The sequence below is a fragment of the Mauremys reevesii genome, linkage group 8 (genome assembly GCF_016161935.1).
Source record: "Mauremys reevesii isolate NIE-2019 linkage group 8, ASM1616193v1, whole genome shotgun sequence".
NCBI lineage: Eukaryota > Metazoa > Chordata > Testudines > Geoemydidae > Mauremys > Mauremys reevesii.
Genome location: NC_052630.1, coordinates 89,340,089 through 89,474,448, shown reverse-complemented (window position 1 = coordinate 89,474,448; position 134,360 = coordinate 89,340,089). Strand labels below are relative to the sequence as shown.

At 42.9% G+C, this 134,360-nt stretch overlaps 3 protein-coding genes and 1 long non-coding RNA gene across 17 annotated transcripts; 1 reads left to right on the top strand and 3 right to left on the bottom strand.

Annotated features, from left to right (window-relative positions):
• Positions 1-39,198: 39,198 nt before the first annotated feature.
• LOC120370415 lies at positions 39,199-57,128 on the bottom strand. Its single transcript, XR_005583729.1, has 4 exons — positions 56,975-57,128; positions 56,341-56,413; positions 52,078-52,227; positions 39,199-39,375 (listed from the first exon to the last, which is right to left on the bottom strand). It is a non-coding gene; the product is annotated as an uncharacterized LOC120370415 (long non-coding RNA).
• A 43-nt stretch (positions 57,129-57,171) lies between these two features.
• Positions 57,172-78,844, top strand: LOC120370414 (methylcrotonoyl-CoA carboxylase beta chain, mitochondrial-like). Of its 7 annotated transcripts, XM_039485076.1 has the most exons (14): positions 57,441-57,593; positions 58,510-58,700; positions 59,726-59,849; positions 60,715-60,911; positions 63,547-63,725; positions 65,073-65,153; positions 68,209-68,387; positions 69,937-70,129; positions 71,255-71,346; positions 73,573-73,729; positions 75,346-75,468; positions 76,150-76,298; positions 76,773-76,854; positions 78,502-78,844. In XM_039485076.1, the coding sequence occupies exons 3-14, from the start codon at positions 59,815-59,817 to the stop codon at positions 78,583-78,585; spliced, it is 1,551 nt and encodes a 516-aa protein (XP_039341010.1). In that variant the 5' UTR covers positions 57,441-57,593; positions 58,510-58,700; positions 59,726-59,814; the 3' UTR covers positions 78,586-78,844. The 7 variants fall into 7 exon arrangements, with proteins under 7 accessions (XP_039341006.1, XP_039341003.1, XP_039341007.1 ...); XM_039485072.1 differs by lacking the exons at positions 57,441-57,593; positions 59,726-59,849 and adding an exon at positions 57,172-57,302 and having other exon boundaries at positions 58,510-58,848; XM_039485069.1 differs by lacking the exons at positions 57,441-57,593; positions 59,726-59,849 and adding an exon at positions 57,172-57,302 and having other exon boundaries at positions 58,510-58,848; positions 60,697-60,911.
• A 748-nt stretch (positions 78,845-79,592) lies between these two features.
• Positions 79,593-99,007, bottom strand: RPE65 (retinoid isomerohydrolase RPE65). Its single transcript, XM_039484862.1, has 14 exons — positions 98,869-99,007; positions 97,033-97,115; positions 95,760-95,910; positions 94,346-94,453; positions 94,095-94,236; positions 91,330-91,477; positions 90,889-90,970; positions 90,280-90,412; positions 90,021-90,160; positions 87,929-88,058; positions 83,923-84,037; positions 83,730-83,824; positions 83,514-83,625; positions 79,593-82,209 (listed from the first exon to the last, which is right to left on the bottom strand). Exons 1-14 carry the CDS (start codon positions 98,877-98,879, stop codon positions 82,058-82,060), a joined length of 1,602 nt encoding a protein of 533 aa, XP_039340796.1. The 5' UTR covers positions 98,880-99,007; the 3' UTR covers positions 79,593-82,057.
• On the bottom strand, positions 97,033-133,812 carry DEPDC1 (DEP domain containing 1). 8 transcript variants are annotated; one of them, XM_039484857.1, is made up of 13 exons: positions 133,404-133,812; positions 132,610-132,875; positions 131,866-132,016; positions 130,283-130,398; positions 129,531-129,661; positions 129,163-129,210; positions 126,253-126,393; positions 124,854-125,735; positions 123,967-124,139; positions 120,590-120,766; positions 120,098-120,283; positions 116,725-116,868; positions 97,033-97,115 (listed from the first exon to the last, which is right to left on the bottom strand). In XM_039484857.1, the coding sequence occupies exons 1-12, from the start codon at positions 133,449-133,451 to the stop codon at positions 116,725-116,727; spliced, it is 2,463 nt and encodes an 820-aa protein (XP_039340791.1). In that variant the 5' UTR covers positions 133,452-133,812; the 3' UTR covers positions 97,033-97,115. The 8 variants fall into 8 exon arrangements, with proteins under 8 accessions (XP_039340791.1, XP_039340790.1, XP_039340789.1 ...); XM_039484856.1 differs by lacking the exon at positions 97,033-97,115 and adding an exon at positions 99,336-99,472; XM_039484855.1 differs by lacking the exon at positions 97,033-97,115 and adding an exon at positions 100,380-100,475.
• Between the last annotated feature and the right edge of the window lie 548 nt (positions 133,813-134,360).

Sequence of the window (134,360 nt, the reverse complement as noted above, 5' to 3'; positions counted from 1 at the left end):
TTCCACAGGGACCACTGTTAACCCTGATTATTTAATATCTTGATACTGCTGAGATCTTTAATAAATAGAACATTACCATTTACAGATTAAACTAGATTATGAGCTGTTGAAAACATCTATGAAACCATAAACAATGCAAAGGGAACAGAAGAGATAGGAATATGGGTGAGGCATATCAAAATGGGAGCCAGCTGGGCAAATATGCAAACAGCAACCAGTAAGAATAACCTGAAACATATATATATATATTTTTTCAATGAAATAGAGATAGGTGGGAAGCACTAATAGCACAAGAAACCAATAGAGGTGAGAGTAAAATGAGATAAGCGTTTGCACTGCAGTATGGCAGCAAAAAACCCCAAACACCTGTATTCACTTTTCTTTGGGACAATGATCATATCTATGTGAGTCTGAATGAGGCCGTTGGTCATTCAATAATAGAGATAATTAACACCTCAGAACCAGAAAAACAAGAAGTTAGAAAGAATTCAGAGAAGGGCAATAAAACAGACTGAGGGTCTGGAAGGACTGACTTGTGAGGAAAGATTAAACTACAAAGAGCTTGGCCAGTGTAGCCTAATTAATTCTTGGCCAATTAGTACGAGGTGATGACGGGGCACATGTTAACTTTCTATAAATAGAAATCAAGGTGAGGAGAAGAATTGTTTTGGGTGGTCTAACCAGGGGTAATTTTTTATGTACTTTTATCTTCCTTAACAGAGATTTAGAAATAGTCCATCCACATGTAAGAATGTGTCATCCCTTTCATTTGTTGTTGCAGGATCAAGGCTTAAATCACTTCAGCTAAATCCCATTCTTTGTACTGTTTTCTTTAATTAATAAGGGAATCTGCTTTCCAACCAACATATTCCCTCATTAAGGGAGCACTGGCAAATCGCACATCTTGAATTTAGGACTCAACTTCCTTAATTCCAGATTCATTATATGCAAGACAGTACTGATGCAGATTATTCAGACAGTCTTATGTTAGCAAGGGCAAGTGAAAAAAATAGAAGGGTAGCACGCACTGGAAACCAGCCAATAGTGTAGTGAGGAACTTTGGATTCACTAAGCATTGGATTGCCTTCTGTGGTGTCCTCCTGGTAAGGATTGTGTGTCAGGCTAACAACCTGTCCATGCAAAAATGCTTTCTGTTATGGAAACAAGCCAGAGAGACAAGCCGCGTCTGTCACAGATTTGCAAATACCATCATCAACTGTGGAGAACCAGGATCTGCTGGATGCAAGACAAGATAGTACTGGTCAACCAGCAAGTCCAGCTGATGCTAGGATGATGGAGAATAAAAGCCGCAAGGAAGTTCTTCATCTGAAACAAGCTAGCTTCACAGCTGAGATTAAGACAAGAATTGGGTGTTGGAATATTAGATCACTTTGAAGCACAGATAGAATGATGCAAGTTATCAGAGAAATGAAAATCTTTGGCCTAAGTATACTTGGGCTGATTGAGATGAGGTGGACTAGACAAGGCAAATTATTGTCAGACGGTGTGATGGCTTTATATTCTGGAAGAGAGGATGACAAATACTGGGAAGGTACAGCCTTATTATTTTGCAAGGAAACTGCTAAATCACTGAAGGAATTGGAACCTGTAGAGCAGTGGTTCTCAAACTTTTGTAGTGGTGACCCCTTTCACACAGCCAACCTTGGAGGGCAACCCCCCCACTTATAAATTAAAAACACGTTTTAAAATATTTAACACTATTATAAATGCTGGAGTTGAAGCGGGGTTTGGGGTGGAGGCTGACAGCTCGCGACCCCCCAGGTAATAATCTCACGGCCCCCTGAGGGGTCACAACCCCCAGTTTGAGAACCCCTACTGTAGAGTCAAAAATATTGACTGCTTGCTTTGTGATGAACCATGCAACTCACAATTGTTCAGTGTTATGTACCAACAGACAATAGCAATGAACAGACTATTTCTATGAAAGATTGTAGCGCATCCTTGGAAGATCAATAAATATGACATTGTTTCCTTGTGGGAGATCTAAATGCACAGGTTGGTGATGATAATACTGGATATGAAAGCATCATGGGTAGACATGGCATCTCAGGACAGACTGACAATAGAGAACGTTTTGTTGAACTCTGTGACCTGTGCAATCTTTGCACTGGGGGATACACTGTTTTCACACAAAGACAAACATAAACTGACATGGAGATCAAATGATGGCTTCATCCACAAACAGCTTTACCATATTACTGTTAGTAGGTGCTGGAGAAGATTGCTGTTGAACGCTAGGGTGTATATTAATGCTGATGTTGGAAATGACCATCATCTTGTTATTGAGACAATCAAAAATAAAATTAAAGAAGGCAACTTCATGCAAGGTATGATACCAGAAAGTTAGCAGATCCACCAGTGAACGTGTATTTCAACCTGCAGCTTAGCAATAGATAGATCTGAAGAGTTAAAAGAAACTGATGGAAGACACAAAAGAACAATGGCAGTTTTTCAAAGAAGTAAGTGTGAATGCAGCCAGAACTACAATGGGGATGAGAAAGTCTCAGAAAGAAGGGCTCCAAGTAATTACATGAAGAGAGGAAAGAATTAAAGAAAAGAATCCAACAAGAACAAGACAGCAGTAAGAGCTATACTGCCACAAGAATATGTGGACAAAGACAAGGAAGTTAAAAGATCAGCCAGAAGAGAATGGATCGAAAATTAAGCCAGAGAAGCTGAAGAGGTGTACAAGAAAGGGGATTCTAAAAAGCTTTTGCTAGTAAACTCACATGGCAACTCTTGGACCTTGTAGTGGCATTGTGAAGTTCAAGATGGTACAATTTTAACTTCAGACGAAGGACAGAGAGCCCCATTGGCTGGAACATCTCCAGGCTATGCTCAACCAGCCAGAACCACACACTGAGATATCTGCAAAATAGCAGACTTACCTGTATGACTAGAAGTAATACCCTTTGAGGCAGTAACTGAGACCATAAACCACCTGAAGAGTGGTGAAGCACCAAACTGTGATAAGATAGATGCTGAAAAGTTAAAAACTGGAGAGGAAGTGATTGTGATTTACATGTGCATGTTGTAAAGAATGGATTGGGAAAAAGAGATTTGTCCTAAAGATTGGAGAAGAGGTATGTGACGTTATTGACATGAACTGTGACTGTATAGATCATTGTTGCAACCAAGGTCCTATAGTTGCACCAAATCTTGGACAAAAGAGGTCAAGTGAGGTGTCTATGAAAAGGTTGTAATTTGCTGGTTATGATTACGCTGTCTGTATGTGTGTATCATTTTTGTATTTGAAGTTATGAATATTGGCTATGTACTTGTATCTCAATGTGTTTGATTCTAAGTAGTATCAGTGAAGCATTTGGTCAGCTTCTTGAAAAAGGACTATTCTGAGTAAGTACCCAATCAAGAAAGCATGACAATGGACCTTGGGAGAATCCAATCCACATCTGAGGAGCCTTCCTGGGAAGGTTCAAGGTAGTATGTGAGCAATGGCTGCTGCCTGCAAACTGAGTCATGCATGGACATGTGACTTGCCCATGTGATTCCAAACTCCATCTTGCTGCTGTGATTTTCCACAGTAAGAACAAAGGGGTCATTCCATATGGCAGAGGATATAAAAGGCCCTGGAAACCCTTCAATCCTGCTTCTGACCTCTGGAGAAACTGTGCTTGAAACTGAAGCTCTGAACAAAGGACTGAACGACCCATCCAAGCTGGGGTGTTTGTACTCCAGAGACTTGTTTGGTTTAAATCAGCAGTAATCCCATAAAGCCTGAAACAAGCTCAAACTAAGAACTTTGCAATTCTTGTATTTTATTCCATTTAACCAATGTTAACTCTCATCTATATTTCTTTCTTTTTATGAATAAACCTTTAGATTTTAGATTCTAAAGGAGTGGCAACAGTGTGATTTCTGGGTAAGATCTGACTGGTATATTGACCTGGGTCTGGGACTTGGTCCTTTGGGATTGGGAGAACCCTTTTTTTTTTTCTTTTACTGGAGTATTGGTTTTCATAACCATTCATCCCCATAAGGAATGGTGCTTGTGGTGATACAAGGGAACTGGAGTATCTGAGGGAATTGCTTGTATGACGTCTGGCTAGCCAGTGGGGTAAAACTGAAGTCCTCTCTGTTTGGCTGGTTTGATGTGCCTTAGTAATGAAGGACCCTCGGCCTTGGGCTGTGACTGCCCTGCTTTAAGACATTTGTCCTGGATTGATACTCTCAGTAACATCCCACCAAAGGCCACTTTGTTACAAGGTGTCATCTGTAAAATCCCTGAAAAGCTTATTTGTGATAACAGGAGAGGGGTGACACTCCTATCTGTACCTGGAAAAATGGTTTACATTATTATTTTGAATAGGATGAAAACTGCCATTGATAAACTAACCATCAGGCCATCTTGCCATAGAGTACAGAACGGACTACTTTCTATGGTTATGCAAGTGCTGGTGGGTCTATGGGGACACTTCACTGACATCAAAGTTGGTGGCTGGTCAGGGAAGTTGCATGACATTTGCCTCTTTAAGAACACAGGACTGTTCAGAAAGCTATTAGCAGGGACTTTCTTTCCTGACTGTCAGATTACCATTGACAATGTTAAGATGCCAATAATGACCCTGGGGGGACCCAACCTATCCCTTGGTCCCCTGGCTCATGAAGCTATACACAAGCCACCATGTCAAGCCCAAGGAAAGAGTCAGCTACTGGCTCAGCATGTGCAGAAAGTAAGTTGAATGTGCTTTTGGTAGACTGAAGGGGCCCTGGCATTGTTTACCCACAAGACTGAATCTCAGTGAAAAAAACATCCCAATGGTTATAGCTGTCTTCTGTGTCCTGCAATAATATCTGTGAAGCAAAGGGGGAAAGTTGCTGCTGGAGCAGAAGGTGGGGGTGCAGCAGCTGTCTGGTGAGTTTGAACTGCCAAACACAAGGGCTATTAAAAGAGCACATAAGCTACAAGTGGAGCTATAAGGCTCAGGGAGGCTTTGAAAGAGCACTTTAACAGTACGCTACTTTAATACATTGTGGTGTATTGTGCTCTTCCTGGCCTGTTAGGAATTGTGTGGTGCTAGGTGTACATTTATGAATATAACACTGTTGATGCACCTATTAATTTTGTGGTGCTTGCTGTACATTTATGATTATTGCACTGTGTTTGCTGATCCCATGAGTTGTGTCATGCTGTACAATAACTAGTAAAGTAGTTGCTTTCAGAACTGCAAGGTACTCTGCAGCATATGTTGTGAACTAATAAAGAGGAATTATTTTTCAAAAATAATTTTATTCAGTAACAAAACCAATGCAAAGAAAAATATGTGCAATTTAAAAGCAAATGCATTTAAAAACTTAATAAATTAATGGAACAGAGCTTAACAATGGGGAAAGAACATTCATATGCATTTTCCCTACACATACAGCAACCGTGGCTTTCGCAGGTCAGCGTAACGTGAAGCTGTGTCCCCCAGTGTGGAGCAGCAAGGATAGGGATGTGGACCCTGGTGCCACATGGAATGTTGTGGGGGTTGTAGGGAGGTGCTGTAGTGGAGTTCTCCACGGACTGCAAAGGGAGGCAAGCCAATAACTGTTGAATCTGTAGGCCCACAAAAGTCTGCAGCATAGGCGCCGACTCCGTGGGTGCTTCACGTAGAAAAAAAATGCTCCACGGCAGCCCCCCCATCAGTGCCTCCTCCTCTGCCCACCAGCGGCCCCGCCGATCAGCACCTCCCCCTCCCACCCAGCACCTCCTACCCACTGTGATCAGCTGTTCTGCATCATGCAGGAGGCACTTGGGGGGAGCGGGGAGCAGCGAGGGCCGGGCACGCTCAGGGGAGTGGGCAGAATGGGGTGGGGAAGAGGTGGGGCAGGGGCAAGAAGAGGCAGGGTGGAGGCGGGGCCTTGGGAGAAGAGGTGGAACGGGGGTGGGCCTGGGGCAGAGCCGTGGGGGAGCACCACCCCCAGCACATTAGTAACTCGGTGTGCATGGTCTGTAGAACCCACGGGCGCGGCGGGTAGAACCCCCCCCCTTTGAGGAGGCTAGCCCCTGGCTCCAACCCTTCCACCCATGCCCTCCCCATGGCCGGAGCCCTGAGCCCTCTTGTCTCCCCGCTGCAGCCAAAGCCCCAAGCCCTCTCCCTCCGCCCAGAGGAGCCATAGGCCGTCCACAGCACGGAATACTCCTTCCTCTCGGCTGGAGGAGCCCCGGGCTGGCTGAAGCCCCGAGCCTCCTCCCCCCACCACCTGCCCACTCCAAGGAGCTGGCCAAAGCCCCCTGCCCATAGGAGCCCCGGGCTGGCCAAAGCCATGCCATGCCTACCCTCCCAGGACACAACCCGCGCAAGGGAAAAGCATCTGTTAGAAGATGCTTTTGATATGCCCCATGCAGGTTCCGGGGTGGCTGAGGAGGCGGTATGTGCCTCCTCAGCCGACCTGGAACCTGCATGGGGCATAATAAAGCAAAAACTTCGCCACCAACCCCGTAACTGGGGGTCCAGCAGCACCGGCAGTGCCGGGGGAGGCAGAGCCTCTCCTGGCCTATTATACCCGCCGCCCATGGCAGCATCTGTGTTTGCTGCCAGAGAAGCCCCATTATGTCCTGGTGCATCTTTAAGAGCATAGGGCTGTTCAGAAATTAAGATTTCCTGGACAGACATCAGGATATGTTTCTATGGGCACAACATTCTGAAGAATCAGAGCAGGCTGTGCAGCGGGGACAGAAGGACGGTGAAGAAAATTGGCAGCATGTGACCTCCAGAAGAAGAAAAAGGCAGCTGTTTTCATGTTCTCTCCACAGGTACTAATGCAGAGAGTGGACTGGATGATACTTCTGAGGGAAGGGAGCAGAAGGAGACTCCACCAACTGGAAGGCATGAGATGCACTGTCCTAGGGATGGGGGTTCCAAGACCACTTCTCTCAAGAGAAGGAGGTGGGTGGTGGTGGTCAGGGACTCCCTCCTAAGGGGGACTGAGTCATCTATCTGCTGTCTTGACTGGGAAAGATGAGAAATGTGCTGCTTGGCAGGTGCTAGGATTCATGATGTGATGTGATGGAGAGACTGCCAAGACTCATCAAGCCCTCGGATCGCTACCCCTTCCTGCTTCTCCACGTGGGCATCAGTGATACTGCCAAGAATGACCTTGAGCAGATCACTGCAGACTACACAGCTCTGGGAAGAAGGATAAAGGAGTTTGAGGTGCAAGTGGTGTTCTCGTCCATCCTCCCTGTGGAAGGAAAAGGCCTGGCTCGAGACTGTCGAACTGTGGAAGTCAATGAATGGCTACGCAGATGGTGTTGGAGAGAAGGCTTTGGATTCTTTGACCATGGGATGGTGTTCTAAGAAGAAGGATCGCTAGGCAGAGACAGGCTCCACCTAATGAAGAGAGGGAAGAGCATCTTCGCAAGCAGGCTAGCTAACCTAGTGAGGAGGGCTTTAAACTAGGTTCACCAGGGGAAGGAGACCAAAGCCCTGAGGTAAGTGGGGAAATGGGATACCAGGAGGAAGCATGAGCAGGAGAGCGCAAGAGGGGAGGACTCCTGCCTCAAACTGAGAAAGCAGGACAATCAGCGAGTTATCTTAAGTGCCTATACACAAATGCAAGAAGCCTGGGAAACAAGCTGAGAGAACTGGAAGTCCTGTGTAGCAGGGTGGTCACCCACTCCTGCCCTGAAGGGCTTGAAATCAGCCCTGGCAGAGGGCTGAGACTGTAAGAGGGCTGGTGCTAGGAAAGCAGCAAGCCTGAGCTGATTGGGGAAAGCAGCCTCAGATGGGGGCCATGCCCCAATCAGGCCAAAGCTGGCTTAATTAGGGCCCAGCTGGCCCTTATAAGAGGGCAGTGGGCCAGGAGCAGACAGTCTCCTCTCGCGGTAGAGAGAGATGGGCCTGGCTGCTGGGGAGCTAGAGAAGGTACCTGGAGTGGAGCAGGGCTGGGGGAAGGCTATGGGAGCTGGGGAGCTCTGGCCTGGAAACCCCCCAGGCTGCGGCCTAGTATAAAGCCAAACAGGTACTAGGGTAGCAGGGAACAGTCCAAGGCTAGGCAGAATCCTAGGCAGGTCCAAACCCAACCTTGCCTGTGATGAGTGGCTTATACTGCAGTCTGCCCCAGGGACTAGTTGGTGACTGGCAGTAGCCTATGACTGAGGTGATGCAGGGATAGTGGGTGGGGGTTCCCCTGAGTGGGGAGACCCATGGAAATGGTGGGGGTACTGCCTGGGGGCAGCACCTAGACAAAGGGTCATCCGGGGTCTGGGAGGGACATGGGGCCAGCGCAGGGCAAGACACTGGCCGACAGAGGGTGCTCCGGAGGCTGGAGAGCTGATTCCTGGAAGATACCAGCAGGAGGCGCCGCAGGGGTGAGTTTGCTAACACTTACATACTGGCACAGTCAAGGAATTATGATGTGATTGGAATAACAGAGACTTGGTGGGATAACTCACATGACTGGAGTACTGTCATGGATGGATATAAACTGTTTAGGAAGGACAGGCAGGGCAGAAAAGGTTGGGGAGTTGCATTGTATGTAAGAGAGCAGTATGACTGCTCAGAGCTCCAGTATGAAACTGCAGAAAAACCTGAGAGTCTCTGGATTAAGTTTAGAAGTGTGAGCAACAAGGGTGATGTCGTGGTGGGAGTCTGCTATAGACCACCAGACCAGGGGGATGAGGTGGACAAGGCTTTCTTCTGGCAACTAACAAGTTACTAGAGCACAGGCCCTGGTTCTCATGGGGGATGTCAATCACCCCGATATCTGCTGGGAGAGTAATACAGCAGTACACAGACAATCCAGGAAGTTTTTGGAAAATGTAGGGGACAATTTCCTGGTGCAAGTGCTGGAGGAACCAACTAGGGGCAGAGCTCTTCTTGACCCACTGCTCACAAACAGGGAGGAATTAGTAGGGGACGCAAAAGTGGATGGGAACCTGGAAGGCAGTGACCATGAGATGGTCGAGTTCAGGATCCTGACACAGGGAAGAAAGGAGAGCAGCAGAATATGGACCCTGGACTTCAGAAAAGCAGACTTGGCTCCCTCAAGGAACTGATGGGCAGGATCCCCTGGGAGAATAACATGAGGGGGAAAGGAGTCCAGGAGAGCTGGCTGTATTTTAAAAAAATCCTTATTGAGGTTATAGGAACAAACCACCTCGATGTGTAGAAAGAATAGTAAATATGGAAGGTGACCAGCTTGGCTTAACAGTGAAATCCTTGCTGAGCTTAAACACACACACACATACACACACAAAAAGCTTACAAGAAGTGGAAGACTGGACAAATGACCAGGGAGGAGTATAAAAATATTGCTCAAGCATGCAGGAGTGAAATCAGGAAGGCCAAATAACACTTGGAGTTGCAGCTAGCAAGGGATGTTAAGAATAACAAGAAGGGTTTCTTCAGGTATGCTAGCAACAAGAAGAAGGTCTAGGAAAGTGTGGGCCCCTTACTGAAGGGGGGAGCCAACCTAGTGACAGATGATGTGGAAAAAGCTAATGCACTCAATGCTTTTTTTGCCTCTGTCTTCAAGAACAAGGTCAGCTCCCAGACTACTGCACTGGGCAGCACAGTATGAGGAGGAGGTGACCAGCTCTCTGTGGAGAAAGAAGTGGTTCAAGACTATTTAGAAAAGCTGGATGAGCACAAGTCCATGGGGCTGGATGCACTGCATCCAAGGATGCTAAAGGAGTTGGTGGATGTGATTGCAGAGCCATTGGCCATTATCTTTGAAAACTCATGGTGATCGGGGGAGGACCCGGATGACTGGAAAAAGGCTACTGTAGTGCCCATCTTTAAAAAAGGAGGATGGAGGATCTGGGGAACTATAGGCCAGTCAGCCTCATCTCAGTCCCTGGAAAAATCATGGAGCAGGTCCTCCAGGAATCAATTCTGAAGCACTTAGAGGAGAGGAAAGTGAACAGGAACAGTCAGCATGGATTCACTAAGGGCAAGTCATGCCTGACTAACCTAACTGCCTTCTATGATAAGATAACTGGCTCTGTGGATGAGGGGAAAGCAGTGGACGTGTTATTCCTTGACTTTAGCAAAGCTTTTGATACGGTCTCCCACAGTATTCTTGCCAGCAAGTTAAAGAAGTATGGGCTGGATGAATGGACTATAAGGTGGATAGAAAGCTGGCTATATCATCAGGCTCAGCGGGTAGTGATCAATGTCTAGTTGACAGCCAGTATCAAGCAGAGTGCCCCAAGGGTTGGTCCTGCAACCAGTTTTGTTCAATATCTTAATTAATGATCTGGAGGATGGCATGGATTGCACCCTCAGCAAGTTTGCAGATGACCCTAAACTGGGAGGAGAGGTAGATAAGCTGGAGGGTAGGGATAGGATACAGAGAGACCTAGACAAATTAGAGGATTGGGCCAAAAGAAATCTGATGAGGTTCAACAAGGTGTGATACAGCATGGCCAGAGGGCAGCAGGAGAGGGTTAGAAGGGAACCTTATTCCCTGTAGAGGGAAGAAAGTTTGCCATAGATTAATTAGAGCACCTGAAGCCAATTAGAGCACCTGCAGTCAGTCACCTGATAAAAACCCCTGTTTCAATCAGATAGGGGAGGAGTTGGAGCAGAAAGGATTGGTGTTGGAGCAGAGAACAGTTTGGAGGAGTTGGAGCAGAAAGGATTGGTGTTGGAGCAGAGAACAGTTTGAAGGAGTTGGAGCAGAAAGGATTGGTGTTGGAGCAGAGAACAGTTTGAAGGGAAGCAGAGGAAAGTTTGGAGAAGTGCTGCAGTAGGCTAAGAAGTCCAGGACTCTAGGTAAAGGGACACCTGGCTTGTGCAGAGGGAGGGCAGGAAGCCCCCACAAGCTGAAGAGCAGGAGAGGGAAGTAGCCCAGAGGAAGGAACCGTCAGTTCAAGTGGTTTACCACTATCCTCAGGGCCCCTGGGCTGGGACCTGGAGTAGAGGGCGGGCCTGGGTCCCTCCCTCTCCACTCCCCTCCTCTAGGACACTAGTGGGGCAGTTAATATTCCAATTCAGGGGCAAGAAATGGTGCCCTGAACCCCCGCCAAAGAAGAGAAAGCGCAAGACCCATCATAATAGTGCCGGCAATTTGCCACAAAGGACAAGTGCATAGTCCTGCACTTAGGACGGAAGAATCCCATGCACTGCTACAGACTAGGGACTGAGCGGCTAGGCAGCAGTTCTGCAGAAAAGGACCTAGGAGTTACAGTGGACAAGAAGGTGGATATGAGTCGACAGTGTGCCCTTGTTGCCAAGAAGGCTAACGGCATTTTAGGCTATATAAGTAGGAGCATTTCCCTCTACTTGACATTAGTGAGGCCTCATCTAGAGTACTGTGTCCAGTTTTGGGCCCCACACTACAAGAAGGATGTGGAAAAATTGGAAAGAGTCCAGTGGAGGGCAACAAAAATGATTAGGGGGCTGGAGCACATGATTTATGAGGAGAGGCTGAGGGAACTGGGATTATTTAGTCTGCAGAAGAGAAGAATGAGGGGGGATTTGATAGCTGCTTTCAACTACCTGAAGGAGTTTCCAGACTGTTCTCAGTGGTAGCAGATGACAGAACAAGGAGTAATGGTCTCAAGTTGCAGTGGGGGAGTTTTAGGTTGGATATTAGGAAAAACTTTTTCACTAGGAGGGTGGTGAAGCACTGGAATGAGTTACCTAGGGAGAGGGCGGAATCTCCTTCCTTAGAGGTTTTTAAGGTCAGGTTTGACAAAGCCCTGCCTGGGATGATTTAGTTGGGGATTGGTCCTGCTTTGAGCAGGGGGTTGGACTAGATGACCTCCTGAGGTCCTTTCCAACCCTGATATTCTATGATCTCCCCCTTCTTCTTCCTGTGCCTTTCTACTGTCTGATCTTTCCTTCTCCAGGCTGTCTGCAATATTCACCCTCCAAGTCTTTGCCATGGTCTGATGCAACATTGGCTTGCAGGATCTCCTTGAACATGCCTCCAAGTCCTCTTCTTTCTCCTTATTTGGCTCTGGTGTGGTGAGGGAAACCCCTCAAAGCCCCAATGGCAGCAGCTACAGATAAAACACACAAAGGTACTGCTGTCAGTATAGTCACAACAGAAAGTGACAGTCAACGTTCAGAACTCCCTTCCCTTGCTCCCCTAAAGTTTTAAACAAGACTTGCTTATGCACACTTCTGCTTTGATGTACTTGTCCATGGCACCAGTCACAGTATCAGCCATGGCTGAGAGAAATGAGGAGGGAATTGCTTGGTTGCGTGGAACTGACTATAGGGCAATGGCATTGAATACTGGCACCATTTTCCACAGGCAGTGGTGATGTTAGCTGATATCGCACCCCTGAGGTTCACAAAGGCACAAGGAGCACAGCTGCGGAAGCTGCCTGGGCCCTTATGCTGCTAGCCTGTTTACTGCCAACTGGTGTGGGGAAGTGTCCTGCCACAGAGGAAGTAAGAAGGCTGCCATCCCTAGAAAGCTTTGGGAAAGGATTGCAGGGTACCGCTATGGAAGATGAATTGAGACCTCTCAGGAGCATTCCAGGGAAATCCCCATGTACATACACTGCTCCGTATGGCCTTCCCTGCCTAATGCTGCTGGGGAATGAAACCAGATAAATCTTTGCCTGTGTTTTGTACTGCTACCTCTTCCATTAATGAAAAGTCGATAGCTGTGTCCTGTTAAGTTGTGGGTGCCATCAGTACATCATTGTAATAGAAAATACAATTACACACTTACCCAAGGTACCTTCCCTGAGCTCGACTGCCAGGATTGACTGGACTACGATGGAGTCTCAAAGAGGTCCTGACTTGTGGCATAGCTAGACTCCCCTGTCACATGTCTCCCATCCTCCTCAACCTTGTCCTCATCCTTGTTATTCATGCCGGGGGGCCTGTGACTCAGGCTCCTTCGAGGGATCCACAGTGGTGTGCAGGGTGGTGGAGGAGTCTCCAACTATCGCATGCAGTTCTTTGTAAGAGTGACAGTCTGCAGCTCAGCACCAGATCAACTGTTGGCCTCCCTGGCCTTCCGATATGCCTGACACAGTTCCTTTGCTTTCATGTGGCACTGCTGCTGGTCTCTGTCAGACCTCTTTTCCTGCATCCCCTATGCAATCTGCTCATAGATGTCCACATTTCTATGGCTGGTCTGTAGCTGTGCTTGCACAGCCTCTTCTCCCCACAGGCCTAGGAAATCCAATATCTCCTGTCTGCTCCAAACCAGAGCACATCTGGACTGCGTAGCTGGCATGGTGGACTGAGCAGTTGCACACAACAATGGAGAGCTGTTAGGTGTGCTTGCCAAGCTGGACAATCAAGAACAGGTATTTCAAAAATTGGTGGGGCCAAAAGGGTGGGTGAGCTTCCAGTCTCCATGACCCCACGGCAGTAGCGTTCATAACTGTGACCAGAGGAGTCAGTGTGGGGCATTCTGGGACAGCTGCTGGAGGACTGTTAGGATTGACATAAGTAAACCTCTCCAGCACATCATCAAAGAACTATAACCTATCCTGAAAGATGATCCCTCACTCTCACAGATCTTGGGAGACAGACCTGACCTTGCTTACAGACAGCTCCCCAACCTGAAGCAAATACTCACCAGCAACCACACACCACAGAACAAAAACACTAACCCAGGAACCTATCCTTGCAACAAAGTCCGATGCCAACTCTGTCCACATACCTATTCAAGTGACATCATCATAGGACCTAATCACATCAGCCATGCCATCAGGGTCTCATTCACCTGCACATCTACCAATGTGATATATGCCATCATGTGCCAGCAATGCCCCTCTGCCATGTACTTTGGCCAAACCAGACAGTCTCTATGCAAAAGAAGAAATGGACACAAATCTGACATCAGGAACCATAACATTCAAAAACCAGTAGGAGAACACTTCAACCTCTCTGGCCACTCAGTAACAGACTTAAAGGTGGCAATCTTGCAACAGAAAAGCTTAAAAACAGACTCCAACAAGAAACTGCTGAACTTGAATTGATATGCAAACTAGATACAATCAATCTAGGCTTGAATAAAGACTGGGAATGGCTGAGCCATTACACACATTGAATCTATTTCCCCATGTTAAGTATCCTTACACCTTCTTGTCAAACTATCTGAAATGGGTCATCTTGATTATCACTGCAAAAGATTTTTCTTCTCCTGCTGATAATTGCTCATCTTAATTAATTAGCCTCTTAGAGTTGGTAGAGCTATTCCCACCTTTTCAAGTTCTCTGTATGTGTATCTATATCTCCTTACTTAGGGCTTGGCTACACTTACAAGTTGCAGCACTGGTGGAGGCTTTCCAGCGCTGCAATTAACACCCCGTCCACACTTGCAGGGCACAACCAGCGCTGCAACTCCCTGGTTGCAGCGCTGGCTGAAAACCCATCCGGGTTGGGGTATAAGGAGTGCAGCGCTGGTGACACCAGCGCTGCTCAGCAGGTGTGGACACTCACCAGCGCTTTACCTGTCCTCCAGGGAATAAGGAGCTATCCCAGAATTCCTGTTCAGCCACTCTGCACATCAGTTTGCACTCTACTGCTCTTGCCTCAGGTGACCCGCCCTTTAAATGCCCGGGAAATTTAAAAATCTCCTTCCTGTTTGCTGCAGCCAGGTGTGGAGTGCAATCAGTTAATCAGTTACAGGTTACAGGTAACCATGCCTCCAACGAGCCCCAGCATGGAGCACAGGTGAATTGCAGGACCTCATCAGTGTTTGGGGTGAGGCGTCTGTTCAGGATATCTTTGAGCAGATAGCAAGGGACATGCTGGATACAATGCAGGGTGAAAGTTAAAGAGCTGCGGAGTGCCTATTACAAAGTTACTTGGAGATGGACAACATACAATCCCAGGGTAACGATGGACACTTCTGAGCAGGCTGGGGACAGGAGGAGGAGGAGGCTGCTCCTGGGATGGGGAAGAAACCGCCTGGAGGCATGCAGCCAGGAGCTCTTCTCAAGCCAGGAGGAAAGTACCCAATCGCAGCAGCCAGCAGTTGCAGAAGGACAAGCAGAGGTTATTTTCTGGGTGGAAAGGTTTCTGGAGCGGACGGGGGGTTATGGATGCATGCATGGCAGCGTCGAGATGTGGAATAGCCCGTTGCTGTGGTCTATCAAATCTGCTTCAGTTATCTCAGCAAAGCTTCATCCAGGTTTATAGGCAGAGCCACTGTGTCCCTTGTCCCAGCACTCTTCGGCCGGGGACCATTTCTGAACACAGGCACGCATTGCTCTAAACATCTTCCAGGATTAAGTCCTGTGAAAAATGTTGGGAGACTCTTTAGTGAAGAGATAGGGAGATAAGATAACCCCTGCATCTGCATCTTCACTCAACCCCTCTAGCACTCCAGATTACCCAAGCAACCAGCTCCTCTCACTCAAGCCCCTCTTCTCTCACTCACCATTTCGTGGCTTCTGTTGTGTTTTCCTTTTGGGATAAAGAATGCAAGTGAGAACTTGCAAGTGAGAACTCCTCAGTGTAACAATTCATGTCTGGAGATAGTGGATACAATGCTGCCCGTGTTAAATGTTGTCATTTCTGTGTGTACAGTGACCTTGACTGGACTGCCCAGATGTTCAACATCACAGAGGCTTCAAAATTTGAGAAAAAATCCCCGAAAGAGCAAAGAGGACATGCTGAAAACTGTTCTTCAGCACTCTGCTACAGAGAGAAAAGAATTGAAGGAGTGGCGAGAGAAAGAAAGCAGGACCAAATGCAGTGGCCAAGAGGCAACCACCTTTCCCCAGCATCCAGGCTCTTACCACCACCAGCTGCCTCCAACACCTGCCAACCAGCCCTGATACCTACCACCACCCTTACCCTCTGCATTCAACCCCCATCACCATGCAGTATATGAACCCTGAAGTGCAGGATTCATTAAACAGCAATCCAGACATGGCATATGCAAACTTGTGACTGTACAGTTCACCAACCCACACCCTTGCCCTCTTGTGTTAATGAAATGTTGTGTGTCTGTCTGTCTGTCAAGGAAGTTTTTTTCTTTTCAATAAAACAATTCTTGGCTTTGAAAACAGTCTTTATTATAGCAGATGTGAAGAAAGAGGCACTGCAAATGATATTATTATTATGGATAATAGAATAACAGTGTAAGCAGTGCAATTCACTCCCATGCAAGGCAGCAAACATTACTGTTGGCTTTCAGCCTCAAATTCTTCCCTCAAGGCATCCCTAATCCTTGAAGCCCTGTGCTGGGCCTCTCTATTAGCCCTGCTCTCTGGCTGTGCATATTCAGCCTCCAGGACTTGAACCTCGGTGGTCCATGCCTCACTGAATGTTTCACCCTTCCCTTCACAAATATTATGGAGATGCTGCTTTCCCCAAGTCTAGCTTCCCATACAAACATCTCCAGCGAGCCAAAAGCACACTCCACAGTCATTCTGCACCGGCTCAGCCTGTAGTTGAACCGGTCCTTGCTCCTGTCAAGCTCCTGTATAGGGTTTCATGAGCCAAGGCAGGATCACAGTGGGCATTTCCCTACTGTGACCTTCCTGTCTGGGAAAAAGTCCCTGCCTGCATCTTCCTGAACAGGCCACTGTTCGAAAGATGTGTGCATCATGCACCTTTCCAGGCCAGCCTGTGTAAATGTCAATGAAACGCCCGCGTGATCCACAAGCGCCTGGAGAACCATAGAGAAATACCTACGATTAACGTACTCTGATGCCAGGTGGGGGCCAGAATAGGAATATCATCTATCGCCTCCACAGTTAGGAAACCCATTTGTGCAAAGCCATCCACAATGTCCTGCGCGGTCTTTCTTAGCAGGATGATTTGCCATCTTCCAGATTGCAATAGCCACCCGCTTTCCACCCAGGGCAGCTCTCAATCTTGTGTCCCACAGTCCCATGAAAGTGGCAAGTTCTGCAGCCACTGCGCGTCCTCCCCGACTTCCAGGACGATGTGATCCCCCCCCTCAGTGCTTGGCAGACAAATCCATATTGATATCATCGTCGGACTCCTACTGTCACTTTGGAGCTGAAGGAATAGCTCGACTGCCAAACGTGTTGTGCTGGTGACACTCATCAGCAGAGTCCTCAGCAGATCGGGCTCCATTTGCCACAGAAATAGAGTAACAGAAAGACAATGAATGCTGGGATGTGAAGCGATGCACCACGGGCGCTGCAAACAGGAAGCGCAATGCACCTCTCAATACAGCGCTGGAAAGTGCTGCAAGTGTGGCCACACTGCAGCGCTGGTAGCTGTCAGTGTGGCCACACTCCAGCGCTGGCCCTTACACAGCTGCATGAGCAGCGCTGTAACTCCCAGCGCTGCAACTTGTAAGTGTAGCCAAGCCCTATATGTTCCATTCTATGCATCTGATGAAGTGGGCTGTAGCCTATGAAAGCTTATGCTCAAATAAATTTGTTAGTCTCTAAGGTGCCACAAGTACTCCTGTTCTTTTTGCGGATACAGACTAACATGGCTGCTACTCTGAAACAAGTAATTCAGTGTCTACACTCCTGCTACGTCAACCTCAGTACCTTGACTGGCGCTCAACGCCGCTCAGGGAGGTAGTGTAACTTAGTCGCTGTAACAGGGTGCTCACATTGGTGGGAGACAAAGTTAAATGTAGACACATGCACAACTAGCGCGATGCAAGGTGACATAGGTCAACCTAACTTTATAGAGTAGACCAGGCCTGAGGCACCATGCAAGCACACAGGTCCACCCACGTACCACTGAAAATCAAGGGATAGATTTTAATTGCCTTACAAACAGTGAGCAGTACTTTACTTTGCAAATAGTCTCTTTTGAAGTGAATGGAGTAAGGCTGTACTCAACAGGAGTCATGCTATCGGACTCTGACCCCTAACACAAAAAAAGTTTGTTCAGATAAAGAATTACATAATCAATCATACGTAAGCATCTTTCATCTCTATCTTCTCCAATCACCCACAAATCTCCAGCATTTCTCTTTAACCCACACAGAGCTTCCAAGCAAAAGGCCTAATTCTCTGCAGCATTACACCACATCTATGCAAAGTGGGTGTAGAAAACTACCATTCTGATACATCTGCTTTGCAGAGATGTCGGTGATTAGACAGGGCAGTGGAGAAACAGGCCCACAGTTGGTTTATAAGCCAATCACCAGCCGCTATTGCTTCTTCTCAGCTACTCATAGTGCAGAATCTGTACTTACAGCTGCAAATTTTCTGGAATTATCCACTCAGGAACTCACCTATTTGCAGCTGATAATTAATTTGTCATTGGCTCCCTTAGGTTTCTTTGAACACTTTAGCCTCACCCACTCAAGCCCCAATCCTGCAATCAGCTGCATTCAGGTGCAGGAGTCTTCCCATGCAGAGATCCTTGCTGAATCAGGCCTACGGGCCAGATTTTCAAAGATATTTAGGTGCCTAAATGTGCAGATAGGCACCCTGTAGGATTTTCAGAAGTACCTAGTATCTAACTCCCATTGATTTCAATGGAAATTAGGTGCCTTGGTGCTTTTGAAAATCCCACTAGGTACCTATCTTCATCTTGAGGCACCTAAATACCTTTGAAAATCTGGCCCTATGCACTTAACTCCCACACAGATCACAACTCTTTCTCTCTTTTAAGGGATCAATATTTTCCCTTATTCAGCTGTTTTCTCATTTTATTTGATCCCCCAGAGCTCAAGATTAACATGAACAGAATGTAAAATGACTCAGAGATGCAATTCTTAGAACAATTTCTGAATTTCAGGGGAAATTTTGAGGCAGACAGTTGTAAAGAGAAATATGCTCTAGCTCAACCACAACATATGGGCTTGGGGCAGGAATTACTGGATGAAATTCTATAGCCTGTGTTAGGCAGGAGGTCAGACTATGTAATTGTGATGGTCTGTTCTGGCCTTAAAATCTAGGAATCTATAAAATTCTAGCAGCTTCACAAGTCTCCAAAGTCAACTGGACTTCTTTTCATGTATGTGGGCCTGAGACCGATCTCCTTTATGCTTGATTTATAATGATATAACTCCACTACCTTCAATACTTACTCCTGATTTGCGCCGGTGTGAGACCAGAATCAGGCCTTGAGTATAAATAACATAACAGATGAACATACAAAAGGTTGGACAAACAAAGCCCTAACTATAACCAAATGATTGCTTGTAAAGACTTATTTGAGACTATCACTGTTTGTGTCTGGAATTAGGCTTGAACTGTAGAGGGGGATTTTCAGCCATACAGTGTATCAGCTATTTTTTTTTAACATTTATATTTGAGTTCTTTTATGTTTGGAATACACATCACACATCATGGGTGCTAAGGAAAACACAATTACTCTCTCCAATCAATAGTGTGTGTTTAGATGCTGCAGCATCAAATGTGCTAAGGGTGAAAGGCTATACAAGTTCAAGTGTTTTAAATCTACTGGTCAGGGATGGTCCGGAATACTTTTGTAATTAGCTTCAACATGTTTTTGTTGCTTTGCAGAATACTGATACCATGGGAAATTATCTCATAGTACAGGAAATGGGTGGTTCTTGCTATCCCTAGTGCACAGAAGTTGGGAAAATTCTCACTTTATAAACGAATCCTTTTTATATTTGTAAAGATGCCCAACTGTAAAACTTCTTGCTGTATCCACAGGAATAGTCCTTCAAAGAGGGGTCAAACGCCTTTCCTAGGCAGGGCAGCTGTCTGAAATGCATTACAATAGGCTGCCCTCAGGCGAGTCTAGATGCCTGTTCAACAAAATGGGGTTCATAATCTGACACAGACATATGCTGTTCTTTCACAGTGAGAATATAGGCTCCTGTGATTCCCTGCAGGACACAACCTTATATTTTATTTAATATTATTTACTTTATCTATCTGCCTCGCCTTCACCACAGGATCAAGGGCCCTGAACTCTTACAACCACTGCTGTCTGGATACTCCATATCCCCAGCATGTTTCAGTGTTGTTCAACTTTCTTTGACACCATAAAGGGGTCACCAGGGACCAGAGTTGCTGCAGCAGGGTATGCATGCAGCATGTAGCCCATAAGACTAGCTTGCCTTTATTATATTCACTGCCTTGCCTTCATTATATTCTGTGTTTATTATATTCCGCAGTAATGGAAGTAACCTACAGGCCCATATCCTGACATCAGCCAATCACAGAAACATGAGCTAATGCCAGCTTTTGGAAAGTTTTGGAAAGACCATCCAACCACAAGAGTGCCATGGCAATGAATGTGATAATAAGTTGAGAGCATTAATATACTAACCTGTAGGAGAAAGGCACCTCAGCATTAGGAGGGTGAGGAAATACAAATAAGGAAGAGGGGAGAAACCCCTACTGAATATACATTAGACATAGTGGCATCAGCGTAACTTACTATAAAAGTTGCATCCCGGCAGTAAGGGGGAGAGATGTAGCCTTTGGGAGGTGCCAGAATGATGGCCACTGGGGGGGGGAGGAGGAAAGTGATGGTGATGAGGAAGATAATGGCTAACATTTCTGGTTGTTCTGCAAGAGATGGTGTGTGTATGGATGTTCAGAAATACTTTCTGTATTACCTCTATCTACCTTACTAAGTTGTGTCTGTGACTTTGCTAAATGTATTAATAAACTACTGTAAATGTAGAAGCGTTTCTATAGTGTGAGTGTTGTGGCTGTGCACATCAGGGTTCCCAACAATATAGTAATTTTAACAATACTGGGTCTGAGCTTGGGACAAGAATTTGTCAATCATCAAAGTGATAACTGGGAATTCTTTAGTAATCAATATAATTAATACATAATCTATAGACTGGGCTACAGCAAATAAGAACCACCAGGGCAGATCACAAAGTCCATTCTAACCAAAACCCACCACCAATAACCAAGCACTTCTGTCCAACCTTCTCCCACAATATAAAGATCTATCTTCAATTTAGTGCCACTTCACTCCATCTATGTAACTAATTAACACACCCATCTCAACCCACAGCTAAATAACCTTATGGGTCTCCCACCACCACAGCACTCTTTTGCCTTTCCTAACCTATATCTTACTTCTTCCCATTACTGAACACAGAACCCCAACCCCATATCAAAAAGCGAGGTGACTTAGGCCAGGTCTTCACTTGGAAAGCTTTGCTGGCATAGCTATACCAGTGTACTATATTGGGAAAGGACTCCTAGTGTGGATGCATCTTATAGCAGCAAAATGTACTTTTGCCAGTATAGGTTATTCCAGCCCCTGCAAGCGAAATAAGCAATACTGGCAAAAGCACATTTTTGTCGGTATAACGGCATCCACACTAGGGGCTTTTGCCAGCACAGCAACTGTCACAAATCACATCTCATGACACCCCTGACTGACAAAGGCTTCTAGTGTAGACCTGGTCTCCGACTTTCAGACACAACTGTTGCGGGCCCAGGACTGAAGCTTGCTGAAAACGGGTCACAGACTGGGTAATTTTGGGGGAAATTCCCACATTTGGGAAGAGGTGGAGGAAACATTTCTCTGGAAGTTGTTTGGAGCTCTTCAGATATCTGGGATGTGATAATATGTTCTGGAAAAACGCACTAGTGGGCAGTGGGCAGGTGATGCAGTTAAAGAGTGATACCTTCATTTATTACATGGATATCACCACTACATATGTAGTGCATATGTGTATATGTATAGTTTGTGTGTGTATAAAATGATTATACTGAACACACATATACACCACCAACAACGTATCTCTTAGCATTATTCAGTTTGTAAACCCTTCCCCACCCCCAAGCTAGGGAAGTTGTCCTTATTAGTAGCTGTGGGCAGTTTTAATATTAAAATACTATACAGTATGCTGTCTTGGTACCCATGGTTCTAACCCATTTTCAGATTAGCACTGAAGGTTCTATTAGTAGATGCTGCTGCTACTAAACCAAACTATAGTTTTCCAGCGCCTACCAGAGGTGAGTGAAAATGAACTCAGCTTGAGCACTTGGGATTCTGATGCCTGCTTCAGAGTTATTGCATCGAAGATGCAGCTTTAATCCAATTTCAGAAAAGGCCGATGACGTACATTAGTTAAGTGAGAGGACTGAGGCAGCTTGCCAAAAGAGATAGATTTCATCAAGGAGTCCCAGCATTAATAGTATTGTAGCATTAGATGACAAAAAGGACAACAAATATGTACCAATTTTGGAACTTCATACTCTTCTGGTGCTTTACAAGGTAGCAAGGTTATGTAGCTTGGCCATTCTGGTTATTGTAACAGGTACCCCCGTCTTAATATTAGGATTGTACATATGTATAAATATATCAGTCAATAGAATTTTAAGATTTTGAGGACCTGGAAGATTAACAGATTACTTGGGGCAATAAACCTTGAGAGTGCTTAGAAGAAGGTTGAGATTTTCAAAGCAATCTTAGGGGATTCAGACACAGCTTCCATTAATTTTAATGTTAATATAGAAAAAAAACAACAGGCATGCTTATTATTGGTATAAAAGGTTTCCTATAAAGAGACACCTCTGTTGGGGTAAGCAGAATGGGCTATTGCCAAGCCTATGATCTAATAGATATGAGCTGTAATTTGACATTTCTCTTTAGACATACATTCTTCTTCTCTATTTATATATTTTTTTTTTTTTTTAGCAAGCAAAAAAAAAGCTGCATCAAGTAGCTAGTGTATATAAAGCTCTGTTCTCCTCTTAAAATAAAACAACGTGTAATATATAGGAAAGAAGAACAAAAAGAAAAAATCCCCATTAAATGTGTCCCATGTACTAACTCCTATTGACCCTCTGTCTTGTCCTGCTGACTGTGTTACGGTTTCATTTCATTGAGCTAAATAATAATAATAAAAATACGTCACACATGTATAGCATCTCTTCAAAAAAAACTCATCACATCAAATAAATTTTTTTATTATTCTTTTTTTTTTTTTAGAGAAGATAAAGTACAAGACACACACACAAATGCTATGGCAGAGACTTGAACTCAAGCTGCAAGAGACTGCCTCTGTCTCTACTCTCTAGCTCCAAGACAGACTTTTAAAATATATTTATTTTCTCTCTAAAATTTGTTCAATGTTATGAGAAATGTCTTCATCTCGCAGGGATCTGGCCTTCCTTCAATTTTTTTATATTTTTATTTAAAAGCCTTCCTCCCTCTTGCCCCATGATGACAACAAGATACACCCCAGCACACCATGCTCTCAAACTCTCTCACTATACAGAGTAGAGAACACTGAACTCAGATTTTAAAATATCAGTTGAGTTTAGTTTTTGAAATATCCTAGTTGTGTTAACATTTTTTAGCTCTGGATCTTCTTTACTACTTTTCAGAGACTGCTTCTGAGTTTTAGTTAGAATTAGACATGTTTTAGGAGGGTCATTTTGAACTGGATCCAAATGTCACCACAGTTCAATGATATTTGAATCTGGAATTTCAGTTCAGGCCCATCTCTCTGTTTTTATAGTCTGTACTTTCATTTTAAGACAACTGGCATTGGATCTTGAATATTATTAGGGACAGCCACTGACCGGTGCTTTTGGGAGAAACTGCACTCTGGGAACACAGAATTAGAAATAGGCAGGTAACTGCTTGAGTACAAGGTCTCAGGAATGTTGCAGAGTGCCATGTCCTTCCCTAAACAGAAAGGTACAAAGAAAGCCAAGTGACTGGACAGGTCCTAAGACAGAGTTATTATTTTCAGCTTGTAGTTGCACACATACAAGTATTGGAATAAAAACATAGCTCATACTATGCACAAGTACCTTATTTATTAAAAACAAATGCATATTCCTGACGGAAACAGAATGCTATCAACACTATTAGACTCTGAAGTGTCAATACTTGTGCAGAGTATATTACCACAAATAGTCAAGTTATTTTGAATGTTATATACCTAAGTGAGACCTTTATTATATTTATATATAAAAAATATCACATGACATTGAGAGTTGAGCACACCCTGGCACTTTGGGAAGTTGGCACCTGTGCTGACAGCCACTGAAATGGCAAGGTGACTGAGTAGTTAACCTGGCCCACAGCAGCTGGGACTGGACCAAATAATCAAATATGGCACACTGGCGAAGGACAAAGGATGAACAAATTGAACGCTGCCAAGATCCACAGTGGCCCAGTGGCTTGGTCAGGGAGCTCATGACTGCAGCATCATGGCTGCCCCAGCTCAATTATTCTGAGCAAGGAGAGTAAAGGCCACAGGGAAGAAGTATGGTGAATAGCTTCACTTACTCCTGTGCTCCCAGACCCAATGTCTCAGTGGCCTGCATAGGCATACACAGATGGGGAAAGAGGTGTGTGGCTGTGTGGCCTTTACACGGGGCACATTACCGTTACAGCAGTCTACAGTCAAATGATTTGATTTTTGATTTAAAATGCAAATAATCTCTCAATCTCATATAATCAGAGGACTGTTTCTGTCTGTTATATCCTTATATCCTACTTTCTGTATTTAATAAAATCACTTTTTACTTATTTATTAACTCAAAGTAGGTATTAATACCTGGGTGGGCAAACAGTTGTGCATATCTCTCTATCAGTGTTATAGAGGGCGAACAATTTATGAGTTTACCCTGTATAAGCTTTATACAGGGTAAAACTGATTTATTTGGGTTTAAACCCCATTGGAAATTGGGCATCTGACTGTTAAAAACAAGAACAATTCTGTACGCTGTTTTCAGTTAAGTCTGCAGCTTTGGGGCAATTCAGACCCAGGGTCTGTGTTGGAGCAGATGGGCGTGTCTGGCTCAGCAAGACAGGGTGCTGCGGTCCCGAGCTGGCAGGGAAAGCAGGAGCAGAAGTAGTCTTGGCACATCAGGTGGCAGCTCCCATGGGGGGTTCTGTGATCCAACCTGTCACAACAACTACTCTGAAAAACCCCAATAATGGAACAACAATTCTGTTTTACAAAAGAAGATTGAAATACATTGGAAGATCTGGACTGCATGTGTTTAACTAGTATCTACCTAGTCCCAGACCTGACTTTAGCAAGGGCTTTGAGTCTTCACTTTCAGGAACACAAAGATTATCTTTGAAAGAAGAGGAAACCAAAATAAAATACTGTGACATACAAATGGGCAAAATACAAATAGCAGTAACTGGAGTTCTTCAAGACATGTTGTCCATATGTATGTGGACATGTGCCCCATGCACCTGAGATTGGAGTCTTTTGGCCAGCAGTGTCTGTTGAGGCCGTGCATGCGCCCTAAGTCTCCTTGTGATTCTACCAAGGGCGAGAAGTGCAGAGCAGGTCCAACTACAGCTCAGTTCCTTTGCCACTGCAGAATCCAGATGTTAAAAGACTCTAGTAGCAAGGAAGGAGGTCAGGTCATGGAATACATATGGACAACACAACTTAAAGAAATCCAGTTACTGTAAGATAAGCAACTTTTTTCTTCATCAAGTGCTGGTCCAGGTGACTCACAAACAGTGACCTGATGTGAAGGTAATAGGGTGCTTGGAGTCTACTTAGAAAAAGACTCTGCCAAAAAACCCATCAGACCTCTATGATTCTTCCAAAGAACTGTGTTTAGTGAAAGTAATCAGCATTAAAGAGAGTGGTATCCATGAGGCTGATACCATAATGACTGGTGCTGAAGCTGAAGCTCTTGGTGCTAAGGTAATCCATGATGCCTTGGCCTCAGTATCAGAAGCAGCTGATTTCGATTTTTGAGGCAACACCGGAGCCCTAGTACCATGCTAAGAGATCCAGTGGTACCCAGATTGGGCCCTGGAGTCTCCTTCAAATAGGAGTGATGAGGTGACTTAGACCTCTTTTTTACCAGGAATTCCCATTGAGGATCTGCCCTCTGCTCTTTCCAGAGGAGTAATGTGCCTTTTTATCTGAGGATTTTTATTTAATGGTCCTACCCAAATACAAAGCAGGCATGGTCTTTGAAGAAGGAACCTGGAAGCTAGTGGTTCCAGAACTTACAGGGGCCTATTGGACTGAGGTGGAATTTGTCCAAGGGGTTCTGCTTTCTCTAGAACAGAGGCTGGCCATAGGGAGACATCCAACAAAAACATTGTCAAATATGCCTCCCTTTTAAGGTCCTTTTAGAAATGGACTTATACTCCACACTTTTGTCAGGGATATGTGCATTCCTTAAACAAAAATGGCATCTTGCATGCTGACCATTTATTAGAATTGCCACCTACCAAGAGAGGCAATAATTAAAGCCAGGAGACTTAGATATATAATTATCAGCAACAAAGTTTGTAGCAAATTTAAAACTCTGAAATGCAATTAACATATTCTGGCTGCAAAATTTGGTCTTTACTTGTGGTAGAATTACAGGTATGTTAAATATTTACATACCTAGACTATCTAGATAAATATCTGAGTCCAAATTATCTAGATATAGACATTTAACACAGTTGTAACTCTCTGATATTTGAAAGCAAATTTATGTATGGGCTTAAAATATTATAAAAAAAGGTTTCAGTACAGATCAAGAGATAACCTTACAAACTTCTTGATTCTTCTTTGACTAAAATAAGGTTAGCTTTCATAGTAATGAAAAATAAATCAACAGCCACTATATTTGTGGGTATACTTTAGATCTTCATTGATGGGCAATGGCTAGTCCTTGAACCTGTTGTCTTAAAGGGCAGAAAAACTGGAAGAATTTAGCTTCCGTGAAGTTGTGTTATCGTGCCAACATATGCCCTATGAGAGGTCTGCTGTGGGATTGCTTTTTGCAGTACTATCTAATTTCCATTGCCAACAACATCTCTGAAGTAGCAGAGATAAAAATTTATTTTTGTTGGTGTAGTTGTAGAGCATCGTGTGAAAAATATGTTATATACAGTACCTGGCACAATGGGGTCCTGGTCTGTGACAGGGGCTCCTAAACACACTATTGCAATGCAAATAATAACCAATAAATAGTAATATAGACAGGCAGCAGAACCGGCTCACTACACACAACGAAAATCTGTGAGGAAAAAATGGAAGACCCAGATTATTTCAGAGTTTTGCAACAAGCCAAAAATTACAAAAATTAACCTCTATTTATAAGAAAATGATCCTGTGGAAAACAATTTCCCAAGTTTCCACTATATTATATTAAAAGAACTGCACCTATTGGCTTTGTCTTGTATTTTATCAATCTAAATTAAAGTCCAATTTAAAAATATATAAAGAAGCACTTGGGGAAAAGCCTCCCAAGGGAAGTGGTGGCAACCCCAGCGTTTGGAATATATAAAATTAAAATGTAAACAATCCAGCGGTGGCAAGAAGATGGACTGTCTGTATGCTCTAATATGTCTACCATTTCTAGTTTCCACGAAGCTGTGATTCACATACAGAATTAGAACTGGAGACTGATGTATTTCTGAGCCGGGGGGAGTGGCAAATCAGAACATGAGTGACAATTTGAAAATTCAATGTGTTTGAATTTGGATTCTTCGTGAGTATAATCCAGCAGAAGGGAACAGCAGCACTGGAGTTACCAAATGAGGCCAATTCATTCTCTGGAATGTAGCAGCACTAGTAATGAAGATTGATACTGACAGGGCTGCTTTCATGTAGCAATATGCTCTGCCACCAGCTGTGCAACAGAAAGAAAGAACTCTCTGGAATTCACAACATTCCCCCTCTGATTAATCCTTAGCTTTCCTGCTGTGTGTGAATGAATTGTGCTAGGTATTCCTAGCTCTGACCTGGGAGATTTGCTGATTTCTTTGAACTCCTGCTGGGAAGTGATATAGAGAGTAAATAACCAGCCTGCAGTACCGACTGTGATGTAATGAACAGGGGTATATGCAGGTTGCAGAACCCTTACCTCTGCTATTCCAACATTCACTGTCTATGCCTCTGAATGCCAGGAGAATTGGGTGTGGAGACAGAAACCCACTGCCCCATTTACCATTTATAACCAAGTTTAAAACTATGTTTCAACTTGGAAGAGCCTAATAGAGTTTAACATAGTTTAGCCAACACAGTCTTTGTTTTAAAATAAAAAGCATGTTTTAAGGGCCAAAGAACACTACTGTAGGTTAGGGGTTTGTTACTGAAGTGGATGGGTGAGATTCTGTGGCCTGCATTGTGCAGGAGGTCAGACTAGATGATCATAATGGTCCCTTCTGACCTTAAAGTCTATGAGTCTACAAAGACAATATGGTTGTCACCTGAAAATGTTAAAACATGATGAATTTAAAAAAAAATTAAGTTAAACAGAAACATGTAAAATACTGGACGGAGTATCACCACTGCCCTCTATTGTAATGTCAGAACCTGCTCTAGCCACAGACTTGAGATTCTGTTTAAACCAAGTTGGAGGAGTCTATGTTTTTCTAGCAGAAGGACCAAAACTGTCCCCTTGGTTGTGGCTGAGACATTCTGGGTGGCCACAGACCTTTAGAAGATACTAAGATTTTGTGCCATCACTGTTTCCACTTCACCTCTGAACCAAAAATGTTAAGAAAATAATAGTGGGGAACTTAGAAGGATTGAGACAAAGAATAATTAAATATCTCTCAGTGGTTAAATATTACTTAATTAATTGTCAAATGACAATGCATCTTAAATGGCATTTTAAATACACATCATAATAATATAAGCAAGATGGCAGAAATCCTCAAGGAACCCTGTTCCAGTTTGGAAACTAAAAACAAATTCTAGTATTCTTAGAACCGAACCCAAAAGAGAACTTAGTGGCGGAACAAAGAAAATATTTAGGGACAGCATGAACGTGAATAAGCCTAAACACACCATTAAGGCACAAACCAACTGCAAAATACAGGCAGACACATTTCATGCCCCATTTTTCTCATTACATTACATTTGCATTCTTTACAGTTATAATACTTTGCTTAAGTATATATGCCCTGCTTTTACAGCAAAATTGAACATAAAATAAAATTACTCATATTCGTACAACCCTCCAAACATGATAAGATTACACATACTCTTAATAAGATGACTGGAGCTGGCTGTAGATGCTGACAAACCTTAGCAGCCCCCACCGAGTTCCTGCAAGCCAGTTCCTCCAGAAAAGTTCTTGCTCTGGAACTCTGACGCTGCTCTAACTTGCACCCCCAGAAACAGAGGGGTGGAAAAGCAGCAGAAGGCTTCAGGATCTGGTCCTCTATCTGTGATTCACAGGAGAAAACATTAAAGTCAGAAATCTTTGTTAGCTAGAGAGAGGTGGGTACTGCACATTGTTTTCTGGGAATTTTCACTCTGATTTTGAAATGAATTTGCTTAGGCCATGCTCATGCCCCATTTGTGATCATTTTCTGAGAACATTCAAGAACTTAGTTTTACTGGAATAGATGTTGGTAGAAAGCCAATGTCAAAGTTGCACATGAAATATTCACAGAAACTGCATTTTATATTCATGGACAGAAGCACTTGTGCCAGAAGAGCTTGTGTGCTCATCCAATAGCGGAACACAAACCAGACTATGATTTATGTGGCCAATCACAACTACGCAACACAGCTGGCATTTTGAATATGGAATAAAAAAACTTAACAGAAAACTATCTGTGATCAAATCTTAGTAGGGAAAAAGGAGAAAAAATGTGTTGAATAAATTTCAAACAATAAATTCAGTTGGAGAAATCACAATCTGTTCCTGGATATACTGCAAACAGAAAGAGAAACTAAATTAGTTGGATGATGTATCATTCACTGTGGTTTATTTGCTCAGACCTACTGGCAGCTTGCCTCTTTGCCTTGATCCTTTTCTGAAAGTGGGCCAAATTGTGAACCCTTTAATCACGCTGGTGAGCAGTTACTCACATGAGTAATCCCGCTGATGTCAGTGGCATTAGTTGTGTAAGCAGCTGTTCAGCAATCTGAGTAAGGAGTTCATAATTGAGCTCAGTGTTTTTTGTGTTTTTTAATATACTGATATTACTTTAGATTCAGGTCATAACAACTGTGTCACTAATTCTGTACTTTAATGTATGCTACAGCCCAGAAAAATAATTTAAGTCTTCCTGGAAATTTGATGTATCATAGTGCAATCGTGGTTCTAGTATAAAAATTCCCAATGTGAAAGCCACTATCTATGTAGGAGACAATTACAACAGCATTAACAATTAGGATGTAAATTATGTTACTCTTGTAGTCTATTGACACCAAGAGAGTGACAGACACAGACCTGTATTTAAAAAGAACAATAAAAATAAATAGGGGTCAGCTGGAGAATATTTTCAAAACAATAAATACTAAAATTGGAAAAGCTCTGTTTGGGTATGTAAAGAAATTAATTATGCTTGTATGTACCTTAATTATAATTCCTTGCACTTCTGTTGTGTTTGTCATTCAAAGATCTCAAAGTTAATTAATCTCAAATTAATTCTTGAGATACACATGAGCTAGATATATATTACCCCAATTTTACAAATGGAGAAACTGAGGCAGCTAGGTTAAATGATTTATCCAAGTCACAGTGGAGGTCAGTATCAGAGCCAGGACTGGAATACAGGAGCTCCTGGCATACATGCCCATGCCCAGACCATTATACCATGGCCCCACTTAATTATTAGTATTAATTATCTCCCCTTAATTATTAGTATTTCTAAAAAGGGTGAATTAAACTCTGGATATTACAAGGACAAAGCTTACATGATGAAGATAATTTCCTTCATTCTCTTTAATGCCATTTGTTCAGTTGTCCAGGATACCCTCTTGTAGAATTCCAAATAACTTACAGTGTAAATGTTTGTACTCTTATTATTTGTCTTGTGGCAGCACCTGAAAGCCAGAAAAGATTTGGACCCCCTTGTGCTAGGTGCTCTTAACATCTTGAATGATTAAATCACAGTCCAGAAGGACAGACACTGAGGAAAGCAGCTTATCCAGAGCAGATAAATTGGGTGAATCTTTGAGGACTCCTTTATACAACAGAAATGTCTGAGAGCTGCAAAGGAACCAAAGGTGACCCTTGTTAAAAGAGATTTCAAATTGACACATCTATCATATGTCTTATCTGGTGTCTTCAGGAGAGAGCTTTATCCTTCACTGTGTTTCAAACACTGTATTGAACAATCCACGTGATTCCTACATTCTCTCACATTCCAATTCAATGGAAGAGGTGCCCTGCAGAGTTGGTGCTTGCAACCCTTGAATAAAAGTTTCTCACACTACAACGCCATTATATCAGGGATACCAGGGGAAGATGATCCAAGTAATTCAACAAACCTTTACATCAAAGGTAACCCACAGGGGGTGGATCTGTTCAGAATCTCTCTCTCAAATCTTTTTAAATGCATTCTGTGATTTTTATAGCCCTTGTGCATTTTATTTTTATCCCTTATAATAAGAAATTCTTTCTCAGTATCTCCAGTTGCATGGAACTTATTATTTGTAATGTATATTGCACCAACACTGTGTTAAACATGTTATAAACAGATAAAGCTTTAAGAGTTAACCAGCTGTATGCCAATGCCCAGACCTGAAGAAGGGCTCTTTGCAAAAGCTTGTCCCTTTCACCAACAGATGTTGGTCCAATAAAAGATAACCTCACCCATCTTGTTCCTAACAACCTGGGATCAATATGGCCACAACAACACTGAAAACAAAAACACACAGGTACACATTCAATTTAAGTGTGAAGCTGTTTCTTCCTGTCTAAACAGACAGTAAAAATTTTTACAAGAACTTAAAAAAATTAGCATCAGCTAAAAGGATCTTGGTGACCTGTCTATTAATTTTTCATCATGCTTTCATTTAGTTGTAAACATTTATCTCAGGAGGTTTTGTCAGTAGAAATGCAAGCTATTTTAGTATGCAGGCACTTCCCTGTTTAAAGATTGTGGTTTTCTAGTCCTAATGGATTGTGTGAATAAAAATGTATAAAATCATTGCAGTGACTTTTCAGAACACTGTAGGCAGGCACCATAGACTCAGCCTATTCTTCCTGTGCCCAGCTCAGTAAAAAGTTTACTATTGCAAAATGTTGCCAATTAATTACTGGGATCTTTGGAAGAGCAGGTAATAGCCACAAGAAACCCTTGTAGCTAATCCAGATCTAATACTAGAGATCATGGTGGCAGTTGGTACTGAATGGATTGTGAACACACTAAAAGGAAGAAGGTATTATGGTAGGTCACTCCATCATGAAGATTGAAGATAGCTTCCCTAGCCTTATGTGCCCAATTTTCAATGCCCTGTCCTTCCCCTGCAATATCCCCCAAATTTCAGCCTGAAGTTACATGCCACATTTCATCACAGGATAGAGATTTCCTGAGAAGTTTGACAAAAATCAGAAAAAAGAGTTTTAAAGTTACAATATTTTGAAAATGCACCTGTCATTTGCTTATTGGAAAACAAATTATCTTTGTTGTTTTGGCCTTGCTGAGGCAGAGTGCCTTTTTGTGTTTTGGATGAGTAGGTAAATAGTTACTTTTTAGCGTATAAAGATCAACCTTGATATTTGCAAACTACAGAGGGCAACTTTAAGGTTGGGTGCACAGTGTCAGTCAAGTGGGGTTATTGCAAGTGATGGAGGCTATACAGCATTAGAACTATTCATTTCCAGCCTTAACATTTTTTGAGTGGAAGGGGGTTTGAAAAGAAATTGTACATTTGGGGATGTATTATCTGCACTCTGTTAAGAAACTTTTTCAACCTTACCTCTTTTTGAACAAAGTTTTTTGTTTAGCAATGTAATATATATGAAGTAAGGAAATAGAGAACACATTAGAGCACATAAGCAGAGTGAATATGCCAAGATGTATTGAAAATTTATATGATTTAAACATGATGTTATGGGTTGAGTTATACCTTGTTATTGGCCAGGCATGGCTGCCATCTTACATTCAGGATAAATGTAAAGAAGCCACTGTAATCAGTAGGCTGAAACAATAACAGTAGCATCCCAAACACAGGACCACAAACAAGCTGAGCAGAAGCTTAAGGATAGGGCTCAGGAGGTTTCAAATGCAGGTGCTAGGGCTTTGATGGTGGGATTGTTGATGGTGTTTGTGTTTGTATGTGTGAACGATACACATAGAGAGAGAGCATAAGCTGAAGCACCACAGGACAGACAGAAGCCGCAAGAGAAATCCAAGCAGATAGTAAGAGAAGGCTGGTAATGTGGCCTTAAGAGAAAACTAAGAGCAAAAGCTTTTTGGGTACAGAGTACAGCTGAGAAGGCAAGCTTAGAACAGTGAACACAGGAACTATCTCCTGCTCTTTGTTTCCTACTTTGTTCAGGGAAACAGGATTTTATACATTCTTTGCAAATAAACAAGGCTGCATCAAAGAAATACCTGTTACCAATTTACCCTCCTAAGTGGAACAACCTCAAGACCCCAAATTTTTGGCTAGCTGCTTGGTCGATAGAGGTAACAATAAAGAGCCAAATTCAACTCTGAAGTAACTTCCATGATTTTAATAGTTTCCAGGAATGAATTTGATCCATTATTATTAAAATGTTTAAAACCACCATCAGTTACTATTGCAAGTTTATTTTCCCATTGATTCCAAGTAATCTCAGTAATACTTGTTATTAACTTGTTAATAATACTTATTATTTATGGCAACTGCAATTTATTGTATTAAATTTTCATCACTACACAGTCTGTAGAAGTAACATTAATAAGGGGATCAAAAAAAAAAAAAAAAAAAAAAAAACAAAGAATCTGTGGCCATATATAGATACAACAGTTTTTGCATGAGCTTGCTTTGTGAATGAATACAGACTCCAAATGCATTCAAGAAGGGTATTCACCTGCTCAAAATGCAACTCTCTGTTAGTATATAGTCTTCTTTTGCTTTTTTTGCTACTTTCTGATACTACACAGATCCCCTCTGATATTAAAAAAAAAGACTCTCTAAAATGTACTATCTTCATCTTGATCTATGAGACACTTGAAGAAAACTTTTTTTTCTTCTGATCACTTTTCATTTTTTTTTTCTTTTTTTTTTTCATTTTCATTTCATTTTTTTGAATGAAATTACATCAACTAATTTCTATTCTATGCACCAGCACAATGCTGCAGGCTTTCTGCTGCAGTACATGGCTAAATCTGCAGCACAGTAGCAGCTAGTCGCTGCTGGTGTCAGCCAGCTCCAGCCACCAGGTGTGTGCCCACACGTGTGCTGCCAGCGCTGCAGTGTGGGCACATTTGTGTTTGCATTTGCAGGTAGCATTTGCAGCGGATATGGGCAGCTGAATTAGCATTCAACAGCGCAGCAGTGGCAAGCAGCAACGTGAGGGGGGGAGGGGGGTGGGAGGGGGAGAGGGGAGAGAGAGAGAGAGAGAGAGAAGGGTTTTTACAAAAAAAAGCACACCTCCCCCCCCCTTTCTGCTAACAACCTGTGCACAACATACTCTTTCCCCTCCCCCCTCCTCCCCCCCCCTCTCCTTCCCTCTCCCAAGCAAAGCAATCCAAGCACATTGGGGATTTTTGTTTTATCTCATGACATGTTGAGCAGCATGACAGCAGCAGCTCAATGCAAGCAGGGCTATGCGTAGCTAGGCGCCGGAAAGAGCGGAGTGCAAAAGACAACAAAACAAAAAAGGCAAAAAAAAAAAAAAAATAGGTTACAAAAAATAATGGATGGCATATACCCCTACCCTACAGCGCTGGTGAGTGTCCACACTTGATGACCAGCGCCAGAACCAGCGCTGCAACCCTTATACCCCCAAGCAGACCTGGGTACGGCAGCCGCGCAGCCAGGGAGGAGTTGCGCGCTGGCTTGCCTGTGGCAAGTGTGGTGCAGGGTGCAGCTGGCTCAGCGCCTGAGCCTCTCTGCAACTTGCAAGTGTAGCCAAGCCCTCAGTTACACCCACTGTAACTGAATGGGGAGTGAGTGGGGAATGTTTTATCCAACCAAGAAACTGTTTTAGTTGGCATTTTACAAAAATATTGATGGATATATTTATGCTGATCTTATGGGGCATGACCTTGTAAGGAACTGAATGCCTCCTGAAGAGATACTAGACACCTTTAATTCCCATTTAAGTTACTAGGAGCTAATGGTACTTATTGCCTTGCAGGATTGGGACATTTTGTATCATTTTAGCCCTAAACTAACCTAATAGTGGAATTATTTCTACACTGAAGTTCTTAAAAATACCAGATGTGTACCCAGAAGCCTCCTACTGCAAGACAAGCCCAAGAAAGAAACCAACAGGACTCCACTGGCCATCACATACAGTCCCCAGCTCAAACCCCTCCAACGCATCATCAGGGATCTACAACCCATCCTGGACAATGATCCCACACTTTCACAGGCCTTGGGTGGCAGGCCAGTCCTCGCCCACAGACAACCTGCCAACCTGAAGCATATTCTCACCAGCAACTGCACACCGCACCATAGTAACTCTAGCTCAGGAACCAACCCATGCAACAAACCTCGATGCCAACTCTGCCCACATATCTACACCAGCAACACCATCACAGGACCTAACCAGATCAGCCACACCATCACCGGTTCATTCACCTGCACGTCCACCAATGTAATATATGCCATCATATGCCAGCAATGCCCCTCTGCTATGTACATCGGCCAAACTGGACAGTCTCTAAGGAAAAGGATAAATGGACACAAATCAGACATTAGGAATGGCAATATACAAAAACCTGTAGGAGAACACTTCAACCTCCCTGGCCACACAATAGCAGATTTTAAAGTGGCCATCCTACAGCAAAAAAACTTTAGGACCAGACTCCAAAGAGAAACTGCTGAGCTCCAGTTCATCTGCAAATTTAACACCATCAGTTTAGGACTAAACAAAGACTGTGAATGGCTTGCCAATTACAGAACCAGTTTCTCCTCCCTTGGTTTTCACACCTCAGCTGCTGGAACAGGGACCCATCCTCCCTGATTGATCTAACCTCGTTATCTCTAGCTTGCTTCTTGCTTGCTTATATATACACACCTGCCCCTGGAAATTTCCACTGCTTGCATCCGAAGAAGTGGGTATTCACCCACGAAAGCTCATGCTGCAAAACATCTGTTAGTCTATAAGGTGCCACAGGATTCTTTGCTGCTTCTTAAAAATACTTAAGCCTAAAGCCTCAAAAGACCTAAATTGTACCATATAATCTTGTTCATTTCTGTACTTTCTCGTTATTTTTCAACTGGAAAAAGTATTTTCTTTATGGATGAAACTTGTCTAAACATTTGCAGATTAAGCACCTTGAGTGTTTTGAGTTGTGATCATTTTTAAGGAGCATGCTGTCAAAGTAAGTATGTGTCAGGGTATGTAATAAGTGTGTACCCTTATTACAATTCACAAAACAGTTGTGTCTAAGGTTATTGGACTAGAAAGACATGAAATACTCTGGTCTACAGCTTTGCTTTTCTCTCACGTCTTATTTGTAACACTGTATAGAAAATATACTCTCTCAAAGCATACATCCACTCTTATTTTTTCCTCAGTGAGCATTAATTGTCTAGGGATTGCACATTTGATAGAATCTATCAGTTACTTATAACAAACTGAACAGAGTTGTATTTTGTCTGGGAAGTATGTTATTGACTCCACTCTGTAATAGCAAATGCATAATTGTTGTTACACTCCTCACCATATTTGTTTATACACTAACACCAAGCACTCCTTTCCAGCTTGATATCCTCCTGCCTGGTCATAAAATATTTGTCTTTACATTTAAAACTATTTTAAGATAGTTTGTGTGTATATGTGGGAGAGTGTGTACATGTGGGGGGGGGGGGTTGAAAAAAGACTAGCAAGAAAATTATGCTCTTCCTTTTAACCCCACTGACTTTAATGAGTTGCACAGATATAATTAACATCAACATTTTCCCCTTAGTAGTCAGGCTTTTTAAAAAATGATGAAACCCTCACTGTTGTAAACAAGAAGGAATCAAAATCTGGGGCTAGCTGCTTAGGACTACCTTGGACCACCTTTGCACCTCCTTGGTCAAGCCTTCTGGAATTGGCCTAGACCAAAGGAACAATTCAGAGCAGCCTCAGGACTGCTCTCTATCATTCTGGCTACAATGGCTTCCAAGGGTCTTTTCAGCAAATGAGATCACTGGAGAGGAGGGGTGCTCTGGCCAGCCACCCTTATCGCTGGCCACAGCCCTTACACTGGGCATTGCAAGGTGGAAGTTCAGCTACATCAGCTGTATACCATTGGAGGATTCCCACAAGCAAGGGGGTTGTCAGTTGGCGACTTGAGCTAGCTTTGCACATCTGGTGGTGCAAAGCAAACTTTATGGGGCTGAGGACCTGAATCCTTGATTTTATTCATATCATATACATTTTTACTTAAATTATTTCCTCAAAAAAGAAAATGATTCATCAGTGGGAAGCAGTCCAGAGAGTGAAGGGAGTCAGGGACCCTATCAAGTCTGGGAAGGAACAGAAGATAGAGCAGGCATGGTCAAGGTTCAAACAAAAGACTCAGGGTCAGTGATAACATCTGTGATTTTAGGAAGGCAATAGTAGTGAGTTGGGTTTGTGATCAAGTTTCCTAATTTTGTTCCCTAATACAAGAATTCTAAGGGATTTCAAACTGGCACAAAATTCAAGTTCTGTTCAGCAAATCAAATTAAACTATTTCACCTCCATTTCCATTGATGTGAAGGATCCCTGTCATTGAGAATTATGCTGCAAAAATACACACCCCATTGTGGTAAATGCAACAAATTACACATCTTCTGGCGCTGTTTGGCTGGTTTCAGACTTGTGGAAAAATTGTCTATTTTTTTAAATAAGAAAGAATATTCAAAATCTGCATGGATGCCCTTAGTCTGCAATTTTGTCCATGCCTCCATGAATAGGTAAGACCACTGTCACTGCAAATTGTCACTAACTGACAGATCATTGACAAAGGGGCAGAAAATTATGCTGTGATCCTTATAATAGATACTAGCTTTGGAAAGCAGATTTTTGAGTATGCTAAGAAATGCTATGCTAAGAGTAATTCTAGCTAGGGTATAGCTATTATGTTTTTTTAAAAGATTTTCCCAGATTATGAGCCTAGGGAGAGATTAATTCATGTCTATGGAGAAAACTCCAAGATAAAAAGAAATTACACATGTACAGGTGCTATGTTTTTAACATGATTTTCAAATTAAAACCAAACACCTAGCCAGATCCTCAGTCCTGCTACAACTGCTTTGCAGCGTTCTGACTCCATAAAAATGATGTCTTAACCATCTGGTGGAGGATTCCCCCAGCTTTTGGGGAATTCCCAAATATTGTAGAGCAGCTGTAGTGACCGAGACACCACTCTTTCTTCCCCACTCCCACCTGACCATCTGTGTAGGAGATATTTCCTAGGGAAAGAAGGCAGGTATGTTACAATAGCTCTTAGGCTTTGTCTACACTGGAGTTTTGTTAGTAAAACTTTTGTTGTTCAGGGGTGTGAAAAAAACCACACCCCCAACGACAGAAGTTTTACCAACGAAAAGCGCCGGTGTGAACAGAGCTTTGTCAGCTGGAGAGATTTCCTGCTGACAAAGCTACTACCTCTTGTTGGGGGTGGAATTTTTTGTGTGGGCGTGAGGGCTCTCTCCCGCCAACAAAGAGTGGCTACACTGTGAACCTTTTAGCGGCAGGGCTGTAGCAGCACAGCTGTGTCACTAAACGGTGCATAGTATAGACATAACCTTAGACTGCTCTAACTTTTGCTGGAACCAATTTGGTCCCAGGCTGGCCTTAGAAAGGAGGGAGGGAATAAAGGTGACATAACACCCCCCGCCCTCCCAAGATGAACTGAGTTTACTGTTTATCCTGACCTGCACTTGTCATTTCTTAAACTAATAGGTGAAACAAGGACACTGGCAGCACTAATTTATTTAGATTGTTCCAACTATGTGGCTTGACTCGGACCTAAAGGGACTACCTCTAGAGGTTAGATTCTCCATTGGTTTCTTGGTCTCCCTTTGACCTTTCTAATGAGACTTGGTCAGTTTAGCAAAGGTGACATTTAGTGCCAGTTATGGTAGCGGTGATTGTTTTAGTATCATGGACACCTGAGCCCTGGGAGCTGGACTGATATCCCACAGATCAGATGACAACAAATTTGTCACTGCACTGTCAAAATACCCAATTGCTTCATTTCAAACAAGGGTCCTGGCAGCCAGCCCTCCCCTTTGCCATTTTTGGAAGATTCATCCTACCGTTTACTTGAAGTCTTACTGGAACTTCTCTGTTCCATTCCTTCATTATAGCCGTATGGTTCTCAAGTCTTTGTTTGAAATGTGGCAACTGGGTATTTTGACATTCCAGAGCCAACATTAGTTAAAAGGAACCTTATGAACATTTGAATTCTACATATGGAATCATTTATTATGTGGTATATGAACCATTAAGATTACAAGCACTTGCAAAGTGATATATAGAAAACTTATGCCTAGATTACATTCTCACACGTATTTGTCATTTGTTTTTGAGAGGAAGATATTAACACAGCAAAACATGCGACAGGCACAAGTACCTTAGCCAAGTCCTTCTGCATGTTCGGGGGAGGTATGTTTTAATGAAGAAGGAATGAGAGGAGTTACATAATTCCCTGACCAAAGCTCAAAGAGACTAATGGATTTGAAGTTAGATGCCTGTAGGTCAGGGATGCTCTTGTCCTGAAATGAGAACAAGAAAACTCCATTAGTGTCATGTTTTTATTTCTTCACAATTTATTCTGGTTTGGAGCCTTGGGAGTCTGAGGCTAACACTTTCCTGTTCACAGAGCACTGAAACATTAGTGTCAAATTGATTAAGGAGTGAGGGAAAAAATGTAAGTACAGGAAATCCAGGGGTCTACCAGGAAACACCCCTGAATGGGGTCCAAATTGCCTTCCATTCTATTTGAATGCCACATAAGGAATTTTCAGGCTGGGATCCTCTTGCCCCCACCCCAACCAAAGGAGTATTGCGGGCTATGACACCCTACTTCTAGTAGAGGAGAGTCTATGACTGATTATTCTCAACCACTGAAGGGATAGGGCACTGATATATCTGTTCATAAACACCATCTATTAACACAAGCATGCTTCAAGTTAAGGTCCCCTTTATCAATCCCAGAAGCTGACCAATCTCTCAGGGATCTCCAGTAAGACTGAGGCTCAATAGCACAAAGGAGTGGTTGGCAGCGTGAGACTGGTAGCCAGATAGATGGCTTTTGTCAGAGGACCAAGGGGTTCCATTGTGTTGGGGGAAGGCAAAAAGGGAGCGATCAGAAGCTGAGAGAGCGGAAGAGGGAAAAACTCTGAGGAACACAGTACACACCTTTTCTGGACAACTTGAAGTATAGCTACTTTGATAGTCCTCTGCCTTTCCCTTGCATTCAAAGGCAGAGCTGCATCTCACTTTGTAAAACTGCCAGGCAGTTCTAGTGGCAGCTTCCTATGTAATTATTGCTGCAAAATTAAATTTCTTTTGGTAATGAGAATGTTTTATGTATTCCATTGTTGCGTGTGTGCAATATGAAAGAAAAACCACAGCAACACTACTGCAAAAAACACTGTGGTTAAATATAGACACATAATAACCATGTTGCACTCAAGTCAAAACTAAGCATGCCAGGGCTCAAATAAAAAACTTCTGCTTTACCAGGCTGTATAGAGATCCAAGATTGCAGCAAATGGCTTTCATCAGACAGGCTTTGCTACTCCCTACATTTATTTTCAATTGCAAGCTGGATGACTAGAGCCAGATCCTGGGGTTCTGATGAGCTGCACAGAGCATCAGTCAGGGGTGCGTGTGTACAGGTGTCTTAAATTTCCTGCAGCTCTGTGCAGGATTGATTCTCCTGCAGCATTTTAGTCTAGAGCTGCACGAGGGCTGTCCTATTTTAAATTTTGCTGAAATATGATTGAGGATTGGTGTCCTGGCCAGGCACCCTTTTTTCCAGTTACACTTTTCCCCCCCTCAGATATACTGGCAGCTGGTGAAGACAAGAATAAAAACTCCTACGAATGCTACATGCATTTGGAGGTTTCTTCTTAAGTTGTGATCTTCCCTTGACCAGTCAAACCATCTTTAAGGTCAGATTACACACTGCATTACACTGGAGAATATTGCCCCGTATCAATGTCAATAAGGTAATTATTAGTCGTAGCAACACAAAATCACATCTCATTTAGTTCCAATTACACACTAGCCATAATGGGCAAGATTCTGGCCCCCATTCAGTCCCTATATGTTGGCCCAGTCCAACTCCGTTACATGCTTAATTACACCACTTAAGGATATGAAAGGGAGTTTATATTGGTTTAATTTACACTCCGCCTCGGCTATACTAGGACTTTGCATCAGTATAGCTCAGGGATAGGCAACCTTTGGCACGCGGCCTGCCAGGGTAAGCCCCCTAGCGGGGGCCGGGCCAGTTTGTTTACCTGCTATGTCCACAGGTTTGGCCGACTGCAGCTCCCACTGGCTGCAGTTTGCCGCTGGAAGCGGTGCGGGCCGAAGGATGTGCTGGCCGTCACTTCCTGCCGTCCCCATTGGCCTGGAGCAGCGAACCGCAGCCAGTGGGAACCGTAATCGGCTGAACCTGCGGATGCATGCAGGTAAACAAACCGTCCCGGCCCACCAGGGTGCTTATCCTGGCAGGCAACAGGCCAAAGGTTGCCAATCCCTAGTATAGCTACATCTCTCAGGGGTGGGGATTTTTCAGACCCCTGAGAGACGCAAGTTCCCAGTGTAGACCAGCCCTTAGTCTTCTCTGCATTGCACTGGTACATGCAAGTTTGTAAACTTTGAATATAGACATGCTGCGTAATATAAACCAGGCTACTCTGGTTATTCATTGGATTAAGTCATACTAATCTAGGCCCCACCAATGCAGCTCATCTACATTAGGGGTTTACATTGATGGAACTAGACTGATACAGTTACACAGGGAAAATTCTCTAATACTATATAGGCAAGACCTCAGACTCAATGGACAAAATTCCAAAGTGCTGAATTAAAGGGAGTGGGTGTATATTACAAACCGGTCAGAGGTCGTGATCCTAAAGAAGTCTAAATTGATGTATCATACATATGTATGGAATGAAGGGTCCATGAGCTGAAAAAAGGATTAAATTAAACCTACTTACAGAGTTTATCTACATTTAAAATGCTGCAGCTGCACTGCTGTAGCGCTTCACTGTAGACACTACCTATGCCACCTACCTGGGAGGCAGTAGCTAGGTCAACAGAAGAATTCTACATTGGGGGTTAGGTCGGTTTGGCTACATCTCTCTTAGAATCACTTCTGAATTTGGCCTTTATCTTTCAGCAAATATTCTCCTAGGCCTGGTCTACATGAGGAATTTACATCGGTATATCTACATCTCTCAGGGATGTGAAAAATCTATCCCCCTGAGACACATAGCTATATCAACCTGACCGCTGGTGTTGACAACACTAGGTCAATGAAAGAATTCTTCTGTCGACCTAGCTACCATCTCTCAGGGAAGTGGTTTACCTACACCAATGGGAGAAGCCCTCTCGTTGACATACATATACTGAAGTTCTACAATGGCACAGCTGCAGCAGCTCAGCTTTGCCTCTGTAGCGTTTTAAGTGTAGAGAAGCCCTTAGTAAAAGAAATAGATTTGTGAAATCTGGCCAACAGTATTACATATAATGGCAGTTCCTAAGCATCAAGTATTTATTTACTTAATGATTCATCCTCTCCATATGTTTATTTAAATAGCCTAACCACATCCATTGTTGCTGATTACAAGCTGGAAATGACTTTACAATGTCATGTTCAATCGACTCTAATCATTCCCATATGGTCTTAGACTAGAGAGTCACCACTCATCAGTGAACATTTGCAGAAGAAGAGACTAAATCAACATTTCACTTGGGATAAAATACTACTATGGAAATATGTATTTAGAGTTCAATCCAGCACTCAGTGACATCTGTTAAAAGACTCCTGGTGACTTGAAGAGGCATTAGGCTCAGGCCCTTAGAACAAAAAATGCCACAGCTCTTCAAGCACTTTCTGTGAGAGGAAATTGTGAAATATCCGTTCAGATGCAATTCTACTCTGAAATCTGACTATGTAAAAAGGGTATCATGGGACTCCACGCTAATTCCCCGTCAGACCAGGTCTAACACTAGGAATTTACTTCGGGATAGCTACATCTCTCAGGGGTATAAAAATTCCACACCCTGAGAGACATCGTTATACTGACCTAACCCAGTGTAGACCAGCACTAGGTTGACGAAATAATAGCTACTGCCTCTTGGGGAGGTGGATTACTAACACTGACATTGTTTAATTAGCTGGTGGCAACAGCTGATTTCCTTTGTTTTCATTCTCAGCTCTTCCCCTGGAGAGAGGGGTGAAAGGGTTTGAGGGTACCCCACAGTAAGGAATTCCCAAGTGCACCTTCCTAGCTTTTCAAAGGGTTTTTTGCACTTGGGTGGTGGCAGCATCTATCCATCCCAGGTCAGAGAAAAGCTGTAACCTTGGGAGTTTGATACAAGCCTGGAGTGGCCAGTATTAATTTGGGAGAAGCCCTCCTGTTGGCATAGGTAGTGACTGCACTGAAGCACTACATGGAGCTGCTGCAGCGTTTTGAGTGTAGATATACCCTCAGTGATTCCAGATGAAATGTGTTCAGTTTACAAGTAAAAAGATGGGAGGAGTTTAACAGCCAGCTGTGTAAATTCAACCTCGGATCTGAAGTTGATGCTCAGTTCTTTCTGGTTTGTGCATCACCAATAATAAAGATTCTGAGAGCCAAATTCTGTTCTCATTGTCTTCAGTGGGGTTGCATAGGTCAGTGGGGTTCTGAGGTCAGAATTTGGCTCTGCAGAGGAAACTAATTAACAATTCCATTGACAATGCATGAACCAGAATAGAATCCAGCTCTCTTTCCCATAGCTCCGCAGGGCTAACAGGAGTAAAAAGTTATAAAAACATTCTTTTGTCAGTGAGCAGATGTGACACTGGGTACACAGAGGCAGCTAATATTCTGAGTCAGAAGGAGCCATTTTCACATGATTACTTTTTCCCCCACAGCCACATTAATTATCCATGCTTTTGGAAGCCCATTGTGACGGGAGCAGATACCAGATCCAGCAGACAAGAAGTCGATCCCCTGCTCAAGGCTCTGGTGACTCACAGCTATAGCGGGGGAAGGTAGGGCTCCTGACAGGACAGACTCTAGCCACATGCTGAGCCACACAGGACTTTTTAAGGAGCCCCTTCTTTTCAGTACTCTCTTTCACCACACAGACACATATAATGGCCTTTTGAGACATTGTTTCACCTACACATCAGGAAAGATTAACTACAAGATTCCAAACCCTTAGTTGCTGAAAACCTGTCCCCGATCTAGATCTAGCTCAGGGATTCTCAAACTGAGGGTTGGGACCCCTCAGGGGGTCGCAAGGTTATTACATGGGGGGTCGCGAGCTGTCAGCCTCCACCCCAAACCCTGCTTTGCATCCAGCATTTATAAGGGTATTAAATATATAAAAATGTGCTTTTATTTATAAGGGGCGGGTCACCGGACAAAAGTTTGAGAACTACTGATCTAGCTGATATAAACATTCTGGCCTCTTAAATGTAAGGAATATTATTTTATTCTTTGCCGCATCTAATGACTCATTTTTCCATACCACTGTGATGCTGGTAACCAAGTGCCAGCTCTGGCCAAGGCTGTAGGCATTAGCTAAGAACTGACAAACTCATAGTTGGAAACCAAACCAGCTCACCTGTATGTTAGTTTTGTTCAAGAAAGGTATTAGTCTTATAAGAATGTATTTAGACTCTATGAAATGCTTGCTGCATGCATTGATCTCACTTGCAATGTCTGAATTCCATGCTATGAGGAAATATGTACGTTTTTCTTTATAACTTGGAAAACGTATGCTCTGAACTTGTGAACCCAGGCATGGGAATCATCCTCCCCATCCCCATCCAAGAGGACTATCAATAGTTAAGTAGGCCATTGTAAGACAAAAGCCTTTTTAATTGCCCCATCCACCCAGGGAGAAGTACCTGCAGAAGGTCTCCTCCCATTGGTCTGAATGCTGGAAGAGGGAAATAAATATATCAGGGGTAGCCAAACTGCCGCTGGGGAGCTGCATGAGGCTCTTTTATGGTTAAAGTTTCACAGTAGCAGCCGACTCAAGGAGCACTCCATGGCCAACCCCCGCATCCCCCACCTAACAGACTGGGGGAGGGAGTTTGGTGCTTCTGCCCTGCGGCGGGATGGTAGGGCTTGGGGCTTCTGCCAGAGAGGACTGGTGCCTGCTGAGAAAGTGGGGGGGGGGGAGGAGGGAAGGGGAGGCACAATTTAAAGGTTCTCCGCCAACAGCTTGAGTCACGCCCTGCACAGGCATGCCCCCCTCTTACTCTCTGCAGCCCTTCCCTGCAGCTCCCAGGTGTTTGCTGCAGTCTCTCCCCACAGCCGCTCCCAGCTTGCTGGCTCCAGCAGCTGTTGTGCGGGGGGGGGGGGGGGCTATGGCACCCTGTGACTGAATGGGGCCAGCAAACCCTGGCAAAAATATGAGGAGGGGGCACATGACCCCATGTGCCTCCCCACACATCACCTCTGGATTTTGTCCACTGTGGAGGGGGGGTCTCAGAGTTTCAGCCCCATGGGGCACACCTGTTGGGGTTTGGGGCTACAGCAGAAGCGGGGCTGAAGTGCAGAGACCACTCCTCCTCACAGGACTAAAGCTCGGAGCCCTGGCAGAGGCCTCCCACGGGGCTGAAGCTCCGAGACACCCCTCTCCACAAGGCTAAAGCCTCAAGCCCCAGCAGGTGTGCCCCAGCTCTCAAATTTCTGAAGTCATATGCAGCTCGGAGGGTCTGTAAGTTTGGCCACCCCTGAAATATATAGTGGACATGAAGATTTTTCATTTCTTTGCTGTTTGAACTTACACAGGGCCAGAAACACTAAACTGAAGCCAGAGATCCTTCCCTGGGTTTGCCCTGAAATACACTTTGAATTAACAGGTCTCTACAACTCTGTCACTCTTAGGATTTAGGGCTTGGCTACACTTACAAGTCAGAGCGCACTAAAGGAGCCCAGTGCGCTCTAACTCATGACGCGTCCACATTTGCAAGGCATGTAGAGCGCTCTGACTCTGCAGCTAGAGCGCTCCTGGTACTCCACCTCAGCAAGTGGAAAAATGTGTGATGCGCCCCTGCTGGAGCGCCGCGGCACCAGTGTGGACGCCCTGGTCTGTTAATGCATTCTGATTGGCCTCCAGAAGTATCCCACAATGCCTGTTCTAGCCACTCTAGTCATCACTTTGAACTCTACTGCCCTGCCCTCAGGTGACCAACCACCAGACCTGCCCTTTAAATTCTCTGGGAATTTTGAAAATCCCCTTCCTGTTTGCTCAGCCAGGCGTGGGGTGCTCTCAGCACATCTTTCCAGGTGACCATGCCTCCACATGCCAGGCAATCCCAGTATGGAGCAATGGCGAGGTGCTGGACCCATCAATGTTTGGGGCGAGGAAGCTGTCCAGTCCCAGCTGCGCTCTAGCCGCAGGAATTATAATACCTTCGGGCAGATATCAAGGGACATGATGGAAAGGGGCCATGACCAGGATGCACTACAATGCAGGGTTAAAGTGAAGGAGCTGCGGAATGCCTACCGCAAAGCCCACTCCGGTGCTGCCCCCACGACCTGCCGTTTCTACAAAGAGCTGGACACGATACTTGGGGGTGACCCCACCTCCACTCCGAGGACCACCATGGACACTTCAGAGCCCAGTGAAACAAGGCAGGAGGAGGAGGAGGAAAGTAGGAGTGAGGGTGCTGAGGTGGAGGAAGACACCCTGGCATCCCTAGATACATGCAGCCAGGAGCTGTTTTGAAGCCAGCAGGAAGGTAACCAGTCGCGGCAGCCAGTGCTGGGAAGGACAAACACCAGAGCAGGTTCTCGGTAAGCAGCTTATTTTGGGAAGGAAGTTATTCAATGCGGGCTCTTGGGGTGAGGAGGGTTAAGGCTGCATGCATGCCTAGATCCGGAATAGGGCATTGATGTGCTCTCTTACATCATGGTAATCGGCCTCAGTGATCTCTTCAAAGGTCTCATCCAGAACTTGGGCAATGTGCTTGTGCAGTTTCTTGGGAGAGCCACTGTGTCCTTGTCCCAGTCAGGCTAAACGTCCGTGCCACTGTGCTGTGAGGGGCGGGGGGACCATTGCTGCACACAGGCAAGCTACATATGGGTCAGGGTGGAAGCCGCATTGTAGTAGAAGACCCTCTCTTGCTTCCCAGGTCACTCTCAGCAGCAGGGCCGGCTTTAGGCCGATTCGCCTGATTCCCCGGAATCGGGCCCCACGCCTTAGGCGCCTTTTTAATTTCTTTTTACTCACGCTGGCGGCGGTGTGCTCCGCCGGGGTCTTCAGCAGCCCCACGACCCGGCCAGAGCTCCAGCCAGAGCGCGGCAAGCCCCGCAGCCCCGCTCTCCCGGCCGGAGCGCGGCAGCCCCGTGGCCCCACAACCCCTGCTGGAGCTTCGGCCGGAGGCCGGCAGCTCCGCGGCCCCACTTTCCCGGCCGGCAATCTGAAGTGCTGCCGAAGACTGGGAGCGCCGCCCGGTGAGTACAAGCCCCCCCCCCCCACGAATCGGGCCCCATGCTTGCTAAAGCCAGCCCTGCTCAGCAGCGAGATATCTTCCAGGACGAACTCCTGTTGAAAATGTGGGGACAGTGTTCAGTATTGGTGCCCCCTGCAGCTTTTGGCTCTACCGAAGGCACAGAAACCCAGAGGGCAGTACAGCCCTGAAACAATCAGTCCCCCTTGCCTCTGTGCTTACTCACCATTTTGGGGATCCCGTGGGTTGTGTGCGCTCTCTTTTGGACAGGTAAATTATGCTATTGTGTAGATTGTGCTTGCCCTCCTTAAGTACGGTGGAATCATTGCTCTGTCTGGTGTGAACAATGCTGCCTCTGTTAAGTGTTGCATTTTGCCTTTACAGATGCAACCTTGAGATCTCAGTCGTCCGTCTTATCACTGGCCAAGAGGCTGCAGAGAATCAGGAAAAGACCACATAGCAGCAAAGAAAACATGCTGCATGAAGTAATGCAGCACTCACTTAACGAGAATCTAAAAGTGCTGGAATGGTGGGAGAATGAAAGGAGAATCCACCAGCAAAATGAGGAGCACCGGCACAAAAGCGCGGTGCTCCGGCAGCAAAGCCCTGAGTGGCTGATAAGCATCATGGAGCGCCAAGTGGGCTCTCTCCAGGCGCTCGCAACCATGGGGGGAGGGATAGCTCAGTGGTTTGAGCATTGGCCTGCTAAACCCAGCATTGTGAGTTCAATCCTTGAGGAGGCCACTTAGGGATCTGGGGCAAAAATTGGTCCTGCTAGCGAAGGCAGGGGGCTCGACTTGATGACCTTTCAAGGTCCCTTCCAGTTCTAAGAGATTGGTATATCTCCAATTATTACCTTATTACCTATTACCATGCAGGTGGAACACTACAGCGCCCACCACCCCTGCAACCCTTGTCCCAAAACTCTTTCCCTTGTGCCCCCATGTTACCTCCAACCCACATTCCCCAACATCCAGGTTCTTACTGCCACCAGCTGCCTCCAACACCTGTAGCTTCACCACCCAGCCTTGAAAACTATGACCCTTACCCCCTGCACTCAACCTCCATCACCATGCAGTATAGCCATCCTGAAGTGCAGCACTCATTGCACAGCACTCCAGACAGGAAGGCTGAGTATGATAACAGGACATATGGAAATCTGTGATTGTACCATTCCCCAACCCACCCCCTTCCCTCATCCCACACAGCACAGTGTCACACCCTTTCTGTTTCCCAAGCAGTTGTGTTTCTTTTCAATAAATGGATTTTTTGGCTTTGAAAACATTCTTTATTATTGCATAAAGTAAAAGATACTTTAGCCCAGGAAACCAACAGGCACTGCAAGTCAGCATAGCAAAAACATTCCTACTAAAATTGGAACCACTGCACTTCACTCCCGTGCAGGGCACTAGACATTACTGGTGGCTTTCAGTATCAAATTGCTCCCTCAAGGCATTCCTAATCCTTGCAGCCCCTGCTCTCTGGCTGTTCAAATTCAGCCTCCAGGTGTTGAACCTCCGAGGTCCAGGCCTGAGTGAATCTTTCACCTTTCCCTTCACAAATGTTATGGAGGGTACAGCACGCAGATATAAGCGTGGGGATGCTGTCATCGGCCAGGTCCAGCTTCCCATACAGAAGCATCAGCAGCCCTTTAAATGGCCAAAAACACACTCCACAGTCATTCTGCACCGGCTCAACCTGTTGTTGAACTGCTCCTTGCTGCTGTCAAGGCTCCCTGTGTAGGGTGTCATGAGCCACAGCATTAAAGGGTAAGCGGGGTCTCCAAGGATCACAATGGGCATTTCGACTTCCCTTACGGTGATCTTCTGGTCTGGCAAAAAAGTCCCAGCTTGCAGCTTCCTGAAGAGGCCAGTGTTCCGAAAGATGCATGCGTCATGCACCTTTCCAGACCAGCCTGCGTTAATGTCAATGAAATGCCCAGGGTGATCCACAAGCGCCTGGAGGACCATAGAGAATACCCCTTCCGAATAATGTACTCGGAGGCTAGATGGGCTGGTGCCAGAATTGGAATACGCATCCCATCTATCGCCCCTCCGCAATTAGGGAAACCCATTTGTGCAAAGCCAGCCACAATGTCATGCACGTTACCCAGAGTCACGGTTCTTCTGAGTAGGATGCGATTAATAGCCCTGCAAACTTGCATCAACACGATTCCGACGGTAGACTTTCCCACTCCAAACTGGTTAGTGACTGATCAGTAGCTGTCTGGAGTTGCCAGCTTCCAGATTGCAATAGCCACCCGCTTCTCCACCATCAGGACAGCTCTCGATCTCGTGTCCTTTCCCCGCAGGGTGGGGGCGAGCTCCTCACACAGTCCCATGAAAGTGGCTTTTCTCATCCAAAAGTTCTGCAGCCACTGCTCGTCATCCCAGACTTGCAGGACGACGTGATCCCACCACTCAGTGCTTGTTTCCCGAGCCCAAAAGCCGCATTCCACAGTGGTGAGCATGTCCATGAATGCCACAAGCAATCTCATGTCATATGTGTTACTCGAGTCGATATCATCATTGGAGTCCTCACTGTCAGTTTGGATGTTAAGGAGTAACTCGATTGCCAAATGTGATGTGCTGGCAAGACTTGTCAGCATATTCCTCAGCAGTTCGGGCACCGTTCCTGCAGACCGAAAAGGGAAGACAGAGCGCACAGCACAAAAAACATTGAAAGATGGTGCCAAATGTGGATGGAAGCAGAGGGATTGCTGGGATGCAAAGCAATGCATCACGGAGCACTGGGACAGGACCCAGAATGCCCCTTACCTCTGCCCCCTTACCACAAGCCACAGCGCCAGAATGGGAAGAGATGCTCTGTGGGATAGCTGCCCATAATGCACTGCTACCAATGCCGCTGCAAGTGCTGCAAATGTGGCCACGCCAGTGCTCTTGAAGCTGTCAGTGTGGACAGACTGCAGCGCTTTCCCTACTGCGCTCTACGAAAGTTGGTTTAAATCACAGCCCTCTACATTTGCAAGTGTAGCCATGCCCTTAGATTGCAACTCATTGAGTGCATATATTTGCTTGCTTTAACCTGTAAATAACTTTCTTATTTATGTTTCCTAGTTAATAAATCTTTAGCTAGTTTGTTACTGTATTGGCTACAGGCGTTGTCTTTCATGTAAGATTTACAGTACCAATTGATCTGAGGTAAGTGACTGGCACCAGAAGCAACCTGGATATTTTGTGATTTTTGGTGTAAATGACCTTTTATCACTAAGTCCAGCTTAGAGAGTCTAAGGGCTTGCTACACTTACAAATTTGCAGCGCTGCAGCAGGGTGTGAAAACACACCCTCTGCAGCGCTGCAAATTGCGGCGCTACAAAGCGCCAGTGTAGTCAAAGCCCCAGCGCTGGGAGCCGCTCTCCCAGCGCTGTCCGTTATTCCCCACAGGGAGGTGGAGTATGGACAGCGCTGGGAGAGTTTTCTCCCAGCGCTGGCGCTTTGACTACACTTAGCGCTTCAAAGCGCTGCCGCGGCAGCGCTCTGAAGTTTAAGTGTAGCCATAGCCTAAGGGGACTGTCTGTGACTCCATGGTAAGACTGTTATAGTGATCCATGAGTTCACATTTGTCACTGGCTTGGTGAAATCTAATTATAGATTTTACCTCTATCTTGGGGTATCTGTCCTGGTTTTGAAAGTCTGCCCTGAGGTAGGCACTCATGGTCATGAGCCACTTCAGACAGCGTGACAACCACATTCAAACAATGACAGACAGTATCTTTATCATGAGACCGACTCTTCCTCGTGTGTTTCTGTGAGAACTGAGATCATGTGAGGCACCTGAGCTAACAGTCCCCTCTTGATATAAGCAGAAGACAAGGGCTAGTGACAGGCACTCCAGTGAGAGGTTCTTGGCTATCCAGTTTGCTCCCTCTCCTGCCTAGAGCCCAGACAAACTTCTAGATCCACCTGTTTGCTCATGCTTTTTCTGGAGAGGGATGAGATGATTAGGTGCTGACTGAGGGGCAGTGGAGACTGGGTTGGGAGAAGTCAACTAGGGTTTGGAAGATATTGTTGTAGTTCTGTGTTTTTTCTCTTGTATGATTTACAGGCCAGGTTGAGTGCCCCGTGTTAATATTTTATTAACAGCTTATTTCACAAAGGGCTCCACAAAATCTAAGGAACATGTGATATGGTACCAGATCCTCACATGGTATAAACCACTATAGCTTAATTGTCTCCAATATCATACTATGTCAAATTACACCAGCTAAGGATCTGGCTTTTAATTTCTCCCACAACTACTCTCATATCTTCAGGCCAATTCAGTGAACTCCCTATGTTCTCTCATATCTTTTAGCATCTACAATATGCTTTCTAGCATCTCTTATCAATTCCAGTCATTTCGCTGAGCTCCCCTAGCACGTCTCAAACCTTTAGCTTCCTTTGCTCTTCTCTCAGCATTTAAGTGGTCAAAAGCAAATATTTCTGCCAAATTTGTCTGGAATTGGTTAAGCCTGATTTGGAATTACAGAAGCCCCCAAAAATGCTGTGGTTTTGGATCAGCCTTTTAGCTCTTTTAAGTAAACAAACAAAACCCCACTTTAAATTAGACATACAATTTCAAGGCCATTATTGCCAGATGAAAGGCTTTGGGGTATTAAAAAACAAAATCTAAATAAGCAGCAGCAGAATTCAGCAGAATTAAGAGTGGGGCTCTGCCTGCCTTTGATATGACATTCCAATAGAGTGTTCTGGTTTCACCCAGAGTCCAGTGCATATGAGCAGGTTTCTAAATAAAGTGGAGAAAAAATTCCACTCACCAGTCTGACTGTTCTTTAAATTACAATGTTGGGGGGTTAAAGTTGGTGAGCAAATTTGAAATCCATGTTAAAGTGAGCAACTGCATAAAACTCTTCCTCAATGCTGGTACAGTTCATTGCACATAGTTTCATATCACTAGTCCATCTGTTCTAAATACTCAAAGTAAAGATAGAAAGGTTTCAAAATAAATGGCTTAAAGTAACAAATACAAACTCTGCATCCTTCCAGAAAATCTGTTTATTTGTGCTTCAGTCAGCTTCCTTTCAGCATTCATTAAGGCAAGGATGCTCTATGCTAATTCAACAATAAATACTGAAAGTCTAGACTTCAGCTGAAGGAATAACATAAATCCACTTGAATGTCCTTGCTCTTAATTAAGATACTTGCCATCCACACCTGGTTGCCTTTTGGAACAGTAAATTAATAACCAATGTTTATCAAGAGAATACAAACATTCCTTTAAACACTTGCTCTTTGCCTTTGTTGCACTTTATCTTTCACAGGATAGTTATTTATTGTTTGGTTTGAACCCCTGTGTTCAGTTTTCAGCAGGGTAATACCAGTCTAACATCAACTTAAGCATGTGGAAAAGTAATCTATATTAATGGACTATATTCTCATTATGAATATGAACCCCATCTAGTGGTCAAAATATATTTATATAAAATAAGGCAGGCCAGCGCACACAACAATACTAAAAATACTCAAAACTAAATCTCAACAGCCTCTAAACTTAAACAGAACAATCCACCAGTGAATTCAAATGCAATGTTAGAATTTTACAGATAGCGTGTCTTTCAAAAAGGAAGCCTAACGCTTAATTATGGAGGATGAAAAGTGATTTCTGCATGTGAATTATGATACAGTACTCAGTACAGGCAAATACACAAATACATCAGGACAAACTAAAGTACTATAGATTTTATGTCTCTAGGAAAGGGATGTTGGCCAAATTTTCAAAAAAAGGGCATCTAATGTTTGGCTCCTAAATACGTATTTAGGCACCTAAATCAGTGGCCTGATTTTCAAAAGTGCTGAGCACCCAGGAACTCCCACTGACTTCAAGGCATTTTTGTGCTTTTAGCCTCCTCAAATTGTTGGGAGGCTTTTTTTTTTTTAACCCTTTTACTTTTCTGGTCCTTTTTGCATGAACAGAGAACAACAATACCCAAAGTTCAAAGGTGCAAACAATTTAATGTTTATTGGGGTGAACATTTAGCAAGCATTTTAGGTTTTTTTCTTAGTGTTTCCCTTCCCAGCTCTAACACCACAAAGCCTTGCCTGTGTTCCTGTTCCCATTCCCGTGCTTAGCAAAACAATTTTAATTTCCTCAGCCCCATTCCCTGTTCCCATTGCCCCCTTTCTTCCTAATTAACTGCAAACTATATAATAAAACTTAAGTTTTGCTTAGCTATACCTTAACCAATTATTTTACTAAAATTTAACTAACCAATCCTAACATATTGTAACATAATTATTTAACCAATTATATTCCACCACCTTAATTGGTTTACACCCAACAAAATTAATTATACAGCAAACAAAAACAATCACAAAACCAAACAACAATTATACAAACAATAAAAAAGTAAAAACTACAGTAATAAAACGATACAAAAATAAAAAATTTTACACCCCAGCTATTAATAAGTAAGTTCTTGCCAAACAAAATGCTATCAAACTAAGTTTTCTCTAAATTTTTTAGGCTCTTCCCTTTCTCTAAAGGTAACAAATCAAATCACCTTTCTAACAAGGGCAAATTGCCTTATTTCAATGTAACTAGTTTAAAATGTAAAAATGTAACCGTTTACTTCCCAGCTTATGGCTGCCTGTGCTGCTTAGCCAAAGGCCTTACTTAGCCTAAAAAAAGGGCCTTTAACTGTCACAGTAAAAAAAGGCCCTTACACCAGCAAACAGTAATTTTAATTCTTTCTTTTATACCTCCCTAACTAGCTAAGTAATAAAAATACACCTAAATTCTTAAAGTACAGGCCTTTGCAAACAGAACTAAATATCTATATCCTAACACAAATACATTCTGCTCGCTTAGAGTGAATTTCTGTCACTCCTCCCACCCCACCCCCAATCATCTGTGCAGTTCCCCTGTGCAGTGAGCCAGGAAACGGAGAGGCCATACCAGGGGCTACAGAGCATGTTATGTAGACTATGGAGTTGATTGCCATAGCAGTCTACTTATCGTAACACATATGAAGGAGAAAGGGTGGTGGCTGGATCAGGGGAGAAGTGAATAGTAGGTCTGCAAAATGCCCACAGCCACTGACCACAAATCCTGGATGGAGAATGCAACCCCATGGGCAGGACTAGCGATCCTGCAGTGGCTATATGGATGTCCAGTACCCTGCCACCAGATTTGATAGGAGAATTTCATCCCACAGTGGTAATATATACACATCACTTGCATTGGTGTGGATGGCCTAATTCTTGGGATTCTGGGCCAGTCCATGCCAGAGTGGGAACTCTGCTACCCTTTTACAGAATACAGTTTGCACTGCCCAGGTCTTCTGATTGGTGCAGAAAGGCCCCACCTTTCTCCGGGCCTTCCAGCTCTGAGGAGTCACTACCCCTACAGTGCTAAACTCCCCTGGTCCTTTCACTCAGGATACATCTGCACTGTAAATGAAGGTGTGATTGCAGCACAGGTAGGCTTACTTGGGCAAGCTTTAATCTAGCTGGCGTGGATAACAACGGTAGTGAGGACAGAGCAGCACAGGTCATTCAGTCCAATACAAGCCCACTGTGGACTATGGTATGTACTCAGGTTGCTGACCCTCACCGGGATCCGTGACCCTATGTTGTCACTGCTACTGTTAGCTATGCGTACTAGGTTAAACTAGCATGACTATGTTAACCTCACACCTTCAGCATAGGCTTCTACATCTTTAGCTATTCACTGGTGGTAAAAGCAGGATTTTATACTCTATGTGGGCCAGCCAGTAGAGGGAGATATAATCTCATATATTTAGATGAAGATTGTAGCGGGATCCTTCACATTGCCATTACGGTGGTTTCAAAAACTTCCCATAAGCATTTCTCCTCTTAATAAATTAATAACAATAGCACAGACTATTATGTGCATTTCCAATGTAAAAGAGTCTATAGAGCTATAATAATTTAAAATAACAAGTCTTCAAAATGATTGTTATTGCTAATAATTTTTTAATATTATATAAAAATTCTTTTACTCTCAAACTGTTTCTTCCACCTATTTTGGGAAAGTTATATTCAGCAATGTATTAGTCATTGCTTAATTATCCTTAAGAAGTCTTATTAATATGTATGTATGAAGATCTATCTGGCAGGAATGCATTTTAATGATGTCGCTGAAAGGCAACAAGCTATAATTTCAAGAAGAGTGTTATGTCATGACTAAACAATGGCAAACTCATTAAAGCAGCCCCGAAATAGCGTGCTGGGTGGAAGTAAAAATGCAAATCCATTTTAATATTTTAATTACAATCTTAATTAGAAAATGTTTAGACATCTTGCCTGCATAGTTAGAAAATCAAATGATTTAGAAATATCCCTGCTGGTAAAAGTATTTAAAAATGTAGACTACAGCTTCCAGTCCCATTATGGGCAGCCTGTGTAAAACCCAAATATGAAAGGAACAACTGGAAACTAAACATTAATTAGTCTCAATCAAACTTAGAATTTTTAAGTAATTAAAACACGAGGCCTACAATTCCAGCAGAAAATAACTAGAAGCTCCAGTGCACAGGCTGTAATGTTCCATATAAGTAAATAACAGTCTACACTTTAAAATCAAGGACAGCAGTGGTTTTCAACCTTTTTTCATTTACAACCCCCCAAAAATGTTACATGGAGGTGCAAACCCTATGGAAATCTTAGACATAGTCTGTGGACCCACAGAGGTCCACAGACCACAGGTTGAAAACCACTTATATATATCATATGTAACGGCATCTGTTTTCTGTACCCACTATGAGTGCTTTACCTTTTATGTAGCTTTTTGTGATGGATATCTGCTTCTTCTCCTAAGGTAAATCATCAACACTTAACATAACCCTACCCAGTGCTTTCTGAACCTCACTAAATCTAAGGAAGCAACATGCCTAAATACAAACATAAAAGGGCAAGAAGAAAATAGAACAGCAAGAGAGCTAATGAAAGGAGAGAGGTTGGGGAGAGAATGAGAAGGAAAGCAGGGAACGGAGAAAAGAGAAGCACAGAAGACCAGGAGAGGAGAAAACAAGAACCTGGGATTCATAGAGGGTACTTACCAAAATGTCAAATTGTGACACTATGAATAGTGAGGGATATCACAGAAGCATGGATGAGAATTCAAGTGTGATACTGAAACACATAGTGAAATCCTTCATGTAAGATTTAACTGCCTTGGAGTGAATACAAAACAATGCAGAAAAATAAGTGCAACTTAGCTGATCTGTACTTGAATTGGCAAGGGGTGAAATGGAAAAAGAAGACAGAGAAGGGCAGTGAGTCAGAATTAAATAGGGAGAGAAGGGAAGATGGAACTGATGGAGATGGCACAGTAAGAAATAACATGACAAGGATTTGAGGTGGGATAAGAGAAGAGAGGACAAAAGAAAACAGACACAGGAAGACAAAAGGACACAGAGGAGAACAGATAAAGAGGAAATGCAGGTGGAGATGGCAGTAGAGCCAAAAAACAAAAGGCATTTTAATAGCCCATGCAGAGACCTCTGCAGATCAGGCCAGGCAATAAGCAAAAGTGAAGGCTGGGTGACTTCCTCTGTTACCCATGCTGAACATTTGGGAGAGACTGTCACACATCTGCCACCAGCTTTGCTGAGGTGAGGGGTCAGTTTGTGGCCGAGCAGGGGGAGATTAGAGGTAAAGGCTGGGGGGGGGGGGGGTAGGTGGACATGGCACCTGCTCTCTGGGATTCTGTGGGTGGCATCCTGCTGCCTCTCCCAGCTGCACTATCAGAGAGAGGCAGAGCTCAGCTCCTGCGGCTCCCGGCCCAGGCCCCTGCAGCCAGGCTCCAGGAGAATCCCCTCAGCTGGGAGGAGTACAGGGCCTATGCCCCACAGCTGACCAGCTATGGCCCCACCCCCAGAGGACAGCGCGAGCAGACACAGGGGCGGGATCCTGGCAGTGACTGGCGTGTGCAGGCCCCGGGGAGATCCCGGAGCGGCGCTCCGCGGGCTCGGTCGCTCTCTGGGGCGGGCTGTAGGGCAGCAGGGCAGGGGCGCCGGAGGTAGGAGGCCCAGGCGCGAGCTCCCGAAGGCGGCGGGGGGAGGGGCGCCGTCCCAGGCCAGCGGGGGCCTCGCACGAGGAGTTCTGAGCCCCCCGAGCGGCCGCAAGGGGCGGGGCCCGACCGGACCGGACGCTACGCTCCGACTTTCGCTCGGAGCGAAGCTGTGCGGGGGGGAGCGGGTTAGAGGTCGAAGGGCGAAACTGGGCATGGCCGGGTCCTGCTGCCCCTCAGAGCGCGGCTCCGAGCTCGCTGCACCCAGGGGCCCGCGAGAGGGTCTGCGGGCTCCCCCCGGTGCGTTCTCCGGCCGCCCCCTCACGGCGCCCGGCCCCCTTCCCCGCCGGGAAGCCTCCTGCGCTGTGGGGAGAGCAGAGCAGAGGCCGCGGTTAGGTGCCTGCACCAGCCCGGCTGCGCGAGCGCTTCCCGCGCCCAGGATTCAGGCCCGGCTTCTCCCGCGGCCGATTTCCGGGGGCGCTGGGCACCCGGTAGAGCAGCCGTGGGAGGGGGCGGGGTGGTTGGTCAAGGCTGGTTCAATTCCCTGCATTGCTCACACTTCCTGTGTGGTGCGGCAACTCCCAGCTGTACAATGGGCTGGGCCAGTTCTATGGGGCGGGAGCCACACATGAACGGCCAAAGGGGGTCGGACCAGCGGTCCATCTAGCCCCTCTGGTAGGGGCTGGTGTCAGGTGCTCCCCAGGGAAGGATCAGAACAGGCAATAAAATATGTAAAAGACATTTTAAAAAAAGGAGGCCCCTGGTGTGGAGCAAGGCTAGCTCGCACCCTATTGTTACTGGGTGTATAAAGAAGCTAGCTCTCACACCTATTCACTTGTTAATAACTGAAATCTGCTCTGTAAGGGGGGGTGAACGTTTGCAGTCAGTTGGGTGGTGCCAACTCTGCCACTGATCGTTTGCACCTTTCTTGAGCCTGATTTTCAGACATGCCCAACACCTACAGTTTCAAGGGTAGTCTTTTAGGAGCTAGGGACGCTTTGTAACTCTAAAAATAGTCTACTATTCAGTGAGCATTTAGTTCACTAGTAAGAAATGTTAAATAGATTAAAAATAACTTGAATTTAGATTTTCCAGGCTCAGCATTTGACAATTGTGTCACGTAATGTGGTCTGCTTGTTAGTTTTCACTCTTTTAATTGAGAGATCTGTGAATTTGAATTCTGGAAATAAAAAGCTGTTTCTCCTTTAATTCTTAGGGCCATGTGGAACAATATCACTTCATGCTCACTCTGGAGACTCTCTCCTAGCTTCATGGCTTCAAGAATCCAAACCTTAACTCCTTTATTCATAAGAAATTATAAGGACTTCTGCAAAAACAGACAGACAATATGGACACTACGAAATAGTCTCTGCCAGGTTATGAAAAAGACTGTCCCCACATTGAAATGTAATATGTTTCCCCATTGTTTTTTAAGTAACAAAGCAAGATACGGACAGTATACAAAAACCTTTCCTGTTTTAGATGGAAGTATCCCTTCTGTATGTGAACATGTGTTTGAAAAAAACTTAAGGAATAGTGAGTCTTGTATTCAAAGGTAATTGGCCTTTATTGTAATCATTTGGCAACGTTAGTATGTATACAAACTTGACTATACATGCAGTAGCCTATAGATAGCTGATTTTTAAAAATCTAGAAATTAAAATTTTTAGCAGGTTTCTTTGCCACCTGAAAGTTTTAAATGGTTCTTTTGCTGGGGCTTATGGATACAGGCTATTTGCAAGGTGTTTGCTCAGCTCTTCCAAATGTCAACCCACTTATGTAGTTGCCTAAATATCAATTGAGGTGTCCAGTGTTAGGCACCCAAATTTAAAACATTTAGCCATGGTGTATTATTTTGCATATATTACTAAAAAGTAATTTTCTAGAACTTCATAAAATTTGCCTTGTATTTAATTTTTAATGCAAAGATGGTGGTGACTCATACATTTTCAAAACTCCAGTGAAATAGTAGATGACAGTTATCTCAGTTAGTCGTGATTCACTGATAAAAGGAGGAAAGTGATTCATTTCTTTTATGTATTTGTCCTTAAGGATCATATGGCAACAATTCAAAGGTCTTTACTCAGAAGTATGCTCCACAAAAGCAAAACTATGTAAAAGATATGGTGCCCCCATGTGGTGGTATTTAAATAGTTACTTATCTACTTAAATAAGCTACAGAATTGTTCATATATTGTTTGGTCAAACAATGCTTTTGGTTAAAAGTGGAACTTGGAGTTGAAAATATGTATTTTAAAATGTTTTACTTAACTTTTAAACTGAGATGATTTCAAAAAGCAAATTTACTGTTCACCATTTATTCTGTTTCTTATTTACACTGTGCTTCTCAGACAAAATTAGGCTAGTCAGATTTAGTTTTGTGAAAGTACAATGCTGCAGTGTTCACTTGGTGTAAAACATTCTTTCTGCAGTGGAGTTGGACATTATTTTTTTCCTGTCTGTGCCAGTGGATAAGCTGTTTTCAGCACTTGTTGAGGGGAGCCAGAGAAGAAGCCAATGAATGGTTCCTTTTTCTAGAGTAGCAGAACTCAAAAAGTAAGGCTTGCCAAAATCTGAATTAAGGCTGGTAAACTGTGATAATCAATATTTGCTCTGCAGTGAAAATTCTAATCAGCAAGTGCTCAATATCTCTCAGGATCAGATGCTTCAGCTGTGACAATCAGTAAGTGCTCAGTCACTTCTTAGTACTTAGGCTATGGCTACACTTGCAAATTTGCAGCGCTGCAGCAGGGTGTGAAAACACATCCTCTCCAGCGCTGCAAATTGCGGCGTTGCAAAGCGCCAGTGTGGTCAAAGCCCCACACTGTACGTTATTCCCCACAGGGAGGTGGAGTACGGACAGCGCTGGGAGAGCTCTCTCCCAGCGCTGGCGCTTTGACTACACTTGGCGCTTCAAAGCGCTGCCACGGCAGCGCTTTGAAGTGCAAGTGTAGCCATAGCCTTAGATTGAGCTGTCTATACAGATGGTAACTTGATCCCATAAGTAGTTTAAAATATTTAACATTGGATGTATATGGCAATACCAAGGAAAAGACTATAGCTTTAATAAGTTCCAGTAACTATGAACAAAAGCCATAAACAGAATTTATTTTGACTGTTTTCTAAACTGTCTTTTTTTAGGCTTGGGAAATCTAACTTGTGAAGAATCAAACCAAAATGTCTCATTCCTATAAAATATCTGAGCTTTTTTTTTGTCTCCCTTGCTTAATTTGGGTGTGGTGAACTAAATTATAATATAATTAACTGAAAATAACTTCCAGAAACATAATCCAAAAGTGATAGTTTAACTTAATTGTCAAACATTGGTGTGACAACTGGGTAGTTTATTTAAGTACCGTATTAACTTACTAAAAGAGTAATAACTATTTTTCATTAAATTAAGCTTTGTTTTTGAAATCAGATATTCAGAGTTGCTTTGCAAGGTCAGTAAAGGAGGTGGAGAGAATGCAATCTTGCGTCATACCCAAAGGAACAAGAAGTTGCTTGTTCGTGAACGCCTAAGAATGCTTCTCGATGATGAAACTTTTCTTGAGCTGTCCCCTTTTGCAGGGTTTGATTTGCCATATGGTGATGTCCCTGCAGCTGGATGCCTCACTGGTAAGATTTGTGGCCTCTGTAGTTGGTGTAATGTGAAAAATCATTACATGCATAATAAGGAGTTGTGCTTTTTGTTTAATTGTTAATAAATCTGAATATAATTAATATAGATTTTGAGCTCTTAAGCTGAATATGTTCATTGTTCTCTAGTTCCTTTTAGCAATCATAAAGATAGATTGAGGTTGAGAGTCCAGTTCTGTGCCACACCTGTGTGAGGCACAGCCCAGGGGAAGAAGGGAATGGATGTTTTTAAACCATCCAGATTCTGGACTGGTTGGGGGGCAGTATGACCCCGGGCATAAACTGGAATAATGCTGCAAGTGCTCTGATTTACAGCAGTCCTCTAAGGGCTGATTATGGGTTGCTGGACTGCTTAGAATCTCTGTAATGGCATGTACTATGGAGATACCCTATCCTGCCCACTGCTGGAACTCCCCCTACACTGGGGCTTGTGTTGAATGTGCTATATTATTGGTTTAATATTTTGTCCTAGTTACAGCAGTGACTGATTTCTGTCTCAAAGGGTTAAATGTGACATCGCAAACACTTTAACTAAAGGCTGCCCCCTCAGATTAAGGGAGCTTGAGCCCCTGAGTGATTAACACAGGAACTGTGGCTTTCATTAGTGAGCTGTTCTCAAACTATCAACTTGATATCTGGGTTCTTTCCAGTAGGTATTCAGAATGCATGACCAATTATGCCTGTGTACCACTATTGGACTCAGGAATCTCTTTGCTGCTGCTATGACCACCCAAAAAGTGTCAGAGGTTACTTTCATGCTCTATAAATAAGTATACACTTAAAGTGAAATTCACCCAATTCAGAGGGCCCACCCAAGCCTCTGTGTGCACAAGCCCTTTGTTTAGTGTTATTACAGGGAAACCTTGTCATGGGCACTCTACCTATAGGCAGGGGCGGCTTTAGCAAGTGCAGGGCCCGATTCATACTCATCCGGCGGCGCTCCAGGTCTTCGGCGGCTTTTTGGCAGCGGGTCCATCACTCGCTCCGGGTCTTCGGCAGCAGTCAAGGACCCGCCGCCGAAATGCTACCGAAGATCCGGAGCGCTGCCGGGTGAGTAAAAATTAAAAAGTTGCCGGCACGGGACCTGATTCTGGGGAATCGGGCGAATCAGCCTAAAGCCGGCCCTGCCTATAGCCATCCTCATTAGTACAGGCTCAACCCGCTCAGGTTTCCCTCCATCCACCCATGGATCTCTCAGTGGCAAATTCAAACCATTTTATTTATGTAAAGTGCCACAGCTCACAGACTCCTTCATAGTGAAAACAGTTCCCCTGAAAACCCTAAAGTAAAACAAGGTAGCAACTCTTCAGTCCTGTTCAAAAGTCAATGTTCCCAGCTTACCCCCCTAAGAGTCATTAGCCTCTCTGTCCCAGTTCCTTTTGCCCCTGTACTGAATCTCCACCCTCGAGGCCACCCACTTGTGTGTGCCAAGAATTGCTTCACTCACTTTTCGCACCAACTAAGCTGGTTCGTACCCTCATTTCTAGGGGCCTGTGCACAAGCTTTCCTATATCTTGGCAGGATTCCCCAGCTCTAGTCAGTTCTCCTTAGTACACATCAACCAGCAGCAAAAAGTTACTGCTGTCTTTCAGGTCTTCAGCAGCTTTTCCTCAGGTTGTTCCTGCCATCTGTTCTGAGGCAATTCTTACCTGCCCTTTCTCTCCTTGGGCTGCAGGTGCCTTCTCGTAAGTCTAGTTGTGTGGCAGTTGACTAGTCACAGCTGCTTTGGACCTTGCTCCCCCTTAAAGAATCAAGTCATAGCTCAGTGGTTTGAGCATTGGCCTGCTAAACCCAGGGTCATGAGTTTAATCCTTGAGGGGGCCACTTAGGGATCTGAGGCAAAAATCTGCCTGGGGATTGGTCCTGCTTTGAGCAGAGGGTTGGACTAGATGACCTCCTGAGGTCCCTTCCAACCCTAACATTCTGTGATTCTATGTTGAATCCTGTACTTAGAGTATTATGTTGGCCCTCTCCACTGCGGAATTTTTTCTGTAAAAACTTAAATGACCCACTTGGAAGGGTGGTGAGCAAGCATATTCTTTTAAATGAAAAGGGAGTGAAATGAGATGAATGCTTGGGGATCATCAGTTCAGGGCTTAGTGAATGCCTTCTGATAAAATAATTTGCCTTGTTGCATTTGAAAGTGCAGTTCTGTGATAAAAAGCAGCTGGAAGAATGGTATAATGAGATTCCATATTTATTGTCTCACTAATTCTTTATCAGATGTTCTCAGTTTTTACGCAGTTTTTTTTCCCTAATCGCCAGTCTTGCACACTCATCTGGAGAGCTGGGTTCTTTTCTCATGTAATGTCAGTAGCAAAGATGTTCCAGGTCACATTGTTTTCATCTGTACAATGCCATTAGCTTTCACTCTCATTTTTCAAAATAAGACCACGTTGTAAGGCCACAGAGTAGGATGTGTCTCCTCCATACAGTATGTGTGGCTTCATTGGCATGGGGTAAATGCTGTAGAAAGTTTTACTGACATGCTGCTACTACTGAAAAGAATAACATGCACTTCGGCTTCCTTGTTTAGTGTATGAAACTGTTGCAAAAGGTCTACACTTGGGTTATTAACAGAGCCCTTGATAAATGTCTGTGGGCTCTGTTTCAGGAATTGGAAAGATCTGTGGAGTCTGGTGTGTCTTTATGGCAAATGACGCAACAGTTAAAGGCGGGACCATTTATCCCATTTCAGTGAAGAAACAGCTAAGAGCTCAACAAATAGCAGTTCAAAACAGACTTTTATCGGTATATCTAGTTGACAGCGGGGGAGCATTCCTACCACTACAGGTAATATTGGAAAGGGCACATTGTATGAAAATAGCCATTTTTTAGATTACAGGCAGTCCTCGACTTTATGACATTCGACTTAAGATGAACAGCACTTATGACGTTTCTGAATTGACACCCTGATTCGGTTTTGACTTTACGATGCTCTGTCCCGCAGTGGAGTGGATTGTGGTTTTGAGTTATGACGTTTCGGCTTACGATGCAATTTTCAGGAACCAATTGTGTTGTAAGTCTGTGGACTGCCTGCAATTTCTAGAAGTGAATCTTGTTATGCTTTTTTTGGCTGGCTGACTTTAACTTTTGTCCAAATTATACTCTACTTGAACTCTGCAATCAAATCAGAGTCTAGGAGATGTTTCTAACATCCAGGACAGTGGAAGTCATTCTGACTGATCTTGCATCTAAGTGAAGCCAACATGATCAACATTTAGAAACTCGAGTCTCTACATGGGAACAAATTGTGACTCAGCAAACACTGGGAGCTCAAGTGAAGATCCCCTTGGTCTTCAGTGTTTTCAGTTTGTATTTTCAGTATGAAAAGGCTTTGCAAAGACAAAGTAATTTAATATAAAGTTTGTATTAATAATGCAGAGAAAATTGCTGATAAATAGGACCCTTAAAAATAAAATGGGGACCTTTCCTCCTTGCTGTAATATGAGGAAGAGTATTTGCAGAGGTCATTTTCACTGCATAGAATTCAAGTTTCTGCAGAGAATATGAGTACTCTTAGTACACGTGACTTCTGCTGAAAAGCTAAAGTTGCGCCATCTCAAACAGAAAGCAAAGCTTTGTAGACAGTAATCATCACTGAGCCTGTTACTGAGTCAGCAGGAGCTCTATATGATTAAAGCAGCGTCTAGTTTAATTCTGAATCCAGAAATTGCATTGAAAACAAAGGACAAAAAATAAACTCTGTTGAATTCATTTCAGAAATATAGAATGAACATGAGCTCTCTTATTCTCTGATTTTCAGTCTGTGCCCATGTATCTAATGAGAGATGGCTTCTGTGCCCCAGCTGCCCTTGAATCTGAATCAGCTGCCCTTGAATTTGAATAGATTGCCCTTTCACAAAGCCAAGATCTGTGACGTCTCTCTGCCTTGTACAGCACAGAAGGCCATCGCTATTTTTGTTGAATTGAGTTTCAGGTGGGCAGTACATACAATAGAGAAGAAAACAGTACCTGAAAGTTATACATTATGATTCCTAACAGTGGTCCTCTATGAGTCAGATATGCTGTACAACTTGTTTGCTTTTCTCTTTGTCAAAACTAAAGGCAGAGTGTTGGCTTTTTAAAATAATATTGAAACCCTCTGGTAAAAACGGTGTCTTTTCTCTGCATTATCAGGCAGAACTCTTTCCTGACCAGTCTCATGGTGGCCGAATATTCTACAATGAGGCAATAATGTCTGCTATGAAAATCCCTCAGGTACAATGTTATATTGGATCTTTATAAAGAAAGCATATGTGTTTAATGGATTTATGGAAAATGTTTTATTTTCAGTAATATAGCTTCTAGAACTAACACTCAGATATGCAAAAATACTTTGTAACATCTAGGTTTGTGTCTGTTGAGGGGGAAAAAAATCAAAAGGGAAATTATATAGTAGAAATGTCACATTTCAGCCTGAAGGATCCCAAAAGTGCTTAACAAACTCTGTATAGCAACACTGAAATGCAGTTCTTTTTTGGAATGGGCAAAGGGAAATTTTGGCCAAGGACGCCAGAGCAAATCCCCACTCTTAGGAAAAATACCATTTGCTCCTTAATGTCCATGCAGAAAAGACAGGGCCTGACACACACACACAGTAAACTGCGATGGCAGTCAGTTTATCTGTATTGGAAGGTTGTGTTGACAGTGGTTGACAACGATTAGATTTGTATCTGTGGTTCTAAGGAATCTAGTTGTTTCAGAGCTGAGAGTTACACTATGAAGTTCTTGAGGGCAGCAAGGGTGATTAAGTATGGATTAGTGGGGATGGCCTAAGGCTAAAGGGTACCTAGGTCAACCAAAATATGGGGTCCCAAATCTGAGTGTTGACAGCTGATTGAGGGTTGGGATTCTAATCACTGTGAGTGTATAAGTGAGTTGGGGGTGCTTGTGGGGGTATGCGGAACAGTATGGCAGGTGAAGGACAGGGAATGCTCAGAGGATTTGGCAGGTAGTAGGAGGTAGTTAGAGCTTTTCTGGACCAAGGAAACAGCTGGTGCCCTATTCCTAAAGATGGGGTTCTGGAACTTCTTCCTAGTTAGCTAGATGGGGACGCATCTGACTCACAATTCATTTTTAGGTGACAAGAGGCTTTCAAAATTTATCATCATTGTACTAATCATATTTCTCTAGCCTTTTCCATCTGGAGGTTTTAAAGTACTTTGCAAACAATAATAAATTCAGAGGCGGTATTATCTCCATTTTATAGATGGGGAAACTGAAGAGAGCGAGCTTAAATCTAAAGTCACACAGAGATGGTGGCAGAGCTAGTCCCTTCACACCATGGATGGGCAAGAGAGTGAAATGCCCAAAAGCGTAGAGGTTCCATTGGAGTAAGAGGCTCAGATTGGCCATAATCCATCACTGTAGACGATGAAAATTATTTCCCAGCAGTAGATCATGATAATGATGCTAACACTCTTAGAGAACAGCTTAGTAAAATCTCACTTTTTTGCTGATTTTATCTGTTTACCAGTTGATGGAAATTAAGGGTGTCATAAGTAGTTAGTTAAGGGTTAAGGTCTACCTGTAAAGGGTTAACACAGACCTGGTGAAACACCTGACCAAAGGACCAATCAGGGAAGAGAATTTGAAAATCCCAGAGGTCTCTGTGTTCTTTGTTCTGAGTTCCAGATGTTTAATCAAGTCTGCTCATCTTTCTGAACTAATTTCTTCTATTCAAGCTAGTGAGTATTAGAAGAACTATAAGAATCCTGTGTCTGCAATTCTGTGTGTTTGCATTGATTATTGCCTGTATTGTTTGTACTGAGGAAAAGGGAGAAATTTCTCCAGGGATTAATAAGATTAGACCCTATGAATGTCTATCTTGGATTCATAGAGATTGTGTATTTTTTCTCTTCTTTCTTTTATTCTTTTAATAAACTCTTTTAATTTCAGGACCCAAGCAGAGATGTGTAGAGATTCAAGGGATTTGAATCTGGTGTCAGACACGTTAACCTGACTGGTGGCAGGTGAGATCCCATGACAAAGGGGGATAGGGTTGGGGGTAGACTTAAGGCAGTGCTGGCAGAGAGGCTCCCAATGCTGACAGTTGGGTGGCAGGGGGGCTTCCAGCATGGCTGAAGGGCCCAAGAGACCAGGCACAAGATGCAGGAGAGGAGGATGAGCCTCCAGCTGTGGGGTGCTGCTGAACAGCTCTTGCCCGGGCATGCTCCTGGGTGGTGAGTGAGGGAGCGGGGCCATGAGAATGGGGGCTGCAGAGGGCTCCCTGCAGGGCCGAGGGACGGTGTGGGAAAGGCTGCTGTCCTGGCAGGGGAGAGCAGAGACATTTCTCCCCCCCTCTCCCCCCCCACAGTCAGGGCTCTGTTCCCAGCCACAGGGGAGGCCACCCTGCGGCTTAATGGCTCCTGCACAGGGTGGCCTCTCCTGCCACTGGCGACTCATCCTCCTCCTTGCGGCCCTGGACAAAGGTTTCTGCTCTGCCTTTCCAGGTCAGTAGCCTGCCCCACACCTTCAGCCTGCAGAGATTGGGTGTCACTGGCCCTGAGACAGCACAGAGAGCCCCCCCTGTAGCTTTGCTGTCATTGGGGTGAAAGAGCTGGGCTGTACCAGCGGGACTGCAGAGTGCTTCCTGTGCAGCCACAGGCTGTTGACACCTGATCCCTGCAGGCACAAGGGTGGGGGGAGGCTGCGCCCTTCGTCATTGTTGAAGATGAGTATTTTTTTCCCCTTGATTTCATTCTGGCAGCTGAAATTGACATTTATTGACATTTGTCAGTTAAATCAAATCCTGCCAAACCTACACATAATCTGTAAGATTCAGCAACGTTGCTACTGCAGAGAGATCGTGTCACACTCATTAGAACCTCCTGTTCATGTACAGTTTTCATGTATTTCCCGGTGCACACACCTCACCTTCTACAGTTAAAAACAAATCTACCACTGGGGAATAATCAATGAACATGTTTAAAATAAAATATATAAAAATTATTGGTAATACAAGGTCTTGGGCCAGGATACAGCTCCCCAAAGTTACTTGAGAAAAAGCTTTTGTTTTGTGATTGCTAATCAGCTAACTAAGAGCAACAAATGATCCCTTTTAATGTTCTTTCATTACATTAGAATTTAGCTGCTGACTAGTTCAAAACAATTTTTAAAATAAAAGACTTGTTTAGAAAGTCTTGGAGGATTTTTAATTAGCTGCATAAAGAGCATAAATCTCAAAAGTGCCTAAAATGGCTTACTACTGAAATTACAATAGTGTCCCTGCCCAAGCATTCTCCTTACACAAATGTCTTGCTTTATCCCCTAGGTGGCGGTGGTGTGTGGTTCTTGTACAGCTGGGGGTGCCTACGTTCCCACCATGGCAGATGAAACTGTGATTGTAGACAAAATCGGTAGTATGTTTCTTGCTGGACCCCCTTTGGTTAAAGCTGCCACAGGAGAAGATATCTCTCCTGAGGACCTAGGAGGAGCCAGTATGCACTCTAAGTAGGTACAATGTTTATAAAAAAAATGGGGCTCAAATAATATATTTAGTAACAGAAAATATGCCTGATGCCTGCAGTGACAGGACACTGTCTGATCCTAAAGATAGGAAGTATGCCTTGAAAACACATTAGAAATTATATGTGAGTGACTTTAAAGAGCCTTTTTGTGCGTGCATGGGAGTGCGATAGTGCTAGAGATAGATTCATTTTAAAAAGAACCCACCAAACATATAATGTAACGTAAGTGTGTAAGAGCTAAGTATTGTTATAATTCTTTTAATTTCTTATTTTACTATTTGTGCTCAAACAATCTCTCCATTTCAGGGCCTGCTCCTAAGACCTTACACACTTGACTTCATTAGGAGTTCAATAGAGACTCCAGGATTAGGCCTATAATTGGAATTTACCATCACACAGTATCTGAAGAGGAAGAAAGCTATTGATTTATTTACATCAGCAGAGAGGAAGGATGGTCCAGTGGTTAGGGTGCTAACCTGGGACTAGGGAAACCAGGTTCACTTCCCTGCTCTGCCACAGACTTCCTGTGTGATCTTGTGCAAATCAGTTAGTCTCTGTGCTTCAGTTCCCCATCTTGCAGGGGTGTTATGAGGATAAATGCATTTAAAATTTGTGAGGCACTGAGATACTATGACAATGGGGGCCAGATAAGTACCTAATTTGGAGGCATTAAAGTATTTCATTGCAAGAAAGAAGCTGGATGCTTGTAAAACAGCTGGAAATAAGGAGCCAGCTTTTCTGCCTCTACTAGTAATCCTTGCTGCCTGAGAGGAAATGTGAGCTGAAGGGTCTAGAGACTCTAGCAGGACAGTTCCAAGTATCTAAACACGTCCTTATTATTTTTCCATGTAAGAAATTGCTGTAGTTGCCAAAAGAATGTTTTGCAGTTCCAGATAGGAGGGGAGGTGGGTTCTGTCTTCACTGTGCTGTGCATTGGAAACATCTCCACAGCTCCCTGGCTTGGCAGACTCAGAAACTCTACTCCAGAGTATGCTGAGCTGGATGCTGTGATTGAACAAAGGTTAATCTGAAGGTTTGGGGTATCCCAGTGCCATTCAGATAAATGGGACAGTGCAGTATATGAAAAGTTGGTTTCTTTATTTCCAGTCCTGAAATGCTGCTGGTGTAAAGAGATTACAAAAATTTATTTTTCTCTTCATCATTTCAAACGTTGTATCTGAAATATACTGAAGATGAGTACAAAAGCTTTTTCCTTTACTATGACTAACCACCAAAGAAATAAAGGGAGAATTTTTCCCCTCTCCTCTCCACTGTGGATCTTTTGTTGTTTAGACTGCAGTTGTTCCAGGCACACAACTTGCATTGACTTATATGAGAGATCTGCACCTGAAGCAAGAACAAAAATGCACAAAGTCCTGATTGAGTCTAGAAGATCCACAGTGCAGATGTTAGAAATGATTTTTTCCCCTTTAATCTGGGGTTAGCATCAGTCCTTAATTTTTCAATAATGTAGTTTCATGTCCTGAACTTTCATTTTTATCATGTATTTCTAAAATGTCTTTGTCCCTCAGAGTCAGTGGCTGTGTTGACCATTTTGCATCTTCAGAAAAGGAGGCGTATGAATGTGTTAGAAATATTATCTTGACGCTAAATTATGAACTTCCACCAGAGGAAACTTTGGAGTATGATGATCCTCTGTACAGTGCTGAAGAGCTCCTGGGGCTTGCACCACGAGGTTATAGCTATACTCTACATATAAAACTGGTAAGGAGGACAAATGCTACAGTAGTTCACAATTTTTAGGTGTCTACTTAATCCAGTATCTGCATATTAAAAGAAAACATGCTACCTTTCTTTGGAGGATTCATTTGTGAATCCTAAATCACATGAAATACTTAGTGTTTGCATATTGTTGTTGCCAAGGACCTGACTACTATGTCAGCTCCTCTTTCTGTCTTAAATATATTTCAAAGTGTAATGGCAAAGGTTCCTCATGGCTGTGTAAAAAAACAAAAAGTTTAACACTTTGTAGAGAGTAGACTAACTGCACCAAATAATTCTGGAAGTACTACTACTCCCACATGCCGAGGAATGTAGAAGCTTGGAGTGCTTCAGAATCCGAGTGCTTTGCATCTTTGTGGCCATTTAAGGAACTGCAAATCTATGGAAAATGGTTTTGGTGCTTGTTGTCTATTTCCCAGTAGACAAAGCTACACATCACAGAAACCACTCCTACAATTGGCACTAACTTTCACCCTTGCTGGTAGTCTCAGTTGAGAGGCCAAGGAACAAGTGAATTAAGGAGTCTGACTCCCTCCCATCCTTTAGTAGTCCCTTCAGATCAGACACATTAGTGGGGCAGGGTGGGGAAACTTGGACTATCACGTCTCATGTTATAGATGGTCTGTGGATATACAGAGGATTTTGGTCTCTAGGGATATTAGTCCTGCATCTTTTGCCAGCAGTAAATTCTAACATTTCAGGGATCTCAGCTTCATTTTGAAATGGTCCTCTTAGAATACACCTGAAAAATTTATGAGCACATGTGGGTTAGTGCAGAGTTACCAGGTAATCGCACTCAAAAAAGCCTTTTTTTGCTTGTGCAAATGTGGGGTTTTGTTCATGTGAATGACTGTTCACAAACTTTTTAGAGGCCAAGTTTAAAGTTTGTTTCTGAGTAGCAGGTAATCAAGTCCTAACAAAAGTTTGTTTTCATGCTCATTGCATATTTTTAGATTTAAAAGATTTTTAAAGCCTGAAGGACTATTATGATCTGCTCTGAGCTTCTGAATAGCACTGGCTGTAATTTCTGGTTGGACGGAGCATAAGTTTAGAAAGACATCCAATCTTGATTTAAGTTTCTGTTGAAAACAAGTAATTTCCTTGTAGATTTTGAGCCGTCTGATAGATGGAAGCAGGTTCCAGGAATTCAAAGCTGAATATGGAACAACATTAGTAACGGGATTTGCCCATATGGAAGGGTAAGACTGCAAGAGTATATTTAAAAAAAATTCACTCTTTTGGTTAAGAAGCTTTTGTATCATTATTAGGTTGTGTAGTATGTCCAGTTAAAAAACAAACACCTTAAGTTAAGAGTTCTGGATGGTTCAAGTGATTGATAATAAGATAGCTTTAGTTAGCCTAACATTTTACCTCTAGATTCTGAATTCAGACTTGGCCAAGTCAGTAGTGGCTGAGAACCATTACAAGATGATGGCTGTTTTGTGGTCTATGTGAAATGAGTTGGTGATTCAGTCCAGTGCCTAGGTGGACAGGTGTCCACATCTCAGTTGGTACTTTGCTGGCAGTCTCAGCAGATTCATTAAGCAGTGAACAGGCTTGGAGACTGAATCTCTCAAAGTGGCCCCTGTAGAGCAGGGCTGAGGTATATGGGTGAGGCAGTGAGAGTGAGCTTGCATTGCTAGTTCCTGTACTGTGCCACTTCAGTGGATAAGAAATTACTTCATCCTCTAGGGCTGTTACTCTGGCACATTTTACCAGCACTGAATTCACTCACAATCTTTAAAAGATCAAAATAAATATTTTAGGCCCATTTTGTGAGTCAGAGTAACCTCTAGTATGATAGCCCCTTTCTCCTTAATAAATGTTAAGTTTATCACTAAACAGTGCCAGAAGATAAATCATTTTGCTAGAATTGATATAGCATGCTACTCTGCTTAACGGTCAGGTTAATTGATTTTCCTTTGAGACAAGATGAATATTTGGGGCACACATTCCATTATGCTGAAAAGACAAATTATACAGTTGAGTATATTGGGCAAGTATATGTTGCTTGCTGCCATTAGCAGTTTGAGAGTTTGTCAAGCTGAGACCATTCATAAGCAGCCATCTTTAGAGTTCCTAGTATTTACTGGCCTTGTGTGTCCTGTTGAATTTCTTATTCAGACTCCCTGCTCTAAACAAATCACAGCTTTGGCAAGACTAATCTTCATAATAAACTAGAAACCTGGTTTAAGCATAGACTTGCAGCTGAGTGTGCAGCATCGTACAGAATGTCCATTATCACTGCAGAAGGTACAGCATGCATTGCAAAACATGTTTGTTTTCCTTTTAGCTGCACAGTTTATCCTTCAGAATCTGAGTAGGATTTGCTCATGAATAAACTAGAAAGAAATAATAATCACAGCCTGATCCTTTTTTCTGGCAACAGGAATTGAAGCTTTGCCATTTAAACTGGTCCAGCCCACCCTTCATTTTTTTTTACCATGTAGAGCCCCAAAGTCCTAACCCCATTAAGCAGCATTTTTGGGCTAGCATTTAGGACATTTAATGAAACAAGTCATTGTTAACTAAACAATGTAAGTTGGATGTGGGGAAGGAGAAAGTGGTAGTAAATGAATTTTTAATCTATTTTCAAGCGTTTCCAAAGCGACCAGCTCTGCATGAAAACAGGGCTTTCAGTTAGAGCACCAAGAGTGGCCTCTCGTTTATGTTAGACTCTTTGTGATGTGTTGCTTAAATCATCAGTATGTGCTAAAACAGACCGTGTTACGTTATTGGATATACTCAGTAAGTACTTATCTTGTGATCTTGTTTATTTGGAAGCACAAACATACATGACAGGCCTCTGTAAAGTTGAACCTTGGGCGTCAGAAATATTGATCCTGATTAAAATTTGTGGTTTTGAAAGACATTTTATAGAGGAAGAATATTTGACATGTTTTGTTTGACGTAAACATTACTTGGGTTTTTGTTTTTGTTTTTTTTAAAAGAAACTTCAGAAATAAAAAAGCTTTTCAATTTTTTTTGTTTTTTTTTGTTTCAAATGTAAATATTGAACATTGGATGTTAACTAGAGACACATTGTATGTCACACTAAGTGATGAGGAAGAGAGTCAGGACTCCTGGGTTGCATTCATAGTTCTGTCCACTATCTCACTGTGACCTTGAGGAAGTCACTTAACATTTCGGTCCTTCATCTAAGTGTATTTATCTGTTAAATGGGTATGACATTACCCTGCTCCACAGGGATGTTGCAAACTCCATGTTAGTAAAGCACTTTGAGATCCTCGAATGAAGGCAGCATGCAAGTGCAATTTATGTATTACTTTGAGTCTCTCTTGAAGATGCTCCTATAGGACTGATGCTAGTACATATGGATATTATTTTTGTTAGTTTACTGCAAACAACACTTTTACCAATCTCAGTCTACAAAAACGAAAGTGTTCCTATGTGTGTTTTGTTAGACACCTCGTTGGGATAGTGGCTAACAATGGTGAGCTGACTCATGATGCTTCTCTAAAGGGCAGCCACTTTGTACAGCTGTGTAGTCAGCGAAGCATTCCCATCCTGTTTCTCCAGAATACTGCTCCACATGCACCAGAGCCAACAAGTCTCTCACAGGTATGGTACCGTAATTCAAGAATGAGAAGGTAGTTCCCAGTTCTTGTCCCGACTCATTTTTCACATTGACAAAGTCACTATTTGTTATGAATCACAATCTTTGTTTCAAACTTTTTCATTTTGATAAAATCAACTGAGGTTCTTAGGCATTTTATTCTTAGACCTACACTCTAGGGCAGGGGCGGGCAAACTTTCTGGCCTGAGGGCCGCATCAGGTTTCAGAAATTTTATGGAGGGCTGGTTAGAGGAGGCTGTGCTCCCCAAACAGCTAGGGGTGGCCGGCTCCTGCCCCCTATCTGACACCCCCCCCCCAGCTTCTCACCCCTGACTGCTCCCCCGGACTCCTGCCCCATCCACCCCACCCCCTTCTGTCTGTCCCCTCACTGCCCCCGGACCTCTGCCCCTAACGTGCCTTCTCCCCTAACTGCCCCCCACCACCCCATCCAACACCCCCTCTCCTTCCTGACTGCCTCCCCGGGACCCCTGTCCCATCTAACCACCCCTTTTCCCTGACCATCCCCAGAAGCCCTGCCCCCATTCAACCCCCCTGTTCCCTGCCCTCTGACCGCCCTGACCCCTATCCACACCCCCAGCCCCTGACCAGCACCCCAAACTCCCCTGCCCTCTATCCAACTCCCCCGTCTCCGGCCCCTTACCACTGCCTGGAGCACTAGTGGCTGGTGGTGTGGCTGCACCGGGACAGGCAGCTGCGCCCCCTGGCTGGAGCCAGCCATGCACTGCGCAGCACAGACCGCCGGGCCAGGCTGGGCTCTGCAGCTGCACTTCCCCAAGAGCTCACAGCCCCACTGCCCAGAGTATTGCGCTGGCAGTGGGGCGAGCTGAGGCTTCAGGGAAGGGGGAACAGCGGGGGAGGGGCTGGGGGCAAGCCTCCCAGGCCAGGAGCTCAAGGGCCAGGCAGAACAGTCCCACGGGCTGTAGTTTGCCCACCTCTGCTCTAGGGTCACCATTTCCCCTTAGTATTATACTCATCCACATTCTCTTGCTTTAGCAGCACTATCCATTTACCTGGGGTGACACGGTGTCCAGCCTTCACTGCTAGTAGTAAAACCGAGCACTCAGTGCTTTTCATCTCAAAATATTAACTAGTCAGTTCTCACAATAGCCTTATCAAGAAGGTAACTAAGTATTGTCTCTATTGTACAGATGGAGAAACCGAGGCAGAGAGTTACTTGTCCAAGGCCACAGAGAACATAAGGGTAGGCTTAGTCCTAGGTTCTGTGAGCAGAGAACTCCTCCTTCTGTGCACCTATTTCTTCCCTAGCCCTACTCTCCCTATATACCTCTAGCATTTGAGATCAAGCCTGGTACAGCCGCAGTGCATCTGAGCTTTACTAGCCTAGAGAGAGCCAAAGTCACTCCAGGGCTTATATAGCAGAGCAGTGCTCCACTACCAACACAGGCTATAATTATTTTACTGATTTATAGTTTTATGGCATATGCTATATGCATATGCTCTTCCTGATTTACTTATTCTGAAAACATTGATCACTTCAAATTGTATACAAAGAAATCTTCAGATGCTTTATAAGTTTGCTTGGGGTGAAGGGAATCTAGAAAAAATAACTACACTGACTTCATCTGTATTTTAATTTCAGGCAGAGGATCACACCAATAGATTAAAGGCACAGGCCTCTATGATGGCTGCAGTTGCTTGTGCTGCTGTGCCCAAGATAACCCTTGTAATTGGTGGCTGTTACGGGAATGAAAGTTATGCCATGGTATGGTTAATATGTTAGATAATATTTGACTTGTCATAGGTTTCCATGTGGTTCAGTCTGCCATTGGAACATGTAATTCCATTCATTATTGTAATAATTTTTAAAATAAGAGCTGCTTCATAAAGTAACTCTAGTAAGTTTCAGAGGGGTAGCCGTGTTAGTCTGGATCTGTAAAAGCAGCAAAGAGTCCTGTGGCACTTTATAGACTAACAGACGTATTGGAGCATGAGCTTTCGTGGGTGAATACCCACTTCGTCGGATGCATATAAAATGTAATATATTATATAATATAATGTAAAATATTGTTAATGCTTTTTTATATGTAGATATAAACAAAGACATTTTAAAAAATGCAACAGAAAAATTAAGCAAACACAACATGCTAAAACTTGTCATTTTGGTTCATACCTTTAAAGTCGCACATTATTGCAGGGATTGTGATTAATTCAGTTTAATATGTTGAAGTGTTTTAATTGATCCCTATAAAGACTGAAATTGAAAGAATTGGTTTAAGTCTGATAGGATCATGTACCAATGGGGAATATACACACCTTTAAAAGCCATTACATTTTGTTCTTCAGGGACCTGACTGCAGCATCCTATGTGAATGGCTCATTTTAGTTGTTAAGCTCTTGGAGAATGAATAGTGTGTCCCATTTATTTATTTTATTTATTTATAAGTGTGGGAGGTCATTTGATCCAAATTTCCTGTTCCTGTGGCCTAATGCAAGAGTTGCCCTTGTGGATTCAAGACATATTTCCACATTCCCACAAGCTAGAGATGACGACTGCACAGGAGATGACTCAGAGTTAAAGCATCTAAAAGAAAAGTAAGTACTGAAAATAACCCCTTACTTATGATTAATTAAATTAAATTAAATTGATTTCACTTTTTTAGTTTTGTTACCTTTCAGACCAACACACCTACTAAATATCTCACCAACCAAAGCAGATCTGCTGCTAAAAAAAAAAAAAAAAAAAAGCCAGTGCATTGCCTCGTACATTGATGAAAATCTAACAAACAAATATCAGTGTTAGTTATAAAACATTGTTTTATATTAAGTAGAAATCTTGCATATTTCCTTTGCATGTGGTATTACTGTCTTTCTGCAAGATGTCTTAGGGGTCAAATTCTGTCCTTAGAGATGTACTGGACACCCACTGATTTCTATGGTAGCTTCACACTTGCATCCCAGAGTAGGATTTGTGCCTCAATCATTTATGCTTCTGTTTCTCTGCTTTGACTTATCCAATGAATTTCCTATTCTGGAATTTTAAAGCTTCTGAAATACTCTCTTATCTAGGCTAGAGGAAGAAAGCAGTGCATTTCACTCCTCTGCTCGACTCTGGGATGATGGCATAATACGGCCACAGAATTCTAGGAAGGTAGGTTTTTTTCTTACATTAAATGCACATTCCACATAAGTCATTCAGGTTCTTCTCACCTTTTCTCTCCAGGCCAATCTATCCAAAATGGTTCTGTTGCAGTCCTCTTCCATTCTGGTTGCTTTGATCATGGAACCTCCTTGAATTCCTTAATTGGCTTCAATCTCCTAGACGTTTCCTTTAAGGCCCTATATAATCTAGTCTTCGTCTACATCTCCACTTTTTTTTTTAATTCCTCAATCCCTAAATTCTTCCCAATCCTTTCTCCTTGTGCTGCATTTTTCTTTCGTCTACTCTTGGCTTCTAATTTGCCCCTTATTCTTGGAATGGTCTTCCTGTTCTTACCTGCTGTGCATCCACTTATTCAGATCCTTCCTTAAAACTCACTGCTTCCCTTTGTGCCTCCTCACTATCTGTATTACCTGGACACTTGTCCTTTGTCTTGTCTAATTATTAATAAATATTTCTTTAAGAGCCTAGTGTACTGTATACTTTGACACAGTAAGCTCTTGTCCCACTGATGTATATTTATGGCACCATATAAGTGACTTTTAATATTTTCGTTGGCATTTTGTGGCAACTCTGTTATGGGAGACTGATGTATCTTTCACATATTTGAGCTCTCACACACACACAAATACATCTGGCTAGAAATTAAATTTGGAAAGAAAAGTGCACAGTAATCAGGGAGCTATCCATACCTTTCCAAGCAATTCCACTGAGACACCAAAGTTAATTTTCCTTGCCATTCTGAGCAGGCCTTTTACTGTACCATGTTGCCTCTTGCCCCAGTTCTCACTCTTAGTTGCAGATATCAACCTAAATGGAGAAATGTGTGCTCACAGCTAAGCCTAACTAATAAGCCTTTCTGTGGTAATATGCTCTATTAGTGGTGGGGTGTTCAGTATTAAAGCAGGACCAATAAACAAGAGAAAAATTTCAATAAACAAGAGAAAAATATGTAGCGAACTTTGGGAAAGGAGTCTCTCTATATCAAACTATGCCAAACATGATCTGAGTCCCTATAAATCAGTATATTTAGAACAAGAAAAATCAGTCACATTCTAATATAGAAATTGTAATTTCCTTACTTTAAAATAGAACAAATGAAAGGATCTTATTTTTCAAGACAAATTGGACAAGATATTGATCCATGGGAGACCAAGAAAAAAGATTTTCTAAAAGATTGTCTTGAGAAAAGGAGCAGGATAGTCAGCAGTTCTGTGCAATTGGGAATACCAGTAATGCAGAGTTGTAATCACATTTGTATTGGATGATCAGGGAAATGAATATTGTATATTGGTCAAACAAAAGGGGTGGGGCAAGATAGTTTAATAATAAAAAATATACACTTTTGTCATTAGTTACGTCAAATTAATATTTTCTTCACAGTTGCCTAAAGTAGAGTGACATCTGTTTGCTCCACACAGTCTATTGATCTCCCAAGGACATTTTTCCCTCTTCCTTCCCCCAGCAAAATATTGCTCTGTCTGTTTTTCTTCTACATGTGCATATGTTAGTTTTTGACAATTCATCAGTTCTACGAAAGAGATAAAAAGCATTATCTGAGTTTCTAAATATAATGTAGCTTCTAGTAGTTGCAGTTTCTGGAGGATTAATTGCTTATCCTGTTTTCTTTTTCATCAGGTGATTGCACAGTGCTTAACGATTATGAAACAGCAGAAGTACCAGATCGCATCTCTGCAACACTACCCCGTTATCAGACTGTAATCAAACTACCATTTGCAAATAATTGGATTTTTAAGAATGCCAACATACAATTTTTTTAAATGGAAGTGATTTTCTAACAGTTTGATACCTTTAGTATAACTTGAATTAGTTCTAGAAACTGTCAGTATACAAAAAGGAAGCTCAGATTTCAGGCTATTTGGATTAGGTTTGTATTTTGATCCCTCTTGTGCTAGCAAATTTGAAAATTATATTGTATGAAAAGAAAATGCAATTAATAAACTTTTGGATTTTGACACTTGTTCTGTGTAAAGAAGCAAACTTTTCTTTGTGCAAAAACTATTATTGGGTTATTAACATTCACACTTTGTATATAAAATGTAAGAGCAAAGCTGTAGTTTCTCAGTCTACAATAGAAAAACAATGAAAAGTAATAAAAATTGAGTAGAAGCTGATACTAAAAATAAAGGCATTATTCTTCCCTGGATATTTGCTTTAAAGTCACTATACTGGGGGTGGGTAATCTACAGCACAGGGGCCGCATTCGGCCCTTCAGACATTTTTAATCCGGCCCTTTAGCTCCTGCTAGGGAGCAGGGTTCAGGGCTTGCCCCGCCCCAGCTCCAAGCACCACCTCCAGAGCTCCCATTGGCCAGGAACTGGCCACGCCTCCATGTAGGAGCTGGAGTGGAGACGTGCTGCTGCTTCCAGGAGCTGCTTGAGGTAAGCGCTAACCAGAGCCTGACCCCCTCCCATGCTCTAACCCCCTACCCCAGCCATGATCCCCCCCTCCCACCCTCTGAACCCCTCGGTCCCAGCCCGGAGCACTCTTCTACACCCCTCAACTCCTCATCCCCAGCCGCACCCACCTCTTCACCCCTGCCCCTTCCTGGAGCCCCCTCCCACACTCTGAACTCCTCCTTTCTGGCCCCGCCCCAGAGCCTGCACCCCCAGCCAGAGCCCTCACCCCCTCCCATACTCCAACCCCCAATTTCATGAGCATTTATGGCCCACCATACAATTGCCATACCCAAATGTGGCTCTCAGGCCAAAATGTTTGCCCACCCATGTACTATACTGCCAAACTTCTCAGCATTCATTAGTGTAAATAGGGGCTGAAGGGATCCTTCTTGCTTCTGAACTAGTTTGTTGTGGAATTGTCTTTTATGATGCACTATAAATAATCTGCATCAGTGTGAGTCTGATCCAGTGCCCTCTAAATGTAACAGGGGTCTTTCCGTTGACTTTTAATAGGCCTTGGATCAGACCAAACATTCAGAGATCTAGTCTCTCCATTTAGCCAGTGCTAGGTGTTCAGTTAGTTAAAGGACACACGGTGAGTCAGAGAATAGGGCACTGACCTGGGAGACAGGAGCCCTGGGTTCTGTTTCCAGCTCTCCTGCCTACGTGACAAGTCATTTCACCTATCTGTACCTCAGTTTCCTCATCTGGATAGTCATGATAATGATGTACTCCTTTGTGAAGTGCTTTGAGATCTGGCTGCAAAAGTATTATATGATATGACCTAAGTACTGTTAGTAGACCTTCCTCCAGCCCAGGTTGCTGACTGAAAGCTGTTACAATCGGAAGGCTGTTTGGGCTATGTAAAATGAATCAATGTTGAAAGAGACCTCATAGAAACTAGTCCTGGAATTGGTACTTTTGTCTCCATTCAGTAAAAGGTCAAGAATCCATTTGGCAGGGTATCTGAAAACTCTAGATGCAGTCTTTCCTTATGGGATGTGAGGTACCTTAGCAGGGCAATGTGGGGCAACTTGACTAGCCCCCTGGCCTGAGAATTGGATACCTATTCTGCAAATAAATAGAAAAATTCAATTTCCAATTGTATCAATTTGAAATCATTCACCCACAGAATGAAGTTTGTTGGAGTAGGAGACAGTGAGGACAAAAACCTTTTCTTTGCATCTTTTGCATGTGCTAAGAAAGCAGGCGCTAAATGCATCTCACATAGGAGTTTTGATAGTGACAAATTACAGTAACAAGTTCTGGGATAACAAAGCTTTAACAGACAATATTACTTCAGCTCAGGGTCTGAGATGATATTCCAGCTTTAATATTACTTTAACATCAAAAGATAAAATTTAAACCAAATGTTTACATAATGAATAGTAGTCTAGTTATTTAACATAACTGGTTTGTCAGCTCTGGCACAGAATTCCAGGAATTCAGAGTCAAATAATGCCATGTTTTACCCAGAAACTGGCTGCTAGCAGGTCCCTCAGTTATGAACTGTAACAGCTTTATTTTTCATACAGCCTTCTGGATCTTTGCATCAAATACAAATACCAAGCTTAGCTGACTGGGCACATTAATATATTAATTTGGATTTGGAGGCTAGCAGGACTTCTGAGAGTCATAAGAGTACTTTCACCCTGGTAAGCAAGTGCCCAATATTTAAATCCAAACTTCCTTTAAATTAAGTTTGGATTTTGATCTTGGTCACTTATGCAAACCTCCTGCTACCTCAAGTATCAGGAAGGTTTTGCTCCCAAAATTAGGAGAAAAGTGGAGAGAGGTGGGGGATTTTCTTTCATACTGACTGCTATAATGCTTGGAAAGGGGACTTGCTCCTTAACTGAAGGGTGCAGGTGGGACATGAACTGTTACTTTGTTGCCTGCATCTTGCAAAATTTCTCTGGAGTGTGTGTGTTATCAATGGAGAAGATGCTGTGTCTCAAAGCCATAGACTTACTGGCTCATAGATGGATCCTAGTTCTCAAAAACAGCCCCAGGAAGGAGAAGTCAACAACTTGGATGGGCTTATGGTAGCCCCACTCAAAAACACTGCGTTTTAGAAAGCTAATACAGTGAACTGGAATTTAGTCAAATCAATAAATTTTTATACAGGATAAAATAGCCTCCTTATAAAGCAGTCATTAGAAGACACCCCTGAGCTTGTTCCACTGATGTTTATTGAATCTACAACACACTGAATTTCACATAGTACTGTTTCAAGTGCATCTCTGCCCCAAAGTTTAACTCTGTAAAGAACCATTATTTTAAGTTTTAAAATGCTCGATGCTGCTCATTTTAAAATCCTGTCAATGATTTTGCAAGACTAAAAAAATCTGATGAGAATACTTAAGTGACAATAAAGAAAAGTGAGACAAGGTGGTAATATCTCTTATTGGACCAACTTCTGTTGATAGAGACAAGCTTTCAAGCTGCACAGCGCTTTTCTTTAGCTCTGAGACACTCTGAGTACCTTTCCCAGACCTAAACAGCGCTGTGCAGCTTGAAAACTTGTCTCTTTCACCAACAGAAGATGGTCCAATAAAACATATTACCTAGTCCACCTTGTCTCTCTGAATTCTGAGACCAACACAGCTACAAAATAACAATACTGCAAACATCAAGAAAAACGAAATTCTCAGGCTTAATGAGTTTTACAAATCAGACAGTGAAGGAACATAGAATATTTGCGTTTTGTAACTAGAAATGTACCTTTTCAAAGTCAAAAAAGCAAATTATGATAAGTGCACTGAAGAGAATTGTCACGATCTTTTGAACATTCCATGGAAGGTAACAGGAATATTCATCTCCACTTCAGCCCTGGCAACTTCACTCATATCCTTTGCATTCAGGATCAGTAGATAGGCAGGTTTCTGTCCTGCGCCAGGGTTAACAATCACACTCAGAACGACACCTAGCAAGCAGAAGTAAATATGATTTGTATAAACAAAAAACACATGGCATTCAAGTAACACACTAGGCTCTGATGTGGGCACCCACTAACCTCCGAGTGGCAAAACTATCAGTTATTTCCAGAATCCTGGCAGAGCACAGCTATTACTAAAACCATGGAAGCCATAAAACTGTTATTGAAAGGAAGAGGTTTTTCCTCTTCAGAAAGCATTCTGGATTGTTCCTTGCTTTTCTATTAACCCACTGCTTTTCTGATTTCTGAGGCAGGTTTGCTATAGCATGGCAGCTCCAGCCCAGTTGTATAAGTGCCACAGCGATGCTGAAACATGGGAAACAAGCACCTGGTGCAAAGAAAAAAAAATTCTGATGCATGGAAAACAAAGTCACTAAGATAAAAATGATCAGTGACTCTGGGGGTAGAGACAGGTGCTGCAGCATCAAAGAACAATGTCAAAACACTTGGGAAAATGACTGTAAAAATGTAAGCACTGAACCAGAGCTGATGTTCTCCTAATTTCGGAAAGCATGCAAGCGTGTGCTTATGTTCCATTTAAGTAAATAACAGTTAAGCATATGCATAAGTGCTTTAGTGAATTGAGCACATAAATGGAATCAAAATTTCACCCACTAAGTCAATGCGAGATTTAGCTGTTGACTTCAGTGGGGTCAGGATTTCACCCAATGTCTTTTAACCATATTTTGGGAGACAGGATGATACAGGAAACCATTGGGATAGCTCCTTACCTTTATTAGTGCTGCTGCTGACACTCAGTATTGGGGCGCAGGAGTACAGCTGCACAGAGCTAGCTTGTATTATGCCTTGTGCAAGTGGGTGCTTTGCATCCTATGCTTACACAACCACGAAATTCACTCCTCTTCCCCCACATTAAAACAAAAATGACATTTGTTCTTAGGTTTATACTTTCATAAAACTCTGCTATTGGAATTGCTTCTAATATTGTAATTCCTGATAGAAATGCTCAAGAGCAGGGACAAATTCACAATACCCTAGAACTCTTGCTTCCTCAGTCTTGGCCTCTGGTCTATTTTCAGAAAGTCCTCCCAATTGTTTTAGACAGTTCTGCTTCACAGTAATGAAAACAACCCTTGTTTGGGGCACAGTTTGAGTGCCTCAGTGTTGTTATGGCACTTCGCTGCTTGATGCCTCTCTTACACTCGGCAATTTATTGACTGTCCATCTAAAGGACTTGGCATTCAAGATAGCTCTGGGTCCCTGGGTCAGTGGATACAAACTTATAAAAGAATCTAATTGAACAAAAGTAAACATAACTTAAAATCATTTACCGTCGTCCTCTTCCAGGGCATCTGGATGTGAAACAAAGATAGGCTCTGATGGATATGAGTCTGGTTCCTGCCACACCCAAGTCTCTTTCGTTTTAACATTCAGCTTACAAAGCTGCAAAAGGAAGAAAAATCATCTCAGTACGGCTCCTTGTTAATTTTGCCTTAAAATAAGATGCTTTAAGTCAAACATGTCCTCATTAGAGTATCAATAGTTACCCTGTCTGGAACAAAGTGATTCAGTCCAAGGCCATATGCATATGTATAGGGTTTTCCAGCATATTTCTTATAATTGATTTGTGGAAACTCAAAGGCTAGAAAATGAGAGCACACATTTGCTGGGATTAGTGGGTTTTGGATTTAGTAAACTGCTTTTGCTGCCTCTGGCTGAGGTTCAGAATTAACATCTTACCTTGGCGAGCCCCAGAGAAAAGAATCTCTGGTTCCAGCCAGATCGTTTCATCACTGTGCAGAGTTGCAGTTGCTGTTGTGTAGGGCAAGGTGACTAAATTCTTACCCGTGTCGGCCTAGAACAAAGAAGCAACAGCTTTTGAGAAACAAAGGAACTACTACATTCCAAACTCTGTTTATTTTCTGCACTTTTGCACCACACACTGTCTAATGTTTATATTCTTTGCACACCTGCAATGCAGTTAGTGACGTACAGTAACTCCTCGCTTAATGTTGTAGTTATGTTCCTGAAAAATGCGACTTTATGCGAAATGATGTTAAGCGAATCCAATTTCCCCATAAGAATTAATGTAAATGGTGAGGAGGGGGTTAGGTTCCAGGGAAATTTTTTTCGCCAGACAAAAGACATTTTATACATATACAGTATAAGTTTAAACAATTTTAAAACTGTTTAATATTGTACATGGCAATGAATGATTGTGAAGCTTGGTTGAGGTGGTGGAGTAAGAGGGTAGGATATTTCCCAAGGAATGCCTTGCTGCTAAATGATGAACTAGCACTCCATTGAGCCCTCAAGCGTTAATATGCTGTTGTTAATGTAGCCTCACACTCTACAAGGCAGCATGGACTGAGGCAGGAGGGAGGAGAAACAATAGATGCAGGGCAGTAGCTGCAAACATTTCCCTGAAAAAACTGAACATGATGATGAGCCCACGCTATCCAGCTGGAGCGCTGGACTCCTCCCTCCTCCTGACAGCACATGCACAGCTGCACATATGCTGACTTTCCAAAGTGCTGGGGTGTGTATGCATGAGAGAGGGAGAGATGTGCATTGCCCCTTTAAGTACACTGACCCCACTTCAAGTACGTTGCCCTTTTAAGCAGATATAGCCAGTTCAGCCAGGAAGCAACAGCTTCCAGCAAGCTCCTTCTGTTCTGTCCCGGAGCCCTGTACCCTCCTTCGCTTTGTGGAGAGGGGGTACGGAGCGGGTGGACAGGAGCAGGGGGACATCCTGATATCAGCACACCGCCCCCACCCCCACCCTCACCCCCAGCAAGCAGGAAGCTCCCGGGAGCAGCTCCAAGGAGCAGCTCCAAGGAAGAGGGCAGGGCAGAGCAGCATGGCAGCGGGAAGGGACAGCTGAACGGCTGCTGGGCAGCTGCAGAGCCACATACCGTACAGGGAATTTAGGGGAGCTCATGGGGAGTGGGGCCTGCCAGCTCCCCCTGGTTCTAATCCCCACAAGGAGGGGCTGCTCTTCCAGAGAATCCTGCGAGCAGTGGACAAAGCAGGCAGCTGCCAAACGACATTATAAGGGAGCATTGCACAACTTTAAACAAGCTTGTTCCCTAATAGATCAGCAACGAAACAATGTTAACTGGGACAAAGTTCAGTGAGGAGTTACTGTACAGCAGAATCTTGCTAAGCAGCAAAATTTATAATTCACCTACACAAAATGGCTGTCTCTTCCCATTTCTCAGTTAACACTTAACAGCAAGGTGCTTTAATGAGAGCGCATCTCCACAAGACTTCATTAGTTTTACAAAACATATAACTGTATATTTCCCAGCATACTATGAAGTCTCAGGACATAATTGAAACTACGATTAGTTCCCAAAACAAATAAGCAAAGTACAACCTGCAGTTCAGTATCCTTGACTTTTCAGTTGGGATTTACTGGCTCATTTTCACAACTCGTGAATTCACATGGGTTTCCCATTGGCTAGTATAAATTTGTGAGGCTCTGCTGCGCTATATCTGATCATGAGCAAAATCCACATTTTGTTTTCCTTAAAAGAATGAAAACAAAGAGAGAAAGCTGGGGCCAAATTTCGGTCTGTTAAAGTAACTCCTCACATTCGTTGTTATGTTGCTGATCAATTAGGGAACATGCTCATTTAAAGTTGTGCAATGCTCCACTCTTACGCCCTCTCCTCCCCACAGTGCTTCCTGCCCGCCGGCAGATCCCACAGATCAGCGCCTTCCCCCTTCCCTCCCCGCCAACAGCAATCAGCTGGCTTGTGGCGTTTTGGGACAGGAGGGAGGAGTGAGGACTCAGCGCACAGGCTCCCCCTCCCTCCTGAACGCCACAAGCCAGCGGATTGCCCTGGGCAGGAGGCAGGGGGGCAGGGAGGGGAAGCCTGCACGCGCAGTCCTTGCTCCCCTTCTCCCTCCTGCCCCCTAAACACCGCAAGCCAGCTGACTGACCCAGGCAGGAGGGAGGGGGAGGAGCGAGGACTCAGCGTGCAGGCTCCCCCTCCCTCCCTCCCCTGCCTCCTGCCGGCAGCAATCAGCTGGCTTGCGGTGTTTAGAAGGGAGGGGACGGAGGGGGAGGAGCGAGGACGCAGCCTGGGAAGGAGGTGGTGGGGGAAGAAGACGCAGGTCAAGGATAGGGGCTTGGGGGAAGGGGTGAGTGGGTGGGTGGGCTGAGGGTTGAGGCCCCCCCTTCCCTGGTGCTTACAGAGTAGGGGAAGCTGCCGCTGCTGTGCAACATGCTTCTCCTAGCCTACAGCATCTTCAGCCTCCTGGCCTGCCTCCTCTCCAGTGCCAGTGGGCTGTGCCTGTGTGGGGTAAGGCGGGGCACCTCCCAACTCTAGTACTGTACTGTACGTACAGTATGTTTGTAAACACACAGCATGTGCACACTGCTCCCCCCAGCGTAGTATTAAATTGCTTGTTTAAAGTGTATATAATGCCTTTTGTCTGGCAAAAAAAAATTTCCCCTGGAACCTAACCCCCACCTATTTACCTTAATTCTTATGGGATTGGATTCGCTTAACATCGTTTCACTTAAAGTTGTATTTTTCAGGAACATAACTACAATGTTAAGTGAGGAGTTACTGTACTTAAGTGTGAATCAGGAACCAATGGATTTACATTGGCATGAGATCAGAATCAGGCTGCTGGTCCTTAGGGGAGAGGTTTCACAAAGAGAAGTTAGGTACCCAGTGTTCACTGAAAGGCAATGGAACACAGGGGCCTACTTCTTGAGAATCTTCCCTAAAGTTATCCTGAGGTAATTAAGTGCTGACATATGTACATATATGTTTTAATTAAATTATATGAAGTGTATGATATATAGTGCCACTGCAATTCACTGCTTTGAGGCCAATTTACTTCACTGGAAGTATTATCCCTGTCTGTTCTCAACACAGTCAGGATTGAGAGCAAAGATTAGTTTTAAAAATCATCTAGAACAATAAAAGGGTGAAATGTAAGGGCCTCTGCTTTACAAAATCTATGTGGGGTGGGGGGCACAGGAGGAGCAGATGCACAATGGACCTCAGCACTCTGTTAGCCAGGGAAATTAGCTCTGCAGCCATAGGTGCTGGACCTTGGTGTGCTGCTGCGCCCTTTGGCTTGAAGTGGTTTCCATTATATTCAAGGTTTACAGTTTGGTTAAAAGGCTCTCAGCACCCCCCCCTCCCCCACTATAAAAATTGTTCCACCACCTGTCTGCAGCTACTCTGAAGATAGTGGCTTAGAAGGAAGCAGTAGGACAAACTTGTCCAGCACAAGCTGCTTGGTGTGTAAATTCAGAGGCCACAAACCTTGTGTTGAAGCTGGTCATGTGTCAGAATCCCAACACCAGACCAGGGGCAGGGAATGGATTTCATCCAGAAATTCACTCCAGCCGTGTCTGCTCTCTGCAAATACTCTAGCAAACAAGATGGCTGACAAATTATTCACCCAGCTCCGATCAACATACTACACCTCCTGGAAAACAGCCTATTATGGAAGAATTTCACTTACACCTTACACTTCTCTAACTTGGAAAGCAATACATGGGAACTTTCTGTGGGACAGGCACTGTTAGAAAGTTCTGGGTAGTTTTCTATTTGTATGAAGACAGATTTTTAAGGGTTTTTTCCTTCAAAAGAAATGTAAACTAAGTTAGACTGAAAACAGTCTGCAACAGATTTGCAGGAGCCATGCAGGCTGTAGCATTTCAGAGAATCGAATGTAGTTAAACTTCCAGATGTGCATAGCCTAGTCAAACTGTTACCTTGTCAATGTTTAAGGGAAGGACATATCTGCGAGCTTCGGGCTGAGGAGCTTTTTCTGCATGTTTCTTCACTTCTTCCCAATTGGACCGCAAATTGGCTAAGTACAGATAATTGTAAACAAACTCAAACCTGCACAAAGACATAATCAGAAATAAGAGCCAGAACAATTGTGTGTCATTTTAGAGAGAAAAGAGTTCAAAATGCACGTGTTCATTCCCACGCCCGCAACAAGTGAACAGCAAGCTCTGTTAGGGCTCCTGACGCAGTGTTCTTTGGGGGGGAATGTTGCATGTGCATAGCACTGTTCTCTAATGGATGGAATTAAGAACTGTTCGTCACAGGCTCTATACAGTTAGCTGCTTTTGGAGCAGGATAATCCCACTTCTGTACTTGCTGTCACCAGGAAGTTTTGAGTGGCCATGGTGCAGAATCACTGCTGGAAAGTTAAAGTCTATGCTGACAGATTTATTTCTGTATTTCTGTGACTATTGCTTATCATCCTAACAAAATTAATCCAGACGTGTGCCCATTGGACTAGCAGTAGCAGAGGTATTTCAACAATGAATACCATTTACTAAAGCTAACAGTAACCTGAAAGCATTGGTAAATCAGTTATAAAAACTTCACAAAATCCTCCGCACACAGTAGTAACTGAATATCTGTGTAAACCAAAAGTGATCAGTATGAACATTCTGAAAGAAGATAGTTGAAAATCAGGTCCTGCTTTAAGCCCTGACCCTGGAAGCTGATTCCCCACAGACAGATCTCATTTCCACTTGTGGGTCAGCTTGGGGGATCAGAGCCTTACTTACTGCTAATACCCAAGTGTCTCCCCTGCAGGAACTGACGTCAAAAAGTAAGATTTTTCACATATTGTAATGAAACAGTCACATAGCCACAAATTCTATCACTTTCAGGAAAATAATATTTTGCTTTTAAAAATTAACATTTTCCCTGAAACCCAGTTATTTTTTAGTCTGAACAAAAAAAATCAGAGTCTGCCAACTTATTTTCCTTAACCAGATCACAGCATCGCAGTACTTTATGAGGAGATGTCACTTCAGCTTTCTGCTTTAAAACTAATTATGGTTAGATACTTCCAGGTCAAAATTGTTAAGGGCTGGGCTACACTACACAGTTAGATTAATAAGGCAGCTGGGGCTCCAGACCTCCCTGCCTGCTTGTCAAGGAGGGGAGAAGACTAAACCTGCCCGATGAGGATGGGATTCGAACCCATGCATGCAGAGCACAATGGATTAGCAGTCCATCACCTTAACCACTCAGCCACGCAGCCTTGTCAATTTCATGGCTGGATGAGCTGTGAAATTGACAAGGCGGCCCAGCTCCTGGTGGGGAGCCGGTGAGGGGGCATGGGAGGCCCAAGAAGCGAGGGTAGCTGGACCCCACTCCTTGGGGGCAAGAAGCCTGGGGCAGCTTCTAGCAGAGAACGGGGAGGGGAGAAGCGCCAGGCAGCTTTCCTTGTTCCAAATGGGGACCAGGGACCAAGCAGGGGGGTGGGGGAGGGCAGCCCTCCAGGAGCCCGGGAGACTGTGGGGCAGCTGAGGTCCTGGCAGGCAGCTGCCAGTGGAGCTGAGAGACTGGGCTCTTAGGTCGGTGGAAATGTTCCTGGTGAGGACGTGCACCACCAACCCAAGAAGGGTAGTGTGGACATGCACTACCAAAGTAATTACTGCAGTGGCTGTAAACCAACTTAATATAGGTTGACTTGCATTTCCAGTGTAGACATACCCTTAGTGTAGTGGTTATCCCTGGTTCCTTAGAAAACAAACTTGCTGCTGGATTATCCAGACAAGCCAGGTATTTTTTCAGTCACAATGGATTTATAGCCTTGGATGACAAAACTATGCATCCATTCCTGGGATGCAATCCTACTCTGATAGAAGACAATGACAAAAATCTCACTAATGTCAATCACGGAGAGTCAGGCCCCAAATCATAGCAATTAGATACGGGAAAGACCCATTAGGTTGCCGATCCCATCTCCTTCTCAGTGGAAGATTTCTCTCAGCACATCTCTAGATTGTATTTACAAATAGCCCTGCCAGCAATCACTTGAGCGCTCTTACATACCCCTTCCAGGTGCAGAGATCCACAATAAGAAATCCATTGTCTTCATAGGTATTAATGTGATGGAAGAGGTTAAAGGCTGAGGTCCTATATTTGATATTGAGGTATTTTCCTTTTTTTTTATCTGCTACATGAAGCCAGACCTGGAAAACAAAGAAGCATTTTGTTTTTGGCACATGAGAAATAGTGAAGGTCTATTTAACATGACACAACCTCACATTTAGAAGGCCAGTATCTAACAATGCAATGCAATTTCACTTACCCCCATGATTTCATTAGACTCAAAGCAATCCATGTAGTTGGCTCCCCACAGACTCCAAGAAGAAAGGAATTTGAGCAGGTTAATTTTCACTGGTGTTTCCACAAACACTATATAGTTTGGAGTCAGCCCAAAGCTGTTCAGAAATACAGTTGGAGCTTGTAAGTTTGCTTGTGGTGATTTCTGACAACAGTATGTTTATACACAGAATGGTAGCTTGTCAAATAGTGGCTGCTTCATTTAAAAGTCAGTTTAATGTTATTGGAACATAATCCTCCTGATATCTGCAAATTCTTAATGTTAGCTGTTGTTTACTGCATGCTTAGCAGTTCTGCTTCCCATGTATGAAACAGCAAGAGCATTTGAATAAACCATGTTTAAAAAAAATCAATCAAACGTTGTGCAAACTATATCTGTCCACATCACAGGACAGTTGCACCTTTTGTGTTATTTGCATAAATGACAGTGGGTTCTCTGCTAGAAACGGCTGTTTTCAAATGTGGCTCAAAGGTATGAAATACAGGTTTCACAGAAAGAAAGTCTCACTTTGCTGCATATAGAACTGGTTTATATATTTCAATGTGCTGTTTACAGAAATGGCCTACAATTTACCTGTGCACATAGGAAGGTTTAAATCTATCGCTGCAAGGAAACTGCACAACCACATCAGACTTATTCATTGGATCTTTCTTGTCTGAAATAAAAATAGTATTTAAATGATTATGGAAGCAGCCCCAGGAATGGCTCAGTAAGCCCATGCTACAAAATGTTAGCTAGGAAAGTTTTTGGCCTTTAACACGAGAAGTATTATTCTCTGAAAATAACATGTACTGTCTTTTTAAAGAACAACATCTGTAAAAAGTTTCTTATAAAAATTTGTAGTTAGATAAGGAAGGGACAGAAAAGAAAAAAATCAAATAAAAAAAATCATCTGAATACTGAAAAATGATGCAACGTACAAAGGTGACAGATTAATTCTACACCAGAAGGGATTTCTACAGCATGAATGTCTGAAGGGCACAGACATTGCTTTTAAGCAATACATAAACTAACCTGCTTGCATTGGAGGGATCCGTACAATATTGTAGGCAATTGCAAAATTTTTTCCAAAGCAGTTGCCAATGTTATAAACCGTCCCATCGTTTTCAATATGGGGGTGAGCAGTTACGCCATTGATTGAAACATATTTACAAAGGTCCACCTGAAGAATGAGAGAGAGGTGTGACTTGCGGTAAATCATGAGCTTTACCTGGAGGAGGTATATACTTATTATGAATGTAATTAAATACTTGCCTTGGGAGTGTCCTGTTATTTTAGCTAAGGAATGTTCTCATTTCACACCTCTAGGTAAATCACCTACAAATATTTAGAGAAATAGCAGCAACAGCATGCACACAACTCCCATTTAAGTCAAGAGGAGCTCTGTATGTAGAACTGTGAGGTCCAAAGGCAAAGAGTTTAAAAATAAAAAACTGCTTTAATGTCTCACAGACAAGCTGTTGAAGATGGCATTCAGGTTAGAGACAGTTCTGCATCCCTCCACTTGGGGGGGTCAGAATCCTTCCCAAAACCTCTAGCTCTGGTCAAAGAAACAACACACTAGATTAAATTTCTCGGCCTTGACATAGAAATGTGATTTGTACCCTGCTGTAATCCCCCTATGAGCTACTGAAAGTTCCGCTAAATTGGGGATGGGGTGGAGTGGAGTGCCAGAAGAGAGTGAAAATGGAGGTGTGCTCATATTTCCATGCTGCAGTGGTATAAATGGGTGTAAGGATACCTGATCGTAATGTCTAAGATTAAAGCAGCAACCTTCACCTTAACTCTGCTGCTACTTTCCAGGGTCCGCAAAGTCTATATCAGCTCATACACTCAGATTTGCAGGAGGCTGCACAGGAATATTGTTCTTTTGACAGCCATTACAAAAACGAAATATCCTGGCAAAACAGACAGCAAGCCAATAAGCACAACGATGGCTCCACCGGGGGGCCAGAGGCCGGCAGTACAATTGTGTGTCCAGTGAACATTTTGCCCTGTTACCAGACCACTGGGACTCCATTAGCACACGGCTGCATGGCAGTCACTGGCTCATACTAAGGATTGCTCACTAACTGTGTCTTCATTGCCATGCTACTCAAATGAAGTCCTATGGGGAGGATGGCCTTGAGATAAAGGCACTGAACTGAGACATCTAACACAGACTTCCTGTGTGGACAAATCACTGAAGGGAGGATGGTACCCAAGACCCACTGAATTTCATTAGATTTTGAGCACTCAACTCTGAGAATCCTTTGAAAAATGCCAGCCTTAGTCTCTGTGTTCCTCAGTTTCCCATCTCCAAAAAGAGGATAATAGAACAGATCCCTTTTTTTTTATCCCATGAATATTTTTGACACAAACAAAAAATATTATTTTTTGTCAAAATGTCCATGGAAAATCTTTTAAGTTTTTGGTGAAAACTGGAAATCAAAAGATGCTGGCTGCAAATGTGGGTTGTAGTATGCCATGGGAGCTATGCTCCTCATATCCCTATTCTCCTATGTGGGCTGGAACCTCAAACTGGACTACATCTCCCATAATGCCTCAGTCTCACTTTTTGGTAAGGAGAAGCTGTGGAACATGGAGTGCCTGGCTATGGTGCATTATGAGAGATGTAGTTCAACTGGGGATCCCAGCCTACAGAAGAAATGGTACCACGAGGAGCAAACTACAACTTCCATGAAGCACCACAAGGCTCATTTGTAGCCAAACTCTTTCAGTTTTCAGCTGAAAACTTTAGGTTTTTGGCCAGAATATTTTGACATAAAAATGACATTTTCCATGGAAAGCAGACACTTTTTTATGAAACATGTAATTTTGTGATGAAAACCCAATTTTCCATTGAAAAACAATTTCAATGGAAAATTTTACGCCAGCCATAATAATAATAAAGAGGTGCAGTAAATTCATTGCTATTTGAGGTGCTTAAATAATACAGTCTATAAGTAGTTGGACAGATCGATAGCAGATGCACCTAGCTTAGGACCCAGTCTTGCAAACATGATTGGCATATTGCTTTCTGCTGTGAATAGGCCCATGGACATCACTGTTATCTGTAGAGTTGGCCTTTCATTTCTCATCAGCCATGGTCATGGATCCCAATCACACTCCTCACCTGCACAGATATCTACTTTGTACTTGAAGATGCACTTTGGTCACAGTTTGTAAGGCAGAATTTTAATAGAATCCTTTGATTTCAAGGAAGGAATTAATAAGAGGAGCAGACAAAACTCTTTAAAACAAAGCCTATTTCCATCTGCAAGCATGACGTAGGCAGCATGCTGTGAAGAGAACATTGTCCCATTTTCCATGATGCCTCAGAACCACTTTAATAAATGATCAAGCTAGTTGATATCATTATTAAAACTGCCCATTCCAGGTAATACCTTGGATATGGTATTACCACATCTGTAATGTGCTGCTGACAGTCTTCATTTTATTTTTAATTCCTCCACATTTTAAAATTCTTAGCCCTGGTCTACACTGGGGGGCGATCGATCTAAATTACACAACTTCAGCCAGGTGAATAATGTAGCTGAAGTCAACATACTTAGATCGACTTACTGTGGTGTCTTCACCGCGGTGAGTCAACTGCTGCCGCTCCGCTGTCGACTCTGCTTGTGCCTCTCACAGTGCTGGAGTACAGGAGTCGATGGGAGAGGGCCCCGGGGTCGATTTATCATGTCTAGTCTAGACATGATAAATCGATCCCTGCTGGATCGATCGCTGCCCACCGATGCAGCAGGTAGTGTAGACATACCCTAAGTACAAATATCTACCTGCTTGATTGTCTCCAAAGTCTCTGGGTTAATCTTGGTAATAAAGTTGGTCTCTGTGCAGGCATAGTAATCTTCACCCACTGGGTACACATTAACCAGGGCATTATCAGTGACCTCCACACCTCTGAAGTATGAAAAAAACCTGAGCAAACAAAGTCAACAAATGATCAATGACATCGTAGCAGTGGGGCTTTCAAACCATGACACCGAAAACCTGTCACTCTCCTACAACATGCAACTTTCTCAGTCACCTGGAAAATATGTTCTTGCATGGATCAGGGTAAGCACAGGTGCCAAATTCAGTTATCACGATTCTTTTCTCAGTCATTGCTCTTACATAAGCATCAGTCCGAATGAACCTAGAGAAAGCCAAGAAATAGAAGGGATGTAATGGACATGATGACAAAAGTGGCTACAGTGTTATATAATTAAACAACACTAATCTCTAAAATATTTAAATGAAACTCAATGTGAAGTTTAAAGAGCTGAGTTTCATAAACATATTTCTGCTATCAAGAGGGTCATGTCACATTTCAAGAGTATACAACTCTGAAACCTGCTTCTCTCTCTTCCCAAATGTTCAGACATGGGAAACACCTGGGAAGTTGATGACCAGGTAAACTGGAACCCGTCTTAGATGTTGACTTCAATGGGAATTTTGCCTAAGGACTGCAGACTTGAGACTTTTCTTAGTGGTTTTCCAGAGTGGCATCGGTTATGTCTTCCTTGCAAGCTCAGATGTCCTATTCAGAATTGGACAGAGTTTCTTTCCTTGGAAAGTCTCAACTTTTCATCAAAAAACTGAAACCCCCAAACTGAATTCTTTTTAAAATTGAAAACTTCAGTTTTCAGTTGATTTTTTTGGGGGTTTGGCAGATTTTGCCTGACCAAAACCCACAGAATGTTCAGTTTTTGGTTTTCTCACACACTTCAAGGAAAACAGACACTCGCCACTAAAAATGCCTTCTGTTGAAAAATGTTTCAATGGAAAATTTTCAACCAGCCCTAATCATCTTGTATCCTGGACTGATCAGCTTGTACACCAGTCAAGTCTCTGGACCTTCAATATCAAACAAATGCTGATCCTGCCAATTTGAAACAGGTACTTATATATTTTGTCAAATATAAAGTGGCAGTAAATTTTGGGTGCATGCATGGAACCCCTGATTAAGAACTACAACAGTGTTCTACAGTAATGGTCCAAAACTCTGCACTAACAAGAGGCTAAGCTACAGGGTTTTGACCATTGCTGTAGGACATTGCAACAATTTTCATAGAGGACTTTATTTAACTAAAGGAAGGCAGAGTTGTCTAGTGATTAAAACCTGGGATTGAGAATCTTGAGTCCTAGCTCTGTCACTGACTCACTGTGCAACCTAGAGGAAGTCACTTAACCTCCTTCTTTACCCGTTCTCTCATCTGTAAAATTACCCACTCGCAAAATGCAAGTATTCTGTAATCTTTAAACGGAAAGTGTTATGTTAGTGCTAAGCATAAATATGATGTTACCATTATTAACAAATTATAATAATCCCAGCATTAGAGATCTTACAATCAGCTAACCTATTCGAAGTCAAGGTGAATCCTGCAGGTATCAGAGGGCAGAATGTGGCCCTAACATTTTGTATTTTATCTCTTTATATTTGCTTTGATGTTTGCACTTACCTGCGATGGTATGTGACATGTCCCTCCTTAAAGTCAAATTTATGAAGAAGCGCTTGGCCATCAAACAAATGATAAAATGGTTCCGAACCAACTTCAAATAAGCCAGGCCCACATCTAAGCAGACTGCCTGTAAGCCATATGGGAATCCTGCCTATAAGAAAGGTAATCAAGACGTAATTTTGTGAGTGCTAATTCCAACTGCACCATCCCTCTTTCAATCTGAGTTCTCCCTATGTTTATTAATCTCTTCTTTTAACAAGGAACACTGGGCTCTTGAAATCTCTGAGATCAGTTTTTTTCTTATTCTGCAGACTTAATGTCTAGAATAAATCCAAGTATGGAACTAAATAAATCAGCAAATTGTTATTATGCAAAGGAGCAGATTTTGTTTTTTAATGTAGAAGATTTTTTTTTAAACATCTATTGAATTCCAATATCTTTCCACCTCCTCTTCAAGTTTTAAAAATGAAAGGAACTTAGAATTTAGTAGAAGAGTGAGCTGTGGATTTGAATTCTCAATTAGAACTATAATCATCTTCCACTATACAGGATCCCAAGTCTCAAACCTAACTAATCTGATGTACAACTTTATATAGGGATTACTTCATCCACCACGGAAACACAGCCTCCTCTGAGGTGAAACACAGCAACTCCTTAAGATTGCATAGTAATACCACACAATAGTTCTGGACAAAAGGTGAAGAAGAATACTGCACCCGTGTTAAGATGCAAGAGGAATTTACAGGCAGAATGCCAATTTTAGGAAGAACATTGCTCTCAAAGCTGGAGTTTGACAGCAGAGCTACCATCCCTGTTCTTACAAAAATGCCATGGGATCTTTAATGACAAGAGGTCAGGTTTTATGTCTCCAAAAGATGTTACCTCCAGCAATCCAGTGCTTCCTAACAGCATACTGGGCCATGTATTATTTCAGTATTGACTCTCAGAAAAGAATGTGACCTATGGAACGGTCAGTATTATTTCTTCAGCTGTTAGGTGTTCCTACAGGTCTGTCCTGGTAATGACTCAGCTTGATTAAGAGATCTGATGGGATCACAGCACGGGGTATAAAAGGAATTTGGGCTTGTCCAGCAGCACCTGCTTTCACTACTCTGAGATGTACAGGCCACTGTACTCCCTGCCCCGTGACACGTTTAACCCATTTATCTCACAGTGCAGCACCCTGGGATCAGGTGAGCAGCATGCAATGACCCTGGGGAGAAGCGCTGGGTTCCAAGGAAGCGTGAAAGGAAAGCATTAGAAATGCACAAACCTGTGACATGAGCAGTTACTGGTGCAGCCAATTCCTCCACGGTCTCAAAAAGCTTCTTGTACCCACCAGCTGGGTGCTCAATTCTGAAAGGTTTTAAGAGAGCTTAGATAAGAGCTCTGGAAATGTGTCAGAGTTACAGGGCTTTGTTTCTAGATGGAATTGTTTCTGACTCACACTAACTCTTAACAAAGCTGCACAATCAGCTTGAGGAGAAGCAGTGGCCCTCAGAAGAATGAAGGTTTGAATGGAACTGAGGGGAAGCCTGATGAGCTGCATTAGCTGATTAAAAATAACACAGAGACTCTGATGAAAGAGAGTGAACATCATCATGTGCCTTCACTGCTGGGCATCAGATCTGAACTAATGTTTGTGAATGCCTCAGCCCCCGGTGGCTGCTCTGCAACAGGGCAAAGCCCTAATACTATTGGCAACTGGCAGAGAAACCCTGAGGTCAGGGAAGTGGGCTGTGATTTTAGTGCCAAGAGTCACAAGTTCCATTTCCCAGGCCAACTGTTTGCTGCCAACTGTAATGTGTGTGTCTGGCTAAGAATCATACACTTGATTCTCTTCCTGTCAAGTATAGACTACAATATCCAAGGCACTCTAAATATAGACTATACTCTGCACTGCACTGCCCCACCCTCTCATCCAGAGGTGCAGACCATCCTTCTGCCCCCCCCCACCCCGAGACTGTAACCCCCTGCACAATCTGCACACCCGCACTAGCATAGATAGAATATACTGCACCCCTAAACACAGACTGAAATTCCTCCCTGACTCTGATGCAGCCCGCTCTCTAGGACCTGGTCACCTTCTCTCAGTGCTACTGTAATGTTCCCCCTTTGTGCCTGATCCACAAACGATGCAAGTCTGCTACAGCCAACTGTTATAGAGCGTGCCTCTTTAGCACATGTTGTGGAGACTTATGCTTTCAGCTCTGGAGGTCTCCTGTCAGTCCCTGCTTATGACAACTATCACATTGCTCCTTAGAGAGCAGAGTGCTGAATTATTCCCATATACTGCAACTTCTGAAGTGGGTTTCCATTTCTGAGAACATAACAAGCTGCAACAAGATGCTACATGCAATAATCACAGTAGGTAGGTTCAGGTATCTAGTAAATCCAGCAGATCCAGCTGTAACACGGAGCAGGGAGGAGAGAGCCAGACAGTGTAACTCCTTCCCCCAATACTCCCCATAGGAGGGGAGAGCTGATATCAAGCTTCATATGTCCCCCCACTTCAGCCATGTGAATTTGGGGAAGAAAATCTCCTGGGAGGAGCCAGTCAGTAGGAGCAGAGATAAGTAGCTGTAGCAGGCACCTTCAGAAGCTGGTGACATCATCAGCACTCAATGGATTTCATTGTGAAAACTCTCCCCTCTGCTGACTGGCTGTTTGCTTCCCCCTTTCCCCGCAGTCTCTTCCCTTCAGCCTCCCACCATGCTCCCCCTTCCCATAGTATCATCTCCCTTCCTTTCTCTGTCTGATTGGCTAATCCCCTCCCAGAAAAACTCCACCAAATAAGTTTAAAAACAAACAAAACAAACAAACAATCGTGGTACTAACTTGATATTTGCTTCCTATTGCATTGCTTCCTCCGCTCATGTGCTTTATCTCCCTCGCCTTCCTTCCTCCTCCCCCCCGCATGTCTGAGTCCTCTATTTAGAGAGAAAGCTATTCAGGGCATGGACAGTCTGCTACTCTGATTGTACAGTGCCTAGCACAAAAAGGAGCCCTTCCTGAGAACAGGGGCTCCAGGGGCTATTGTAATACAATTACTACATTAATAATAAGCACCGACTCTCTAGTCCAGAGAAAACTCTATAGGGATACTCACTGGCTGGACATTTTCTCCCTGATCAAGGATTTGAGCTTTCCAGAGCCAACTGCGGAGTGTGGAAGTCAGAACTGTGTGCTGGGTATTTATATGAGTGGTAAGTCCTACTGAAGGGAGTAATAGCTTCAAGGAAATCATCCCAACCAATCAGCTTGTACCAGGGAACAGAAGTTGCTTTCACCACTGAAATCCTCCTGACCCTTTATTTATTATTTGTATTGCTGTTCACACAACAAAGTCTTTGAATGTTTTCCAGAGACCTAATTCTTTCCCAAGCAGAAATGGATTACAAAGAAACAAGAAGGGAAAGAGAGTGCATTTGAATCACGGAGTCTGTAATGTGCTCTGCTCTTCACCACCTCCTCCACTCAGACTGGCTCTGTGCACGGCGCTGCTGGATCTGAGCTGCAAGGAAACAGTCTCCGAATGCACACCTGAGGGACAAAGAATTCTCTCTCTCTACCCCCCAGGGAGTCTTTGTGGTCTTGTGTATCAGGCACTAGACCAGGCATCAGGAGATCATGGAGTCTCTTCCCAGCTTTGCCACTGACCTGCTGTGTGACCTTGGACAAGTCCCTTCATTTCTCTGTATCTGTGACCCTGTCTGTAAAAGGAGGATAAAAATCACTTACTTTTCTTTGTGAAGCCATTGAATATCTATAGATGAAAAGTGCAATATCCGTGTTTAGATAATAATCTTATGTAGCTATTCCTAGTGAGTCTGCCACTTTGCTACTGATCCACTTCGCATCCCCATCACATTCTGATTTAGCACTGACCACTTCCCACATCTACCTGCTACTAATTCCATCCCCCATCCATGGATGACTTCTCTTCCTAGCCAAAGTGTACCACACCACGCATCTGTTACCATCTGCTTCCCCCCTCATGTTGGGCCTGCCACTGACTGCTGTACTGTGACTGGCCTTAAAAACTTGCTACACTGCAGTAGATAATACCTTAAGCAAATCATGTTACCTAAGCCCGTGCAGTACTCCCCACAGGAAGAATAAGATAGTTCAGGTACTGTGGGTCAGGGACTGTCTGTACCTTTTGTCTTATATAGCACCAAGCACACTGTCAGTATTTAACAAAAATCTATGCATAATAATACTGGGGTAACCATATCTATTTATCGGACACAAAGTTTGCTAGCTTTTAGGGGGCCAAAGACATGTAAGCAGCAAATTTGTAAGCCTGACTAATGTTGGCCCTCAATAGCCATCATTCCCTGCCATACAGACATCCACATCTCTGCAGGAACCCTGGGGCTCTCCTTGCATAAGGCCCATCTAATGTGGGAGGAGCTATTGCAAATGCATCTCACCTATCAGCTGAGCAGGAGCTGAGATTCAAGAGGTTTCTGATTCATTGGAAGTGCCAACTTAGTATTTCAGTTAAAAAAATTACAAGGTCAGATCCTCAGCTAGTGTAAATCAGCACACTCCATTGACTTCAACGCAGCTACATCAGTATAAATCAAGTGAGGATTTGACCCTCAGCATTTCATTTTCAGTGGGCATCATATTAACCATGACAAGATATTTGCTAGGATTCTTGTGGTTTGTCACTTCTTGACATGAAGTCTGAATGTAGTAGAGTGACCTCTGGAAGAAAAAGGAGTTAAGATCACACCTTAGCAAACCCTCTCTCCTGTGGTACTAAATGTTATATGAAAATAAGGTTGCAGCAGAGAATTGTTTCAAGGATTAATGAAATTAGGGGGATTATGGGTCTCCCTCTTGCTGGAAGCCTGATGTAGAAGGTGATGAAATGTTATACCCACTCACAGTCAGGTCAGCCTTAGCAAAGGCAGTGCCCCAAATTGGAGATGAGCATCAAGCTGTCACAGTAGTGATGTGAGGATGGGACTCAGACCTTAAATTGGCTCCCTTTTCGGTCCCATTGCTGCAGAGAGATCAAGGTAGAGAGTTGACATCCTTCTCAGATGTTCAGATTTTACAAAGGCAGACAGAATACATTTCCTCGGGTCTTGCTACTGGGTGAAGAGACATGGAGTCTTGAGCTAAGTCTGCAGAGGATCCTTAAAAGCATGAGTCCCCAAATAGTCACTTTATGTTACTTGAGGCTGAGAGCAGCTCTGTAATTAAGGAGACCTTGATTATGGGTTGATTTCAGTCTGTAGAAGCATTTTAACAACAAATACACCTCATGATGATATGGCAGGTGCATCTGGAAGGAGAAATTAACATTAGGTGAAAAAAGGGCACTGGCCTGACACTTTTTGCTACCACTTGAAAATCCTGGGTTTGATTCTTGCAACTGGCCTCTCACTTTGTTGGAGGGTGGAGAGCTGGATTGCAAAAGCTGTAGCTGTAGTAGTAGAGGACTACGGTGTCTTGCTTAACAACATAAAACAGAAGAGTCTCTTCACTTCCATGCAGCACTTAGCCTGATTTAATGGTGTAATATCTAGCTAAACAACTTAGACCTAGAATAAAAATGGCATATCCTCTTAACCACAGGCATGCAAACTCAGAACACACTGCTGCTTCATTACTCCAGGCTGGGAACTATGTCTTAGCGAACATAATCCATGCACATAGCCTGATGACTGCCTGCACACATATCTCTGTTAGAATAGACTGGTGCGGATCATACATTGACCAAACTCCTGCAGGGGTCAACACTATAGCAGACATCTTTCTATTGGAAAACCGTCTCTAGTGACTGTGCTGTCACATGGCACCACATCTCCTTAAACAGGATGGAACATACTGATACATCTTTGCCACAGAGTGATTATGGGCTAGTTTATACAACCATTCATGGTGAGTAGCACCTTATCCCATTGAGAACAATGGGACTATTCATGGGGTAATAGTCTATGTGAGTTAAGACATCTCAGTCTGGCCCTATGCAAACAATTCAGGAAAGAGAAGCCTGGAGTTCATTTACAGGTACTTCTGACAGCCAACAATCCATGTGGTATTCCAGATGCAGCTAGACCACACAGAAGTGCCAAAATACCCAGTAGCAGGTAAGAGACTATGGGGACCTTGTGTGCAGGACGGTTATTTCTGGTTAGGTAGGACACTAGGAGACAGAATAAACCACAAAGACAATTTCCACCTGAGTTCATACACAGATTGTCCACCACATTAGGTATCAGGCATCTTTCTGTCAGTTAAAAATTTAACAATCCCTTTTCAAAGCAATATACAGTTACTAGTTTTAATTAATAATCCTGAAAACCCCTGACGAGTATTAATGTTCTCACTTTACAGATCAGGGAACTGAGACACAGATGCTGTGATGAAATAGATTAAGTTAATCTGTACTAAATCACTCAGACCAAAATAAGAGTTCTACACAAATTTACACCACATCAATTTAAAAACACATTTTTAGTTAAACCAGTGCAAGTCTGTGCGTAGACCAGGCCTGGGTGACAGGGCTGAGATTAGACCTCAAGAACTAGCTCCTAGTTCTTTGTCCAAGCCACAACATCATGCCGCTGCAGCATGTACAGATGGTTTAGTATTCAGGGAGAGAGAACTGGATTCTACCTGGTTCATACATTATAATAATAATCAGGGACTGGGGAATGCAATTTAAAGTGGGAGGCCCATAGATTTGCTTCCCTTCTTCTCCTCTCAGGCCCCTCCACTACCTCACTATCCTGACACCCCCACAACCCATGAGCCCTTACGCCTTCTGCAGCTGGGCCAAATTTGAGTTGAATGAATAGCACTGCAACTTGACACATGGGGTTGCAGTGGCACTCCGGTTTGGCCTGGTCAAAAAATAGCTAGGTCATGGCCCGGGTGCCCCACGCTCACCCCCCAGCTCCCTGTGCTACAATGATAATTCTTAACCAAATCCCCAGTGCAGAATCTTTACTGATGGTGATGCATGAATTTGAAAACAACAACCACCACCACCAGATTTAACTTTTAAATCCCAGACTGAGTTTACAGAGCTGGGTGCTAAACTCCATCTTTTCACATGTACAATGAAGAAATTTGATCTCGGGTCACTGAGAGACATAAACATGGAACCTCATGATGCGAGTTTTACAGAGTCAGTTTTCAGAACAGAAATACACTTTAAGAACAGAGAACTATTACTATATTGTACACAACTCTGATAGGCTACAGGAAATTGAATGAACTCAACTGAAAAATTAATTGGTCCTCCTGGCTAATTTTAACTTTGCAGCATGGTACTTAAAATGAATACTGCCCAGCTTGAAGTAGACTTTTTAGAATGAGTCAGAAAGAAAACTGACAACTCCATAGGAGTATAGTTTAAAATGAAACAAAGAATTAGCATTTTTATAACGTCACCCATTTAAAGGTGTTAACTGTCATGTTGTTAGTCAGATTTGTAATTTAGTTAGCTATTACTTGAGTTTATGTCAAGACCTTGGACTACAGATTAAATAACATGGATCAGGAACTGTGAATAATTGGGGCAGCCCTCTGAAAGCTAAATCCAAAGAAATGTCAGCCTCTTTCCTAATAAGTTGCTTATCTGGAACATGTAAGTAAGTAAAGTATTAACACAGAACAGAACAAAATGGAAGTCATTACAGTGAGTAAGGTTAGGCAGGTACTGGGGTTTGCAATCCTTTATAAGCACTGTTGGCTCCAGACTGCGTATAGATGACATACATCTTACTAGCAACAGCATCAATGAAAAACAATTTATACGGACAAAAGAGCCATTGATTAAATTACCAATATCAGCCAGTTTACACTGGGAAGTTAGTTTATCCTGGATCCCCTGCCTCCCATCACAAAACAACAGCCCACCACCCTAAACACTAGATTATAGCAGGAAAGCACACAATGTTCCAAGACATATCCTGGCTATTAGAAAATAACCTGTTGCACCAAAGAAAGGAGACATAAGCTCATACTACAGCTAGTGAGTATTTTTCTCTTTCTCCCCAAGAACTGTTTGTGCTGCATCACAGATGGTGCCTTTTGTAATTTCCACAAGCAGAGGCAAAAAACAATTGCTTTGCCTGGAAAACTGAGCAAACTATGTTAGAACAGAGCTCCAAGACCAGAATTTCCCTCCTAGATCCCTACATGGGGGCTCTTTGCATGGATTTTCCCCTTTCCATATAGAGGAGAGGCTCAGCTGCCTTTGCAGTACTTATCCCCCATATGCATCCCTCCAGATTTTGCTGATGCTTCTCCATGTGGTCCAGCAGGTTCATGCTGGGTCAGGAGATGGGGGATGGCTGTGAGGAGAGCAAGACCATGAGACCCCCAAATTCTCTCCTGTCCTGCAGAGAATCCCTAGATAAGATGAGTCTGTATTGTTTTTTTCATGGAGGCAGATGTGGTTGAGAAAGAGCTTGCAGGCAATGTGACAGGGAGACAAGCGTGAGTAGCCACTGGGTCCACAGCCTGTATGCAGATGGCCTTCTGAGATCCTGCAGTACTGCTGACATGCCCTTATAGAAGCAAACTCCATCTCCTTGACGGAATAATGGGGGGGACATCTCTGTGAGAAGGTCCTTGTGGAGATTTCCTCACTCTGAGAGCCCACTGTGCAGGTTTTTAAAAAAAAACAACAAACACTTGAGGGCGAGATTCTGTTGCATAGAAATCCCACAGAAATTAAAAGGAGCACAGCAGAACACAGAATCAAAACCTTAATCTTTTTAGGAAGATTCCAGATGGCGCAATGCAAAGGGATGAGGATTATCAGCCACATGATTGTGAAAGATGCATTATTTAGCTTTTTAAAGGGAAAACAGAAGTTCTTTATTTTGCTGTTACGTTTTTCTTAGTTGACAAAGATTTGTATCAGTCTTTCTTAGAGATTGACCATTGCTCAGGAAATGCCAGTCAGTCACCTGGACAAGGAACAGGAATTTATTTCAGCTGCAGAACGTAAGAGGCATTTGTAGCCCCCCATTTCCCCAAGAAATAAGGTATTTTGAGGAAAGAACATGGGTGCAGTTTCATTGCTTTAGAAAAGAGCTACTTCATGCTTAAAAATAGACTAAATGATAGAAATAGAAATGACCATCCTCAGGCAAACTCTGCATGAGTCATGCTGGCAAAAGCGTATTTATCCCAGAATGCTGCCTAAAACAGTACAACTTGACACTCCCCTCCCCCGCAACTTGGATCTGTAGAGTGCCACCAGGACCAGTAAGGGGAAGCCTAAGGTTGGGGGAACTAAAGCATAAAATGAAGGAAGTGCATGTGAGCTTGCACAGCACCTGCCCCCATACTGCCCAATGCAATCAAATGATAGTACTGCCTCCTTTCCACCCTCACTCCCAGAATGACGGAGTTCAAGCAGGTGGGCAGTTTAAGAATTTATCAAGGAGCAGCACTGTAATTAAAAAGACAAAAACGTAAAACAGACTTTCAACTTTATGGCTCAACTTGCCTTTAAATCAAATACCAATTCCAGCCTCTATTTTACACTGAAATGATGTTATTAGTGAACTTGTGACACTATGTTTAATGACACCTTGAAGCACACTAGAAGAAATGTGACAGTGAGCAAGAGGAGAATTCTGCAGTGGAGAGTACACCTGAATACCAATTGTAGTAAGAGGAGGCCCTGAAACATAAACCCTTATCAGAGGCCCGGTATGAGGCCTAAGGCCTGAACTAAAGTAATGGTCAAGACTTTGCTAACATAAAGCAAAAAGTTAAGCTGTGAGCCAGAGCAGGCCCTGCTCACAGAAGCTGGCAAGGAAAGGGCTGATGCTGCAAAAAGAGACATACCTAAAAGGTACTGGACACCAGATATCAGAACATTCGCATACTTGTACACTTCACACAGAAAACAAGGAACAGGCTGACCCATCTCAATGACAGGGCCAAAAGGGTAATATGATGGATAGAGTTGTTTTGTTCGAACCAACATGTACAAGGTGAGAGGCGGCACCTTACTACCTAAAGGGGTTGTACCTTGCTACGTAGAGGGGTTGCACCTCAGTACGTCAGGAGTGATGTGTAACTTGTATAAGAATGCATCCCTGAGTGGATGTCTTTGTCCAGCCTAGGGGGCAGTGGAAAGTCCCGCCACTGACTGAGCTGAGTCCATTGCCAGGGGGCACATATTTGTAGTATGTCCTGTAGAATAAAGTCTAGAGGGAACTATCATTGTGCTTCGTTTGACAATAAACCTGGCCGAAGTGCCTTCGTACCTTACTAGAGTGTGTGGTCATTAGGGGTTCTGCTGTGTCAGCTATCTGCGCAGAGCTGGGACAGCACACAGAGGGAGCACACGCAGCCGATTGTTTTGCACAGTCTCCCTGCCTTCCATTATTCCTTCCCTGGATCTTGGGGACTGGTATGCTGCTCTCAATTTAAAGGACACTTACTTTCACATTTCCATCTTCCAAGGCCACAGAAGATTCCTCAGGTTTATTGTGAAGCAGATGCATTGCCAATTTGCTGTACTCCCGTTTGGCCTGTCAGCAGCCCCGTGGGTGTTCACAAAATGTATGGTAGTAGTGGCAGCCTTCCTGAGGAGCCAGGGAGTGCAAGTCTACCTGTATCTGGAGGACTGGCTAGTCAGAGGCCAGTCCATGGCTCAGGTAGAGTCCAGCCTCCACCTCATTCAGTCGATGTTCCAGGTCTTAGGCCTGCTCATAAATGCACAGAAGTCTACCCTCATTCCGGTACAGAGGACAGAGATTATTGGAATGGTGCTCACTGTGATGTTGCACTCTATATGATTTTATGAAAATATGCTAATAAGTGTGAATATAATGTAACTGGAATATGCTTCTTTCAAAAGGTCTCTTGTAAGGTATCATTACAAAGCTTATAATCTACTGTGTGCATCCTATTTGTATGTATGTATGTATGTATCATTCTTGTATCTGAAACTAGAAATATGAAATATAACTGAGGGCCTATTGTAATTATGCAAAATGTGGGCCATTGTGATTTGGAATCTTGATGGCTCCCATCAACCAGGACAATTGACTGTGGATGGCTCAGTTTGCTTGCAAGCCTTCCTGTGAGTCAGGCTGGGAGGAATGAAGGCTTGGGGTCTCAGAGGACATTTTCAGTTAAGCCTGCAGCTTTTGGGGGATGTTGTTCAGACCTGAGTCTGTGATTGTAGCAGGATAGCATGTCTGGCTCAAACCAGGCAGGGCACTGAAGTCCCAAGCTGCCAAGGAAAACGGGCTCAGAGGCAGTCTCGGCACATCAGGTGGCAAGCCCAAAGGGGGTTTCTGTGATCCAACCCGTCACACTCACCTCCACCCAGGTCAGACTCTTCCTCTCAGGTCAGTTTCAGATAATCATGTCCCTGTTAGTACCTAAGGGACCACCTACAACAGCCCATTCTTGTCTGAGCTCTTCAGTCACATGGCCTTTTGCCATGTAGTACACCAGGTTACTTAGGCCCCTTCAGACATGGCTGGCCTCAGTGTATTTTGCCAAACTGTCACCATCTGGACTTAGTCTTCACAATACCTTCCCCAGCTCTCACCTCCCTTAATTGGTGGCTGGACCCACTGACGGTTTGCACAGGTGTTCCCGTCTCATGGCTCCATCCATCGATACCTCTGGCCCCTAGTCGATATCCCTAGTCAGCACAAGACTGGGGAGCTCACCTAGGGCCCCTGAGACTCCAAGGCCTGTGGTCTCCAGAAGAGCTCTCGTTACACATCAACATCATAGAGCTCAGGGCAGTTCGGCTGGCCTGTCAAGCAGTCCTGCCTCACATTTCAGGCAGGAGCATGCTGGTGCTTATGGAGAACACTGCAGCTAGGTTCCACCTCAACAGGCAGGGAGGGGTCTCACTCCCTTCCTCCCCTCCTCCCGATGTCAGGAAGCATCTTCTTATGGGAGTTCTTCATAGACCACTCACTTCTCCTCAAGGCTTCTCACCTTCTGGGAGCGCAGAACAAACTGGCAGATCACCTCAGCAGGACTTTCTTCAATCACCACAAGTGGTCCCTTTGCCCAGACATGATGAGGGACATTTTGCAATGGTGGGGACTCCCCAGATGTGCCTGGTTGCAAACAGGTCTAACGGGAAGTGTCACCAGTTTTGCTTCCCCCAAAACCACAGCCCGGGTTCACTCACGGATGTTTTCTTGCTCCCGTGGACAGGTCACCTGTTCTTTGCTTCCCTCCTCATCTCGCTCGTGCACAAGATTCTGCTAAAAATCAAGTGGGACCGGCTCTTTGTACATGACATTTGATTTTTTTTAACAGCAGTGTCCTTTGGGGTTGCATTCTGGGGGCCCTCACAATCACCGTAGCAGAGGTTATAAGGGTCAGGGTGGCCTAAACCACCTTTTAGTTTCTTCATCAATGACTCTGAATGGCAGAATGGGGACTGAGAGTGGGTCGTGGAATCTGTATGGACAGCACATCTCAAAGAGCTACAACCACAGTTACTATAAAGTTAGTTACCCATTCTCTTTTCATTGAGACATTGTCCACATGGATTTTACTCTCAGTGATTAGCAGGCACTATTCCATGCTTGGAAGCAGTTAAAGGAGTCCTGTATAAATATCTTTTGAAAGATCACCCTACTAAAGCTTACATCTGATCCAGAGGCCTGTACCAAGGCACAGTGAGAAGTATGGACTGAACTCAATGGCCCTGCCTTACATATTTCAATCAGAGGGAAGTTGTTCAAAATGTCAGTGGAGGCTGCCTGGGCTCAAGTTGAATGAGACCTGATGTGCCCACAGAGATTCCTTTTTTTGCTAACACATAGCAGGTACATATACAGTTGGAGATCCATTTAGATAATCGCTGTGAGGATACTGGTGGTCCTCACTTATTTCACAAATGCAACAGTCTTAGTTAGGAGCTAATCAATTTCATTCTGACTAAATAATAGAACACTCTAACCACAACCCGTGTGTGAAGTTTTGCTTTGGCTGGTGAAGAATGAAATTTGGGGACAAGAGACCAGCAGGTGAAAACACTGGTTAATGTGAAAATCAGACTGTTAGGCAAGAACTTTGGATGAGGCCTAAGAGTGACTTTGTCCTTCTGAAAGATAGCATAGGAGGGCCTGAATCTCTTCTATTCTCCTGGCTGATGTTATGTCTTCATTGAGAAGTATTGGAAGGAGCAGGTAGACATGGGGTCAGAGGGGGAGTCATCAAACCACCCAGCACTACACTGAGATCACATGAAGGAGGGTGTTCTCCAACAGGTGGAAAAGCTGGTTCAGTCCTTTAATAAATTTTCCCATAGTGGAATGAGAGAATACTATGTGGCCCTGTAATGGGATTCACTCACCATGGATTTCAGAGTAGCAGCCGTGTTAGTCTGTATCCGTAAAAAGAACAGGAGTACTTGTGGCACCTTAAAGACTAACAAATTTATTTTAGCATGAGCTTTCGTGAGCTACAGCTCACTTCTTCGGATGCATAGAATGGAACACACAGACAGGAGATATTTATACATACAGAGAACATGAAAAGGTGGAAGTATGCATAACAACAGGAAAAGTCTAATCAATTGAGATGAGCTATCATCAGCAGGAGGAAAAAAACCTTTTTGAAGTGGTAATTAAGATGGCCCATAGAAGGTGTGAGGAGAACTCACCATAGAAATGCCTCCCTGTGGCCAGGCATGGCATAGCAGCTATTCTTCACTTTGGCACCCCTGCTGACAATTGCTCCTTTGCTGTGGTGGTCTCTCTTCCATACCAGTCCTCTGGCCAGGTCATGGTATTAAAGGCAACCCCTTGCAGGAAAACAAAGTTCAACAAACAAAAGTCCAACAAATAATTCCTGGATCTTTTTTTAGGTCATCGCCTACCTCTAGGCTTTGAATTATTTTAATCCCCTTATGTCTGGGGGCTTTATGCCCCCTTCCCAGTCGCTGGGAAGTCGCTGTAACCAGTCGCTGTAACCAGAAGGTGGGTTGTTGGTAGGGGAGCCCAGGCCCTTCCACTCCACTGGGCTCCCACTCAGGGCCCTCTGGGGCTACCAGGGATCTGGCAACCAAGGCTGCTCTCCATGAGCCACTTCCTATTCCCCCCCAGCCCAGTCCAAGCTTTCCCCTGCTGGGGTAGTTCAAACCAAGAAAATAAAAAGGGATTACCAATGTCCAGGGTCCACATGTGGGGGAGAAGGGAATACTTCCTCTTTGATTGTTTCTGGGATAAGTCTTCCCTTCCCTAAGAGAGGGCTCTTTGGGGCAGTTATGTTAAAGACTTCAGCCTTCCCTCGGCTTGGTGCTGCTGGAACTGTGGGCTGCAGGTCTGCTCTCTTCTAGGTCTGCCCCCCAAACGAGCTGTTTCCCTGACTTTTAATTCCTCCACCAGATGGAGCATTTGCTGCAGGTGTGGTAGGATGGGGTTGGCTGGGACCAAAATAATCCCTTAACCCCTTGTTGCTCAGTGTGAGGTTTGTATACCCCATCACACTTCCTGAATCTTACCCTTTGAATGAAGGGTCTAGAATGGGTCTCCATCCTCCTTTCTTCTTTGGTATCAGATAATACCTTGAATAGAACCACTTTTCGCTATAAGGGAGAGGAACTGGTTCTATCACCCCTAATTTCAATAGAGAGTCTATTTCTTGCTTTAGCAGACTCTCACTGAGATAGCCATAAAGTGGATAATAACGGGTGGTAATTACTGCTAAGATGCATCTGTCTGATGTTATGGCTTCCCCATACACTTCAGAAGACTGCATGATGATTTCCATAGGGAGGAGCAGGAAAAGCATAGGAAATTGTTAGATCCAAATGGCTGGGTGGTATGCAGCTCTCAACCTTTCCATCAAAATTGTTGCTTTGCTCAAGAAGATGATCGTGTGTTACTTGCACCCAAAGACATTGGTCTCTTTTTCTGGAACCATGGTCATTTCCCTGGGAGATCCGATGATCTGTAGTGAGGTGCTTGGAAGGACCTTTGCCTTTGGAAGACTGAAGTCTGTGTTTTCTTTTGATTGCAGGTGTATATATTCCAAGGGATTGCAATGTCACAGAGAGTCATTGGTCCTGTCATTGAAGAGAGTCAACCCATTGAAGGGAAGGTCTTCTATTGTTTTAGTCCTACCTTTGGAATTTTTGACATCTGAAGCCACGATAATCTGCACATCATCTGTAGCAACTGAACCCAAGGCTGCATCTGCCATGTCTAAAGCATCTTGTAATGCTGAACTGGCTATAGAGTGTCCCTCACAGTCCCTGAAACTGATCCCTTTTGTCATGTGGTAATTAAAAAAAAAATCCAATAATTTGTTATAGTTTACATAACCAGACCTCAGATCAAAGCCTGGAATTAACTATTCTAAACTGAAGAGTAGCTGATGAGTAACATTTTTGACAGGTAAAATTGCTTGTATTCCTTATCCTGTGGTGTTGATCTGGAATGATGCTGTGTTGTTCATTCATTGGTCACCTCTACCACCAGGGAATTTGGCAGTGGATGAAAAAATAAAAATCCTGAGACTTTAGGTAGTACATAACTTTTATCATCCGTTTTACAGGTAGGAAGAATTATAGCTGGGGTACTCCATATAGTTTTTGCTTGACTCAATAATGCTATGTTTATTTTAAGTGCCTCATTTTGACAACTGAAGACTATCTAAAAGCTTATGCTGAGACTCTTGGATGACTTCCAAGGGAATTTTTAGGTTTTCTGAATTCCTTTCATCAGCTCCTAGAAATGGTTGAAGTCCTCATCATAAGTGGAGCGCAAAGACATAACTGCCTCATCCAGAGACGAAGATGAAATATTCTCTATGGGAAGTAGCTTTTCTGTTATCTGCTGATTCTCTTCCTGAATCACTTCTTTCTGAGATAGTTGTTGTGGTTGATAAGGTGAAAGCGGTTGCTTACCCCAAGTCTCTCTACTAGGATGTCTGCAACTTGTCTCAGCCCTAGTCCCATTAGGGTCTCAGGGTTTCCAAAAATTCCACTAGGAGTCCCATTTGGAAAAGGGGCCCTCGTGGGGCACCATACCAAAAGTTTTCTCCTTCTGAGTACTTAAGAGTATTCAGCCTTAGAATAATATTCTGAAGGAAGGGCTCCCAGTGATTATGAAGATGAGCTCTGTATGCTCTATTGTATGGGTGGGCAAACTACAGCCCAGGGGCCACATCTGGCCCTTCAGATGTTTTAAAAAAAATCTGGCCCTTGAGCTCTTGCTGGGGAGCAGGGTCCAGGGCTTGCCCCATTCCAGCACTTCAGCTACGGAGTGGGGTTGGGGGCTTGCCCTGCTCTGCGTAGCTCCTGAAAATCAGCAGCATGTCCCCCCTCTGGCTCCTACACACAGGGCAGCCAGAGGGCTCCACAGGCTGCCCCCACCCCAAGTACCACCTCCACAGCTCCCATGGGCCAGGAACTGCGTCCAATGGGAGCCGTCTGCCCACGCCTCCACGTAGGAGCCGGCGGGGGGACATGACACTGCTTCCAGGAGCTGCTTGAGGTAAGTGCCTGCCCCACTCCTGTGCCCCAATCCCCTGCCCCAGCCCTGATCCCGTCCACCCTCCGAACCCCTCAGTCCAAGCACCCTCCTGCACCCCCAACTCCTCATCCCCAGACCCACCCCAAACCCCACACCCCCAGCTGGAGCCCCCTCCCACATGCTGAATTCCTCATTTCTGACTCCACCAGAGCCCTAACCCCCTCCCAGAGCGCAACCTCCAATTTTGTGAGCATTCATGGCCTGCCATACAATTTCCATACCCAGATGTGGCCCTTGGACCAAAAAGTTTGCCCATCCTTGCTCTATTGTGACTCCAATGAGCTATCTTCATCAGAATCTCTCAGTGGAGCAGTGGATGGCTGTAGCACCCACAATGGCATTCCTGATCCTGTTGGCACTGGAGAGTCCAGCAGTACTGGGTTATGTACTTCCCCTTTTTGGTGACCCTGTACAGATATCTAAAAATGGGGATTAAAGCTCTTCTGGTACCAAGAAGTCACTTGAAAATAAAAACCTACCCAGTACCTGTGAAAGGAACAGAGAGGGCATTCTTTCCTTCCTAACTGTTACCATTCTTGGCTCAGGGAGAGCCACTGACTTAAATGGTGCTGTATCTTTATGTACAGGCTGTGGCAATTGCTTGGGCAGTCTTGCTCTGCACACACTGTATTCCCTCGGAAACAGCCATATTAGATTTACGTGGCTTCTAATGCAATACTGTGTGTTTTGAAGATGGTGCTGAATGTGCTTGCTTAGCACTCAGTGTTGAGTTCATGTTCTTTCCTGGTATCACCAACTCAGTACCCCAGACTTTGGAGCCTTAGTGGTACCTCTAGCAGGATGTGAGGTATCCCAGGGAGATTTCTGAAGTGATTTCAACCTTGTTAGGTAATCCAATTCCCTTGTCATCCTCAGTAAGGTGGCAAAGTTTGCAGACGATACAAAACTACTCAAGATAGTTAAGTCTAAAGCAGATTGTGAAGAGTTACAAAGGGATCTCACAAAACTGAGTGATTGGGCAACAAAATTACAGATTAAATTCAATGTTGAAAAATGCAAAGTAATGCACACTGGAAAACAATCCCAACTATATATACAAAATACTAAATTATCTGTTACCACTCAAGAAAGAAATCTTGGAGTCATTGTGGATAGTTCTCTGAAAACCATCTGCTCAATGTGCAGCGGCAGTCAAAAAAGCTAACAAATTTTAAGAATCATTAGGAAAGGTATAGATAGTTTCTGTCTTATTATCATAATATGACTATATAAATCATTAGTACACCCACACCTTGCATAGTGTGTGCAGATCTGGTCACCCCTTCTAAAAAAAAAAGATATTAAAATTGGAAAAGGTACGGAGAAGGGCAACAAAAATGATTTGGGGTATGGAACAGCTTCCATATGAGGAGAGATTAAAAAGACTGGGACTGTTTAGGTTGGAAGAGAAACTATGGAGTGAGGGATAGGATAGAGGTCTGTAGAATCATGAATGATGCAAAGAAAATGATTATTTACTCCTTTACATAAAACAAGAAACAGGGGTCACCAGATAAAATTAATAGACAACAGGTTGAAAACAAACATAAGGAAGTACTTCTTCACACAATGCATACTCAACCTGTGGAACTTGTTGCTGGGGATGTTGTGAAGACTAAACTGGGTTCAGAAATAATTATATAAGTTCATGGAGGATAGGTCCATCGATGGATATTAGCCATGATGGTCAAGGATGTTACCTCATACTCTGGATATCCCTAAGTCTCTGACTGCCAGAAGCTGGGACCGGATGATGAGAGATGGCTCACTCAGTAATTACCCTGTTCTGTTCAGTCCCTCTGAAGCATATGGCGTGGGCCACTGTCAACAGATAGGGTACTGGGATAGATAGACCATTGGTCTGACCCAGTATGGTCATTCTTGTGTCCTTATGGACTACTACCTGAAGATTAATTATACTTTACACTTTAGTGATGAGCCAGGCTGAGTGCATTTAGGCTTAGTTCTTGTTTAATACATTTGGAGATACTTGGAGGGAATGTAACTAAACTCCCCACATACCTCACCTTGACCACTGATGCAGCCACATGGTTGGCAGCAATGGAACAATATTTTTAACCTCCATGCATTTTTACTTCCACATTGTCCCATCCTGCTCTGAGCAAGTTCAGATGATATGGTAATAAAAACTCTCCCATTCCACAGATTTCCCACAAAAGACTAAAACAGACAGGTCTCAAAATGAATATTCCATTACATAAGTCACTCTTCCAGCTTTCAAGCAACATTGTCCATGAATCTCATGATCCTTCCGTCACCATGTATGCTAATTGTTGGATACAAATTCTTATCTTTCACAGGTGATATTATAATACTTCTGATGTATTTCACAGTGTATAGCTACTGATTCGGAATCTTTAAAGGTGACTTGCACAGGGAAAGGGAAGAAGGTTTGTGCTTTTTTACTATATACTGTATAAAGGCATTAACAAACACTAAGTTTAAAACCACCCTAAAAGAAAATCCCTTCCCTTCTTCTATCAGTTTCACTAGTTCTACCGTCTCCCATAAGTCAAAGGCAGACAAGACCTGCATTTCTACTGTAAAAAACAAATCAGGATTTTTTCATTTTTTGAGGGGTGGGCAAGATGACTTTCAGGCTATGTTTTTATAAATGCATAAAGAATGGCAGAAACCCCTCCCTCCTTCATCCCACCTTTTGCAGGTCACTAAGATTCTAAATCATTTAGCTGGTTGTTGTTTTACAGCTGTAGTGCAGCTACTTTATGTACAAGCTGTACGCCCAATTCTACAAACACTTACAGAGAGTAATCCCCTTGTAGGGCTACTCACATGTTTACAGTTCCACATGTTGGAATTTAGGGGCTGGATCTGGATTGTTAAAGGGTGATATCTTGATCCTGCTGAAATTAATGGTACAACTCTGACTACAATAGGGCCAGGACTTCACCCAAAAACATTATCTACAAATCCAGAGTTTAAAAACCACACACACACAAAACACGTGCTCCCTACAATCAAAGTTTAGTTTCGGTATGGCTTAATATGCATGTACAGTGTGCAAAAGAGTTTAACAATATGACAAGGCTTCTGCATTAGATAGATAATAAACTGTGATTTAACTACATTAAATCACCAGCATAACTAACAGTGACCATTTACATCTAACTTATACCTTTAACAATACACAAAAGTGCTTAAATACAATACACAAATAAGTGATCCATAAAACTGAATGGATAAAACAAACCCGCCCTCCCAACAAAAGCTCCCTATATTCCACATATGCACATGTTGTCCTGAATTTAAAAGACAAAAACCAAACCCACCCACAAAAAACCCTGGCAACAACAACAAAAATAGTACACAAATGTTAGCATAATATTTGGAAATATCTGGAAAAAAACCCTACTTTCAAGATATGAAATTTATTGCACAGAGATTTAAAATCCTGCTGAAGATAAGGGATGAAATCCCAGCCAACAAGTCAACAGGAAAACTCCCATTGCCTTCATTAGGACCATAATATCACCCATGATGCTTGAGAGGGAACAATACGGACATTTTCCAGAAGTCTTGTAAAAACCAGCTCAGCAATGTTATAAATAAAACACTGAAGCCTAATATATATAATACCTATATACCTACACTGAACCAAATTGGCATATATCATCCTCCCCTCTTACTTATTTTGTTCGAGCAGTATACCAGGTCAGTTATCCGTGTATTTGAGATCAGCTTTCCATCAAAAATTAGAAATACATATAAAATCAAGTACAATTGTTTTAACATGTGTAAATATATTAAAAACTTAAGATGATTTTAATGATTAACAAATGAGTGCAAATGAAAAGTATATACAAGTTTGAAGTTGGATAAACAGATTAATCCCTAACCTAGGGTGAATTTCTAGCCCTACTGAAGTCAGTGGGGCCTAGATGTCACTTTTCTCAATCCCAAAAGGTAATGTTTTGTTGCAAGTACACACTATACGGAGTAGCCAATCAGAGCATTTATACAGTACACAAGAAATGATTAAAAACCAAAACTACAATTTAAATAGCATCATTTCCAAAACAGATTTAACACAAAAGTTACAACAATATGTATATCATTGGTTTCCCAGACTGTAGTAATAACACAGACATTTTTTGGTTACTAATAACTTCATATTTCTTTTCACATTTCTTTTTACTTCTGAGATTCAACACATACAACTCAATATTTGTTTGCATGTGTTGGGTAACTTGTAAACATTAAACATTTATCTCATTTCAAGATTTGGTAAGTGAAAAGTGATCTCCAGAAGAAAGATACTTTGGCACCTTTCAACATAAAGTGTGCATGTGCACATCTCTCTCCCCCTCCACAAAGAAAATATCAGATTTTCATAGTACGTAAGTGTCCTTCACTAGACTATGCATATACTTATCAGATAAATAGATTCAAGAAGTATAGTTGAATACCTAATAGTATCTTACGCTACGAAACTTTGGTTTTTTCAGGCTAAGCATTGGTTGCTTAATTGTTGGTTTGTTTTCAAATAATATTGCTTCACTTTCTGTAGTTGGAAATCTGTTCTGGTAGATCAGTGGATATTCCTTCTGAAACTAAAAAACAAACGAGTAATTATAAAAAGCTATTTAAAAGAAGATACAGAGAGCTTGAAAAATATAACAACCTGATTAGACACTTATTAGTCTGGGGAGTAAGCCCGCTAGCCAGGATGAAAAATATCTTTGCTGTGATATCCTACCAAACCCCTGGCACCTGCCCTACAGGAAAATAACCATTTTGTACTGCATTCAACTGTAATATTATCCCATTTCTTTTTAATGCATTGTTTAAAAAGTGTATAGTACTCCCTATTTTGTTTTTTTTGTCAGGCCTTACATCCCTTCAAGGCTTTACTCTACATTTTCTTTTCTATAATATAGCATGGTGTAACTCTTTAGTTCCTCTCCAGTGCTAAGTATCCTCATTTCCTTCTCTTTCTGCCTCCAACATCTGCTGGGAAAGAGGTGCTAGAATACCTACCAGGATGGCTTGCTTGAACACTGTTCATGGGTTTTATCTTTCAGATCTGACTCTGATAACTTTGAAGTCTCTCTCTCATACACACAAAAAAAGTACATTCTCTTTCTTTCCTACTCCCACTCCATGGTCTCCTAGCTACTGTGTTGGAGATAGAGGTAAGTGCAAGCACTCCTCTATCCTGTATTCAGCCAATGCCAGTTACCCTTATGCAGAACTACACCCATCTCTCCATTTTAAATGTTAGTCCCTGCTGTTGCTCCTGACTTTGTCAAACAGCAGTGACATACACATGATGCTTATCAGTTTGCACCATCCACAAAGTTCTGAACATTCCAGTCAGCTTTCACCCTTCTGTAGCATAGCAAAACTGGAGCCAGCTATCTGCAGACAAAGCAAGACAGTCTTGCATTGGCACACACTCTGTTCTCATTTGGAATCTTTTATGACCATAACAATAGAAATATAGTTTTTTGCATTAAAGTTTAGATTATGCAAATATTGATGGTACTAGGAAAGCTTCCTATTCATCCTGTTTTCCATAGCTGTAGATATCTTCCCGACCACTGGACCAAAAAATAGAAGAGATAAAAAGAAAGCAGCTTGGAATATCATACAGATCTGTAGATATGGAATAGCACATCAAAAATGGGTTTCTGAAACCAAGCTGCTTTCCTATTATCTCTTCTATTTTTGGTGCAGTGGTCGGGAAGAGGTATATGAACTTTATACCACAAACCAAAAACTTTCTGCTGATTGAGTCAGCTTTTTCAAAATGACAGCGCAGTTATAGGCTTGGGGTGGGTGGCAGAAATAATTTGACCTACTCCTAAAAGAAAGAGCATATGGATTTAAAAAAAACCCACAACAACAAAAAAGCCAACATGCTCCACAGGGTTATCATTTCAGGAAAGTATGTAGTGTCTGCCTCAATCCCTGAGAGTAAAACTACTAATTCTTACATATTCTCATGGCCTCAAGCAGTCTTACAAATTAACTGACTTTGTATGAGAAGTTCCCAGACTGTGGTGCATGTGCTTGTTGGAAGTGGTACACCAAAACCAAACAATACTCATAACCCCCTACCCCCAACCTTTCAGTTTCAAATAAAAAGTCATTGCACGCACTGCAGTGTGCCAGAAAATTGCCAGAGAAGCAATATGCACTTTTCTGGTTGCCTTCAGGTATAATGAAGGTACAACATTCACTGACTATTGCAGCACAGTAATTTTATTTAGCAATTACAGTGTGCTGTGGTTGTGCAGATGAGCACTGTACTTTTATCTGTGTGGCTTTCTGCTAGACCTAGGCCTCAGCTTGAGCTACTGAGGCAAACTTGTGCATTTCAAAATCACAACACGAGAGCATTTTTGTCCAAAAATACACATGCATACAGGGCCATTTTAGAGCAAGTGCAGTGAGCCCCAAGATCAAAGGCCCCCCCCACAGGAAGCAGCTGTACTGCTAGAGCTCTCTCTACACTCCCTACTCTGCAGACGCTGTAGCCTGACCCTTGCAGGGCTGAAAGGCAAAGGGTGCACGGGAATTCCCTCCCGTCTCCATAGAGAAATTTGGGGGAAGTCAAAAGTTTTAATTTACCAGTGCTGGTACTATTTATTTCATACAGCCAGTTTCAATTAATTAAAAAAAAAATGGAGGCCCAGTCTTTTGGTTTCTGACCAAGTTTAAGAAACATTTCAAGTCCTACAAAATAATTCTTTTTTGTGGAGGCTGGGGGAGGGGGAAGAGGGAGAGGGGGACAACTTGAAAATTTAAAAGCAGCTTTTGTGGAGCTGTGTTTGAGTCACAAGATGTGCTTAGTAAATTCTGGGACAAGTACACTATTCACTGATCAGAGATATTTGCCAAAGGTTTTCTGCAAGAGAAATAAATCCTCCAGCATTAAGTCCTGCCAAAGTTGTTGAGCTTTTAGTTTGACTATTAGGCAGCAGATTAGTAGAATTTAGAAATATCAGATAACCTGAAGCAATATGTAAGTTGTTCAGAACTCTATCAGAATGTTAGAAAGTACCAGTTACTTGGTCAGAAGAGGGCTTCTCATAGAATATCTGGGTTGGAAGGGACCTCAGAAGGTCATCTATTCCAACCTGCTACTCAAAGCAGGACCAATCCCCAGATTTTTACCCCAGTTCCCCAAATGGCCCCCTCAAGGATTGAACTCACAACCCTGGGTTTAAGCAGGCTAATGCTCAAACCACTGAGCTATCCCTCCCTGCCAAATCTGAATCTCATTCTGAAAAATCTGGTCTTAAAATTTTAACCAAAACCACATTTTTATTTTTGCGCCCTTTACATCAGAGTTTTACATACATGAAGATTCTGGCTCAAAAATTAAACAAGAAACCTGGTATATTTAGTATATCACAAGAAATAACTCTAATTCCTACCACAGAGTTGGTATTTAATGCAGAGGGCTTTGAAAAAAATTGATTTGTGGTTTACTCTTAAATTGTGCTTAATTTGAAAAACATTGTTGCTAACTAACATGAATTCTTATAGTGGAGACCAAGCTCCCTTCAAAACAGGATCAGAACTTGTCATCACAACAAGCACTCATCCAGATGGCTGTACCCAATTCTGTTTGCTATCAGACTAGAATTCATTTTTAAAGAGTGTGCTGATGTGCCAGGATCTAGTAATTAGATAACTCTCTCCTCCTCCTTTATGCATTTTTAAAAACCATCTTGCACACTACAACTAAGTGTTCTAAAACCCCCCCCCCAAAACCAAAGTCCCCCCCTCCAAAAAAAAACAAAACACAGAATAGCCCGTTTCTTTTCTTACCCGTTTTAGCTTTTTCTTTTTGTCTTTCAGAGACAAGCTTTTGTCCCTGATAATGTTCTCCAAGAGTTCTGCAACTGCAGCTTGAGAGGTAGAAACTTTTTGTTCATCAAACTCCTGAGGAGTTATCCGCTTACAATATGAATAAGTTGGCAAAATAGCACTGATTTCTTCTCCTGGATATTGGAACTGAAACAAGAAGGGCAACAAAAAAGTATACACATGCTTGAAGGATCTTTTTTGGTTGGAAAGTTATTGCCTCACTGGCATTCAGTTACATTGTAAATTAAATGCAAGTTTTAAAAAAAGTTAAATTGCTAAAAAAAGTGAAAAACCTATCTATAATTGTAAAGCTAGTTGCATGAAAGTTTGTACTTTTAAAAAAAGGAATGGAATAGAGGTTTGTTTTTTAAACTGACAGTAGTAGTTTAATACCCTACAATTCATAAACAGCAATTAACAAAGGGGGTTCAACTTTTTTGTCACAGGACCCACCTGAGCTGTCTTTAGAGATTCTATATGATCTTGCACTGCAACCTGTAGGTAAGTTGGAACGTTAAAAATGTCCTGCTGGTGATCCATTAGAAATGAAACTAATCTTGTGGCAAGTAGCTCATCAAGGTCCACTTCTTCTGCACAGCATAACACACATCGAGAAAAAGTCTGTATCATCTAGAAATATTTAACAGGTTGTTAGTATGTACAGCTATGGCATTTGGATTCTTTTCCCTCTCCCTGCAGCTCCATACTGCATTCCCTGCTACAAATTTGCATCAAAGTACCTCACCTTTCTCCACTATTGACATATATTGATGAAGCTAGGAGGAAATCTGCCATTTCCCCCCATTTGAAACAAAGTGATTCTTGTATAAGAAACAGAGTATAATTCTAGTTTTATGATTAACTAGAGCTTATAGTTTTGAGTTTCAAATTAAAAAAAATTTAACCAGGAAGAAGAGTCCAAGAAAACTGCATTCACATTCTCCGCTATGTAGGAAAAGCCACTCACCTTGAAATAGCTATCCAGGTTACTTTTCCCCATGGAAACATCTCCTGGTTTTGCACAGTAGCAGCAGAAGAGGCGACCCGGAGGGAGTTAATACTGCAGAATTTAGAGCAGTGGTTCTCAATCCCTGGCCCAATCAGCACACAGCTGTGGCCCATGTAACATCCTCAGGGCCATACAGATAGTATATATAGTGTGGATGAAGCCCACATAACATATAGAGAGCTGCATGTGTGGCCCACAATGGTAAACAGGTTTGAGAACCACTGATCTAGAGGTTAACATGCCACAGAGTTGATATTTCTATTCCTCACCTGCCCACTAGGTTCTTCCAAATTTAGCTCCCCTCTGCTTAAGGTAGCAGAGGGAAGCCAACAGCTCTAAATGAATAATCAACTAGTACACCTGTACCTCAATATAACGCTGTCCTCGAGAGCCAAAAAATCTTACTGCATTATAGGTGAAACCGCGTTATATCGAACTTGCTTTGATCCACCGGAGTGCGCAGCCCCACTCCCCCGGAGCACTGCTTTACTGCGTTATATCCAAATGTGTGTTGTATCAGGTCGCGTTATATCGGGGTAGAGGTGTATTTATTTGGCACATTTCACCCAAATGTATTAGTGGAGCCCAAGTGCCTTACAAAATACAATAGGAATAAGTTTGTCTATGAAACAGTCATCTTTGGGATGAAACGTGGCAGCTGCTGAACATTTTGCAGCAATACAGCAATAGTTTAGGTAAGAAGTGAACAATATTCAGTTGAAGTTAGGGGAAGTGCTCTCCTTAAAAAAAAGCCAATCAAAAACAACACATAATTTGCACTTATACATGGTCTTCCATTTGCAGATCTCAAATCACTTTATTAATATTTATGAACTCCCCAGAATCATTACAGACTGGGGCCTCTAGATCCTGCCACAACACAATCAGTGATAAAGGTCCCACTGTAGTAAGGGCTGTATACACTGATTTGGGAATACAACTCAGATCTCCCTAGCTTCTAGTTCAGTGGTTCCCAAACTTTAACAACCTGTGAACCCCTTTCACTAAAATGTCAAGTCTTGCGAACCCCCTCCTGAAAATGAATATTTCCAGGGATTTTTTCCTTTACTTGGGTATAAATTATAAAAGCAGTGATCTTGGAAATATAAAATTTGTTTTTATGACATGCTTATTACACACTATTAATTATTTATCATTACAGTATTTTTATTACATTATGAAAAGGCAACATTCTTCCAAGATCTCACTTTCATAGCTTGTATCACTTTGAATAAGCCTGTTATAAGATAAGGCTCCTATGTTTCATCAAGGAGTATCAGATGTGAAATAGCATGAAGGTATTTAAGAAGCCAACTCAAAGAATTCCTCCTACACAAGCATTCAAGTCTTGAGCAGTCCAGGCAAACAATGCACGTTACAACAAACCTTAAACTTGTTCTTCATAATAATTTAGAAAACAATACTAGCGGCCTATTTAATTTAAAAAACAGCAAAAAATATCCACCTCCCTTTCCACTTCTTATAAGGAGTCTTGAAGTTTAAATCTCCTCAGTGTGATAGATATGCTTGCATTGATCTGCTTAGCCCTTGGCAGTCCAGGGGCTCTGGGCTGCTGGCCCCAAGCTGCCTGGGGTCCCTAGGGACAGCTCTGTCCACCATTAGGGAATTGTTCCCCCAAGAACCCCCTGTAACATTTTGCAAACTCCCAGGGGTTCACGAACCCCAGTTTGGGAACCACTGTTCTAGTTCCATACCTCAAACAAACTATACTAAGTTCTTCACCATCCTTCCAGTTTATGTAGGAAAACTTTAGTAGTCTAGGACTCACTAGCTAACACCCTTGTCTCTTACACAAAAAAGAAGCATTATAAGAGTTCAAGATGGCATAAATAAATGGTCAGAACCTCTGTTACATCACTTGCAATAATTGACAAGTATTTACTCATTTCTTGTTTCCCACTTTTAATTAACATTCTTTAATCAGTATTTGTTTAATTTGTTTTAAAATCACTGTTGGTAGTATGGTAAGAGAACTAAACAAAGGTTTGATGTCATTCTAACAACTGTAAATACCTCTATTCTTTCCACTGCAAGCTTAAATTCAGTCCTTACAGCTATTCTTTAAACCTTTAACAAACTCACTTCTGTTTCCTTTCTGGCATCGGACCTACTAGAGTTCAAAATGTAAACCCTACAGTTAGGTCTATTCTTTAATTTTAACATCTAGTGGCATCAGTGTACAATAGCTAGAGTCCTGACGTAACATTTATATAATAAAAAGACTATGCTAACGCTCGGCTATGGAAATTCACTCCATACTGGACAAAACAAAAATAAACTACCTCAATTAGACACACCTCAAGAGTTTTAGCCAAAATCTATTTTTCAAAACATATCCATTAGACCTTTAAAATTACAGGAAAGCAAAATAAGTTTTGTGTTCATATCAGTTAAAACAGGGAGTCAATTAAAAAATACTTACAAGATTTTGTAGAAATTTAATTCACAATATCAATTTAGTTATTGACAATGAGGTGTAGAAGGAATAGGAAATCATTGAAGCAAAAAGGATACTGAATCTTTTCTGTTCTTTTAAAAAGCTAATAAAGGCCGTTCAAATAAAAAGTTTTCCCAAAAATATATTTAGAATATGTTCAGATGGAGTTAAACAAGAGAGTTTACTTTGATACAGATTTTCACAAGTATACCAGGAGTGACATATTTGTGTTACATACTAGATTTAGTGAGACAAAGACTAAGTTCCTCCGTTAACATTGAATATTCTTGCTTTTCTCAGATTTAAGCATCATTTTTATGCTACTGAATAAAGTTATCCATACTCTTAGAAAAAATGCCTTACCAGAGACCTCGTACCCATTGCATCATGAAGTCGAGGCATATCAACATTTTGGCTGATTCGAGAGATCATACGCATTAAGAGTTGAAGCTTTCTACGATTTGGTGGAGGAAGCAATAAACAGCATATCTGTAGTGCTTCAATAGCAACTCTTTCTAAATGAGGCCGGAGAAGATCTAGAAGTTAATAATTATAAAAACAGCTGTAATTAAGTTTTGAAACAATATGAAGGACAGTGGTACCTCAATATCAGCAATTTCATTTTATTCAGTTAAGACAGCAGCCACTTTATAGCACAGTCTGCTCTAACATAAAAAGAGATCAGTTATTTCAACATTTTTTGCATGGTCTTCACCCTCAGTTAATCTCATTTTGTTTTGACACATATTATTGACGCAGGTCAAAACCAGATGAGGAATATAACTGAAGCTATTTCTGCACATTAGTGTTGAGTATTTTCTGTTATTATATTATATATTTGGCTAATTTCTAGGCTTCTAAAGACTCCTAGAAACTTCATTCAGCATCCAGTTTCAAAGAATGTGAAGAGACATCACTTAGAAGCAGGGAAATCTATGCTGATTCCTCCCTTTCTCTCAGATGTTTGTATCACAGGGAATAGTACTTACTTGAACAAAGAACAATGGTGAATTGCTTCGACATCACTATTTGGGGAAGAGAAGATACTACCCACGAGCATGTAAAGCTTGTATTTAATATAATTAGTTAAGTTACTTAACTTCATACCCATTAGAATATTCTTTAAACAAACCATGAAATACAGATTTTGCTATTTAAAAATCCAATAATGGGGCCAAAGAAAGTAGGAAAGCAGAGACAGTTAGTCAACACAGTAAGCCAATACCACATGCTTTAGAGAGCAATCTTACTTTGTGTGCCAGTCAACATAAAGGAAGCTGGAGTGAAAGAGTTTTCTGAAAGTTCTACTGCACTTTTGCAGAGTCTTTTATTGACTGTGATATCAGAATCCCCAGGCTCATTTTCTACTATAGTAACCACACTGTTAGTACTTGATTTCCTCTGTCCAAGATGAACTATTGCATATGGTTTTACTGTGATTTCAGCAACTGGTGTGTTGATGCCACTGCAATTTCTGGACTTACTGCTTCCAAGTAAACTCTGAGACCTGCAGAGTTGCTTAGATTTGCGATTCCCATTATATAGCTCTTGGTTGTGAACTGTTGATGCAGACACTCTCCTGGAACCACACGGTTGTTTCTGCCCAGTGCTATCTGATCCAAGATCCAATAATGATTCTGCTTTGTACCCAGAATGTAGTAGGGGGTTTTCCTTATTTTTGCTTGATATTATGTTAATGTCAGATTGATAGAGGGAGTTTGATCCCACTTCACTACAAAAACTTGAGGTAGTAGCTACAATTCGTTCCAAAGAATAGCACCTTGCCCTAAGTTTGAGAGACTGGGCCTGTTCATTCCTTAAACCTGACAGATTTTTACAGCTTCCTCTTCTTACGTCATGAGCACTGGCTCGTTTACATGCCAAGTTATAGTGCTGTAATTTTTTAGCACATTCTTTTTGAAGAGTATGTTCATTTTGGGAAATATTTCCAGAAGATTCAAATTCTTCCTCTTGTTTTTCAGTCTCTTTTCGAAGTAAACTTAGTAGAAGACATTCAGTTGACTTGAAAGAGTTCAAGTGCAGAGTTTTTGAAGGCTGTGAGTCACACACCTCATCTTGGATACAGTGTTTTCCATTGGGTCTATTTGGAATTGTGATGTAGCCACACACAACTATCAGAAAATGAAATACAAGTTAAGATGCAAGTGGTGTGAAAGTGAACAAGATAAGAACGAACTGAAGTAGCTAAGTAAAACAGAACAGTCAACAAATATAAGACATTAATATAGTCCACATTGTTAGTTGTAGCTAAAAAAAAAAAAAAAAAAAGCATTAAACAAGACATGCAACAAACAGCCCATACATGCAAGACTAAGGACAATAAAACTTTACATTTAGCTTTTAAAACCAAGACTAGGATTAGTTTACACTATTTGAGACTGTGGTTATTATACTTTGACACAGTGTCAGACCAGATAATTTATATAGATTTATTGTCACAAGAATGTAGTTGTATTTTCACTCAGATTGTAATGTAGAGCTACAACTGCACTGGTGGCCTCCCACAAATTCATACTGCCATACAGATTGGGGGCCAAATTCTGCACACAGTTACATATGTGTAACCCACTAGACCCAAATTTGTACTTAACACTTAACGAAATAGGTTATTTCTCAAATCATACATACCAAGAATATTCACAAACAGTTCATAGTATTCAAAAGTAAGCAATGGTTCAGGTAGATTGAGAAAATAATCAGCGACTGTTCTGAACACATCCCGTTCAAAACCAATGTAAGTTGGTTGGCTCATGTCATTACTTCTAGGCCCTAAAAAGAAGGCGAGGAAAGAAGGCTCATGACAGGACTATTCTCATAATCACCTTTTTTTAAAAAAACACCACCAAACCACACAACAAAAAACTTCTGCAACATTAGCTGAAAGAATGGTAGGGACGGCCTAGTATTTTTCAAGGAGTGTCATGTCAGCCATCTCCTTATACAAACATTGGCCCAGTAGTTCAGCCTTGTGTAACCAGTATGCAGAAACAGAATAAAACTGTTTATATAGCAACAGATGAACAAGAAGCTGTCGCTCAACTTTAAAAGATAGACACTTCAATATTAATAATTTAGAGGAAGTTCCTTATTTGACTACTTCAACCCTTTCTGCTTCTCACCCACCCCTAAAAAAGGAGTCATAAGAAGTAATTAATCTTAGTTTTTCTGTTAAAATTACTACCCTCTCACCCCCCAAAAAATACTCCAAATCAAACAGATTACATACAGATAAGCAATAAAACAAAAGTTACAGGCACCTAGGAGTTTATTTTCAGATACTCCGAATAGATTTAAGATTTTTTCATATTCAAGATGTTTAGGGCTCAATTCACTAATACAGCTGCTAAAGTTTTTTTTTTTTTTTTTAAGATGGGGGACAGGTATGCTTTTTTTTGTTTTTAAAAAAGTGCACACACACTACTGAAAGCTTACATAACTGGTGCAATAACAGCAAACTTTGTTCACCTGTATCCCGCTCCCTCCCCTGGATGATCACAACTGCGCACTTCAGGTTTGCTCTTCATCCAATACAGCATCTTCAAAAGTGGGCAATGAACCATGTAATTAACCAATTTATGGGCATGGGTAAGGACAAGGAGAGAATAAACTGAACCAGAGTTTCCCTGCAGATGGGTCTTCACCATACTCGCACAGAAAGATGGGCTAGGATGAAGCAACACAGCATCCTCTGCCCTATCCCTGTTTTCCTTTACAGTTTTCTTCTCAAATGGACTCTGGCTTTTTAGGGGCTGTGCATGGAATGGGGGGAAAAATGTCACTTTCTGTGAATCACCCACTGCAAACTCAACTCCAAGCTCTCTTAGCTGCATATGGGCCCCTCCTGCAGCTGCTACTGAACAGTTAGAGAGATACACATATGCATGCAATGACACAGCAAATGCCACCATAACTTCTTATGGCGCTTTGCTGGAGGCGGTGGGGAGAGAGACAGCAAAAAAGCTGCAAAATGGCATAGGCACCAGTGCAGATACAGTACATATGAAATGGTGAAAACTGAGTTGGGAGACATGACATTTCTAAATTTTGCATGCCCCAAACGGCTTCTTTGAGGAGAACTGCTCTGCAGAAAACTCAATGAGGTCAAACTCATGTTTTCCCTACCTCTCCAAAGTCTCTCTCTCTCGAAAAAAAAAAAAGTTACACAGACACTGTACAACTGATGAAGAATTCAACTGGATACAAGACTTTCAATAGTCATGCATATTCATTCAATAGCATTTATAAAGTGTGTGTTTTTTATTTTTTTTTAAGTGAAAGACTGACATCCCAAAAGCCCAAGTGAAGTCATTTCTGTTACTTTACACATGTGAAGTGGGCTATTTTTTTTTTAAAGTTCATAAACTTTTTGCTAAATTTTACATTATTTTTAAAAAGGCTATTTTAATCCAGATCAAAGCCAACAACCTGAAAAATGCAGTGCAGATCATTACATAGATAGAAGTGACATCCATTCATTTATCAAAAGAATTCGCTTAATTTTGCTATACTGATTCTACAATACAGGAACATATACCTATGTCTTGAAAATATTTCATTTCTTCATTTCACTCCCTCTTTTCTATATAAATACTAGAGTGGAGAGAACTGTGCTGCAAGTTTATCACACCTTCAATTAAGGACAGTAGCTAATAAAGATAGTTCTTTAGAGTGGAAACTATGGAATATTCCTTTTTTGCAATGAGAACAGATTTTACATCAAAAATGGCAAAAATCTTGAGCACTGTTGATGCCTATTCAGAAAAAATAAAAATAATCACATTATGGACTGGGCCAGGTCAAACTAGCAAACTCTTCAACGTTTGGCTCAGAGTTTTTTCTGAATTATTTCACAGCCTGGGAGAAGCAGGTAGTTCTGTGCAAGAAGCAGGTAGTTTAGTCCCTGAAATCCCACATCTGAGAAGGAACCACACAGAGGCACTGTGCCTGAAGACTCAAGTTTCATCTCTGCCCAACTCCCTACCAGCATAGCTTCTTCCAGTGACTCAGGAGTCTGTAGCTACCACTTGGACCCCTTCTTATGGTGAGAAGAGATAGGGAGGTCCTCCAGCATAGCAGAGTTCCATATAACATTAATAGAGTTCTAAGTTGTATGTTCCTGCAGATTCCCTAATTGGTTGGGTAATGTTGCCATCTTTCCCTCACTTCAGTTAAACGCCCCAGCTGATCATACCCTTTTGAAAGGGTAGGGAGAGATTCATGCATGGATCCATAGAAAGCAATCTGGCACTAGGAGATTTAGGTAGTCTACTCAATGATTAGGAGTAGTACATTGGTCTATAAGATCTCTTTCCTCTTTAATGCACACCACGTAATTTCAGTATCTTTATCTCTTCTTCCTTACGGGTCACCTTTGTACACAATTGTTTTACGCAGCCTACTGTTAGATATAGTTGAACTTGCATCCAGTGTAGAAGAGCCTAGTACCTCTCACATATAAGCAAACATTTTGGAATTTCCACTCCCCAAAATAAGCCTCTTCATATCTGAAATTTTAAAGACTACTTTTGTATAACTTACAGTATGCAAGACACTTCATAGCTGACAATACCCAATGAGGGAGGTCTTCTACAAAAAAAAACAACAAAAAAAACAACAGTTCAGCAACTGCCACTATATTCTGTATAAACTAGCCACCTGATATTAAACTTTAAATACAGAAAGATCATATATAGAATTTAACTAGTTTTAAAAGATGATTTTTAAATCACTATACTTATTACATTCTCACCTGCCCTACTTTTTAATTTTGAAAGAAAAGTAGACTACAGAAGTTATCACCCTAAGCAAATCTGTTTTAAATACTACTATAGTTAATTACTGTCATCTCCCACTTGACAATAACTAAATACTGGCACTTGAAGCAAATATCAAAAACAAAACCAAACCTGATTTGTTTTGCAGAACAACAACACCATGTTTACTTGTGTTAGTCATGTTGTACATGACATATTGAGGAATTACTTGGGCTGAGTGCAAGACTTCTTCCAAAGATGGTAGACCTAAAATGGTCTGCAAGCTGTAGGGTGGAAGAGAACAAATGTTGTTTCAGAAGTCTTGATAGCAAATGAACACAAGCTAATTACTTTAGGGCCTCTTCAACAAGGAAAAACTCAAAATGTAACTTATTAAACTCCAAGTTCTTAGTCCAAGACCAATGCTTCCAAGTGTCAGAGGTAAGTTTTTATGCCAGACAACTAAAGGTCTGTCTGAACCAATAGAAAGAGCCAACAGCAAGAAGCAAACCATAAATTCAGTGTTTGAGGAAGTGTGCCAGATACGCACCACAAAGGAAAGGAAGAAGAGAAAAGCAGCTACTCACTGTGCAATTCTCACTCCCTAGAATATTTATTTTAGCAGCTTTAGAAATATAATACTGTGGTCCTTGATAAAATATTAGAAAGTGCATGGGTTACTTGTGTAACGTAGCAGAACTACTCCTTTTGCATGATGAAAAAGTTTTCTGAAAAAATGTAAATACTTGTTTAGATCATTGACTATTGACGCAGCATGTACTCATGGATGTACATTCTGCTCTGATGGTACGTTGAAGCTAAAATGGCCTAATCCCTATGTACTGGCAGGAAAAAGATATATACACACACCCTCCCCAACTATTTCCAGTTTGTTATTGACTTACTGTATCAAAATGATGTTTCGCCAAATTTCTTCTATATCCTCTTGACTTATTTTCTTCCTGTGTAAGTTTTCCTTATCTTCTTCCATTATTTCATTTTTTGTGTTTTCTATGTTCTCCTACAAATAAGCAATCATACGTGTTATATTTTGTTGACTCTCTGAAGTATCTCAAAAGCCAAACTCAAAATTCCAGTAAAATATTATTTAAAAACAAAAACCTACTCACATACACTTGTAAAAAAGGCTTTATTCCAAATTAAAGAATGCATTAATTTTCTTTTTTATAATTTAAGCTCTTATCACTAAATGGGTCTTCTCCCATTTTAAAATAGAAGGCTAAAGCTCTTTTCCATCCCCAGCTAATGTTTACTGTCTACCACACAAAAAAAAAATCCGTAATTTTGAAATTTAAAGGCAAAAGTAACAAAATGCAGAATGAAATGGGAGACCGAGGCCCTAAATATTGAATGCATGCATAAGTGCTTGCAGGACTGGGGCCTAAATTCAGAAAGTCAGAAGCACAAAAAAAATTAGCAAAAGAACAAAACAAATAATGACCGGGCAACTACATTCAAGGTTGTAGAGTTAGGCAAGATACCAGCTAAGTAATGTACCCTGATTTAGTGTTCCTTAAATATATAAAGTTTCTAAGAATTTATGAGGAATCAATCATTTGACAAAAAAGAATCAAATATTTAAATATATAAAACATATGGGGGGGAAAATGAGGAGCATTAAGTGATCTTTTTTAGTTCTGTTATGTGACTAAATGAGAAAAAAAAAGAAGCGAATACTAGTCTATAGTTAATCTAAAGTTGTAGGTAAGAGAAGAGCTTGTATATATAGATTTCAGCTTGTACTGTACAGTGTAGTTCAATCTACTACATACAATTCAAAGCCACAAATACTTAATTTCACTATTTCCAATTTGCCAGATTTCAGCAAGTCCACATAAAAGTTTACAATTAAGATGGTTTTCATACAAACAGTATTTTGAACATCTACCGTTCAAGTTTCTTAAGATCTTAGGTTTCACTCCAAGCTGTAAGCAGCCACATACAGCATAAAGGTTTTTTGTTACCGGGGCTGCTGTGTCTTTCTGTTGCATTCTCATACTGTTGTACTTCACTCTGGGTACATCTATACTACCCACCAGATCGGCGGGTAGTGTTCAATGTATCGGGGATCAATTTATCGCATCTCATCTGGACGCGATAAATCAAGCTGCAAGCTGCAAGCCCGATCTGCGAGCCTGTACTCCACCTTGGCATGAGGAGTAAGCGGAGTTGATGGGGGAGCCACCACAGTCGACTTGCCGCCGTGAGGACAGCCAGGTAAATCAAACTAAGATACTTCGACTTCAGCTATGTGAATAGCGTTGCTGAAGTTGCGTATCTTAGTTCAACCCCCCCCGCTAGTGTAGCCCAGGCCTGAGAGCAGTCCAGAGGAAACTGCTAGCTTATTTTTTCAACTGGAGATGAAGATTCTACAGAAGTAGATGATGCAGCCACTAAAAGAGGTGATTATTTTTGTTTTCTGAATGCTGAAAAGCACACATGATCAATAAGAAGCACAAGTTATTACCAGGGTATGAAGTAATTCATGTTTTTTGGGAGTCCTCCTGGAGAAATGTGGTAGTTTAAAGAGACTTCCTTCCTCTTTTGGAATATTTTCTGTGTTCTCTTTCAATAGAGACCTCCTTTGCAAAGTTTTAACTGGAGAAGTTGAAGGGAATCTATAATTAACAAGAGAAATGTAAATGCATTCAGAACATATTAAAAAATAAGAACGGAGTTTCATAAAAATTTTTAGTGCCCAGTGATGATTCCAATAAGACTCTGTAGAGGCTTAAGATAAAAAGAAGAAAACACAGAACACCTCTACAACATATACGTAATTTAAATTAGGCAAAATTGCAAATTAGCTTTGGATGAGCATTCCCTTCTCTCAAATTCATTGGAGGTCAGTAGGGGGAAATTCAACTTTCAAGTTAAGTCCTTGGAGCAGATTCTGCTCTGATTATACTTTCTGTATGCTGTAGAAGGCACTGGCGTGGGAGGGAGACAGCACAATGTTGGATGCTTATGCATGCTCTGGGGCCAGGGAGGGGTTGGTGACAGGCCCCTTGCACTTAGTGCTACAGAAATGCTGGGCTGCAGCCCATAACAGCATTATTAATGAAGGGGTAGAGGAAAAGCAGACTTCCTGGTGAATCAGTATTGCTTTTGACTGAAAATTACTTTCCCCACAGAAAGTAACTATTGATCTCCTTACAGAGTACTCTTGGTTAATTTTCAGTTTAGCAATGTGTGTACACTGGTACAGCACCTGAATAGGTGGTTGTTGTCATCTAGATTTTCTGATCCCCATCTTCCTTTTATATCCTCAATTACATGATTCTTGAGAAATTTTCTTAGTAACTGAACTGTTTGTTGCCTAGTAACTTCTGGACCAAAATTCCTGTTGTTCCTTAGCAGTTCGTGAAGCCAGTCCACAGCTTCCACGGCACTAAAACAATTCCCGTGTTTTCTGAAGCGTTGCCTGTGCTTCCTCAATGGCATCCCGGCTCGAAAGTATTTAGTAACTTCATTCCACTGCAAGGGAGCGGGGACGGGGCACGCGGGGGAGATTAAAGCAAAAAATTGAGCGCACGCACTTAGACCACGGGTCCCCACCCCTCCAAACCAGACCCCCGGCCCGCATCGCTCCATGCTGCCTTTCCCCCGTCCCCTCAGGGGCTCGTCCCCCCGTCCCAGGCCCGCATCGCTCCTTGCTGCCCTTCCCCGTCCCCTCAGGGGCTCGTCCCCCGTCCCAGACCCCCGGCCCTCATCGCTCCTTGCTGCCCTTCCCCAGTCCCTTCCGGGACTCCAGTCCCCTGTCCCGCATCGCTCCTTGCTGCCCTTCCCCGTCCCCTCCGGGGCTCCAGTCCCCCGTCCCAGGCCCCCGGCCCGCATCGCCCCTTGCTGCCCTTCCCCGTCCCCCCCGGGGCTCCAGTCCCGCTCCCCACCAGGAATCGCTTTGTACTTCACACTCCGGGACCCCGCAGACTCTTCTCCCGCCATCGGCAGAGTCCGCCCCCCCCGCACCCCGTGTGCTGACCCGCAGCCCCCATCCCCTCTAACCAGCCTGGTGGCGCGGTAGGGCCCCGCTGTCCCCAGCCGGCTCTCCATGCTGCTCGCCGCGGCCCCGCACGCAGGCCGGGGCTGGGGGCGAGCGACCACCCAGCAGGATGACACTTGCTAACCGTCGTGGTCTAACTGTTTGAATTGACGGCCCGAGCGCTCCGCGGCCGCTGATTGGAGGAACCAGGCGGCCACGTGACAGCTCGCGATCAGGTGACTTAGCAGGAAGCAGCCCCCGGCGGTTCGGGAGAGGCGGAACGATAGATGGGTGGGCCTGGGTATTCCTGGGTCGGGAGTGCTCGCCCTATGGCAGCGTCACCGGCCTCTCTGCCCAAAGCTTCTCCCGCAGCCACAGCTGGGAGGCTGGCTGCGAGCCCCGGCCAGGCAACGGCCTCAGTGGTGTACTGCCTCGGGGGCCACCCATTCCCCAGTGCAGCTCCACCCCCGCTCTTTATAACACGGTGGCCAGGTGTCTCACTAGCGGCAAGCCATGACTCACAGGGCAGCTCTAGGAAGCACGTTTGTAGTGTTGCCTACTCTTATTGCCTGCCTCAAAAGGTTCGGTGTTTAAAGCCCTAACGCCTGGATTCAGGGAATTACAGGAGTATCTCAGCTTTATTTTCAAGGTGCTAGTCCTCCAGGTTGCAGAGGAAAAGCTTGAAAACATACATCGTATTGATTATGACACAGAAGACATAAAAAGAACCCCAGGAGGATTTTTTTCTGCTTGTGGAACACAGCACAGTCTTGTGACAATCATCCCTAAAAACAAACAAGGCAGCAAAAACGAATTTGCAGGGGGAAGTATAAGTGGTAATGAGTGAGGTACAGGCAGACATTTCAGTCATAAATTACCTGTGAACCCAAACGGGGTCAAATAACCTTGCACCCTACTAGAAGCAGCACATTTTAGTCCACATTGAAATGTCAGATCTGAGTTTACTCTCATATATTCTG

Coding starts and splice junctions, on each gene's coding strand:
- LOC120370414 (XM_039485069.1), top strand. CDS start 58,514: ATGTGGAACAATATCACTTCATGCTCACTCTGGAGACTCTCTCCTAGC. Junction 58,849..60,696: donor AGTGAGTCTTGTATTCAAAG/GTAATTGGCCTT, acceptor CATTAAATTAAG/CTTTGTTTTTGAAATCAGAT. Junction 76,855..78,501: donor GGCCACAGAATTCTAGGAAG/GTAGGTTTTTTT, acceptor CTTTTTCATCAG/GTGATTGCACAGTGCTTAAC.
- RPE65 (XM_039484862.1), bottom strand. Junction 95,911..97,032: donor AGTAACTGCTCATGTCACAG/GTTTGTGCATTT, acceptor CCTTTCTTATAG/GCAGGATTCCCATATGGCTT. Junction 90,161..90,279: donor AGTCTAATGAAATCATGGGG/GTAAGTGAAATT, acceptor TTTGTTTTCCAG/GTCTGGCTTCATGTAGCAGA.
- DEPDC1 (XM_039484857.1), bottom strand. CDS start 133,451: ATGGAGAGCCGGCTGGGGACAGCGGGGCCCTACCGCGCCACCAGGCTG. Junction 129,662..130,282: donor CGAAACATCATTTTGATACA/GTAAGTCAATAA, acceptor TCCACCCTACAG/CTTGCAGACCATTTTAGGTC. Junction 116,869..120,097: donor AAAAGAAAAAGCTAAAACGG/GTAAGAAAAGAA, acceptor TTTGTTTTTTAG/TTTCAGAAGGAATATCCACT.